Source organism: Corvus hawaiiensis, chromosome 13 (assembly GCF_020740725.1).
Source record: "Corvus hawaiiensis isolate bCorHaw1 chromosome 13, bCorHaw1.pri.cur, whole genome shotgun sequence".
Taxonomy (NCBI): Eukaryota; Metazoa; Chordata; class Aves; order Passeriformes; family Corvidae; genus Corvus; species Corvus hawaiiensis.
The window spans coordinates 17558231-17699384 of NC_063225.1; positions in this window are offsets into that span (position 1 = coordinate 17558231).

Below are 141154 nucleotides of genomic sequence, written 5' to 3' on the forward strand. Positions count from 1 at the left end.
GCCAGCGAAAGGCTAATCCATCCAGTGCTTCTCTTCTGATTCATTTCGCTGAGCGAGAGCAGAGGAAAATCCTTGCAGAGCACACTGTGGATGCGTGCAGTACACACGCTGAAGAGCTGCACGGTTAAAGTCATCGCTGGGCTTCAGTTCTGTCCCGACCGCAGAAGGCGAAGAACGAAGCAGCTGGGCACCGGGTTCATGTACTCAGTGCACCGAATTTCAAATGTCCAGCCAAGAGCTTCTTCACAAGCACATTCAGCTAAGAATGCTCTGACTGCTTCAGAAAGGAAGGAGCAGCCGTTGCACTCCTGGACACTACCTGGCCACAAGCAGTTTCTTACACCTTCAGTGCTGCAGAGTCCATGCAGCTCGAGCACACCCAGAAGGACACGTCCAGAAAGAAGGCGTTCTTCAAGTACCCCCCCTGCTCCAAGCAGCCTTGAAACTGAGCACAACACACTGCGGCTCGGCAGCTTCCTTCTCACATAGACATGCCGTCACATCATGCACTCTCGCAGCTCCGTTGCCCACTTGCAGCAGCTGCTCCCAAAGAAAAAGGCTCCAGAAGGAAAAGCCACTGCTGGACTGCACTTTCCCCGTTGCCTCACGTAAAGCCCCAGAAACTGTCCGCTGCACTCTCTATTTCCATTCTCCGCTGCCTCTACCACTGTCATCTCTGCATCTCCAAGCATAATGCTCAGCACAATTCTTTCCAGGGAAAGCTGGAAGAGAACTAGGTAGCAGCACAAGTAGCTGCAAGTGGAATTTTCTGTTTTCAACTGCTAATTTGAATCCGAAAACAAGCGAGTGGCAGCCACGCTTCCTCTTGCAGCCTGTGCGATGCACACACCAGCTCGGTGCTCTGCCTTCATTCTTATACTCTTCGTAGCAGGTGGCGCTTTCGTTTTGCTGGAGACGAAGCGTCGTCTACTTGTCGCCCAGAGAGCACGGTGCCGGCAGCGAAATGCTGCAGGCTGCTGCTTCTGCCGAAACACGCCTGGGCGATGCAATTTCTCTCTAGCGCTGAAGTAGCACCACATTCTGTTTGCTTTGTAGCCAGCATCTTTACGGAAAGATTCTCGGCTCCGTCTGGCACAGAGAACAGTTTTAGTTCAAGCGCCTTACCCAGAGCTTGTCCCCGACGCGTGGGAACCTGTATTTGCAGCACATTCCAGTGGCAGTCCTCTTTCCTTCGCAGCCTGCACAGCGCCGTCAGGTCGCGGTGCTCTCTGCACGTGCCTTCTCAGTTCCAAGTACCATCGCGCACATTCGAGCCTTGCAGGGAGAGAGACGCGGGAAGTCGTCTCGCAGAGAAGACCGTGGCAGGGCGAAAAGATGTTCTTCCTTTGTTCTCCTCGTCACCCAGAGTGTGGTGCTGTACTGTGAGCCTTGGCCAGCGAAAGGCTAATCCATCCAGTGTTTCTCTTCTGATTCATTTCGCTGAGCGAGAGCAGAGGAAAATCCTTGCAGAGCACACTGTGGATGCGTGCAGTACACACGCTGAAGAGCTGCACGGTTAAAGTCATCGCTGGGCTTCAGTTCTGTCCCGACCGCAGAAGGCGAAGAACGAAGCAGCTGGGCACCGGGTTCATGTACTCAGTGCACCGAATTTCAAATGTCCAGCCAAGAGCTTCTTCACAAGCACATTCAGCTAAGAATGCTCTGACTGCTTCAGAAAGGAAGGAGCAGCCGTTGCACTCCTGGACACTACCTGGCCACAAGCAGTTTCTTACACCTTCAGTGCTGCAGAGTCCATGCAGCTCGAGCACACCCAGAAGGACACGTCCAGAAAGAAGGCGTTCTTCAAGTACCCCCCCTGCTCCAAGCAGCCTTGAAACTGAGCACAACACACTGCGGCTCGGCAGCTTCCTTCTCACATAGACGTGCCGTCACATCATGCACTCTCGCAGCTCCGTTGCCCACTTGCAGCAGCTGCTCCCAAAGAAAAAGGCTCCAGAAGGAAAAGCCACTGCTGGACTGCACTTTCCCCGCTGCCTCACGTAAAGCCCCAGAAACTGTCCGCTGCACTCTCTATTTCCATTCTCCGCTGCATCTACCACTGTCATCTCTGCATCTCCAAGCATAAACCCTGGCACAATTCTTTCCAGGGAAAGCTGGAAGAGAACTAGGTAGCAGCACAAGTAGCTGCAAGTGGAATTTTCTGTTTTCAACTGCTAATTTGAATCCGAAAACAAGCGAGTGGCAGCCACGCTTCCTCTTGCAGCCTGTGCGATGCACACACCAGCTCGGTGCTCTGCCTTCATTCTTATACTCTTCGTAGCAGGTGGCGCTTTCGTTTTGCTGGAGACGAACCGTCGTCTACTTGTCACCCAGAGAGCACGGTGCCGGCAGCGAAATGCTGCAGGCTGCTGCTTCTGCCGAAACACGCCTGGGCGATGCAATTTCTCTCTAGCGCTGAAGTAGCACCACATTCTGTTTGCTTTGTAGCCAGCATCTTTACGGAAAGATTCTCGGCTCCGTCTGGCACAGAGAACAGTTTTAGTTCAAGCGCCTTACCCAGAGCTTGTCCCCGACGCGTGGGAACCTGTATTTGCAGCACATTCCCGTGGCAGTCCTCTTTCCTTCGCAGCCTGCACAGCGCCGTCAGGTCGCGGTGCTCTCTGCACGTGCCTTCTCAGTTCCAAGTACCATCGCGCACATTCGAGCCTTGCAGGGAGAGAGACGCGGGAAGTCGTCTCGCAGAGAAGACCGTGGCAGGGCGAAAAGATGTTCTTCCTTTGTTCTCCTCGTCACCCAGAGTGTGGTGCTGTACTGTGAGCCTTGGCCAGCGAAAGGCTAATCCATCCAGTGTTTCTCTTCTGATTCATTTCGCTGAGCGAGAGCAGAGGAAAATCCTTGCAGAGCACACTGTGGATGCGTGCAGTACACACGCTGAAGAGCTGCACGGTTAAAGTCATCGCTGGGCTTCAGTTCTGTCCCGACCGCAGAAGGCGAAGAACGAAGCAGCTGGGCACCGGGTTCATGTACTCAGTGCACCGAATTTCAAATGTCCAGCCAAGAGCTTCTTCACAAGCACATTCAGCTAAGAATGCTCTGACTGCTTCAGAAAGGAAGGAGCAGCCGTTGCACTCCTGGACACTACCTGGCCAGAAGCAGTTTCTTACACCTTCAGTGCTGCAGAGTCCATGCAGCTCGAGCACACCCAGAAGGACACGTCCAGAAAGAAGGCGTTCTTCAAGTACCCCCCCTGCTCCAAGCAGCCTTGAAACTGAGCACAACACACTGCGGCTCGGCAGCTTCCTTCTCACATAGACATGCCGTCACATCATGCACTCTCGCAGCTCCGTTGCCCACTTGCAGCAGCTGCTCCCAAAGAAAAAGGCTCCAGAAGGAAAAGCCACTGCTGGACTGCACTTTCCCCGTTGCCTCACGTAAAGCCCCAGAAACTGTCCGCTGCACTCTCTATTTCCATTCTCCGCTGCCTCTACCACTGTCATCTCTGCATCTCCAAGCATAATGCTCAGCACAATTCTTTCCAGGGAAAGCTGGAAGAGAAGTAGGTAGCAGCACAAGTAGCTGCAAGTGGAATTTTCTGTTTTCAACTGCTAATTTGAATCCGAAAACAAGCGAGTGGCAGCCACGCTTCCTCTTGCAGCCTGTGCGATGCACACACCAGCTCGGTGCTCTGCCTTCATTCTTATACTCTTCGTAGCAGGTGGCGCTTTCGTTTTGCTGGAGACGAAGCGTCGTCTACTTGTCGCCCAGAGAGCACGGTGCCGGCAGCGAAATGCTGCAGGCTGCTGCTTCTGCCGAAACACGCCTGGGCGATGCAATTTCTCTCTAGCGCTGAAGTAGCACCACATTCTGTTTGCTTTGTAGCCAGCATCTTTACGGAAAGATTCTCGGCTCCGTCTGGCACAGAGAACAGTTTTAGTTCAAGCGCCTTACCCAGAGCTTGTCCCCGACGCGTGGGAACCTGTATTTGCAGCACATTCCAGTGGCAGTCCTCTTTCCTTCGCAGCCTGCACAGCGCCGTCAGGTCGCGGTGCTCTCTGCACGTGCCTTCTCAGTTCCAAGTACCATCGCGCACATTCGAGCCTTGCAGGGAGAGAGACGCGGGAAGTCGTCTCGCAGAGAAGACCGTGGCAGGGCGAAAAGATGTTCTTCCTTTGTTCTCCTCGTCACCCAGAGTGTGGTGCTGTACTGTGAGCCTTGGCCAGCGAAAGGCTAATCCATCCAGTGTTTCTCTTCTGATTCATTTCGCTGAGCGAGAGCAGAGGAAAATCCTTGCAGAGCACACTGTGGATGCGTGCAGTACACACGCTGAAGAGCTGCACGGTTAAAGTCATCGCTGGGCTTCAGTTCTGTCCCGACCGCAGAAGGCGAAGAACGAAGCAGCTGGGCACCGGGTTCATGTACTCAGTGCACCGAATTTCAAATGTCCAGCCAAGAGCTTCTTCACAAGCACATTCAGCTAAGAATGCTCTGACTGCTTCAGAAAGGAAGGAGCAGCCGTTGCACTCCTGGACACTACCTGGCCAGAAGCAGTTTCTTACACCTTCAGTGCTGCAGAGTCCATGCAGCTCGAGCACACCCAGAAGGACACGTCCAGAAAGAAGGCGTTCTTCAAGTACCCCCCCTGCTCCAAGCAGCCTTGAAACTGAGCACAACACACTGCGGCTCGGCAGCTTCCTTCTCACATAGACGTGCCGTCACATCATGCACTCTCGCAGCTCCGTTGCCCACTTGCAGCAGCTGCTCCCAAAGAAAAAGGCTCCAGAAGGAAAAGCCACTGCTGGACTGCACTTTCCCCGTTGCCTCACGTAAAGCCCCAGAAACTGTCCGCTGCACTCTCTATTTCCATTCTCCGCTGCATCTACCACTGTCATCTCTGCATCTCCAAGCATAAACCCTGGCACAATTCTTTCCAGGGAAAGCTGGAAGAGAACTAGGTAGCAGCACAAGTAGCTGCAAGTGGAATTTTCTGTTTTCAACTGCTAATTTGAATCCGAAAACAAGCGAGTGGCAGCCACGCTTCCTCTTGCAACCTGTGCGATGCACACACCAGCTCGGTGCTCTGCCTTCATTCTTATACTCTTCGTAGCAGGTGGCGCTTTCGTTTTGCTGGAGACGAACCGTCGTCTACTTGTTGCCCAGAGAGCACGGTGCCGGCAGCGAAATGCTGCAGGCTGCTGCTTCTGTGCAAACACGCCTGGGCGATGCAATTTCTCTCTAGCGCTGAAGTAGCACCACATTCTGTTTGCTTTGTAGCCAGCATCTTTACGGAAAGATTCTCGGCTCCGTCTGGCACAGAGAACAGTTTTAGTTCAACCGCCTTACCCAGAGCTTGCCCCCGACGCGTGGGAACCTGTATTTGCACCACATTCCAGTGGCAGTGCTCTTTCCTTTACAGCCTGCACAGCGCCGTCAGATCGCGGTGCTCTCTGCACCTGCCTTCTCAGTTCCAAGTGCCACCGCACACATTAGAGCCTTGCAGGGAGAGAAGACGCGGATAGTCGTCTCACAGAGAAGAACGTGCCAGGACGAAAAGATGTTCTTCCTTTCTCCTGCTTCTTACCTGAATTGTGGTGCTGTGTTGAAAGTCCTGGCCAGCGAAAAGCTACTCCAGCAAGTGTTTCTCTCCTGACGCATTTCACTGAGCGAGAGCTACATGGACAGTTTGGACTCTGTGAAACAGCAAGCAAATGATTGTACGTTGAGCAGAGGAAAATCCTTGCAGAGCACACAGTGGATGCGTGCAGTGTACGCGCTGAAGAGCGGCAAAGCTCAAAGGCAACGCTGGGCTTCAGTTCTGCCCAGAGCGCAGAAGGCGAAGAACAAAGCAGCGGGGCACCGGGTTCATGTACCATGTGGACCGAATTTCAAATGTCCAGCCAAAAGCAGATTCAGCTGAGAATGCTCTGGCTGCTTCAGAAAGGAAGGCACTGTGTTGCACTCCATCACACAACCGGGCCAGAAGCAGTTTCTTACACCTTCAGTGCTGCAGAGTCCATGCAGCTCGAGCACACCCAGAAGGACGTGTCCAGAAAGAAGGCGTTCTTCAAGTACCCCCCCTGCTCCAAGCAGCCTTGAAACTGAGCACAACACACTGCGGCTCGGCAGCTTCCTTCTCACATAGACATGCCGTCACATCATGCACTCTCGCAGCTCCGTTGCCCACTTGCAGCAGCTGCTCCCAAAGAAAAAGGCTCCAGAAGGAAAAGCCACTGCTGGACTGCACTTTCCCCGTTGCCTCACGTAAAGCCCCAGAAACTGTCCGCTGCACTCTCTATTTCCATTCTCCGCTGCCTCTACCACTGTCATCTCTGCATCTCCAAGCATAATGCTCAGCACAATTCTTTCCAGGGAAAGCTGGAAGAGAACTAGGTAGCAGCACAAGTAGCTGCAAGTGGAATTTTCTGTTTTCAACTGCTAATTTGAATCCGAAAACAAGCGAGTGGCAGCCACGCTTCCTCTTGCAGCCTGTGCGATGCACACACCAGCTCGGTGCTCTGCCTTCATTCTTATACTCTTCGTAGCAGGTGGCGCTTTCGTTTTGCTGGAGACGAACCGTCGTCTACTTGTCGCCCAGAGAGCACGGTGCCGGCAGCGAAATGCTGCAGGCTGCTGCTTCTGTGCAAACACGCCTGGGCGATGCAATTTCTCTCTAGCGCTGAAGTAGCACCACATTCTGTTTGCTTTGTAGCCAGCATCTTTACGGAAAGATTCTCGGCTCCGTCTGGCACAGAGAACAGTTTTAGTTCAAGCGCCTTACCCAGAGCTTGTCCCCGACGCGTGGGAACCTGTATTTGCAGCACATTCCAGTGGCAGTCCTCTTTCCTTCGCAGCCTGCACAGCGCCGTCAGGTCGCGGTGCTCTCTGCACGTGCCTTCTCAGTTCCAAGTACCATCGCGCACATTCGAGCCTTGCAGGGAGAGAGACGCGGGAAGTCGTCTCGCAGAGAAGACCGTGGCAGGGCGAAAAGATGTTCTTCCTTTGTTCTCCTCGTCACCCAGAGTGTGGTGCTGTACTGTGAGCCTTGGCCAGCGAAAGGCTAATCCATCCAGTGTTTCTCTTCTGATTCATTTCGCTGAGCGAGAGCAGAGGAAAATCCTTGCAGAGCACACTGTGGATGCGTGCAGTACACACGCTGAAGAGCTGCACGGTTAAAGTCATCGCTGGGCTTCAGTTCTGTCCCGACCGCAGAAGGCGAAGAACGAAGCAGCTGGGCACCGGGTTCATGTACTCAGTGCACCGAATTTCAAATGTCCAGCCAAGAGCTTCTTCACAAGCACATTCAGCTAAGAATGCTCTGACTGCTTCAGAAAGGAAGGAGCAGCCGTTGCACTCCTGGACACTACCTGGCCAGAAGCAGTTTCTTACACCTTCAGTGCTGCAGAGTCCATGCAGCTCGAGCACACCCAGAAGGACACGTCCAGAAAGAAGGCGTTCTTCAAGTACCCCCCCTGCTCCAAGCAGCCTTGAAACTGAGCACAACACACTGCGGCTCGGCAGCTTCCTTCTCACATAGACATGCCGTCACATCATGCACTCTCGCAGCTCCGTTGCCCACTTGCAGCAGCTGCTCCCAAAGAAAAAGGCTCCAGAAGGAAAAGCCACTGCTGGACTGCACTTTCCCCGTTGCCTCACGTAAAGCCCCAGAAACTGTCCGCTGCACTCTCTATTTCCATTCTCCGCTGCCTCTACCACTGTCATCTCTGCATCTCCAAGCATAATGCTCAGCACAATTCTTTCCAGGGAAAGCTGGAAGAGAACTAGGTAGCAGCACAAGTAGCTGCAAGTGGAATTTTCTGTTTTCAACTGCTAATTTGAATCCGAAAACAAGCGAGTGGCAGCCACGCTTCCTCTTGCAGCCTGTGCGATGCACACACCAGCTCGGTGCTCTGCCTTCATTCTTATACTCTTCGTAGCAGGTGGCGCTTTCGTTTTGCTGGAGACGAAGCGTCGTCTACTTGTCGCCCAGAGAGCACGGTGCCGGCAGCGAAATGCTGCAGGCTGCTGCTTCTGCCGAAACACGCCTGGGCGATGCAATTTCTCTCTAGCGCTGAAGTAGCACCACATTCTGTTTGCTTTGTAGCCAGCATCTTTACGGAAAGATTCTCGGCTCCGTCTGGCACAGAGAACAGTTTTAGTTCAAGCGCCTTACCCAGAGCTTGTCCCCGACGCGTGGGAACCTGTATTTGCAGCACATTCCCGTGGCAGTCCTCTTTCCTTCGCAGCCTGCACAGCGCCGTCAGGTCGCGGTGCTCTCTGCTCCTGCCTTCTCAGTTCCAAGTACCATCGCGCACATTCGAGCCTTGCAGGGAGAGAGACGCGGGAAGTCGTCTCGCAGAGAAGACCGTGGCAGGGCGAAAAGATGTTCTTCCTTTGTTCTCCTCGTCACCCAGAGTGTGGTGCTGTACTGTGAGCCTTGGCCAGCGAAAGGCTAATCCATCCAGTGTTTCTCTTCTGATTCATTTCGCTGAGCGAGAGCAGAGGAAAATCCTTGCAGAGCACACTGTGGATGCGTGCAGTACACACGCTGAAGAGCTGCACGGTTAAAGTCATCGCTGGGCTTCAGTTCTGTCCCGACCGCAGAAGGCGAAGAACGAAGCAGCTGGGCACCGGGTTCATGTACTCAGTGCACCGAATTTCAAATGTCCAGCCAAGAGCTTCTTCACAAGCACATTCAGCTAAGAATGCTCTGACTGCTTCAGAAAGGAAGGAGCAGCCGTTGCACTCCTGGACACTACCTGGCCAGAAGCAGTTTCTTACACCTTCAGTGCTGCAGAGTCCATGCAGCTCGAGCACACCCAGAAGGACACGTCCAGAAAGAAGGCGTTCTTCAAGTACCCCCCCTGCTCCAAGCAGCCTTGAAACTGAGCACAACACACTGCGGCTCGGCAGCTTCCTTCTCACATAGACGTGCCGTCACATCATGCACTCTCGCAGCTCCGTTGCCCACTTGCAGCAGCTGCTCCCAAAGAAAAAGGCTCCAGAAGGAAAAGCCACTGCTGGACTGCACTTTCCCCGTTGCCTCACGTAAAGCCCCAGAAACTGTCCGCTGCACTCTCTATTTCCATTCTCCGCTGCATCTACCACTGTCATCTCTGCATCTCCAAGCATAATGCTCAGCACAATTCTTTCCAGGGAAAGCTGGAAGAGAACTAGGTAGCAGCACAAGTAGCTGCAAGTGGAATTTTCTGTTTTCAACTGCTAATTTGAATCCGAAAACAAGCGAGTGGCAGCCACGCTTCCTCTTGCAGCCTGTGCGATGCACACACCAGCTCGGTGCTCTGCCTTCATTCTTATACTCTTCGTAGCAGGTGGCGCTTTCGTTTTGCTGGAGACGAACCGTCGTCTACTTGTCGCCCAGAGAGCACGGTGCCGGCAGCGAAATGCTGCAGGCTGCTGCTTCTGCCGAAACACGCCTGGGCGATGCAATTTCTCTCTAGCGCTGAAGTAGCACCACATTCTGTTTGCTTTGTAGCCAGCATCTTTACGGAAAGATTCTCGGCTCCGTCTGGCACAGAGAACAGTTTTAGTTCAAGCGCCTTACCCAGAGCTTGTCCCCGACGCGTGGGAACCTGTATTTGCAGCACATTCCAGTGGCAGTCCTCTTTCCTTCGCAGCCTGCACAGCGCCGTCAGGTCGCGGTGCTCTCTGCACGTGCCTTCTCAGTTCCAAGTACCATCGCGCACATTCGAGCCTTGCAGGGAGAGAGACGCGGGAAGTCGTCTCGCAGAGAAGACCGTGGCAGGGCGAAAAGATGTTCTTCCTTTGTTCTCCTCGTCACCCAGAGTGTGGTGCTGTACTGTGAGCCTTGGCCAGCGAAAGGCTAATCCATCCAGTGTTTCTCTTCTGATTCATTTCGCTGAGCGAGAGCAGAGGAAAATCCTTGCAGAGCACACTGTGGATGCGTGCAGTACACACGCTGAAGAGCTGCACGGTTAAAGTCATCGCTGGGCTTCAGTTCTGTCCCGACCGCAGAAGGCGAAGAACGAAGCAGCTGGGCACCGGGTTCATGTACTCAGTGCACCGAATTTCAAATGTCCAGCCAAGAGCTTCTTCACAAGCACATTCAGCTAAGAATGCTCTGACTGCTTCAGAAAGGAAGGAGCAGCCGTTGCACTCCTGGACACTACCTGGCCACAAGCAGTTTCTTACACCTTCAGTGCTGCAGAGTCCATGCAGCTCGAGCACACCCAGAAGGACACGTCCAGAAAGAAGGCGTTCTTCAAGTACCCCCCCTGCTCCAAGCAGCCTTGAAACTGAGCACAACACACTGCGGCTCGGCAGCTTCCTTCTCACATAGACGTGCCGTCACATCATGCACTCTCGCAGCTCCGTTGCCCACTTGCAGCAGCTGCTCCCAAAGAAAAAGGCTCCAGAAGGAAAAGCCACTGCTGGACTGCACTTTCCCCGCTGCCTCACGTAAAGCCCCAGAAACTGTCCGCTGCACTCTCTATTTCCATTCTCCGCTGCATCTACCACTGTCATCTCTGCATCTCCAAGCATAAACCCTGGCACAATTCTTTCCAGGGAAAGCTGGAAGAGAACTAGGTAGCAGCACAAGTAGCTGCAAGTGGAATTTTCTGTTTTCAACTGCTAATTTGAATCCGAAAACAAGAGAGTGGCAGCCACGCTTCCTCTTGCAACCTGTGCGATGCACACACCAGCTCGGTGCTCTGCCTTCATTCTTATACTCTTCGTAGCAGGTGGCGCTTTCGTTTTGCTGGAGACGAACCGTCGTCTACTTGTTGCCCAGAGAGCACGGTGCCGGCAGCGAAATGCTGCAGGCTGCTGCTTCTGTGCAAACACGCCTGGGCGATGCAATTTCTCTCTAGCGCTGAAGTAGCACCACATTCTGTTTGCTTTGTAGCCAGCATCTTTACGGAAAGATTCTCGGCTCCGTCTGGCACAGAGAACAGTTTTAGTTCAACCGCCTTACCCAGAGCTTGCCCCCGACGCGTGGGAACCTGTATTTGCACCACATTCCAGTGGCAGTGCTCTTTCCTTTACAGCCTGCACAGCGCCGTCAGATCGCGGTGCTCTCTGCACCTGCCTTCTCAGTTCCAAGTGCCACCGCACACATTAGAGCCTTGCAGGGAGAGAAGACGCGGATAGTCGTCTCACAGAGAAGAACGTGCCAGGACGAAAAGATGTTCTTCCTTTCTCCTGCTTCTTACCTGAATTGTGGTGCTGTGTTGAAAGTCCTGGCCAGCGAAAAGCTACTCCAGCAAGTGTTTCTCTCCTGACGCATTTCACTGAGCGAGAGCTACATGGACAGTTTGGACTCTGTGAAACAGCAAGCAAATGATTGTACGTTGAGCAGAGGAAAATCCTTGCAGAGCACACTGTGGATGCGTGCAGTGTACGCGCTGAAGAGCGGCAAAGCTCAAAGGCAACGCTGGGCTTCAGTTCTGCCCAGAGCGCAGAAGGCGAAGAACAAAGCAGCGGGGCACCGGGTTCATGTACCATGTGGACCGAATTTCAAATGTCCAGCCAAAAGCAGATTCAGCTGAGAATGCTCTGACTGCTTCAGAAAGGAAGGCACTGTGTTGCACTCCATCACACAACCGGGCCAGAAGCAGTTTCTTACACCTTCAGTGCTGCAGAGTCCATGCAGCTCGAGCACACCCAGAAGGACACGTCCAGAAAGAAGGCGTTCTTCAAGTACCCCCCCTGCTCCAAGCAGCCTTGAAACTGAGCACAACACACTGCGGCTCGGCAGCTTCCTTCTCACATAGACGTGCCGTCACATCATGCACTCTCGCAGCTCCGTTGCCCACTTGCAGCAGCTGCTCCCAAAGAAAAAGGCTCCAGAAGGAAAAGCCACTGCTGGACTGCACTTTCCCCGTTGCCTCACGTAAAGCCCCAGAAACTGTCCGCTGCACTCTCTATTTCCATTCTCCGCTGCCTCTACCACTGTCATCTCTGCATCTCCAAGCATAATGCTCAGCACAATTCTTTCCAGGGAAAGCTGGAAGAGAACTAGGTAGCAGCACAAGTAGCTGCAAGTGGAATTTTCTGTTTTCAACTGCTAATTTGAATCCGAAAACAAGCGAGTGGCAGCCACGCTTCCTCTTGCAGCCTGTGCGATGCACACACCAGCTCGGTGCTCTGCCTTCATTCTTATACTCTTCGTAGCAGGTGGCGCTTTCGTTTTGCTGGAGACGAACCGTCGTCTACTTGTCGCCCAGAGAGCACGGTGCCGGCAGCGAAATGCTGCAGGCTGCTGCTTCTGCCGAAACACGCCTGGGCGATGCAATTTCTCTCTAGCGCTGAAGTAGCACCACATTCTGTTTGCTTTGTAGCCAGCATCTTTACGGAAAGATTCTCGGCTCCGTCTGGCACAGAGAACAGTTTTAGTTCAAGCGCCTTACCCAGAGCTTGTCCCCGAGGCGTGGGAACCTGTATTTGCAGCACATTCCAGTGGCAGTCCTCTTTCCTTCGCAGCCTGCACAGCGCCGTCAGGTCGCGGTGCTCTCTGCACGTGCCTTCTCAGTTCCAAGTACCATCGCGCACATTCGAGCCTTGCAGGGAGAGAGACGCGGGAAGTCGTCTCGCAGAGAAGACCGTGGCAGGGCGAAAAGATGTTCTTCCTTTGTTCTCCTCGTCACCCAGAGTGTGGTGCTGTACTGTGAGCCTTGGCCAGCGAAAGGCTAATCCATCCAGTGTTTCTCTTCTGATTCATTTCGCTGAGCGAGAGCAGAGGAAAATCCTTGCAGAGCACACTGTGGATGCGTGCAGTACACACGCTGAAGAGCTGCACGGTTAAAGTCATCGCTGGGCTTCAGTTCTGTCCCGACCGCAGAAGGCGAAGAACGAAGCAGCTGGGCACCGGGTTCATGTACTCAGTGCACCGAATTTCAAATGTCCAGCCAAGAGCTTCTTCACAAGCACATTCAGCTAAGAATGCTCTGACTGCTTCAGAAAGGAAGGAGCAGCCGTTGCACTCCTGGACACTACCTGGCCACAAGCAGTTTCTTACACCTTCAGTGCTGCAGAGTCCATGCAGCTCGAGCACACCCAGAAGGACACGTCCAGAAAGAAGGCGTTCTTCAAGTACCCCCCCTGCTCCAAGCAGCCTTGAAACTGAGCACAACACACTGCGGCTCGGCAGCTTCCTTCTCACATAGACATGCCGTCACATCATGCACTCTCGCAGCTCCGTTGCCCACTTGCAGCAGCTGCTCCCAAAGAAAAAGGCTCCAGAAGGAAAAGCCACTGCTGGACTGCACTTTCCCCGTTGCCTCACGTAAAGCCCCAGAAACTGTCCGCTGCACTCTCTATTTCCATTCTCCGCTGCCTCTACCACTGTCATCTCTGCATCTCCAAGCATAATGCTCAGCACAATTCTTTCCAGGGAAAGCTGGAAGAGAACTAGGTAGCAGCACAAGTAGCTGCAAGTGGAATTTTCTGTTTTCAACTGCTAATTTGAATCCGAAAACAAGCGAGTGGCAGCCACGCTTCCTCTTGCAGCCTGTGCGATGCACACACCAGCTCGGTGCTCTGCCTTCATTCTTATACTCTTCGTAGCAGGTGGCGCTTTCGTTTTGCTGGAGACGAAGCGTCGTCTACTTGTCGCCCAGAGAGCACGGTGCCGGCAGCGAAATGCTGCAGGCTGCTGCTTCTGCCGAAACACGCCTGGGCGATGCAATTTCTCTCTAGCGCTGAAGTAGCACCACATTCTGTTTGCTTTGTAGCCAGCATCTTTACGGAAAGATTCTCGGCTCCGTCTGGCACAGAGAACAGTTTTAGTTCAAGCGCCTTACCCAGAGCTTGTCCCCGACGCGTGGGAACCTGTATTTGCAGCACATTCCAGTGGCAGTCCTCTTTCCTTCGCAGCCTGCACAGCGCCGTCAGGTCGCGGTGCTCTCTGCACGTGCCTTCTCAGTTCCAAGTACCATCGCGCACATTCGAGCCTTGCAGGGAGAGAGACGCGGGAAGTCGTCTCGCAGAGAAGACCGTGGCAGGGCGAAAAGATGTTCTTCCTTTGTTCTCCTCGTCACCCAGAGTGTGGTGCTGTACTGTGAGCCTTGGCCAGCGAAAGGCTAATCCATCCAGTGTTTCTCTTCTGATTCATTTCGCTGAGCGAGAGCAGAGGAAAATCCTTGCAGAGCACACTGTGGATGCGTGCAGTACACACGCTGAAGAGCTGCACGGTTAAAGTCATCGCTGGGCTTCAGTTCTGTCCCGACCGCAGAAGGCGAAGAACGAAGCAGCTGGGCACCGGGTTCATGTACTCAGTGCACCGAATTTCAAATGTCCAGCCAAGAGCTTCTTCACAAGCACATTCAGCTAAGAATGCTCTGACTGCTTCAGAAAGGAAGGAGCAGCCGTTGCACTCCTGGACACTACCTGGCCACAAGCAGTTTCTTACACCTTCAGTGCTGCAGAGTCCATGCAGCTCGAGCACACCCAGAAGGACACGTCCAGAAAGAAGGCGTTCTTCAAGTACCCCCCCTGCTCCAAGCAGCCTTGAAACTGAGCACAACACACTGCGGCTCGGCAGCTTCCTTCTCACATAGACGTGCCGTCACATCATGCACTCTCGCAGCTCCGTTGCCCACTTGCAGCAGCTGCTCCCAAAGAAAAAGGCTCCAGAAGGAAAAGCCACTGCTGGACTGCACTTTCCCCGCTGCCTCACGTAAAGCCCCAGAAACTGTCCGCTGCACTCTCTATTTCCATTCTCCGCTGCATCTACCACTGTCATCTCTGCATCTCGAAGCATAAACCCTGGCACAATTCTTTCCAGGGAAAGCTGGAAGAGAACTAGGTAGCAGCACAAGTAGCTGCAAGTGGAATTTTCTGTTTTCAACTGCTAATTTGAATCCGAAAACAAGAGAGTGGCAGCCACGCTTCCTCTTGCAGCCTGTGCGATGCACACACCAGCTCGGTGCTCTGCCTTCATTCTTATACTCTTCGTAGCAGGTGGCGCTTTCGTTTTGCTGGAGACGAACCGTCGTCTACTTGTTGCCCAGAGAGCACGGTGCCGGCAGCGAAATGCTGCAGGCTGCTGCTTCTGTGCAAACACGCCTGGCCTATGCAATTTCTCTCTAGCGCTGAAGTAGCACCACATTCTGTTTGCTTTGTAGCCAGCATCTTTACGGAAAGATTCTCGGCTCCGTCTGGCACAGAGAACAGTTTTAGTTCAACCGCCTTACCCAGAGCTTGCCCCCGACGCGTGGGAACCTGTATTTGCACCACATTCCAGTGGCAGTGCTCTTTCCTTTACAGCCTGCACAGCGCCGTCAGATCGCGGTGCTCTCTGCACCTGCCTTCTCAGTTCCAAGTGCCACCGCACACATTAGAGCCTTGCAGGGAGAGAAGACGCGGATAGTCGTCTCACAGAGAAGAACGTGCCAGGACGAAAAGATGTTCTTCCTTTCTCCTGCTTCTTACCTGAATTGTGGTGCTGTGTTGAAAGTCCTGGCCAGCGAAAAGCTACTCCAGCAAGTGTTTCTCTCCTGACGCATTTCACTGAGCGAGAGCTACATGGACAGTTTGGACTCTGTGAAACAGCAAGCAAATGATTGTACGTTGAGCAGAGGAAAATCCTTGCAGAGCACACAGTGGATGCGTGCAGTGTACGCGCTGAAGAGCGGCAAAGCTCAAAGGCAACGCTGGGCTTCAGTTCTGCCCAGAGCGCAGAAGGCGAAGAACAAAGCAGCGGGGCACCGGGTTCATGTACCATGTGGACCGAATTTCAAATGTCCAGCCAAAAGCAGATTCAGCTGAGAATGCTCTGACTGCTTCAGAAAGGAAGGCACTGTGTTGCACTCCATCACACAACCGGGCCAGAAGCAGTTTCTTACACCTTCAGTGCTGCAGAGTCCATGCAGCTCGAGCACACCCAGAAGGACGTGTCCAGAAAGAAGGCGTTCTTCAAGTACCCCCCCTGCTCCAAGCAGCCTTGAAACTGAGCACAACACACTGCGGCTCGGCAGCTTCCTTCTCACATAGACGTGCCGTCACATCATGCACTCTCGCAGCTCCGTTGCCCACTTGCAGCAGCTGCTCCCAAAGAAAAAGGCTCCAGAAGGAAAAGCCACTGCTGGACTGCACTTTCCCCGTTGCCTCACGTAAAGCCCCAGAAACTGTCCGCTGCACTCTCTATTTCCATTCTCCGCTGCATCTACCACTGTCATCTCTGCATCTCCAAGCATAAACCCTGGCACAATTCTTTCCAGGGAAAGCTGGAAGAGAACTAGGTAGCAGCACAAGTAGCTGCAAGTGGAATTTTCTGTTTTCAACTGCTAATTTGAATCCGAAAACAAGCGAGTGGCAGCCACGCTTCCTCTTGCAACCTGTGCGATGCACACACCAGCTCGGTGCTCTGCCTTCATTCTTATACTCTTCGTAGCAGGTGGCGCTTTCGTTTTGCTGGAGACGAACCGTCGTCTACTTGTTGCCCAGAGAGCACGGTGCCGGCAGCGAAATGCTGCAGGCTGCTGCTTCTGCCGAAACACGCCTGGGCGATGCAATTTCTCTCTAGCGCTGAAGTAGCACCACATTCTGTTTGCTTTGTAGCCAGCATCTTTACGGAAAGATTCTCGGCTCCGTCTGGCACAGAGAACAGTTTTAGTTCAACCGCCTTACCCAGAGCTTGCCCCCGAGGCGTGGGAACCTGTATTTGCACCACATTCCAGTGGCAGTGCTCTTTCCTTTACAGCCTGCACAGCGCCGTCAGATCGCGGTGCTCTCTGCACGTGCCTTCTCAGTTCCAAGTACCACCACGCACATTCGAGCCTTGCAGGGAGAGAGACGCGGGAAGTCGTCTCGCAGAGAAGACCGTGGCAGGGCGAAAAGATGTTCTTCCTTTCTCCTGCTTCTTACCTGAATTGTGGTGCTGTGTTGAAAGTCCTGGCCAGCGAAAAGCTACTCCAGCAAGTGTTTCTCTCCTGACGCATTTCACTGAGCGAGAGCTACATGGACAGTTTGGACTCTGTGAAACAGCAAGCAAATGATTGTACGTTGAGCAGAGGAAAATCCTTGCAGAGCACACTGTGGATGCGTGCAGTGTACGCGCTGAAGAGCGGCAAAGCTCAAAGGCAACGCTGGGCTTCAGTTCTGCCCAGAGCGCAGAAGGCGAAGAACAAAGCAGCGGGGCACCGGGTTCATGTACCATGTGGACCGAATTTCAAATGTCCAGCCAAAAGCAGATTCAGCTGAGAATGCTCTGACTGCTTCAGAAAGGAAGGCACTGTGTTGCACTCCATCACACAACCGGGCCAGAAGCAGTTTCTTACACCTTCAGTGCTGCAGAGTCCATGCAGCTCGAGCACACCCAGAAGGACACGTCCAGAAAGAAGGCGTTCTTCAAGTACCCCCCCTGCTCCAAGCAGCCTTGAAACTGAGCACAACACACTGCGGCTCGGCAGCTTCCTTCTCACATAGACGTGCCGTCACATCATGCACTCTCGCAGCTCCGTTGCCCACTTGCAGCAGCTGCTCCCAAAGAAAAAGGCTCCAGAAGGAAAAGCCACTGCTGGACTGCACTTTCCCCGTTGCCTCACGTAAAGCCCCAGAAACTGTCCGCTGCACTCTCTATTTCCATTCTCCGCTGCCTCTACCACTGTCATCTCTGCATCTCCAAGCATAATGCTCAGCACAATTCTTTCCAGGGAAAGCTGGAAGAGAACTAGGTAGCAGCACAAGTAGCTGCAAGTGGAATTTTCTGTTTTCAACTGCTAATTTGAATCCGAAAACAAGCGAGTGGCAGCCACGCTTCCTCTTGCAGCCTGTGCGATGCACACACCAGCTCGGTGCTCTGCCTTCATTCTTATACTCTTCGTAGCAGGTGGCGCTTTCGTTTTGCTGGAGACGAAGCGTCGTCTACTTGTCGCCCAGAGAGCACGGTGCCGGCAGCGAAATGCTGCAGGCTGCTGCTTCTGCCGAAACACGCCTGGGCGATGCAATTTCTCTCTAGCGCTGAAGTAGCACCACATTCTGTTTGCTTTGTAGCCAGCATCTTTACGGAAAGATTCTCGGCTCCGTCTGGCACAGAGAACAGTTTTAGTTCAAGCGCCTTACCCAGAGCTTGTCCCCGAGGCGTGGGAACCTGTATTTGCAGCACATTCCAGTGGCAGTCCTCTTTCCTTCGCAGCCTGCACAGCGCCGTCAGGTCGCGGTGCTCTCTGCACGTGCCTTCTCAGTTCCAAGTACCATCGCGCACATTCGAGCCTTGCAGGGAGAGAGACGCGGGAAGTCGTCTCGCAGAGAAGACCGTGGCAGGGCGAAAAGATGTTCTTCCTTTGTTCTCCTCGTCACCCAGAGTGTGGTGCTGTACTGTGAGCCTTGGCCAGCGAAAGGCTAATCCATCCAGTGTTTCTCTTCTGATTCATTTCGCTGAGCGAGAGCAGAGGAAAATCCTTGCAGAGCACACTGTGGATGCGTGCAGTACACACGCTGAAGAGCTGCACGGTTAAAGTCATCGCTGGGCTTCAGTTCTGTCCCGACCGCAGAAGGCGAAGAACGAAGCAGCTGGGCACCGGGTTCATGTACTCAGTGCACCGAATTTCAAATGTCCAGCCAAGAGCTTCTTCACAAGCACATTCAGCTAAGAATGCTCTGACTGCTTCAGAAAGGAAGGAGCAGCCGTTGCACTCCTGGACACTACCTGGCCACAAGCAGTTTCTTACACCTTCAGTGCTGCAGAGTCCATGCAGCTCGAGCACACCCAGAAGGACACGTCCAGAAAGAAGGCGTTCTTCAAGTACCCCCCCTGCTCCAAGCAGCCTTGAAACTGAGCACAACACACTGCGGCTCGGCAGCTTCCTTCTCACATAGACATGCCGTCACATCATGCACTCTCGCAGCTCCGTTGCCCACTTGCAGCAGCTGCTCCCAAAGAAAAAGGCTCCAGAAGGAAAAGCCACTGCTGGACTGCACTTTCCCCGTTGCCTCACGTAAAGCCCCAGAAACTGTCCGCTGCACTCTCTATTTCCATTCTCCGCTGCCTCTACCACTGTCATCTCTGCATCTCCAAGCATAATGCTCAGCACAATTCTTTCCAGGGAAAGCTGGAAGAGAACTAGGTAGCAGCACAAGTAGCTGCAAGTGGAATTTTCTGTTTTCAACTGCTAATTTGAATCCGAAAACAAGCGAGTGGCAGCCACGCTTCCTCTTGCAGCCTGTGCGATGCACACACCAGCTCGGTGCTCTGCCTTCATTCTTATACTCTTCGTAGCAGGTGGCGCTTTCGTTTTGCTGGAGACGAACCGTCGTCTACTTGTCGCCCAGAGAGCACGGTGCCGGCAGCGAAATGCTGCAGGCTGCTGCTTCTGCCGAAACACGCCTGGGCGATGCAATTTCTCTCTAGCGCTGAAGTAGCACCACATTCTGTTTGCTTTGTAGCCAGCATCTTTACGGAAAGATTCTCGGCTCCGTCTGGCACAGAGAACAGTTTTAGTTCAAGCGCCTTACCCAGAGCTTGTCCCCGAGGCGTGGGAACCTGTATTTGCAGCACATTCCAGTGGCAGTCCTCTTTCCTTCGCAGCCTGCACAGCGCCGTCAGGTCGCGGTGCTCTCTGCACGTGCCTTCTCAGTTCCAAGTACCATCGCGCACATTCGAGCCTTGCAGGGAGAGAGACGCGGGAAGTCGTCTCGCAGAGAAGACCGTGGCAGGGCGAAAAGATGTTCTTCCTTTGTTCTCCTCGTCACCCAGAGTGTGGTGCTGTACTGTGAGCCTTGGCCAGCGAAAGGCTAATCCATCCAGTGTTTCTCTTCTGATTCATTTCGCTGAGCGAGAGCAGAGGAAAATCCTTGCAGAGCACACTGTGGATGCGTGCAGTACACACGCTGAAGAGCTGCACGGTTAAAGTCATCGCTGGGCTTCAGTTCTGTCCCGACCGCAGAAGGCGAAGAACGAAGCAGCTGGGCACCGGGTTCATGTACTCAGTGCACCGAATTTCAAATGTCCAGCCAAGAGCTTCTTCACAAGCACATTCAGCTAAGAATGCTCTGACTGCTTCAGAAAGGAAGGAGCAGCCGTTGCACTCCTGGACACTACCTGGCCACAAGCAGTTTCTTACACCTTCAGTGCTGCAGAGTCCATGCAGCTCGAGCACACCCAGAAGGACACGTCCAGAAAGAAGGCGTTCTTCAAGTACCCCCCCTGCTCCAAGCAGCCTTGAAACTGAGCACAACACACTGCGGCTCGGCAGCTTCCTTCTCACATAGACGTGCCGTCACATCATGCACTCTCGCAGCTCCGTTGCCCACTTGCAGCAGCTGCTCCCAAAGAAAAAGGCTCCAGAAGGAAAAGCCACTGCTGGACTGCACTTTCCCCGCTGCCTCACGTAAAGCCCCAGAAACTGTCCGCTGCACTCTCTATTTCCATTCTCCGCTGCATCTACCACTGTCATCTCTGCATCTCCAAGCATAAACCCTGGCACAATTCTTTCCAGGGAAAGCTGGAAGAGAACTAGGTAGCAGCACAAGTAGCTGCAAGTGGAATTTTCTGTTTTCAACTGCTAATTTGAATCCGAAAACAAGAGAGTGGCAGCCACGCTTCCTCTTGCAGCCTGTGCGATGCACACACCAGCTCGGTGCTCTGCCTTCATTCTTATACTCTTCGTAGCAGGTGGCGCTTTCGTTTTGCTGGAGACGAACCGTCGTCTACTTGTTGCCCAGAGAGCACGGTGCCGGCAGCGAAATGCTGCAGGCTGCTGCTTCTGTGCAAACACGCCTGGGCGATGCAATTTCTCTCTAGCGCTGAAGTAGCACCACATTCTGTTTGCTTTGTAGCCAGCATCTTTACGGAAAGATTCTCGGCTCCGTCTGGCACAGAGAACAGTTTTAGTTCAACCGCCTTACCCAGAGCTTGCCCCCGAGGCGTGGGAACCTGTATTTGCACCACATTCCAGTGGCAGTGCTCTTTCCTTTACAGCCTGCACAGCGCCGTCAGATCGCGGTGCTCTCTGCACCTGCCTTCTCAGTTCCAAGTGCCACCGCACACATTAGAGCCTTGCAGGGAGAGAAGACGCGGATAGTCGTCTCACAGAGAAGAACGTGCCAGGACGAAAAGATGTTCTTCCTTTCTCCTGCTTCTTACCTGAATTGTGGTGCTGTGTTGAAAGTCCTGGCCAGCGAAAAGCTACTCCAGCAAGTGTTTCTCTCCTGACGCATTTCACTGAGCGAGAGCTACATGGACAGTTTGGACTCTGTGAAACAGCAAGCAAATGATTGTACGTTGAGCAGAGGAAAATCCTTGCAGAGCACACAGTGGATGCGTGCAGTGTACGCGCTGAAGAGCGGCAAAGCTCAAAGGCAACGCTGGGCTTCAGTTCTGCCCAGAGCGCAGAAGGCGAAGAACAAAGCAGCGGGGCACCGGGTTCATGTACCATGTGGACCGAATTTCAAATGTCCAGCCAAAAGCAGATTCAGCTGAGAATGCTCTGACTGCTTCAGAAAGGAAGGCACTGTGTTGCACTCCATCACACAACCGGGCCAGAAGCAGTTTCTTACACCTTCAGTGCTGCAGAGTCCATGCAGCTCGAGCACACCCAGAAGGACGTGTCCAGAAAGAAGGCGTTCTTCAAGTACCCCCCCTGCTCCAAGCAGCCTTGAAACTGAGCACAACACACTGCGGCTCGGCAGCTTCCTTCTCACATAGACGTGCCGTCACATCATGCACTCTCGCAGCTCCGTTGCCCACTTGCAGCAGCTGCTCCCAAAGAAAAAGGCTCCAGAAGGAAAAGCCACTGCTGGACTGCACTTTCCCCGTTGCCTCACGTAAAGCCCCAGAAACTGTCCGCTGCACTCTCTATTTCCCTTCTCCACCACATGGCGAAGCATAAACGTAATCGCAGTTCTTTCCAGGGAAAGCTGGAAGAGAACTAGGTAGCAGCACAAGTAGCTGCAAGTGGAATTTTCTGTTTTCAACTGCTAATTTGAATCCGAAAACAAGCGAGTGGCAGCCACGCTTCCTCTTGCAACCTGTGCGATGCACACACCAGCTCGGTGCTCTGCCTTCATTCTTATACTCTTCGTAGCAGGTGGCGCTTTCGTTTTGCTGGAGACGAACCATCGTCTACTTGTCGCCCAGAGAGCACGGTGCCGGCAGCGAAATGCTGCAGGCTGCTGCTTCTGCCGAAACACGCCTGGGCGATGCAATTTCTCTCTAGCGCTGAAGTAGCACCACATTCTGTTTGCTTTGTAGCCAGCATCTTTACGGAAAGATTCTCGGCTCCGTCTGGCACAGAGAACAGTTTTAGTTCAACCGCCTTACCCAGAGCTTGCCCCCGAGGCGTGGGAACCTGTATTTGCACCACATTCCAGTGGCAGTCCTCTTTCCTTTACAGCCTGCACAGCGCCGTCAGGTCGCGGCGCTCTCTGCACGTGCCTTCTCAGTTCCAAGTACCACCACGCACATTCGAGCCTTGCAGGGAGAGAGACGCGGGAAGTCGTCTCGCAGAGAAGACCGTGGCAGGGCGAAAAGATGTTCTTCCTTTGTTCTCCTCGTCACCCAGAGTGTGGTGCTGTACTGTGAGCCTTGGCCAGCGAAAGGCTAATCCATCCAGTGTTTCTCTTCTGATTCATTTCGCTGAGCGAGAGCAGAGGAAAATCCTTGCAGAGCACACTGTGGATGCGTGCAGTACACACGCTGAAGAGCTGCACGGTTAAAGTCATCGCTGGGCTTCAGTTCTGTCTCGACCGCAGAAGGCGAAGAACGAAGCAGCTGGGCACCGGGTTCATGTACTCAGTGCACCGAATATCAAATGTCCAGCCAAGAGCCTCTTCACAAGCACATTCAGCTAAGAATGCTCTGACTGCTTCAGAAAGGAAGGAGCTGTGTTGCACTCCATCACACAGCCGGGCCAGAAGCAGTTTCTTACACCTTCAGTGCTGCAGAGTCCATGCAGCTCGAGCGCACCCAGAAGGACACGTCCAGAAAGAAGGCGTTCTTCAAGTACCCCCCCTGCTCCAAGTAGACTTGAAACTGAGCACAACACACTGCGGCTCGGCAGCTTCTTTCTCAGATAGACGTGCCGTCACATCATGCACTCTCGCAGCTCCGTTGCCCACTTGCAGCAGCTGCTCCCAAAGAAAAAGGCTCCAGAAGGAAAAGCCACTGCTGGACTGCACTTTCCCCGTTGCCTCACGTAAAGCCCCAGAAACTGTCCGCTGCACTCTCTATTTCCATTCTCTGCTGCCTCTACCACTGTCATCTCTGCATCTCCAAGCATAAACCCTGGCACATTTCTTTCCAGGGAAAGGTGGAAGAGAACTAGGTAGCAGCACAAGTAGCTGCAAGTGGAATTTTCTGTTTTCAACTGCTAATTTGAATCCGAAAACAAGCGAGTGGCAGCCACGCTTCCTCTTGCAGCCTGTGCGATGCACACACCAGCTCGGTGCTCTGCCTTCATTCTTATACTCTTCGTAGCAGGTGGCGCTTTCGTTTTGCTGGAGACGAACCGTCGTCTACTTGTCGCCCAGAGAGCACGGTGCCGGCAGCGAAATGCTGCAGGCTGCTGCTTCTGCCGAAACACGCCTGGGCGATGCAATTTCTCTCTAGCGCTGAAGTAGCACCACATTCTGTTTGCTTTGTAGCCAGCATCTTTACGGAAAGATTCTCGGCTCCGTCTGGCACAGAGAACAGTTTTAGTTCAAGCGCCTTACCCAGAGCTTGTCCCCGAGGCGTGGGAATCTGTATTTGCAGCACATTCCAGTGGCAGTCCTCTTTCCTTCGCAGCCTGCACAGCGCCGTCAGGTCGCGGTGCTCTCTGCACGTGCCTTCTCAGTTCCAAGTACCATCGCGCACATTCGAGCCTTGCAGGGAGAGAGACGCGGGAAGTCGTCTCGCAGAGAAGACCGTGGCAGGGCGAAAAGATGTTCTTCCTTTGTTCTCCTCGTCACCCAGAGTGTGGTGCTGTACTGTGAGCCTTGGCCAGCGAAAGGCTAATCCATCCAGTGTTTCTCTTCTGATTCATTTCGCTGAGCGAGAGCAGAGGAAAATCCTTGCAGAGCACACTGTGGATGCGTGCAGTACACACGCTGAAGAGCTGCACGGTTAAAGTCATCGCTGGGCTTCAGTTCTGTCCCGACCGCAGAAGGCGAAGAACGAAGCAGCTGGGCACCGGGTTCATGTACTCAGTGCACCGAATTTCAAATGTCCAGCCAAGAGCTTCTTCACAAGCACATTCAGCTAAGAATGCTCTGACTGCTTCAGAAAGGAAGGAGCAGCCGTTGCACTCCTGGACACTACCTGGCCAGAAGCAGTTTCTTACACCTTCAGTGCTGCAGAGTCCATGCAGCTCGAGCACACCCAGAAGGACACGTCCAGAAAGAAGGCGTTCTTCAAGTACCCCCCCTGCTCCAAGCAGCCTTGAAACTGAGCACAACACACTGCGGCTCGGCAGCTTCCTTCTCACATAGACGTGCCGTCACATCATGCACTCTCGCAGCTCCGTTGCCCACTTGCAGCAGCTGCTCCCAAAGAAAAAGGCTCCAGAAGGAAAAGCCACTGCTGGACTGCACTTTCCCCGCTGCCTCACGTAAAGCCCCAGAAACTGTCCGCTGCACTCTCTATTTCCATTCTCCGCTGCATCTACCACTGTCATCTCTGCATCTCGAAGCATAAACCCTGGCACAATTCTTTCCAGGGAAAGCTGGAAGAGAACTAGGTAGCAGCACAAGTAGCTGCAAGTGGAATTTTCTGTTTTCAACTGCTAATTTGAATCCGAAAACAAGAGAGTGGCAGCCACGCTTCCTCTTGCAGCCTGTGCGATGCACACACCAGCTCGGTGCTCTGCCTTCATTCTTATACTCTTCGTAGCAGGTGGCGCTTTCGTTTTGCTGGAGACGAACCGTCGTCTACTTGTTGCCCAGAGAGCACGGTGCCGGCAGCGAAATGCTGCAGGCTGCTGCTTCTGTGCAAACACGCCTGGCCTATGCAATTTCTCTCTAGCGCTGAAGTAGCATCACATTCTGTTTGCTTTGTAGCCAGCATCTTTACGGAAAGATTCTCGGCTCCGTCTGGCACAGAGAACAGTTTTAGTTCAACCGCCTTACCCAGAGCTTGCCCCCGACGCGTGGGAACCTGTATTTGCACCACATTCCAGTGGCAGTGCTCTTTCCTTTACAGCCTGCACAGCGCCGTCAGATCGCGGTGCTCTCTGCACCTGCCTTCTCAGTTCCAAGTGCCACCGCACACATTAGAGCCTTGCAGGGAGAGAAGACGCGGATAGTCGTCTCACAGAGAAGAACGTGCCAGGACGAAAAGATGTTCTTCCTTTCTCCTGCTTCTTACCTGAATTGTGGTGCTGTGTTGAAAGTCCTGGCCAGCGAAAAGCTACTCCAGCAAGTGTTTCTCTCCTGACGCATTTCACTGAGCGAGAGCTACATGGACAGTTTGGACTCTGTGAAACAGCAAGCAAATGATTGTACGTTGAGCAGAGGAAAATCCTTGCAGAGCACACAGTGGATGCGTGCAGTGTACGCGCTGAAGAGCGGCAAAGCTCAAAGGCAACGCTGGGCTTCAGTTCTGCCCAGAGCGCAGAAGGCGAAGAACAAAGCAGCGGGGCACCGGGTTCATGTACCATGTGGACCGAATTTCAAATGTCCAGCCAAAAGCAGATTCAGCTGAGAATGCTCTGGCTGCTTCAGAAAGGAAGGCACTGTGTTGCACTCCATCACACAACCGGGCCAGAAGCAGTTTCTTACACCTTCAGTGCTGCAGAGTCCATGCAGCTCGAGCACACCCAGAAGGACACGTCCAGAAAGAAGGCGTTCTTCAAGTACCCCCCCTGCTCCAAGCAGCCTTGAAACTGAGCACAACACACTGCGGCTCGGCAGCTTCCTTCTCACATAGACGTGCCGTCACATCATGCACTCTCGCAGCTCCGTTGCCCACTTGCAGCAGCTGCTCCCAAAGAAAAAGGCTCCAGAAGGAAAAGCCACTGCTGGACTGCACTTTCCCCGTTGCCTCACGTAAAGCCCCAGAAACTGTCCGCTGCACTCTCTATTTCCCTTCTCCACCACATGGCGAAGCATAAACGTAATCGCAGTTCTTTCCAGGGAAAGCTGGAAGAGAACTAGGTAGCAGCACAAGTAGCTGCAAGTGGAATTTTCTGTTTTCAACTGCTAATTTGAATCCGAAAACAAGCGAGTGGCAGCCACGCTTCCTCTTGCAACCTGTGCGATGCACACACCAGCTCGGTGCTCTGCCTTCATTCTTATGCTGTTCGTAGCAGGTGGCGCTTTCGTTTTGCTGGAGACGAACCATCGTCTACTTGTCGCCCAGAGAGCACGGTGCCGGCAGCGAAATGCTGCAGGCTGCTGCTTCTGCCGAAACACGCCTGGGCGATGCAATTTCTCTCTAGCGCTGAAGTAGCACCACATTCTGTTTGCTTTGTAGCCAGCATCTTTACGGAAAGATTCTCGGCTCCGTCTGGCACAGAGAACAGTTTTAGTTCAAGCGCCTTACCCAGAGCTTGCCCCCGAGGCGTGGGAACCTGTATTTGCACCACATTCCAGTGGCAGTCCTCTTTCCTTTACAGCCTGCACAGCGCCGTCAGGTCGCGGCGCTCTCTGCACGTGCCTTCTCAGTTCCAAGTACCACCACGCACATTCGAGCCTTGCAGGGAGAGAGACGCGGGAAGTCGTCTCGCAGAGAAGACCGTGGCAGGGCGAAAAGATGTTCTTCCTTTGTTCTCCTCGTCACCCAGAGTGTGGTGCTGTACTGTGAGCCTTGGCCAGCGAAAGGCTAATCCATCCAGTGTTTCTCTTCTGATTCATTTCGCTGAGCGAGAGCAGAGGAAAATCCTTGCAGAGCACACTGTGGATGCGTGCAGTACACACGCTGAAGAGCTGCACGGTTAAAGTCATCGCTGGGCTTCAGTTCTGTCCCGACCGCAGAAGGCGAAGAACGAAGCAGCTGGGCACCGGGTTCATGTACTCAGTGCACCGAATATCAAATGTCCAGCCAAGAGCCTCTTCACAAGCACATTCAGCTAAGAATGCTCTGACTGCTTCAGAAAGGAAGGAGCTGTGTTGCACTCCATCACACAGCCGGGCCAGAAGCAGTTTCTTACACCTTCAGTGCTGCAGAGTCCATGCAGCTCGAGCGCACCCAGAAGGACACGTCCAGAAAGAAGGCGTTCTTCAAGTACCCCCCCTGCTCCAAGTAGACTTGAAACTGAGCACAACACACTGCGGCTCGGCAGCTTCTTTCTCAGATAGACGTGCCGTCACATCATGCACTCTCGCAGCTCCGTTGCCCACTTGCAGCAGCTGCTCCCAAAGAAAAAGGCTCCAGAAGGAAAAGCCACTGCTGGACTGCACTTTCCCCGTTGCCTCACGTAAAGCCCCAGAAACTGTCCGCTGCACTCTCTATTTCCATTCTCTGCTGCCTCTACCACTGTCATCTCTGCATCTCCAAGCATAAACCCTGGCACATTTCTTTCCAGGGAAAGGTGGAAGAGAACTAGGTAGCAGCACAAGTAGCTGCAAGTGGAATTTTCTGTTTTCAACTGCTAATTTGAATCCAAAAACAAGCGAGTGGCAGCCACGCTTCCTCTTGCAGCCTGTGCGATGCACACACCAGCTCGGTGCTCTGCCTTCATTCTTATGCTGTTCGTAGCAGGTGGCGCTTTCGTTTTGCTGGAGACGAACCGTCATCTACTTGTCGCCCAGAGAGCACGGTGCCGGCAGCAAAATGCTGCAGGCTGCTGCTTCTGCGCAAACACGCCTGGGCGATGCAATTTCTCTCTAGTGCTGAAGTAGCACCACATTCTGTTTGCTTTGTAGCCAGCATCTTTACGGAAAGATTCTCGGCTCCGTCTGGCACAGAGAACAGTTTTAGTTCAAGCGCCTTACCCAGAGCTTGCCCCCGAGGCGTGGGAACCTGTATTTGCACCACATTCCAGTGGCAGTGCTCTTTCCTTTACAGCCTGCACAGCGCCGTCAGATCGCGGTGCTCTCTGCACCTGCCTTCTCAGTTCCAAGTGCCACCGCACACATTAGAGCCTTGCAGGGAGAGAAGACGCAGATAGTCATCTCACAGAGAAGAACGTGCCAGGACGAAAAGATATTCTTCCTTTCTCCTGCTTCTTGCCTGAATTGTGGTGCTGTGTTGAAAGTCCTGGCCAGCGTAAAGCTACTCCAGCAAGTGTTTCTCTCCTGATGCATTTCGCTGAGCGAGAGCTACACGGACAGTTTGGACTCTGTGAAACAGCAAGCAAATGATTGTACGTTGAGCTGAGGAAAATCCTTGCAGAGCACACTGTGGATGCGTGCAGTGTACGCGCTGAAGAGCGGCAAAGCTCAAAGGCAATGCTGGTCTTCAGTTCTGCCCAGAGCGCAGAAGGCGAAGAACAAAGCAGCGGGGCACCGGGTTCATGTACCATGTGGACCGAATTTCAAATGTCCAGCCAAGAGCCTCTTCACAAGCAGATTCAGCTAAGAATGCTCTGACTGCTTCAGAAAGGAAGGAGCAGCCGTTGCACTCCTGGACACTACCTGGCCAGAAGCAGTTTCTTACACCTTCAGTGCTGCAGAGTCCATGCAGCTCGAGCACACCCAGAAGGACACGTCCAGAAAGAAGGCGTTCTTCAAGTACCCCCCCTGCTCCAAGCAGCCTTGAAACTGAGCACAACACACTGCGGCTCGGCAGCTTCCTTCTCACATAGACGTGCCGTCACATCATGCACTCTCGCAGCTCCGTTGCCCACTTGCAGCAGCTGCTCCCAAAGAAAAAGGCTCCAGAAGGAAAAGCCACTGCTGGACTGCACTTTCCCCGTTGCCTCACGTAAAGCCCCAGAAACTGTCCGCTGCACTCTCTATTTCCATTCTCTGCTGCCTCTACCACTGTCATCTCTGCATCTCCAAGCATAATGCTCAGCACAATTCTTTCCAGGGAAAGCTGGAAGAGAACTAGGTAGCAGCACAAGTAGCTGCAAGTGGAATTTTCTGTTTTCAACTGCTAATTTGAATCCGAAAACAAGCGAGTGGCAGCCACGCTTCCTCTTGCAGCCTGTGCGATGCACACACCAGCTCGGTGCTCTGCCTTCATTCTTATGCTGTTCGTAGCAGGTGGCGCTTTCGTTTTGCTGGAGACGAACCGTCGTCTACTTGTCGCCCAGAGAGCACGGTGCCGGCAGCGAAATGCTGCAGGCTGCTGCTTCTGCCGAAACACGCCTGGGCGATGCAATTTCTCTCTAGCGCTGAAGTAGCACCACATTCTGTTTGCTTTGTAGCCAGCATCTTTACGGAAAGATTCTCGGCTCCGTCTGGCACAGAGAACAGTTTTAGTTCAACCGCCTTACCCAGAGCTTGCCCCCGACGCGTGGGAACCTGTATTTGCACCACATTCCAGTGGCAGTGCTCTTTCCTTTACAGCCTGCACAGCGCCGTCAGATCGCGGTGCTCTCTGCACCTGCCTTCTCAGTTCCAAGTGCCACCGCACACATTAGAGCCTTGCAGGGAGAGAAGACGCGGATAGTCGTCTCACAGAGAAGAACGTGCCAGGACGAAAAGATGTTCTTCCTTTCTCCTGCTTCTTACCTGAATTGTGGTGCTGTGTTGAAAGTCCTGGCCAGCGAAAAGCTACTCCAGCAAGTGTTTCTCTCCTGACGCATTTCACTGAGCGAGAGCTACATGGACAGTTTGGACTCTGTGAAACAGCAAGCAAATGATTGTACGTTGAGCAGAGGAAAATCCTTGCAGAGCACACAGTGGATGCGTGCAGTGTACGCGCTGAAGAGCGGCAAAGCTCAAAGGCAACGCTGGGCTTCAGTTCTGTCCCGACCGCAGAAGGCGAAGAACGAAGCAGCTGGGCACCGGGTTCATGTACTCAGTGCACCGAATTTCAAATGTCCAGCCAAGAGCTTCTTCACAAGCACATTCAGCTAAGAATGCTCTGACTGCTTCAGAAAGGAAGGAGCAGCCGTTGCACTCCTGGACACTACCTGGCCAGAAGCAGTTTCTTACACCTTCAGTGCTGCAGAGTCCATGCAGCTCGAGCACACCCAGAAGGACACGTCCAGAAAGAAGGCGTTCTTCAAGTACCCCCCCTGCTCCAAGCAGCCTTGAAACTGAGCACAACACACTGCGGCTCGGCAGCTTCCTTCTCACATAGACGTGCCGTCACATCATGCACTCTCGCAGCTCCGTTGCCCACTTGCAGCAGCTGCTCCCAAAGAAAAAGGCTCCAGAAGGAAAAGCCACTGCTGGACTGCACTTTCCCCGTTGCCTCACGTAAAGCCCCAGAAACTGTCCGCTGCACTCTCTATTTCCATTCTCCGCTGCCTCTACCACTGTCATCTCTGCATCTCCAAGCATAATGCTCAGCACAATTCTTTCCAGAGAAAGCTGGAAGAGAACTAGGTAGCAGCACAAGTAGCTGCAAGTGGAATTTTCTGTTTTCAACTGCTAATTTGAATCCGAAAACAAGCGAGTGGCAGCCACGCTTCCTCTTGCAGCCTGTGCGATGCACACACCAGCTCGGTGCTCTGCCTTCATTCTTATACTCTTCGTAGCAGGTGGCGCTTTCGTTTTGCTGGAGACGAACCGTCGTCTACTTGTCGCCCAGAGAGCACGGTGCCGGCAGCGAAATGCTGCAGGCTGCTGCTTCTGCCGAAACACGCCTGGGCGATGCAATTTCTCTCTAGCGCTGAAGTAGCACCACATTCTGTTTGCTTTGTAGCCAGCATCTTTACGGAAAGATTCTCGGCTCCGTCTGGCACAGAGAACAGTTTTAGTTCAAGCGCCTTACCCAGAGCTTGTCCCCGAGGCGTGGGAACCTGTATTTGCAGCACATTCCAGTGGCAGTCCTCTTTCCTTCGCAGCCTGCACAGCGCCGTCAGGTCGCGGTGCTCTCTGCACGTGCCTTCTCAGTTCCAAGTACCATCGCGCACATTCGAGCCTTGCAGGGAGAGAGACGCGGGAAGTCGTCTCGCAGAGAAGACCGTGGCAGGGCGAAAAGATGTTCTTCCTTTGTTCTCCTCGTCACCCAGAGTGTGGTGCTGTACTGTGAGCCTTGGCCAGCGAAAGGCTAATCCATCCAGTGTTTCTCTTCTGATTCATTTCGCTGAGCGAGAGCAGAGGAAAATCCTTGCAGAGCACACTGTGGATGCGTGCAGTACACACGCTGAAGAGCTGCACGGTTAAAGTCATCGCTGGGCTTCAGTTCTGTCCCGACCGCAGAAGGCGAAGAACGAAGCAGCTGGGCACCGGGTTCATGTACTCAGTGCACCGAATTTCAAATGTCCAGCCAAGAGCTCCTTCACAAGCACATTCAGCTAAGAATGCTCTGACTGCTTCAGAAAGGAAGGAGCAGCCGTTGCACTCCTGGACACTACCTGGCCAGAAGCAGTTTCTTACACCTTCAGTGCTGCAGAGTCCATGCAGCTCGAGCACACCCAGAAGGACACGTCCAGAAAGAAGGCGTTCTTCAAGTACCCCCCCTGCTCCAAGCAGCCTTGAAACTGAGCACAACACACTGCGGCTCGGCAGCTTCCTTCTCGCATAGACGTGCCGTCACATCATGCACTCTCGCAGCTCCGTTGCCCACTTGCAGCAGCTGCTCCCAAAGAAAAAGGCTCCAGAAGGAAAAGCCACTGCTGGACTGCACTTTCCCCGTTGCCTCACGTAAAGCCCCAGAAACTGTCCGCTGCACTCTCTATTTCCATTCTCCGCTGCCTCTACCACTGTCATCTCTGCATCTCCAAGCATAATGCTCAGCACAATTCTTTCCAGGGAAAGCTGGAAGAGAACTAGGTAGCAGCACAAGTAGCTGCAAGTGGAATTTTTTGTTTTCAACTGCTAATTTGAATCCGAAAACAAGCGAGTGGCAGCCACGCTTCCTCTTGCAGCCTGTGCGATGCACACACCAGCTCGGTGCTCTGCCTTCATTCTTATGCTGTTCGTAGCAGGTGGCGCTTTCGTTTTGCTGGAGACGAACCGTCGTCTACTTGTCGCCCAGAGAGCACGGTGCCGGCAGCGAAATGCTGCAGGCTGCTGCTTCTGCCGAAACACGCCTGGGCGATGCAATTTCTCTCTAGCGCTGAAGTAGCACCACATTCTGTTTGCTTTGTAGCCAGCATCTTTACGGAAAGATTCTCGGCTCCGTCTGGCACAGAGAACAGTTTTAGTTCAAGCGCCTTACCCAGAGCTTGTCCCCGACGCGTGGGAACCTGTATTTGCAGCACATTCCCGTGGCAGTCCTCTTTCCTTCGCAGCCTGCACAGCGCCGTCAGGTCGCGGTGCTCTCTGCTCCTGCCTTCTCAGTTCCAAGTACCATCGCGCACATTCGAGCCTTGCAGGGAGAGAGACGCGGGAAGTCGTCTCGCAGAGAAGACCGTGGCAGGGCGAAAAGATGTTCTTCCTTTGTTCTCCTCGTCACCCAGAGTGTGGTGCTGTACTGTGAGCCTTGGCCAGCGAAAGGCTAATCCATCCAGTGTTTCTCTTCTGATTCATTTCGCTGAGCGAGAGCAGAGGAAAATCCTTGCAGAGCACACTGTGGATGCGTGCAGTACACACGCTGAAGAGCTGCACGGTTAAAGTCATCGCTGGGCTTCAGTTCTGTCCCGACCGCAGAAGGCGAAGAACGAAGCAGCTGGGCACCGGGTTCATGTACTCAGTGCACCGAATTTCAAATGTCCAGCCAAGAGCTTCTTCACAAGCACATTCAGCTAAGAATGCTCTGACTGCTTCAGAAAGGAAGGAGCAGCCGTTGCACTCCTGGACACTACCTGGCCAGAAGCAGTTTCTTACACCTTCAGTGCTGCAGAGTCCATGCAGCTCGAGCACACCCAGAAGGACACGTCCAGAAAGAAGGCGTTCTTCAAGTACCCCCCCTGCTCCAAGCAGCCTTGAAACTGAGCACAACACACTGCGGCTCGGCAGCTTCCTTCTCACATAGACGTGCCGTCACATCATGCACTCTCGCAGCTCCGTTGCCCACTTGCAGCAGCTGCTCCCAAAGAAAAAGGCTCCAGAAGGAAAAGCCACTGCTGGACTGCACTTTCCCCGTTGCCTCACGTAAAGCCCCAGAAACTGTCCGCTGCACTCTCTATTTCCATTCTCCGCTGCCTCTACCACTGTCATCTCTGCATCTCCAAGCATAATGCTCAGCACAATTCTTTCCAGGGAAAGGTGGAAGAGAACTAGGTAGCAGCACAAGTAGCTGCAAGTGGAATTTTCTGTTTTCAACTGCTAATTTGAATCCGAAAACAAGCGAGTGGCAGCCACGCTTCCTCTTGCAGCCTGTGCGATGCACACACCAGCTCGGTGCTCTGCCTTCATTCTTATACTCTTCGTAGCAGGTGGCGCTTTCGTTTTGCTGGAGACGAAGCGTCGTCTACTTGTCGCCCAGAGAGCACGGTGCCGGCAGCGAAATGCTGCAGGCTGCTGCTTCTGCCGAAACACGCCTGGGCGATGCAATTTCTCTCTAGCGCTGAAGTAGCACCACATTCTGTTTGCTTTGTAGCCAGCATCTTTACGGAAAGATTCTCGGCTCCGTCTGGCACAGAGAACAGTTTTAGTTCAAGCGCCTTACCCAGAGCTTGTCCCCGACGCGTGGGAACCTGTATTTGCAGCACATTCCCGTGGCAGTCCTCTTTCCTTCGCAGCCTGCACAGCGCCGTCAGGTCGCGGTGCTCTCTGCACGTGCCTTCTCAGTTCCAAGTACCATCGCGCACATTCGAGCCTTGCAGGGAGAGAGACGCGGATAGTCGTCTCACAGAGAAGACCGTGGCAGGGCGAAAAGATGTTCTTCCTTTGTTCTCCTCGTCACCCAGAGTGTGGTGCTGTACTGTGAGCCTTGGCCAGCGAAAGGCTAATCCATCCAGTGTTTCTCTTCTGATTCATTTCGCTGAGCGAGAGCAGAGGAAAATCCTTGCAGAGCACACTGTGGATGCGTGCAGTACACACGCTGAAGAGCTGCACGGTTAAAGTCATCGCTGGGCTTCAGTTCTGTCCCGACCGCAGAAGGCGAAGAACGAAGCAGCTGGGCACCGGGTTCATGTACTCAGTGCACCGAATTTCAAATGTCCAGCCAAGAGCTTCTTCACAAGCACATTCAGCTAAGAATGCTCTGACTGCTTCAGAAAGGAAGGAGCAGCCGTTGCACTCCTGGACACTACCTGGCCAGAAGCAGTTTCTTACACCTTCAGTGCTGCAGAGTCCATGCAGCTCGAGCACACCCAGAAGGACACGTCCAGAAAGAAGGCGTTCTTCAAGTACCCCCCCTGCTCCAAGCAGCCTTGAAACTGAGCACAACACACTGCGGCTCGGCAGCTTCCTTCTCACATAGACGTGCCGTCACATCATGCACTCTCGCAGCTCCGTTGCCCACTTGCAGCAGCTGCTCCCAAAGAAAAAGGCTCCAGAAGGAAAAGCCACTGCTGGACTGCACTTTCCCCGTTGCCTCACGTAAAGCCCCAGAAACTGTCCGCTGCACTCTCTATTTCCATTCTCCGCTGCCTCTACCACTGTCATCTCTGCATCTCCAAGCATAATGCTCAGCACAATTCTTTCCAGGGAAAGCTGGAAGAGAACTAGGTAGCAGCACAAGTAGCTGCAAGTGGAATTTTCTGTTTTCAACTGCTAATTTGAATCCGAAAACAAGCGAGTGGCAGCCACGCTTCCTCTTGCAGCCTGTGCGATGCACACACCAGCTCGGTGCTCTGCCTTCATTCTTATACTCTTCGTAGCAGGTGGCGCTTTCGTTTTGCTGGAGACGAACCGTCGTCTACTTGTCGCCCAGAGAGCACGGTGCCGGCAGCGAAATGCTGCAGGCTGCTGCTTCTGCCGAAACACGCCTGGGCGATGCAATTTCTCTCTAGCGCTGAAGTAGCACCACATTCTGTTTGCTTTGTAGCCAGCATCTTTACGGAAAGATTCTCGGCTCCGTCTGGCACAGAGAACAGTTTTAGTTCAAGCGCCTTACCCAGAGCTTGTCCCCGACGCGTGGGAACCTGTATTTGCAGCACATTCCCGTGGCAGTCCTCTTTCCTTCGCAGCCTGCACAGCGCCGTCAGGTCGCGGTGCTCTCTGCACGTGCCTTCTCAGTTCCAAGTACCATCGCGCACATTCGAGCCTTGCAGGGAGAGAGACGCGGATAGTCGTCTCACAGAGAAGACCGTGGCAGGGCGAAAAGATGTTCTTCCTTTGTTCTCCTCGTCACCCAGAGTGTGGTGCTGTACTGTGAGCCTTGGCCAGCGAAAGGCTAATCCATCCAGTGTTTCTCTTCTGATTCATTTCGCTGAGCGAGAGCAGAGGAAAATCCTTGCAGAGCACACTGTGGATGCGTGCAGTACACACGCTGAAGAGCTGCACGGTTAAAGTCATCGCTGGGCTTCAGTTCTGTCCCGACCGCAGAAGGCGAAGAACGAAGCAGCTGGGCACCGGGTTCATGTACTCAGTGCACCGAATTTCAAATGTCCAGCCAAGAGCTTCTTCACAAGCACATTCAGCTAAGAATGCTCTGACTGCTTCAGAAAGGAAGGAGCAGCCGTTGCACTCCTGGACACTACCTGGCCAGAAGCAGTTTCTTACACCTTCAGTGCTGCAGAGTCCATGCAGCTCGAGCACACCCAGAAGGACACGTCCAGAAAGAAGGCGTTCTTCAAGTACCCCCCCTGCTCCAAGCAGCCTTGAAACTGAGCACAACACACTGCGGCTCGGCAGCTTCCTTCTCACATAGACGTGCCGTCACATCATGCACTCTCGCAGCTCCGTTGCCCACTTGCAGCAGCTGCTCCCAAAGAAAAAGGCTCCAGAAGGAAAAGCCACTGCTGGACTGCACTTTCCCCGTTGCCTCACGTAAAGCCCCAGAAACTGTCCGCTGCACTCTCTATTTCCATTCTCCGCTGCCTCTACCACTGTCATCTCTGCATCTCGAAGCATAAACCCTGGCACAATTCTTTCCAGGGAAAGCTGGAAGAGAACTAGGTAGCAGCACAAGTAGCTGCAAGTGGAATTTTCTGTTTTCAACTGCTAATTTGAATCCGAAAACAAGAGAGTGGCAGCCACGCTTCCTCTTGCAACCTGTGCGATGCACACACCAGCTCGGTGCTCTGCCTTCATTCTTATACTCTTCGTAGCAGGTGGCGCTTTCGTTTTGCTGGAGACGAACCGTCGTCTACTTGTTGCCCAGAGAGCACGGTGCCGGCAGCGAAATGCTGCAGGCTGCTGCTTCTGTGCAAACACGCCTGGCCTATGCAATTTCTCTCTAGCGCTGAAGTAGCACCACATTCTGTTTGCTTTGTAGCCAGCATCTTTACGGAAAGATTCTCGGCTCCGTCTGGCACAGAGAACAGTTTTAGTTCAACCGCCTTACCCAGAGCTTGCCCCCGACGCGTGGGAACCTGTATTTGCACCACATTCCAGTGGCAGTGCTCTTTCCTTTACAGCCTGCACAGCGCCGTCAGATCGCGGTGCTCTCTGCACCTGCCTTCTCAGTTCCAAGTGCCACCGCACACATTAGAGCCTTGCAGGGAGAGAAGACGCGGATAGTCATCTCACAGAGAAGAACGTGCCAGGACGAAAAGATGTTCTTCCTTTCTCCTGCTTCTTGCCTGAATTGTGGTGCTGTGTTGAAAGTCCTGGCCAGCGTAAAGCTACTCCAGCAAGTGTTTCTCTCCTGATGCATTTCGCTGAGCGAGAGCTACACGGACAGTTTGGACTCTGTGAAACAGCAAGCAAATGATTGTACGTTGAGCTGAGGAAAATCCTTGCAGAGCACACTGTGGATGCGTGCAGTGTACGCGCTGAAGAGCGGCAAAGCTCAAAGGCAATGCTGGTCTTCAGTTCTGCCCAGAGCGCAGAAGGCGAAGAACAAAGCAGCGGGGCACCGGGTTCATGTACCATGTGGACCGAATTTCAAATGTCCAGCCAAGAGCCTCTTCACAAGCAGATTCAGCTAAGAATGCTCTGACTGCTTCAGAAAGGAAGGAGCAGCCGTTGCACTCCTGGACACTACCTGGCCAGAAGCAGTTTCTTACACCTTCAGTGCTGCAGAGTCCATGCAGCTCGAGCACACCCAGAAGGACACGTCCAGAAAGAAGGCGTTCTTCAAGTACCCCCCCTGCTCCAAGCAGCCTTGAAACTGAGCACAACACACTGCGGCTCGGCAGCTTCCTTCTCACATAGACGTGCCGTCACATCATGCACTCTCGCAGCTCCGTTGCCCACTTGCAGCAGCTGCTCCCAAAGAAAAAGGCTCCAGAAGGAAAAGCCACTGCTGGACTGCACTTTCCCCGTTGCCTCACGTAAAGCCCCAGAAACTGTCCGCTGCACTCTCTATTTCCATTCTCTGCTGCCTCTACCACTGTCATCTCTGCATCTCCAAGCATAAACCCTGGCACAATTCTTTCCAGGGAAAGCTGGAAGAGAACTAGGTAGCAGCACAAGTAGCTGCAAGTGGAATTTTCTGTTTTCAACTGCTAATTTGAATCCGAAAACAAGCGAGTGGCAGCCACGCTTCCTCTTGCAGCCTGTGCGATGCACACACCAGCTCGGTGCTCTGCCTTCATTCTTATGCTGTTCGTAGCAGGTGGCGCTTTCGTTTTGCTGGAGACGAACCGTCGTCTACTTGTCGCCCAGAGAGCACGGTGCCGGCAGCGAAATGCTGCAGGCTGCTGCTTCTGCCGAAACACGCCTGGGCGATGCAATTTCTCTCTAGCGCTGAAGTAGCACCACATTCTGTTTGCTTTGTAGCCAGCATCTTTACGGAAAGATTCTCGGCTCCGTCTGGCACAGAGAACAGTTTTAGTTCAACCGCCTTACCCAGAGCTTGCCCCCGACGCGTGGGAACCTGTATTTGCACCACATTCCAGTGGCAGTGCTCTTTCCTTTACAGCCTGCACAGCGCCGTCAGATCGCGGTGCTCTCTGCACCTGCCTTCTCAGTTCCAAGTGCCACCGCACACATTAGAGCCTTGCAGGGAGAGAAGACGCGGATAGTCGTCTCACAGAGAAGAACGTGCCAGGACGAAAAGATGTTCTTCCTTTCTCCTGCTTCTTACCTGAATTGTGGTGCTGTGTTGAAAGTCCTGGCCAGCGAAAAGCTACTCCAGCAAGTGTTTCTCTCCTGACGCATTTCACTGAGCGAGAGCTACATGGACAGTTTGGACTCTGTGAAACAGCAAGCAAATGATTGTACGTTGAGCAGAGGAAAATCCTTGCAGAGCACACTGTGGATGCGTGCAGTGTACGCGCTGAAGAGCGGCAAAGCTCAAAGGCAACGCTGGGCTTCAGTTCTGTCCCGACCGCAGAAGGCGAAGAACGAAGCAGCTGGGCACCGGGTTCATGTACTCAGTGCACCGAATTTCAAATGTCCAGCCAAGAGCTTCTTCACAAGCACATTCAGCTAAGAATGCTCTGACTGCTTCAGAAAGGAAGGAGCAGCCGTTGCACTCCTGGACACTACCTGGCCAGAAGCAGTTTCTTACACCTTCAGTGCGGCAGAGTCCATGCAGCTCGAGCACACCCAGAAGGACACGTCCAGAAAGAAGGCGTTCTTCAAGTACCCCCCCTGCTCCAAGCAGCCTTGAAACTGAGCACAACACACTGCGGCTCGGCAGCTTCCTTCTCACATAGACGTGCCGTCACATCATGCACTCTCGCAGCTCCGTTGCCCACTTGCAGCAGCTGCTCCCAAAGAAAAAGGCTCCAGAAGGAAAAGCCACTGCTGGACTGCACTTTCCCCGTTGCCTCACGTAAAGCCCCAGAAACTGTCCGCTGCACTCTCTATTTCCATTCTCCGCTGCCTCTACCACTGTCATCTCTGCATCTCCAAGCATAATGCTCAGCACAATTCTTTCCAGGGAAAGCTGGAAGAGAACTAGGTAGCAGCACAAGTAGCTGCAAGTGGAATTTTCTGTTTTCAACTGCTAATTTGAATCCGAAAACAAGCGAGTGGCAGCCACGCTTCCTCTTGCAGCCTGTGCGATGCACACACCAGCTCGGTGCTCTGCCTTCATTCTTATACTCTTCGTAGCAGGTGGCGCTTTCGTTTTGCTGGAGACGAACCGTCGTCTACTTGTCGCCCAGAGAGCACGGTGCCGGCAGCGAAATGCTGCAGGCTGCTGCTTCTGTGCAAACACGCCTGGGCGATGCAATTTCTCTCTAGCGCTGAAGTAGCACCACATTCTGTTTGCTTTGTAGCCAGCATCTTTACGGAAAGATTCTCGGCTCCGTCTGGCACAGAGAACAGTTTTAGTTCAAGCGCCTTACCCAGAGCTTGTCCCCGACGCGTGGGAACCTGTATTTGCAGCACATTCCAGTGGCAGTCCTCTTTCCTTCGCAGCCTGCACAGCGCCGTCAGGTCGCGGTGCTCTCTGCACGTGCCTTCTCAGTTCCAAGTACCATCGCGCACATTCGAGCCTTGCAGGGAGAGAGACGCGGGAAGTCGTCTCGCAGAGAAGACCGTGGCAGGGCGAAAAGATGTTCTTCCTTTGTTCTCCTCGTCACCCAGAGTGTGGTGCTGTACTGTGAGCCTTGGCCAGCGAAAGGCTAATCCATCCAGTGTTTCTCTTCTGATTCATTTCGCTGAGCGAGAGCAGAGGAAAATCCTTGCAGAGCACACTGTGGATGCGTGCAGTACACACGCTGAAGAGCTGCACGGTTAAAGTCATCGCTGGGCTTCAGTTCTGTCCCGACCGCAGAAGGCGAAGAACGAAGCAGCTGGGCACCGGGTTCATGTACTCAGTGCACCGAATTTCAAATGTCCAGCCAAGAGCTTCTTCACAAGCACATTCAGCTAAGAATGCTCTGACTGCTTCAGAAAGGAAGGAGCAGCCGTTGCACTCCTGGACACTACCTGGCCAGAAGCAGTTTCTTACACCTTCAGTGCTGCAGAGTCCATGCAGCTCGAGCACACCCAGAAGGACACGTCCAGAAAGAAGGCGTTCTTCAAGTACCCCCCCTGCTCCAAGCAGCCTTGAAACTGAGCACAACACACTGCGGCTCGGCAGCTTCCTTCTCACATAGACATGCCGTCACATCATGCACTCTCGCAGCTCCGTTGCCCACTTGCAGCAGCTGCTCCCAAAGAAAAAGGCTCCAGAAGGAAAAGCCACTGCTGGACTGCACTTTCCCCGTTGCCTCACGTAAAGCCCCAGAAACTGTCCGCTGCACTCTCTATTTCCATTCTCCGCTGCCTCTACCACTGTCATCTCTGCATCTCCAAGCATAATGCTCAGCACAATTCTTTCCAGGGAAAGCTGGAAGAGAACTAGGTAGCAGCACAAGTAGCTGCAAGTGGAATTTTCTGTTTTCAACTGCTAATTTGAATCCGAAAACAAGCGAGTGGCAGCCACGCTTCCTCTTGCAGCCTGTGCGATGCACACACCAGCTCGGTGCTCTGCCTTCATTCTTATACTCTTCGTAGCAGGTGGCGCTTTCGTTTTGCTGGAGACGAAGCGTCGTCTACTTGTCGCCCAGAGAGCACGGTGCCGGCAGCGAAATGCTGCAGGCTGCTGCTTCTGCCGAAACACGCCTGGGCGATGCAATTTCTCTCTAGCGCTGAAGTAGCACCACATTCTGTTTGCTTTGTAGCCAGCATCTTTACGGAAAGATTCTCGGCTCCGTCTGGCACAGAGAACAGTTTTAGTTCAAGCGCCTTACCCAGAGCTTGTCCCCGACGCGTGGGAACCTGTATTTGCAGCACATTCCAGTGGCAGTCCTCTTTCCTTCGCAGCCTGCACAGCGCCGTCAGGTCGCGGTGCTCTCTGCACGTGCCTTCTCAGTTCCAAGTACCATCGCGCACATTCGAGCCTTGCAGGGAGAGAGACGCGGGAAGTCGTCTCGCAGAGAAGACCGTGGCAGGGCGAAAAGATGTTCTTCCTTTGTTCTCCTCGTCACCCAGAGTGTGGTGCTGTACTGTGAGCCTTGGCCAGCGAAAGGCTAATCCATCCAGTGTTTCTCTTCTGATTCATTTCGCTGAGCGAGAGCAGAGGAAAATCCTTGCAGAGCACACTGTGGATGCGTGCAGTACACACGCTGAAGAGCTGCACGGTTAAAGTCATCGCTGGGCTTCAGTTCTGTCCCGACCGCAGAAGGCGAAGAACGAAGCAGCTGGGCACCGGGTTCATGTACTCAGTGCACCGAATTTCAAATGTCCAGCCAAGAGCTTCTTCACAAGCACATTCAGCTAAGAATGCTCTGACTGCTTCAGAAAGGAAGGAGCAGCCGTTGCACTCCTGGACACTACCTGGCCAGAAGCAGTTTCTTACACCTTCAGTGCTGCAGAGTCCATGCAGCTCGAGCACACCCAGAAGGACACGTCCAGAAAGAAGGCGTTCTTCAAGTACCCCCCCTGCTCCAAGCAGCCTTGAAACTGAGCACAACACACTGCGGCTCGGCAGCTTCCTTCTCACATAGACGTGCCGTCACATCATGCACTCTCGCAGCTCCGTTGCCCACTTGCAGCAGCTGCTCCCAAAGAAAAAGGCTCCAGAAGGAAAAGCCACTGCTGGACTGCACTTTCCCCGTTGCCTCACGTAAAGCCCCAGAAACTGTCCGCTGCACTCTCTATTTCCATTCTCCGCTGCCTCTACCACTGTCATCTCTGCATCTCCAAGCATAATGCTCAGCACAATTCTTTCCAGGGAAAGCTGGAAGAGAACTAGGTAGCAGCACAAGTAGCTGCAAGTGGAATTTTCTGTTTTCAACTGCTAATTTGAATCCGAAAACAAGCGAGTGGCAGCCACGCTTCCTCTTGCAGCCTGTGCGATGCACACACCAGCTCGGTGCTCTGCCTTCATTCTTATACTCTTCGTAGCAGGTGGCGCTTTCGTTTTGCTGGAGACGAAGCGTCGTCTACTTGTCGCCCAGAGAGCACGGTGCCGGCAGCGAAATGCTGCAGGCTGCTGCTTCTGCCGAAACACGCCTGGGCGATGCAATTTCTCTCTAGCGCTGAAGTAGCACCACATTCTGTTTGCTTTGTAGCCAGCATCTTTACGGAAAGATTCTCGGCTCCGTCTGGCACAGAGAACAGTTTTAGTTCAAGCGCCTTACCCAGAGCTTGTCCCCGAGGCGTGGGAACCTGTATTTGCAGCACATTCCCGTGGCAGTCCTCTTTCCTTCGCAGCCTGCACAGCGCCGTCAGGTCGCGGTGCTCTCTGCACGTGCCTTCTCAGTTCCAAGTACCATCGCGCACATTCGAGCCTTGCAGGGAGAGAGACGCGGATAGTCGTCTCACAGAGAAGACCGTGGCAGGGCGAAAAGATGTTCTTCCTTTGTTCTCCTCGTCACCCAGAGTGTGGTGCTGTACTGTGAGCCTTGGCCAGCGAAAGGCTAATCCATCCAGTGTTTCTCTTCTGATTCATTTCGCTGAGCGAGAGCAGAGGAAAATCCTTGCAGAGCACACTGTGGATGCGTGCAGTACACACGCTGAAGAGCTGCACGGTTAAAGTCATCGCTGGGCTTCAGTTCTGTCCCGACCGCAGAAGGCGAAGAACGAAGCAGCTGGGCACCGGGTTCATGTACTCAGTGCACCGAATTTCAAATGTCCAGCCAAGAGCTTCTTCACAAGCACATTCAGCTAAGAATGCTCTGACTGCTTCAGAAAGGAAGGAGCAGCCGTTGCACTCCTGGACACTACCTGGCCAGAAGCAGTTTCTTACACCTTCAGTGCTGCAGAGTCCATGCAGCTCGAGCACACCCAGAAGGACACGTCCAGAAAGAAGGCGTTCTTCAAGTACCCCCCCTGCTCCAAGCAGCCTTGAAACTGAGCACAACACACTGCGGCTCGGCAGCTTCCTTCTCACATAGACGTGCCATCACATCATGCACTCTCGCAGCTCCGTTGCCCACTTGCAGCAGCTGCTCCCAAAGAAAAAGGCTCCAGAAGGAAAAGCCACTGCTGGACTGCACTTTCCCCGTTGCCTCACGTAAAGCCCCAGAAACTGTCCGCTGCACTCTCTATTTCCATTCTCCGCTGCCTCTACCACTGTCATCTCTGCATCTCCAAGCATAATGCTCAGCACAATTCTTTCCAGGGAAAGCTGGAAGAGAACTAGGTAGCAGCACAAGTAGCTGCAAGTGGAATTTTCTGTTTTCAACTGCTAATTTGAATCCGAAAACAAGCGAGTGGCAGCCACGCTTCCTCTTGCAGCCTGTGCGATGCACACACCAGCTCGGTGCTCTGCCTTCATTCTTATACTCTTCGTAGCAGGTGGCGCTTTCGTTTTGCTGGAGACGAACCGTCGTCTACTTGTCGCCCAGAGAGCACGGTGCCGGCAGCGAAATGCTGCAGGCTGCTGCTTCTGCCGAAACACGCCTGGGCGATGCAATTTCTCTCTAGCGCTGAAGTAGCACCACATTCTGTTTGCTTTGTAGCCAGCATCTTTACGGAAAGATTCTCGGCTCCGTCTGGCACAGAGAACAGTTTTAGTTCAACCGCCTTACCCAGAGCTTGTCCCCGACGCGTGGGAACCTGTATTTGCAGCACATTCCCGTGGCAGTCCTCTTTCCTTTGCAGCCTGCACAGCGCCGTCAGGTCGCGGTGCTCTCTGCTCCTGCCTTCTCAGTTCCAAGTACCATCGCGCACATTCGAGCCTTGCAGGGAGAGAGACGCGGGAAGTCGTCTCGCAGAGAAGACCGTGGCAGGGCGAAAAGATGTTCTTCCTTTGTTCTCCTCGTCACCCAGAGTGTGGTGCTGTACTGTGAGCCTTGGCCAGCGAAAGGCTAATCCATCCAGTGTTTCTCTTCTGATTCATTTCGCTGAGCGAGAGCAGAGGAAAATCCTTGCAGAGCACACTGTGGATGCGTGCAGTACACACGCTGAAGAGCTGCACGGTTAAAGTCATCGCTGGGCTTCAGTTCTGTCCCGACCGCAGAAGGCGAAGAACGAAGCAGCTGGGCACCGGGTTCATGTACTCAGTGCACCGAATTTCAAATGTCCAGCCAAGAGCTTCTTCACAAGCACATTCAGCTAAGAATGCTCTGACTGCTTCAGAAAGGAAGGAGCAGCCGTTGCACTCCTGGACACTACCTGGCCAGAAGCAGTTTCTTACACCTTCAGTGCTGCAGAGTCCATGCAGCTCGAGCACACCCAGAAGGACACGTCCAGAAAGAAGGCGTTCTTCAAGTACCCCCCCTGCTCCAAGCAGCCTTGAAACTGAGCACAACACACTGCGGCTCGGCAGCTTCCTTCTCACATAGACGTGCCGTCACATCATGCACTCTCGCAGCTCCGTTGCCCACTTGCAGCAGCTGCTCCCAAAGAAAAAGGCTCCAGAAGGAAAAGCCACTGCTGGACTGCACTTTCCCCGTTGCCTCACGTAAAGCCCCAGAAACTGTCCGCTGCACTCTCTATTTCCATTCTCCGCTGCCTCTACCACTGTCATCTCTGCATCTCCAAGCATAATGCTCAGCACAATTCTTTCCAGGGAAAGCTGGAAGAGAACTAGGTAGCAGCACAAGTAGCTGCAAGTGGAATTTTCTGTTTTCAACTGCTAATTTGAATCCGAAAACAAGCGAGTGGCAGCCACGCTTCCTCTTGCAGCCTGTGCGATGCACACACCAGCTCGGTGCTCTGCCTTCATTCTTATACTCTTCGTAGCAGGTGGCGCTTTCGTTTTGCTGGAGACGAAGCGTCGTCTACTTGTCGCCCAGAGAGCACGGTGCCGGCAGCGAAATGCTGCAGGCTGCTGCTTCTGCCGAAACACGCCTGGGCGATGCAATTTCTCTCTAGCGCTGAAGTAGCACCACATTCTGTTTGCTTTGTAGCCAGCATCTTTACGGAAAGATTCTCGGCTCCGTCTGGCACAGAGAACAGTTTTAGTTCAAGCGCCTTACCCAGAGCTTGTCCCCGACGCGTGGGAACCTGTATTTGCAGCACATTCCCGTGGCAGTCCTCTTTCCTTCGCAGCCTGCACAGCGCCGTCAGGTCGCGGTGCTCTCTGCACGTGCCTTCTCAGTTCCAAGTACCATCGCGCACATTCGAGCCTTGCAGGGAGAGAGACGCGGATAGTCGTCTCACAGAGAAGACCGTGGCAGGGCGAAAAGATGTTCTTCCTTTGTTCTCCTCGTCACCCAGAGTGTGGTGCTGTACTGTGAGCCTTGGCCAGCGAAAGGCTAATCCATCCAGTGTTTCTCTTCTGATTCATTTCGCTGAGCGAGAGCAGAGGAAAATCCTTGCAGAGCACACTGTGGATGCGTGCAGTACACACGCTGAAGAGCTGCACGGTTAAAGTCATCGCTGGGCTTCAGTTCTGTCCCGACCGCAGAAGGCGAAGAACGAAGCAGCTGGGCACCGGGTTCATGTACTCAGTGCACCGAATTTCAAATGTCCAGCCAAGAGCTTCTTCACAAGCACATTCAGCTAAGAATGCTCTGACTGCTTCAGAAAGGAAGGAGCAGCCGTTGCACTCCTGGACACTACCTGGCCAGAAGCAGTTTCTTACACCTTCAGTGCTGCAGAGTCCATGCAGCTCGAGCACATCCAGAAGGACACGTCCAGAAAGAAGGCGTTCTTCAAGTACCCCCCCTGCTCCAAGCAGCCTTGAAACTGAGCACAACACACTGCGGCTCGGCAGCTTCCTTCTCACATAGACGTGCCATCACATCATGCACTCTCGCAGCTCCGTTGCCCACTTGCAGCAGCTGCTCCCAAAGAAAAAGGCTCCAGAAGGAAAAGCCACTGCTGGACTGCACTTTCCCCGTTGCCTCACGTAAAGCCCCAGAAACTGTCCGCTGCACTCTCTATTTCCATTCTCCGCTGCCTCTACCACTGTCATCTCTGCATCTCCAAGCATAATGCTCAGCACAATTCTTTCCAGGGAAAGCTGGAAGAGAACTAGGTAGCAGCACAAGTAGCTGCAAGTGGAATTTTCTGTTTTCAACTGCTAATTTGAATCCGAAAACAAGCGAGTGGCAGCCACGCTTCCTCTTGCAGCCTGTGCGATGCACACACCAGCTCGGTGCTCTGCCTTCATTCTTATACTCTTCGTAGCAGGTGGCGCTTTCGTTTTGCTGGAGACGAAGCGTCGTCTACTTGTCGCCCAGAGAGCACGGTGCCGGCAGCGAAATGCTGCAGGCTGCTGCTTCTGCCGAAACACGCCTGGGCGATGCAATTTCTCTCTAGCGCTGAAGTAGCACCACATTCTGTTTGCTTTGTAGCCAGCATCTTTACGGAAAGATTCTCGGCTCCGTCTGGCACAGAGAACAGTTTTAGTTCAACCGCCTTACCCAGAGCTTGTCCCCGACGCGTGGGAACCTGTATTTGCAGCACATTCCCGTGGCAGTCCTCTTTCCTTTGCAGCCTGCACAGCGCCGTCAGGTCGCGGTGCTCTCTGCTCCTGCCTTCTCAGTTCCAAGTACCATCGCGCACATTCGAGCCTTGCAGGGAGAGAGACGCGGGAAGTCGTCTCGCAGAGAAGACCGTGGCAGGGCGAAAAGATGTTCTTCCTTTGTTCTCCTCGTCACCCAGAGTGTGGTGCTGTACTGTGAGCCTTGGCCAGCGAAAGGCTAATCCATCCAGTGTTTCTCTTCTGATTCATTTCGCTGAGCGAGAGCAGAGGAAAATCCTTGCAGAGCACACTGTGGATGCGTGCAGTACACACGCTGAAGAGCTGCACGGTTAAAGTCATCGCTGGGCTTCAGTTCTGTCCCGACCGCAGAAGGCGAAGAACGAAGCAGCTGGGCACCGGGTTCATGTACTCAGTGCACCGAATTTCAAATGTCCAGCCAAGAGCTTCTTCACAAGCACATTCAGCTAAGAATGCTCTGACTGCTTCAGAAAGGAAGGAGCAGCCGTTGCACTCCTGGACACTACCTGGCCAGAAGCAGTTTCTTACACCTTCAGTGCTGCAGAGTCCATGCAGCTCGAGCACACCCAGAAGGACACGTCCAGAAAGAAGGCGTTCTTCAAGTACCCCCCCTGCTCCAAGCAGCCTTGAAACTGAGCACAACACACTGCGGCTCGGCAGCTTCCTTCTCACATAGACGTGCCGTCACATCATGCACTCTCGCAGCTCCGTTGCCCACTTGCAGCAGCTGCTCCCAAAGAAAAAGGCTCCAGAAGGAAAAGCCACTGCTGGACTGCACTTTCCCCGTTGCCTCACGTAAAGCCCCAGAAACTGTCCGCTGCACTCTCTATTTCCATTCTCCGCTGCCTCTACCACTGTCATCTCTGCATCTCCAAGCATAATGCTCAGCACAATTCTTTCCAGGGAAAGCTGGAAGAGAACTAGGTAGCAGCACAAGTAGCTGCAAGTGGAATTTTCTGTTTTCAACTGCTAATTTGAATCCGAAAACAAGCGAGTGGCAGCCACGCTTCCTCTTGCAGCCTGTGCGATGCACACACCAGCTCGGTGCTCTGCCTTCATTCTTATACTCTTCGTAGCAGGTGGCGCTTTCGTTTTGCTGGAGACGAAGCGTCGTCTACTTGTCGCCCAGAGAGCACGGTGCCGGCAGCGAAATGCTGCAGGCTGCTGCTTCTGCCGAAACACGCCTGGGCGATGCAATTTCTCTCTAGCGCTGAAGTAGCACCACATTCTGTTTGCTTTGTAGCCAGCATCTTTACGGAAAGATTCTCGGCTCCGTCTGGCACAGAGAACAGTTTTAGTTCAAGCGCCTTACCCAGAGCTTGTCCCCGACGCGTGGGAACCTGTATTTGCAGCACATTCCCGTGGCAGTCCTCTTTCCTTCGCAGCCTGCACAGCGCCGTCAGGTCGCGGTGCTCTCTGCACGTGCCTTCTCAGTTCCAAGTACCATCGCGCACATTCGAGCCTTGCAGGGAGAGAGACGCGGATAGTCGTCTCACAGAGAAGACCGTGGCAGGGCGAAAAGATGTTCTTCCTTTGTTCTCCTCGTCACCCAGAGTGTGGTGCTGTACTGTGAGCCTTGGCCAGCGAAAGGCTAATCCATCCAGTGTTTCTCTTCTGATTCATTTCGCTGAGCGAGAGCAGAGGAAAATCCTTGCAGAGCACACTGTGGATGCGTGCAGTACACACGCTGAAGAGCTGCACGGTTAAAGTCATCGCTGGGCTTCAGTTCTGTCCCGACCGCAGAAGGCGAAGAACGAAGCAGCTGGGCACCGGGTTCATGTACTCAGTGCACCGAATTTCAAATGTCCAGCCAAGAGCTTCTTCACAAGCACATTCAGCTAAGAATGCTCTGACTGCTTCAGAAAGGAAGGAGCAGCCGTTGCACTCCTGGACACTACCTGGCCAGAAGCAGTTTCTTACACCTTCAGTGCGGCAGAGTCCATGCAGCTCGAGCACACCCAGAAGGACACGTCCAGAAAGAAGGCGTTCTTCAAGTACCCCCCCTGCTCCAAGCAGCCTTGAAACTGAGCACAACACACTGCGGCTCGGCAGCTTCCTTCTCACATAGACGTGCCGTCACATCATGCACTCTCGCAGCTCCGTTGCCCACTTGCAGCAGCTGCTCCCAAAGAAAAAGGCTCCAGAAGGAAAAGCCACTGCTGGACTGCACTTTCCCCGTTGCCTCACGTAAAGCCCCAGAAACTGTCCGCTGCACTCTCTATTTCCATTCTCCGCTGCCTCTACCACTGTCATCTCTGCATCTCCAAGCATAATGCTCAGCACAATTCTTTCCAGGGAAAGCTGGAAGAGAACTAGGTAGCAGCACAAGTAGCTGCAAGTGGAATTTTCTGTTTTCAACTGCTAATTTGAATCCGAAAACAAGCGAGTGGCAGCCACGCTTCCTCTTGCAGCCTGTGCGATGCACACACCAGCTCGGTGCTCTGCCTTCATTCTTATACTCTTCGTAGCAGGTGGCGCTTTCGTTTTGCTGGAGACGAACCGTCGTCTACTTGTCGCCCAGAGAGCACGGTGCCGGCAGCGAAATGCTGCAGGCTGCTGCTTCTGTGCAAACACGCCTGGGCGATGCAATTTCTCTCTAGCGCTGAAGTAGCACCACATTCTGTTTGCTTTGTAGCCAGCATCTTTACGGAAAGATTCTCGGCTCCGTCTGGCACAGAGAACAGTTTTAGTTCAAGCGCCTTACCCAGAGCTTGTCCCCGACGCGTGGGAACCTGTATTTGCAGCACATTCCAGTGGCAGTCCTCTTTCCTTCGCAGCCTGCACAGCGCCGTCAGGTCGCGGTGCTCTCTGCACGTGCCTTCTCAGTTCCAAGTACCATCGCGCACATTCGAGCCTTGCAGGGAGAGAGACGCGGGAAGTCGTCTCGCAGAGAAGACCGTGGCAGGGCGAAAAGATGTTCTTCCTTTGTTCTCCTCGTCACCCAGAGTGTGGTGCTGTACTGTGAGCCTTGGCCAGCGAAAGGCTAATCCATCCAGTGTTTCTCTTCTGATTCATTTCGCTGAGCGAGAGCAGAGGAAAATCCTTGCAGAGCACACTGTGGATGCGTGCAGTACACACGCTGAAGAGCTGCACGGTTAAAGTCATCGCTGGGCTTCAGTTCTGTCCCGACCGCAGAAGGCGAAGAACGAAGCAGCTGGGCACCGGGTTCATGTACTCAGTGCACCGAATTTCAAATGTCCAGCCAAGAGCTTCTTCACAAGCACATTCAGCTAAGAATGCTCTGACTGCTTCAGAAAGGAAGGAGCAGCCGTTGCACTCCTGGACACTACCTGGCCAGAAGCAGTTTCTTACACCTTCAGTGCTGCAGAGTCCATGCAGCTCGAGCACACCCAGAAGGACACGTCCAGAAAGAAGGCGTTCTTCAAGTACCCCCCCTGCTCCAAGCAGCCTTGAAACTGAGCACAACACACTGCGGCTCGGCAGCTTCCTTCTCACATAGACATGCCGTCACATCATGCACTCTCGCAGCTCCGTTGCCCACTTGCAGCAGCTGCTCCCAAAGAAAAAGGCTCCAGAAGGAAAAGCCACTGCTGGACTGCACTTTCCCCGTTGCCTCACGTAAAGCCCCAGAAACTGTCCGCTGCACTCTCTATTTCCATTCTCCGCTGCCTCTACCACTGTCATCTCTGCATCTCCAAGCATAATGCTCAGCACAATTCTTTCCAGGGAAAGCTGGAAGAGAACTAGGTAGCAGCACAAGTAGCTGCAAGTGGAATTTTCTGTTTTCAACTGCTAATTTGAATCCGAAAACAAGCGAGTGGCAGCCACGCTTCCTCTTGCAGCCTGTGCGATGCACACACCAGCTCGGTGCTCTGCCTTCATTCTTATACTCTTCGTAGCAGGTGGCGCTTTCGTTTTGCTGGAGACGAAGCGTCGTCTACTTGTCGCCCAGAGAGCACGGTGCCGGCAGCGAAATGCTGCAGGCTGCTGCTTCTGCCGAAACACGCCTGGGCGATGCAATTTCTCTCTAGCGCTGAAGTAGCACCACATTCTGTTTGCTTTGTAGCCAGCATCTTTACGGAAAGATTCTCGGCTCCGTCTGGCACAGAGAACAGTTTTAGTTCAAGCGCCTTACCCAGAGCTTGTCCCCGACGCGTGGGAACCTGTATTTGCAGCACATTCCAGTGGCAGTCCTCTTTCCTTCGCAGCCTGCACAGCGCCGTCAGGTCGCGGTGCTCTCTGCACGTGCCTTCTCAGTTCCAAGTACCATCGCGCACATTCGAGCCTTGCAGGGAGAGAGACGCGGGAAGTCGTCTCGCAGAGAAGACCGTGGCAGGGCGAAAAGATGTTCTTCCTTTGTTCTCCTCGTCACCCAGAGTGTGGTGCTGTACTGTGAGCCTTGGCCAGCGAAAGGCTAATCCATCCAGTGTTTCTCTTCTGATTCATTTCGCTGAGCGAGAGCAGAGGAAAATCCTTGCAGAGCACACTGTGGATGCGTGCAGTACACACGCTGAAGAGCTGCACGGTTAAAGTCATCGCTGGGCTTCAGTTCTGTCCCGACCGCAGAAGGCGAAGAACGAAGCAGCTGGGCACCGGGTTCATGTACTCAGTGCACCGAATTTCAAATGTCCAGCCAAGAGCTTCTTCACAAGCACATTCAGCTAAGAATGCTCTGACTGCTTCAGAAAGGAAGGAGCAGCCGTTGCACTCCTGGACACTACCTGGCCAGAAGCAGTTTCTTACACCTTCAGTGCTGCAGAGTCCATGCAGCTCGAGCACACCCAGAAGGACACGTCCAGAAAGAAGGCGTTCTTCAAGTACCCCCCCTGCTCCAAGCAGCCTTGAAACTGAGCACAACACACTGCGGCTCGGCAGCTTCCTTCTCACATAGACGTGCCGTCACATCATGCACTCTCGCAGCTCCGTTGCCCACTTGCAGCAGCTGCTCCCAAAGAAAAAGGCTCCAGAAGGAAAAGCCACTGCTGGACTGCACTTTCCCCGTTGCCTCACGTAAAGCCCCAGAAACTGTCCGCTGCACTCTCTATTTCCATTCTCCGCTGCCTCTACCACTGTCATCTCTGCATCTCCAAGCATAATGCTCAGCACAATTCTTTCCAGGGAAAGCTGGAAGAGAACTAGGTAGCAGCACAAGTAGCTGCAAGTGGAATTTTCTGTTTTCAACTGCTAATTTGAATCCGAAAACAAGCGAGTGGCAGCCACGCTTCCTCTTGCAGCCTGTGCGATGCACACACCAGCTCGGTGCTCTGCCTTCATTCTTATACTCTTCGTAGCAGGTGGCGCTTTCGTTTTGCTGGAGACGAAGCGTCGTCTACTTGTCGCCCAGAGAGCACGGTGCCGGCAGCGAAATGCTGCAGGCTGCTGCTTCTGCCGAAACACGCCTGGGCGATGCAATTTCTCTCTAGCGCTGAAGTAGCACCACATTCTGTTTGCTTTGTAGCCAGCATCTTTACGGAAAGATTCTCGGCTCCGTCTGGCACAGAGAACAGTTTTAGTTCAAGCGCCTTACCCAGAGCTTGTCCCCGACGCGTGGGAACCTGTATTTGCAGCACATTCCCGTGGCAGTCCTCTTTCCTTCGCAGCCTGCACAGCGCCGTCAGGTCGCGGTGCTCTCTGCACGTGCCTTCTCAGTTCCAAGTACCATCGCGCACATTCGAGCCTTGCAGGGAGAGAGACGCGGATAGTCGTCTCACAGAGAAGACCGTGGCAGGGCGAAAAGATGTTCTTCCTTTGTTCTCCTCGTCACCCAGAGTGTGGTGCTGTACTGTGAGCCTTGGCCAGCGAAAGGCTAATCCATCCAGTGTTTCTCTTCTGATTCATTTCGCTGAGCGAGAGCAGAGGAAAATCCTTGCAGAGCACACTGTGGATGCGTGCAGTACACACGCTGAAGAGCTGCACGGTTAAAGTCATCGCTGGGCTTCAGTTCTGTCCCGACCGCAGAAGGCGAAGAACGAAGCAGCTGGGCACCGGGTTCATGTACTCAGTGCACCGAATTTCAAATGTCCAGCCAAGAGCTTCTTCACAAGCACATTCAGCTAAGAATGCTCTGACTGCTTCAGAAAGGAAGGAGCAGCCGTTGCACTCCTGGACACTACCTGGCCAGAAGCAGTTTCTTACACCTTCAGTGCTGCAGAGTCCATGCAGCTCGAGCACACCCAGAAGGACACGTCCAGAAAGAAGGCGTTCTTCAAGTACCCCCCCTGCTCCAAGCAGCCTTGAAACTGAGCACAACACACTGCGGCTCGGCAGCTTCCTTCTCACATAGACGTGCCATCACATCATGCACTCTCGCAGCTCCGTTGCCCACTTGCAGCAGCTGCTCCCAAAGAAAAAGGCTCCAGAAGGAAAAGCCACTGCTGGACTGCACTTTCCCCGTTGCCTCACGTAAAGCCCCAGAAACTGTCCGCTGCACTCTCTATTTCCATTCTCCGCTGCCTCTACCACTGTCATCTCTGCATCTCCAAGCATAATGCTCAGCACAATTCTTTCCAGGGAAAGCTGGAAGAGAACTAGGTAGCAGCACAAGTAGCTGCAAGTGGAATTTTCTGTTTTCAACTGCTAATTTGAATCCGAAAACAAGCGAGTGGCAGCCACGCTTCCTCTTGCAGCCTGTGCGATGCACACACCAGCTCGGTGCTCTGCCTTCATTCTTATACTCTTCGTAGCAGGTGGCGCTTTCGTTTTGCTGGAGACGAACCGTCGTCTACTTGTCGCCCAGAGAGCACGGTGCCGGCAGCGAAATGCTGCAGGCTGCTGCTTCTGCCGAAACACGCCTGGGCGATGCAATTTCTCTCTAGCGCTGAAGTAGCACCACATTCTGTTTGCTTTGTAGCCAGCATCTTTACGGAAAGATTCTCGGCTCCGTCTGGCACAGAGAACAGTTTTAGTTCAACCGCCTTACCCAGAGCTTGTCCCCGACGCGTGGGAACCTGTATTTGCAGCACATTCCCGTGGCAGTCCTCTTTCCTTTGCAGCCTGCACAGCGCCGTCAGGTCGCGGTGCTCTCTGCTCCTGCCTTCTCAGTTCCAAGTACCATCGCGCACATTCGAGCCTTGCAGGGAGAGAGACGCGGGAAGTCGTCTCGCAGAGAAGACCGTGGCAGGGCGAAAAGATGTTCTTCCTTTGTTCTCCTCGTCACCCAGAGTGTGGTGCTGTACTGTGAGCCTTGGCCAGCGAAAGGCTAATCCATCCAGTGTTTCTCTTCTGATTCATTTCGCTGAGCGAGAGCAGAGGAAAATCCTTGCAGAGCACACTGTGGATGCGTGCAGTACACACGCTGAAGAGCTGCACGGTTAAAGTCATCGCTGGGCTTCAGTTCTGTCCCGACCGCAGAAGGCGAAGAACGAAGCAGCTGGGCACCGGGTTCATGTACTCAGTGCACCGAATTTCAAATGTCCAGCCAAGAGCTTCTTCACAAGCACATTCAGCTAAGAATGCTCTGACTGCTTCAGAAAGGAAGGAGCAGCCGTTGCACTCCTGGACACTACCTGGCCAGAAGCAGTTTCTTACACCTTCAGTGCTGCAGAGTCCATGCAGCTCGAGCACACCCAGAAGGACACGTCCAGAAAGAAGGCGTTCTTCAAGTACCCCCCCTGCTCCAAGCAGCCTTGAAACTGAGCACAACACACTGCGGCTCGGCAGCTTCCTTCTCACATAGACGTGCCGTCACATCATGCACTCTCGCAGCTCCGTTGCCCACTTGCAGCAGCTGCTCCCAAAGAAAAAGGCTCCAGAAGGAAAAGCCACTGCTGGACTGCACTTTCCCCGTTGCCTCACGTAAAGCCCCAGAAACTGTCCGCTGCACTCTCTATTTCCATTCTCCGCTGCCTCTACCACTGTCATCTCTGCATCTCCAAGCATAATGCTCAGCACAATTCTTTCCAGGGAAAGCTGGAAGAGAACTAGGTAGCAGCACAAGTAGCTGCAAGTGGAATTTTCTGTTTTCAACTGCTAATTTGAATCCGAAAACAAGCGAGTGGCAGCCACGCTTCCTCTTGCAGCCTGTGCGATGCACACACCAGCTCGGTGCTCTGCCTTCATTCTTATACTCTTCGTAGCAGGTGGCGCTTTCGTTTTGCTGGAGACGAAGCGTCGTCTACTTGTCGCCCAGAGAGCACGGTGCCGGCAGCGAAATGCTGCAGGCTGCTGCTTCTGCCGAAACACGCCTGGGCGATGCAATTTCTCTCTAGCGCTGAAGTAGCACCACATTCTGTTTGCTTTGTAGCCAGCATCTTTACGGAAAGATTCTCGGCTCCGTCTGGCACAGAGAACAGTTTTAGTTCAAGCGCCTTACCCAGAGCTTGTCCCCGACGCGTGGGAACCTGTATTTGCAGCACATTCCCGTGGCAGTCCTCTTTCCTTCGCAGCCTGCACAGCGCCGTCAGGTCGCGGTGCTCTCTGCACGTGCCTTCTCAGTTCCAAGTACCATCGCGCACATTCGAGCCTTGCAGGGAGAGAGACGCGGATAGTCGTCTCACAGAGAAGACCGTGGCAGGGCGAAAAGATGTTCTTCCTTTGTTCTCCTCGTCACCCAGAGTGTGGTGCTGTACTGTGAGCCTTGGCCAGCGAAAGGCTAATCCATCCAGTGTTTCTCTTCTGATTCATTTCGCTGAGCGAGAGCAGAGGAAAATCCTTGCAGAGCACACTGTGGATGCGTGCAGTACACACGCTGAAGAGCTGCACGGTTAAAGTCATCGCTGGGCTTCAGTTCTGTCCCGACCGCAGAAGGCGAAGAACGAAGCAGCTGGGCACCGGGTTCATGTACTCAGTGCACCGAATTTCAAATGTCCAGCCAAGAGCTTCTTCACAAGCACATTCAGCTAAGAATGCTCTGACTGCTTCAGAAAGGAAGGAGCAGCCGTTGCACTCCTGGACACTACCTGGCCAGAAGCAGTTTCTTACACCTTCAGTGCTGCAGAGTCCATGCAGCTCGAGCACACCCAGAAGGACACGTCCAGAAAGAAGGCGTTCTTCAAGTACCCCCCCTGCTCCAAGCAGCCTTGAAACTGAGCACAACACACTGCGGCTCGGCAGCTTCCTTCTCACATAGACGTGCCATCACATCATGCACTCTCGCAGCTCCGTTGCCCACTTGCAGCAGCTGCTCCCAAAGAAAAAGGCTCCAGAAGGAAAAGCCACTGCTGGACTGCACTTTCCCCGTTGCCTCACGTAAAGCCCCAGAAACTGTCCGCTGCACTCTCTATTTCCATTCTCCGCTGCCTCTACCACTGTCATCTCTGCATCTCCAAGCATAATGCTCAGCACAATTCTTTCCAGGGAAAGCTGGAAGAGAACTAGGTAGCAGCACAAGTAGCTGCAAGTGGAATTTTCTGTTTTCAACTGCTAATTTGAATCCGAAAACAAGCGAGTGGCAGCCACGCTTCCTCTTGCAGCCTGTGCGATGCACACACCAGCTCGGTGCTCTGCCTTCATTCTTATACTCTTCGTAGCAGGTGGCGCTTTCGTTTTGCTGGAGACGAACCGTCGTCTACTTGTCGCCCAGAGAGCACGGTGCCGGCAGCGAAATGCTGCAGGCTGCTGCTTCTGCCGAAACACGCCTGGGCGATGCAATTTCTCTCTAGCGCTGAAGTAGCACCACATTCTGTTTGCTTTGTAGCCAGCATCTTTACGGAAAGATTCTCGGCTCCGTCTGGCACAGAGAACAGTTTTAGTTCAACCGCCTTACCCAGAGCTTGTCCCCGACGCGTGGGAACCTGTATTTGCAGCACATTCCCGTGGCAGTCCTCTTTCCTTTGCAGCCTGCACAGCGCCGTCAGGTCGCGGTGCTCTCTGCTCCTGCCTTCTCAGTTCCAAGTACCATCGCGCACATTCGAGCCTTGCAGGGAGAGAGACGCGGGAAGTCGTCTCGCAGAGAAGACCGTGGCAGGGCGAAAAGATGTTCTTCCTTTGTTCTCCTCGTCACCCAGAGTGTGGTGCTGTACTGTGAGCCTTGGCCAGCGAAAGGCTAATCCATCCAGTGTTTCTCTTCTGATTCATTTCGCTGAGCGAGAGCAGAGGAAAATCCTTGCAGAGCACACTGTGGATGCGTGCAGTACACACGCTGAAGAGCTGCACGGTTAAAGTCATCGCTGGGCTTCAGTTCTGTCCCGACCGCAGAAGGCGAAGAACGAAGCAGCTGGGCACCGGGTTCATGTACTCAGTGCACCGAATTTCAAATGTCCAGCCAAGAGCTTCTTCACAAGCACATTCAGCTAAGAATGCTCTGACTGCTTCAGAAAGGAAGGAGCAGCCGTTGCACTCCTGGACACTACCTGGCCAGAAGCAGTTTCTTACACCTTCAGTGCTGCAGAGTCCATGCAGCTCGAGCACACCCAGAAGGACACGTCCAGAAAGAAGGCGTTCTTCAAGTACCCCCCCTGCTCCAAGCAGCCTTGAAACTGAGCACAACACACTGCGGCTCGGCAGCTTCCTTCTCACATAGACGTGCCGTCACATCATGCACTCTCGCAGCTCCGTTGCCCACTTGCAGCAGCTGCTCCCAAAGAAAAAGGCTCCAGAAGGAAAAGCCACTGCTGGACTGCACTTTCCCCGTTGCCTCACGTAAAGCCCCAGAAACTGTCCGCTGCACTCTCTATTTCCATTCTCCGCTGCATCTACCACTGTCATCTCTGCATCTCGAAGCATAAACCCTGGCACAATTCTTTCCAGGGAAAGCTGGAAGAGAACTAGGTAGCAGCACAAGTAGCTGCAAGTGGAATTTTCTGTTTTCAACTGCTAATTTGAATCCGAAAACAAGAGAGTGGCAGCCACGCTTCCTCTTGCAACCTGTGCGATGCACACACCAGCTCGGTGCTCTGCCTTCATTCTTATACTCTTCGTAGCAGGTGGCGCTTTCGTTTTGCTGGAGACGAACCGTCGTCTACTTGTTGCCCAGAGAGCACGGTGCCGGCAGCGAAATGCTGCAGGCTGCTGCTTCTGTGCAAACACGCCTGGCCTATGCAATTTCTCTCTAGCGCTGAAGTAGCACCACATTCTGTTTGCTTTGTAGCCAGCATCTTTACGGAAAGATTCTCGGCTCCGTCTGGCACAGAGAACAGTTTTAGTTCAACCGCCTTACCCAGAGCTTGCCCCCGACGCGTGGGAACCTGTATTTGCACCACATTCCAGTGGCAGTGCTCTTTCCTTTACAGCCTGCACAGCGCCGTCAGATCGCGGTGCTCTCTGCACCTGCCTTCTCAGTTCCAAGTGCCACCGCACACATTAGAGCCTTGCAGGGAGAGAAGACGCGGATAGTCATCTCACAGAGAAGAACGTGCCAGGACGAAAAGATGTTCTTCCTTTCTCCTGCTTCTTGCCTGAATTGTGGTGCTGTGTTGAAAGTCCTGGCCAGCGTAAAGCTACTCCAGCAAGTGTTTCTCTCCTGATGCATTTCGCTGAGCGAGAGCTACACGGACAGTTTGGACTCTGTGAAACAGCAAGCAAATGATTGTACGTTGAGCTGAGGAAAATCCTTGCAGAGCACACTGTGGATGCGTGCAGTGTACGCGCTGAAGAGCGGCAAAGCTCAAAGGCAATGCTGGGCTTCAGTTCTGCCCAGAGCGCAGAAGGCGAAGAACAAAGCAGCGGGGCACCGGGTTCATGTACCATGTGGACCGAATTTCAAATGTCCAGCCAAGAGCCTCTTCACAAGCAGATTCAGCTAAGAATGCTCTGACTGCTTCAGAAAGGAAGGAGCAGCCGTTGCACTCCTGGACACTACCTGGCCAGAAGCAGTTTCTTACACCTTCAGTGCTGCAGAGTCCATGCAGCTCGAGCACACCCAGAAGGACACGTCCAGAAAGAAGGCGTTCTTCAAGTACCCCCCCTGCTCCAAGCAGCCTTGAAACTGAGCACAACACACTGCGGCTCGGCAGCTTCCTTCTCACATAGACGTGCCGTCACATCATGCACTCTCGCAGCTCCGTTGCCCACTTGCAGCAGCTGCTCCCAAAGAAAAAGGCTCCAGAAGGAAAAGCCACTGCTGGACTGCACTTTCCCCGTTGCCTCACGTAAAGCCCCAGAAACTGTCCGCTGCACTCTCTATTTCCATTCTCCGCTGCCTCTACCACTGTCATCTCTGCATCTCCAAGCATAATGCTCAGCACAATTCTTTCCAGAGAAAGCTGGAAGAGAACTAGGTAGCAGCACAAGTAGCTGCAAGTGGAATTTTCTGTTTTCAACTGCTAATTTGAATCCGAAAACAAGCGAGTGGCAGCCACGCTTCCTCTTGCAGCCTGTGCGATGCACACACCAGCTCGGTGCTCTGCCTTCATTCTTATACTCTTCGTAGCAGGTGGCGCTTTCGTTTTGCTGGAGACGAAGCGTCGTCTACTTGTCGCCCAGAGAGCACGGTGCCGGCAGCGAAATGCTGCAGGCTGCTGCTTCTGCCGAAACACGCCTGGGCGATGCAATTTCTCTCTAGCGCTGAAGTAGCACCACATTCTGTTTGCTTTGTAGCCAGCATCTTTACGGAAAGATTCTCGGCTCCGTCTGGCACAGAGAACAGTTTTAGTTCAAGCGCCTTACCCAGAGCTTGTCCCCGAGGCGTGGGAACCTGTATTTGCAGCACATTCCAGTGGCAGTCCTCTTTCCTTCGCAGCCTGCACAGCGCCGTCAGGTCGCGGTGCTCTCTGCACGTGCCTTCTCAGTTCCAAGTACCATCGCGCACATTCGAGCCTTGCAGGGAGAGAGACGCGGGAAGTCGTCTCGCAGAGAAGACCGTGGCAGGGCGAAAAGATGTTCTTCCTTTGTTCTCCTCGTCACCCAGAGTGTGGTGCTGTACTGTGAGCCTTGGCCAGCGAAAGGCTAATCCATCCAGTGTTTCTCTTCTGATTCATTTCGCTGAGCGAGAGCAGAGGAAAATCCTTGCAGAGCACACTGTGGATGCGTGCAGTACACACGCTGAAGAGCTGCACGGTTAAAGTCATCGCTGGGCTTCAGTTCTGTCCCGACCGCAGAAGGCGAAGAACGAAGCAGCTGGGCACCGGGTTCATGTACTCAGTGCACCGAATTTCAAATGTCCAGCCAAGAGCTTCTTCACAAGCACATTCAGCTAAGAATGCTCTGACTGCTTCAGAAAGGAAGGAGCAGCCGTTGCACTCCTGGACACTACCTGGCCAGAAGCAGTTTCTTACACCTTCAGTGCTGCAGAGTCCATGCAGCTCGAGCACACCCAGAAGGACACGTCCAGAAAGAAGGCGTTCTTCAAGTACCCCCCCTGCTCCAAGCAGCCTTGAAACTGAGCACAACACACTGCGGCTCGGCAGCTTCCTTCTCGCATAGACGTGCCGTCACATCATGCACTCTCGCAGCTCCGTTGCCCACTTGCAGCAGCTGCTCCCAAAGAAAAAGGCTCCAGAAGGAAAAGCCACTGCTGGACTGCACTTTCCCCGTTGCCTCACGTAAAGCCCCAGAAACTGTCCGCTGCACTCTCTATTTCCATTCTCCGCTGCCTCTACCACTGTCATCTCTGCATCTCCAAGCATAATGCTCAGCACAATTCTTTCCAGGGAAAGCTGGAAGAGAACTAGGTAGCAGCACAAGTAGCTGCAAGTGGAATTTTTTGTTTTCAACTGCTAATTTGAATCCGAAAACAAGCGAGTGGCAGCCACGCTTCCTCTTGCAGCCTGTGCGATGCACACACCAGCTCGGTGCTCTGCCTTCATTCTTATGCTGTTCGTAGCAGGTGGCGCTTTCGTTTTGCTGGAGACGAACCGTCGTCTACTTGTCGCCCAGAGAGCACGGTGCCGGCAGCGAAATGCTGCAGGCTGCTGCTTCTGTGCAAACACGCCTGGGCGATGCAATTTCTCTCTAGCGCTGAAGTAGCACCACATTCTGTTTGCTTTGTAGCCAGCATCTTTACGGAAAGATTCTCGGCTCCGTCTGGCACAGAGAACAGTTTTAGTTCAAGCGCCTTACCCAGAGCTTGTCCCCGACGCGTGGGAACCTGTATTTGCAGCACATTCCCGTGGCAGTCCTCTTTCCTTCGCAGCCTGCACAGCGCCGTCAGGTCGCGGTGCTCTCTGCTCCTGCCTTCTCAGTTCCAAGTACCATCGCGCACATTCGAGCCTTGCAGGGAGAGAGACGCGGGAAGTCGTCTCGCAGAGAAGACCGTGGCAGGGCGAAAAGATGTTCTTCCTTTGTTCTCCTCGTCACCCAGAGTGTGGTGCTGTACTGTGAGCCTTGGCCAGCGAAAGGCTAATCCATCCAGTGTTTCTCTTCTGATTCATTTCGCTGAGCGAGAGCAGAGGAAAATCCTTGCAGAGCACACTGTGGATGCGTGCAGTACACACGCTGAAGAGCTGCACGGTTAAAGTCATCGCTGGGCTTCAGTTCTGTCCCGACCGCAGAAGGCGAAGAACGAAGCAGCTGGGCACCGGGTTCATGTACTCAGTGCACCGAATTTCAAATGTCCAGCCAAGAGCTTCTTCACAAGCACATTCAGCTAAGAATGCTCTGACTGCTTCAGAAAGGAAGGAGCAGCCGTTGCACTCCTGGACACTACCTGGCCAGAAGCAGTTTCTTACACCTTCAGTGCTGCAGAGTCCATGCAGCTCGAGCACACCCAGAAGGACACGTCCAGAAAGAAGGCGTTCTTCAAGTACCCCCCCTGCTCCAAGCAGCCTTGAAACTGAGCACAACACACTGCGGCTCGGCAGCTTCCTTCTCACATAGACGTGCCGTCACATCATGCACTCTCGCAGCTCCGTTGCCCACTTGCAGCAGCTGCTCCCAAAGAAAAAGGCTCCAGAAGGAAAAGCCACTGCTGGACTGCACTTTCCCCGTTGCCTCACGTAAAGCCCCAGAAACTGTCCGCTGCACTCTCTATTTCCATTCTCCGCTGCCTCTACCACTGTCATCTCTGCATCTCCAAGCATAATGCTCAGCACAATTCTTTCCAGGGAAAGCTGGAAGAGAACTAGGTAGCAGCACAAGTAGCTGCAAGTGGAATTTTCTGTTTTCAACTGCTAATTTGAATCCGAAAACAAGCGAGTGGCAGCCACGCTTCCTCTTGCAGCCTGTGCGATGCACACACCAGCTCGGTGCTCTGCCTTCATTCTTATACTCTTCGTAGCAGGTGGCGCTTTCGTTTTGCTGGAGACGAAGCGTCGTCTACTTGTCGCCCAGAGAGCACGGTGCCGGCAGCGAAATGCTGCAGGCTGCTGCTTCTGCCGAAACACGCCTGGGCGATGCAATTTCTCTCTAGCGCTGAAGTAGCACCACATTCTGTTTGCTTTGTAGCCAGCATCTTTACGGAAAGATTCTCGGCTCCGTCTGGCACAGAGAACAGTTTTAGTTCAAGCGCCTTACCCAGAGCTTGTCCCCGACGCGTGGGAACCTGTATTTGCAGCACATTCCCGTGGCAGTCCTCTTTCCTTCGCAGCCTGCACAGCGCCGTCAGGTCGCGGTGCTCTCTGCACGTGCCTTCTCAGTTCCAAGTACCATCGCGCACATTCGAGCCTTGCAGGGAGAGAGACGCGGATAGTCGTCTCACAGAGAAGACCGTGGCAGGGCGAAAAGATGTTCTTCCTTTGTTCTCCTCGTCACCCAGAGTGTGGTGCTGTACTGTGAGCCTTGGCCAGCGAAAGGCTAATCCATCCAGTGTTTCTCTTCTGATTCATTTCGCTGAGCGAGAGCAGAGGAAAATCCTTGCAGAGCACACTGTGGATGCGTGCAGTACACACGCTGAAGAGCTGCACGGTTAAAGTCATCGCTGGGCTTCAGTTCTGTCCCGACCGCAGAAGGCGAAGAACGAAGCAGCTGGGCACCGGGTTCATGTACTCAGTGCACCGAATTTCAAATGTCCAGCCAAGAGCTTCTTCACAAGCACATTCAGCTAAGAATGCTCTGACTGCTTCAGAAAGGAAGGAGCAGCCGTTGCACTCCTGGACACTACCTGGCCAGAAGCAGTTTCTTACACCTTCAGTGCTGCAGAGTCCATGCAGCTCGAGCACACCCAGAAGGACACGTCCAGAAAGAAGGCGTTCTTCAAGTACCCCCCCTGCTCCAAGCAGCCTTGAAACTGAGCACAACACACTGCGGCTCGGCAGCTTCCTTCTCACATAGACGTGCCATCACATCATGCACTCTCGCAGCTCCGTTGCCCACTTGCAGCAGCTGCTCCCAAAGAAAAAGGCTCCAGAAGGAAAAGCCACTGCTGGACTGCACTTTCCCCGTTGCCTCACGTAAAGCCCCAGAAACTGTCCGCTGCACTCTCTATTTCCATTCTCCGCTGCCTCTACCACTGTCATCTCTGCATCTCCAAGCATAATGCTCAGCACAATTCTTTCCAGGGAAAGCTGGAAGAGAACTAGGTAGCAGCACAAGTAGCTGCAAGTGGAATTTTTTGTTTTCAACTGCTAATTTGAATCCGAAAACAAGCGAGTGGCAGCCACGCTTCCTCTTGCAGCCTGTGCGATGCACACACCAGCTCGGTGCTCTGCCTTCATTCTTATGCTGTTCGTAGCAGGTGGCGCTTTCGTTTTGCTGGAGACGAACCGTCGTCTACTTGTCGCCCAGAGAGCACGGTGCCGGCAGCGAAATGCTGCAGGCTGCTGCTTCTGTGCAAACACGCCTGGGCGATGCAATTTCTCTCTAGCGCTGAAGTAGCACCACATTCTGTTTGCTTTGTAGCCAGCATCTTTACGGAAAGATTCTCGGCTCCGTCTGGCACAGAGAACAGTTTTAGTTCAAGCGCCTTACCCAGAGCTTGTCCCCGACGCGTGGGAACCTGTATTTGCAGCACATTCCCGTGGCAGTCCTCTTTCCTTCGCAGCCTGCACAGCGCCGTCAGGTCGCGGTGCTCTCTGCTCCTGCCTTCTCAGTTCCAAGTACCATCGCGCACATTCGAGCCTTGCAGGGAGAGAGACGCGGGAAGTCGTCTCGCAGAGAAGACCGTGGCAGGGCGAAAAGATGTTCTTCCTTTGTTCTCCTCGTCACCCAGAGTGTGGTGCTGTACTGTGAGCCTTGGCCAGCGAAAGGCTAATCCATCCAGTGTTTCTCTTCTGATTCATTTCGCTGAGCGAGAGCAGAGGAAAATCCTTGCAGAGCACACTGTGGATGCGTGCAGTACACACGCTGAAGAGCTGCACGGTTAAAGTCATCGCTGGGCTTCAGTTCTGTCCCGACCGCAGAAGGCGAAGAACGAAGCAGCTGGGCACCGGGTTCATGTACTCAGTGCACCGAATTTCAAATGTCCAGCCAAGAGCTTCTTCACAAGCACATTCAGCTAAGAATGCTCTGACTGCTTCAGAAAGGAAGGAGCAGCCGTTGCACTCCTGGACACTACCTGGCCAGAAGCAGTTTCTTACACCTTCAGTGCTGCAGAGTCCATGCAGCTCGAGCACACCCAGAAGGACACGTCCAGAAAGAAGGCGTTCTTCAAGTACCCCCCCTGCTCCAAGCAGCCTTGAAACTGAGCACAACACACTGCGGCTCGGCAGCTTCCTTCTCACATAGACGTGCCGTCACATCATGCACTCTCGCAGCTCCGTTGCCCACTTGCAGCAGCTGCTCCCAAAGAAAAAGGCTCCAGAAGGAAAAGCCACTGCTGGACTGCACTTTCCCCGTTGCCTCACGTAAAGCCCCAGAAACTGTCCGCTGCACTCTCTATTTCCATTCTCCGCTGCCTCTACCACTGTCATCTCTGCATCTCCAAGCATAATGCTCAGCACAATTCTTTCCAGGGAAAGCTGGAAGAGAACTAGGTAGCAGCACAAGTAGCTGCAAGTGGAATTTTCTGTTTTCAACTGCTAATTTGAATCCGAAAACAAGCGAGTGGCAGCCACGCTTCCTCTTGCAGCCTGTGCGATGCACACACCAGCTCGGTGCTCTGCCTTCATTCTTATACTCTTCGTAGCAGGTGGCGCTTTCGTTTTGCTGGAGACGAAGCGTCGTCTACTTGTCGCCCAGAGAGCACGGTGCCGGCAGCGAAATGCTGCAGGCTGCTGCTTCTGCCGAAACACGCCTGGGCGATGCAATTTCTCTCTAGCGCTGAAGTAGCACCACATTCTGTTTGCTTTGTAGCCAGCATCTTTACGGAAAGATTCTCGGCTCCGTCTGGCACAGAGAACAGTTTTAGTTCAAGCGCCTTACCCAGAGCTTGTCCCCGACGCGTGGGAACCTGTATTTGCAGCACATTCCCGTGGCAGTCCTCTTTCCTTCGCAGCCTGCACAGCGCCGTCAGGTCGCGGTGCTCTCTGCACGTGCCTTCTCAGTTCCAAGTACCATCGCGCACATTCGAGCCTTGCAGGGAGAGAGACGCGGATAGTCGTCTCACAGAGAAGACCGTGGCAGGGCGAAAAGATGTTCTTCCTTTGTTCTCCTCGTCACCCAGAGTGTGGTGCTGTACTGTGAGCCTTGGCCAGCGAAAGGCTAATCCATCCAGTGTTTCTCTTCTGATTCATTTCGCTGAGCGAGAGCAGAGGAAAATCCTTGCAGAGCACACTGTGGATGCGTGCAGTACACACGCTGAAGAGCTGCACGGTTAAAGTCATCGCTGGGCTTCAGTTCTGTCCCGACCGCAGAAGGCGAAGAACGAAGCAGCTGGGCACCGGGTTCATGTACTCAGTGCACCGAATTTCAAATGTCCAGCCAAGAGCTTCTTCACAAGCACATTCAGCTAAGAATGCTCTGACTGCTTCAGAAAGGAAGGAGCAGCCGTTGCACTCCTGGACACTACCTGGCCAGAAGCAGTTTCTTACACCTTCAGTGCTGCAGAGTCCATGCAGCTCGAGCACACCCAGAAGGACACGTCCAGAAAGAAGGCGTTCTTCAAGTACCCCCCCTGCTCCAAGCAGCCTTGAAACTGAGCACAACACACTGCGGCTCGGCAGCTTCCTTCTCACATAGACGTGCCATCACATCATGCACTCTCGCAGCTCCGTTGCCCACTTGCAGCAGCTGCTCCCAAAGAAAAAGGCTCCAGAAGGAAAAGCCACTGCTGGACTGCACTTTCCCCGTTGCCTCACGTAAAGCCCCAGAAACTGTCCGCTGCACTCTCTATTTCCATTCTCCGCTGCCTCTACCACTGTCATCTCTGCATCTCCAAGCATAATGCTCAGCACAATTCTTTCCAGGGAAAGCTGGAAGAGAACTAGGTAGCAGCACAAGTAGCTGCAAGTGGAATTTTCTGTTTTCAACTGCTAATTTGAATCCGAAAACAAGCGAGTGGCAGCCACGCTTCCTCTTGCAGCCTGTGCGATGCACACACCAGCTCGGTGCTCTGCCTTCATTCTTATACTCTTCGTAGCAGGTGGCGCTTTCGTTTTGCTGGAGACGAACCGTCGTCTACTTGTCGCCCAGAGAGCACGGTGCCGGCAGCGAAATGCTGCAGGCTGCTGCTTCTGCCGAAACACGCCTGGGCGATGCAATTTCTCTCTAGCGCTGAAGTAGCACCACATTCTGTTTGCTTTGTAGCCAGCATCTTTACGGAAAGATTCTCGGCTCCGTCTGGCACAGAGAACAGTTTTAGTTCAACCGCCTTACCCAGAGCTTGTCCCCGACGCGTGGGAACCTGTATTTGCAGCACATTCCCGTGGCAGTCCTCTTTCCTTTGCAGCCTGCACAGCGCCGTCAGGTCGCGGTGCTCTCTGCTCCTGCCTTCTCAGTTCCAAGTACCATCGCGCACATTCGAGCCTTGCAGGGAGAGAGACGCGGGAAGTCGTCTCGCAGAGAAGACCGTGGCAGGGCGAAAAGATGTTCTTCCTTTGTTCTCCTCGTCACCCAGAGTGTGGTGCTGTACTGTGAGCCTTGGCCAGCGAAAGGCTAATCCATCCAGTGTTTCTCTTCTGATTCATTTCGCTGAGCGAGAGCAGAGGAAAATCCTTGCAGAGCACACTGTGGATGCGTGCAGTACACACGCTGAAGAGCTGCACGGTTAAAGTCATCGCTGGGCTTCAGTTCTGTCCCGACCGCAGAAGGCGAAGAACGAAGCAGCTGGGCACCGGGTTCATGTACTCAGTGCACCGAATTTCAAATGTCCAGCCAAGAGCTTCTTCACAAGCACATTCAGCTAAGAATGCTCTGACTGCTTCAGAAAGGAAGGAGCAGCCGTTGCACTCCTGGACACTACCTGGCCAGAAGCAGTTTCTTACACCTTCAGTGCTGCAGAGTCCATGCAGCTCGAGCACACCCAGAAGGACACGTCCAGAAAGAAGGCGTTCTTCAAGTACCCCCCCTGCTCCAAGCAGCCTTGAAACTGAGCACAACACACTGCGGCTCGGCAGCTTCCTTCTCACATAGACGTGCCGTCACATCATGCACTCTCGCAGCTCCGTTGCCCACTTGCAGCAGCTGCTCCCAAAGAAAAAGGCTCCAGAAGGAAAAGCCACTGCTGGACTGCACTTTCCCCGCTGCCTCACGTAAAGCCCCAGAAACTGTCCGCTGCACTCTCTATTTCCATTCTCCGCTGCATCTACCACTGTCATCTCTGCATCTCCAAGCATAAACCCTGGCACAATTCTTTCCAGGGAAAGCTGGAAGAGAACTAGGTAGCAGCACAAGTAGCTGCAAGTGGAATTTTCTGTTTTCAACTGCTAATTTGAATCCGAAAACAAGAGAGTGGCAGCCACGCTTCCTCTTGCAACCTGTGCGATGCACACACCAGCTCGGTGCTCTGCCTTCATTCTTATACTCTTCGTAGCAGGTGGCGCTTTCGTTTTGCTGGAGACGAACCGTCGTCTACTTGTTGCCCAGAGAGCACGGTGCCGGCAGCGAAATGCTGCAGGCTGCTGCTTCTGTGCAAACACGCCTGGCCTATGCAATTTCTCTCTAGCGCTGAAGTAGCACCACATTCTGTTTGCTTTGTAGCCAGCATCTTTACGGAAAGATTCTCGGCTCCGTCTGGCACAGAGAACAGTTTTAGTTCAACCGCCTTACCCAGAGCTTGCCCCCGACGCGTGGGAACCTGTATTTGCACCACATTCCAGTGGCAGTGCTCTTTCCTTTACAGCCTGCACAGCGCCGTCAGATCGCGGTGCTCTCTGCACCTGCCTTCTCAGTTCCAAGTGCCACCGCACACATTAGAGCCTTGCAGGGAGAGAAGACGCGGATAGTCATCTCACAGAGAAGAACGTGCCAGGACGAAAAGATGTTCTTCCTTTCTCCTGCTTCTTGCCTGAATTGTGGTGCTGTGTTGAAAGTCCTGGCCAGCGTAAAGCTACTCCAGCAAGTGTTTCTCTCCTGATGCATTTCGCTGAGCGAGAGCTACACGGACAGTTTGGACTCTGTGAAACAGCAAGCAAATGATTGTACGTTGAGCTGAGGAAAATCCTTGCAGAGCACACTGTGGATGCGTGCAGTGTACGCGCTGAAGAGCGGCAAAGCTCAAAGGCAATGCTGGTCTTCAGTTCTGCCCAGAGCGCAGAAGGCGAAGAACAAAGCAGCGGGGCACCGGGTTCATGTACCATGTGGACCGAATTTCAAATGTCCAGCCAAGAGCCTCTTCACAAGCAGATTCAGCTAAGAATGCTCTGACTGCTTCAGAAAGGAAGGAGCAGCCGTTGCACTCCTGGACACTACCTGGCCAGAAGCAGTTTCTTACACCTTCAGTGCTGCAGAGTCCATGCAGCTCGAGCACACCCAGAAGGACACGTCCAGAAAGAAGGCGTTCTTCAAGTACCCCCCCTGCTCCAAGCAGCCTTGAAACTGAGCACAACACACTGCGGCTCGGCAGCTTCCTTCTCACATAGACGTGCCGTCACATCATGCACTCTCGCAGCTCCGTTGCCCACTTGCAGCAGCTGCTCCCAAAGAAAAAGGCTCCAGAAGGAAAAGCCACTGCTGGACTGCACTTTCCCCGTTGCCTCACGTAAAGCCCCAGAAACTGTCCGCTGCACTCTCTATTTCCATTCTCTGCTGCCTCTACCACTGTCATCTCTGCATCTCCAAGCATAAACCCTGGCACAATTCTTTCCAGGGAAAGCTGGAAGAGAACTAGGTAGCAGCACAAGTAGCTGCAAGTGGAATTTTCTGTTTTCAACTGCTAATTTGAATCCGAAAACAAGCGAGTGGCAGCCACGCTTCCTCTTGCAGCCTGTGCGATGCACACACCAGCTCGGTGCTCTGCCTTCATTCTTATGCTGTTCGTAGCAGGTGGCGCTTTCGTTTTGCTGGAGACGAACCGTCGTCTACTTGTCGCCCAGAGAGCACGGTGCCGGCAGCGAAATGCTGCAGGCTGCTGCTTCTGCCGAAACACGCCTGGGCGATGCAATTTCTCTCTAGCGCTGAAGTAGCACCACATTCTGTTTGCTTTGTAGCCAGCATCTTTACGGAAAGATTCTCGGCTCCGTCTGGCACAGAGAACAGTTTTAGTTCAACCGCCTTACCCAGAGCTTGCCCCCGACGCGTGGGAACCTGTATTTGCACCACATTCCAGTGGCAGTGCTCTTTCCTTTACAGCCTGCACAGCGCCGTCAGATCGCGGTGCTCTCTGCACCTGCCTTCTCAGTTCCAAGTGCCACCGCACACATTAGAGCCTTGCAGGGAGAGAAGACGCGGATAGTCGTCTCACAGAGAAGAACGTGCCAGGACGAAAAGATGTTCTTCCTTTCTCCTGCTTCTTACCTGAATTGTGGTGCTGTGTTGAAAGTCCTGGCCAGCGAAAAGCTACTCCAGCAAGTGTTTCTCTCCTGACGCATTTCACTGAGCGAGAGCTACATGGACAGTTTGGACTCTGTGAAACAGCAAGCAAATGATTGTACGTTGAGCAGAGGAAAATCCTTGCAGAGCACACTGTGGATGCGTGCAGTGTACGCGCTGAAGAGCGGCAAAGCTCAAAGGCAACGCTGGGCTTCAGTTCTGTCCCGACCGCAGAAGGCGAAGAACGAAGCAGCTGGGCACCGGGTTCATGTACTCAGTGCACCGAATTTCAAATGTCCAGCCAAGAGCTTCTTCACAAGCACATTCAGCTAAGAATGCTCTGACTGCTTCAGAAAGGAAGGAGCAGCCGTTGCACTCCTGGACACTACCTGGCCAGAAGCAGTTTCTTACACCTTCAGTGCGGCAGAGTCCATGCAGCTCGAGCACACCCAGAAGGACACGTCCAGAAAGAAGGCGTTCTTCAAGTACCCCCCCTGCTCCAAGCAGCCTTGAAACTGAGCACAACACACTGCGGCTCGGCAGCTTCCTTCTCACATAGACGTGCCGTCACATCATGCACTCTCGCAGCTCCGTTGCCCACTTGCAGCAGCTGCTCCCAAAGAAAAAGGCTCCAGAAGGAAAAGCCACTGCTGGACTGCACTTTCCCCGTTGCCTCACGTAAAGCCCCAGAAACTGTCCGCTGCACTCTCTATTTCCATTCTCCGCTGCCTCTACCACTGTCATCTCTGCATCTCCAAGCATAATGCTCAGCACAATTCTTTCCAGGGAAAGCTGGAAGAGAACTAGGTAGCAGCACAAGTAGCTGCAAGTGGAATTTTCTGTTTTCAACTGCTAATTTGAATCCGAAAACAAGCGAGTGGCAGCCACGCTTCCTCTTGCAGCCTGTGCGATGCACACACCAGCTCGGTGCTCTGCCTTCATTCTTATACTCTTCGTAGCAGGTGGCGCTTTCGTTTTGCTGGAGACGAACCGTCGTCTACTTGTCGCCCAGAGAGCACGGTGCCGGCAGCGAAATGCTGCAGGCTGCTGCTTCTGTGCAAACACGCCTGGGCGATGCAATTTCTCTCTAGCGCTGAAGTAGCACCACATTCTGTTTGCTTTGTAGCCAGCATCTTTACGGAAAGATTCTCGGCTCCGTCTGGCACAGAGAACAGTTTTAGTTCAAGCGCCTTACCCAGAGCTTGTCCCCGACGCGTGGGAACCTGTATTTGCAGCACATTCCAGTGGCAGTCCTCTTTCCTTCGCAGCCTGCACAGCGCCGTCAGGTCGCGGTGCTCTCTGCACGTGCCTTCTCAGTTCCAAGTACCATCGCGCACATTCGAGCCTTGCAGGGAGAGAGACGCGGGAAGTCGTCTCGCAGAGAAGACCGTGGCAGGGCGAAAAGATGTTCTTCCTTTGTTCTCCTCGTCACCCAGAGTGTGGTGCTGTACTGTGAGCCTTGGCCAGCGAAAGGCTAATCCATCCAGTGTTTCTCTTCTGATTCATTTCGCTGAGCGAGAGCAGAGGAAAATCCTTGCAGAGCACACTGTGGATGCGTGCAGTACACACGCTGAAGAGCTGCACGGTTAAAGTCATCGCTGGGCTTCAGTTCTGTCCCGACCGCAGAAGGCGAAGAACGAAGCAGCTGGGCACCGGGTTCATGTACTCAGTGCACCGAATTTCAAATGTCCAGCCAAGAGCTTCTTCACAAGCACATTCAGCTAAGAATGCTCTGACTGCTTCAGAAAGGAAGGAGCAGCCGTTGCACTCCTGGACACTACCTGGCCAGAAGCAGTTTCTTACACCTTCAGTGCTGCAGAGTCCATGCAGCTCGAGCACACCCAGAAGGACACGTCCAGAAAGAAGGCGTTCTTCAAGTACCCCCCCTGCTCCAAGCAGCCTTGAAACTGAGCACAACACACTGCGGCTCGGCAGCTTCCTTCTCACATAGACATGCCGTCACATCATGCACTCTCGCAGCTCCGTTGCCCACTTGCAGCAGCTGCTCCCAAAGAAAAAGGCTCCAGAAGGAAAAGCCACTGCTGGACTGCACTTTCCCCGTTGCCTCACGTAAAGCCCCAGAAACTGTCCGCTGCACTCTCTATTTCCATTCTCCGCTGCCTCTACCACTGTCATCTCTGCATCTCCAAGCATAATGCTCAGCACAATTCTTTCCAGGGAAAGCTGGAAGAGAACTAGGTAGCAGCACAAGTAGCTGCAAGTGGAATTTTCTGTTTTCAACTGCTAATTTGAATCCGAAAACAAGCGAGTGGCAGCCACGCTTCCTCTTGCAGCCTGTGCGATGCACACACCAGCTCGGTGCTCTGCCTTCATTCTTATACTCTTCGTAGCAGGTGGCGCTTTCGTTTTGCTGGAGACGAAGCGTCGTCTACTTGTCGCCCAGAGAGCACGGTGCCGGCAGCGAAATGCTGCAGGCTGCTGCTTCTGCCGAAACACGCCTGGGCGATGCAATTTCTCTCTAGCGCTGAAGTAGCACCACATTCTGTTTGCTTTGTAGCCAGCATCTTTACGGAAAGATTCTCGGCTCCGTCTGGCACAGAGAACAGTTTTAGTTCAAGCGCCTTACCCAGAGCTTGTCCCCGACGCGTGGGAACCTGTATTTGCAGCACATTCCAGTGGCAGTCCTCTTTCCTTCGCAGCCTGCACAGCGCCGTCAGGTCGCGGTGCTCTCTGCACGTGCCTTCTCAGTTCCAAGTACCATCGCGCACATTCGAGCCTTGCAGGGAGAGAGACGCGGGAAGTCGTCTCGCAGAGAAGACCGTGGCAGGGCGAAAAGATGTTCTTCCTTTGTTCTCCTCGTCACCCAGAGTGTGGTGCTGTACTGTGAGCCTTGGCCAGCGAAAGGCTAATCCATCCAGTGTTTCTCTTCTGATTCATTTCGCTGAGCGAGAGCAGAGGAAAATCCTTGCAGAGCACACTGTGGATGCGTGCAGTACACACGCTGAAGAGCTGCACGGTTAAAGTCATCGCTGGGCTTCAGTTCTGTCCCGACCGCAGAAGGCGAAGAACGAAGCAGCTGGGCACCGGGTTCATGTACTCAGTGCACCGAATTTCAAATGTCCAGCCAAGAGCTTCTTCACAAGCACATTCAGCTAAGAATGCTCTGACTGCTTCAGAAAGGAAGGAGCAGCCGTTGCACTCCTGGACACTACCTGGCCAGAAGCAGTTTCTTACACCTTCAGTGCTGCAGAGTCCATGCAGCTCGAGCACACCCAGAAGGACACGTCCAGAAAGAAGGCGTTCTTCAAGTACCCCCCCTGCTCCAAGCAGCCTTGAAACTGAGCACAACACACTGCGGCTCGGCAGCTTCCTTCTCACATAGACGTGCCGTCACATCATGCACTCTCGCAGCTCCGTTGCCCACTTGCAGCAGCTGCTCCCAAAGAAAAAGGCTCCAGAAGGAAAAGCCACTGCTGGACTGCACTTTCCCCGCTGCCTCACGTAAAGCCCCAGAAACTGTCCGCTGCACTCTCTATTTCCATTCTCCGCTGCATCTACCACTGTCATCTCTGCATCTCGAAGCATAAACCCTGGCACAATTCTTTCCAGGGAAAGCTGGAAGAGAACTAGGTAGCAGCACAAGTAGCTGCAAGTGGAATTTTCTGTTTTCAACTGCTAATTTGAATCCGAAAACAAGAGAGTGGCAGCCACGCTTCCTCTTGCAGCCTGTGCGATGCACACACCAGCTCGGTGCTCTGCCTTCATTCTTATACTCTTCGTAGCAGGTGGCGCTTTCGTTTTGCTGGAGACGAACCGTCGTCTACTTGTTGCCCAGAGAGCACGGTGCCGGCAGCGAAATGCTGCAGGCTGCTGCTTCTGTGCAAACACGCCTGGCCTATGCAATTTCTCTCTAGCGCTGAAGTAGCATCACATTCTGTTTGCTTTGTAGCCAGCATCTTTACGGAAAGATTCTCGGCTCCGTCTGGCACAGAGAACAGTTTTAGTTCAACCGCCTTACCCAGAGCTTGTCCCCGACGCGTGGGAACCTGTATTTGCACCACATTCCAGTGGCAGTGCTCTTTCCTTTACAGCCTGCACAGCGCCGTCAGATCGCGGTGCTCTCTGCACCTGCCTTCTCAGTTCCAAGTGCCACCGCACACATTAGAGCCTTGCAGGGAGAGAAGACGCGGATAGTCGTCTCACAGAGAAGAACGTGCCAGGACGAAAAGATGTTCTTCCTTTCTCCTGCTTCTTACCTGAATTGTGGTGCTGTGTTGAAAGTCCTGGCCAGCGAAAAGCTACTCCAGCAAGTGTTTCTCTCCTGACGCATTTCACTGAGCGAGAGCTACATGGACAGTTTGGACTCTGTGAAACAGCAAGCAAATGATTGTACGTTGAGCAGAGGAAAATCCTTGCAGAGCACACAGTGGATGCGTGCAGTGTACGCGCTGAAGAGCGGCAAAGCTCAAAGGCAACGCTGGGCTTCAGTTCTGCCCAGAGCGCAGAAGGCGAAGAACAAAGCAGCGGGGCACCGGGTTCATGTACCATGTGGACCGAATTTCAAATGTCCAGCCAAAAGCAGATTCAGCTGAGAATGCTCTGGCTGCTTCAGAAAGGAAGGCACTGTGTTGCACTCCATCACACAACCGGGCCAGAAGCAGTTTCTTACACCTTCAGTGCTGCAGAGTCCATGCAGCTCGAGCACACCCAGAAGGACGTGTCCAGAAAGAAGGCGTTCTTCAAGTACCCCCCCTGCTCCAAGCAGCCTTGAAACTGAGCACAACACACTGCGGCTCGGCAGCTTCCTTCTCACATAGACGTGCCGTCACATCATGCACTCTCGCAGCTCCGTTGCCCACTTGCAGCAGCTGCTCCCAAAGAAAAAGGCTCCAGAAGGAAAAGCCACTGCTGGACTGCACTTTCCCCGTTGCCTCACGTAAAGCCCCAGAAACTGTCCGCTGCACTCTCTATTTCCCTTCTCCACCACATGGCGAAGCATAAACGTAATCGCAGTTCTTTCCAGGGAAAGCTGGAAGAGAACTAGGTAGCAGCACAAGTAGCTGCAAGTGGAATTTTCTGTTTTCAACTGCTAATTTGAATCCGAAAACAAGCGAGTGGCAGCCACGCTTCCTCTTGCAACCTGTGCGATGCACACACCAGCTCGGTGCTCTGCCTTCATTCTTATGCTGTTCGTAGCAGGTGGCGCTTTCGTTTTGCTGGAGACGAACCATCGTCTACTTGTCGCCCAGAGAGCACGGTGCCGGCAGCGAAATGCTGCAGGCTGCTGCTTCTGCCGAAACACGCCTGGGCGATGCAATTTCTCTCTAGCGCTGAAGTAGCACCACATTCTGTTTGCTTTGTAGCCAGCATCTTTACGGAAAGATTCTCGGCTCCGTCTGGCACAGAGAACAGTTTTAGTTCAACCGCCTTACCCAGAGCTTGCCCCCGAGGCGTGGGAACCTGTATTTGCACCACATTCCAGTGGCAGTCCTCTTTCCTTTACAGCCTGCACAGCGCCGTCAGGTCGCGGCGCTCTCTGCACGTGCCTTCTCAGTTCCAAGTACCACCACGCACATTCGAGCCTTGCAGGGAGAGAGACGCGGGAAGTCGTCTCGCAGAGAAGACCGTGGCAGGGCGAAAAGATGTTCTTCCTTTGTTCTCCTCGTCACCCAGAGTGTGGTGCTGTACTGTGAGCCTTGGCCAGCGAAAGGCTAATCCATCCAGTGTTTCTCTTCTGATTCATTTCGCTGAGCGAGAGCAGAGGAAAATCCTTGCAGAGCACACTGTGGATGCGTGCAGTACACACGCTGAAGAGCTGCACGGTTAAAGTCATCGCTGGGCTTCAGTTCTGTCCCGACCGCAGAAGGCGAAGAACGAAGCAGCTGGGCACCGGGTTCATGTACTCAGTGCACCGAATTTCAAATGTCCAGCCAAGAGCCTCTTCACAAGCACATTCAGCTAAGAATGCTCTGACTGCTTCAGAAAGGAAGGAGCTGTGTTGCACTCCATCACACAGCCGGGCCAGAAGCAGTTTCTTACACCTTCAGTGCTGCAGAGTCCATGCAGCTCGAGCGCACCCAGAAGGACACGTCCAGAAAGAAGGCGTTCTTCAAGTACCCCCCCTGCTCCAAGTAGACTTGAAACTGAGCACAACACACTGCGGCTCGGCAGCTTCTTTCTCAGATAGACGTGCCGTCACATCATGCACTCTCGCAGCTCCGTTGCCCACTTGCAGCAGCTGCTCCCAAAGAAAAAGGCTCCAGAAGGAAAAGCCACTGCTGGACTGCACTTTCCCCGTTGCCTCACGTAAAGCCCCAGAAACTGTCCGCTGCACTCTCTATTTCCATTCTCTGCTGCCTCTACCACTGTCATCTCTGCATCTCCAAGCATAAACCCTGGCACATTTCTTTCCAGGGAAAGGTGGAAGAGAACTAGGTAGCAGCACAAGTAGCTGCAAGTGGAATTTTCTGTTTTCAACTGCTAATTTGAATCCAAAAACAAGCGAGTGGCAGCCACGCTTCCTCTTGCAGCCTGTGCGATGCACACACCAGCTCGGTGCTCTGCCTTCATTCTTATGCTGTTCGTAGCAGGTGGCGCTTTCGTTTTGCTGGAGACGAACCGTCATCTACTTGTCGCCCAGAGAGCACGGTGCCGGCAGCAAAATGCTGCAGGCTGCTGCTTCTGCGCAAACACGCCTGGGCGATGCAATTTCTCTCTAGTGCTGAAGTAGCACCACATTCTGTTTGCTTTGTAGCCAGCATCTTTACGGAAAGATTCTCGGCTCCGTCTGGCACAGAGAACAGTTTTAGTTCAAGCGCCTTACCCAGAGCTTGCCCCCGAGGCGTGGGAACCTGTATTTGCACCACATTCCAGTGGCAGTGCTCTTTCCTTTACAGCCTGCACAGCGCCGTCAGATCGCGGTGCTCTCTGCACCTGCCTTCTCAGTTCCAAGTGCCACCGCACACATTAGAGCCTTGCAGGGAGAGAAGACGCAGATAGTCATCTCACAGAGAAGAACGTGCCAGGACGAAAAGATATTCTTCCTTTCTCCTGCTTCTTGCCTGAATTGTGGTGCTGTGTTGAAAGTCCTGGCCAGCGTAAAGCTACTCCAGCAAGTGTTTCTCTCCTGATGCATTTCGCTGAGCGAGAGCTACACGGACAGTTTGGACTCTGTGAAACAGCAAGCAAATGATTGTACGTTGAGCTGAGGAAAATCCTTGCAGAGCACACTGTGGATGCGTGCAGTGTACGCGCTGAAGAGCGGCAAAGCTCAAAGGCAATGCTGGTCTTCAGTTCTGCCCAGAGCGCAGAAGGCGAAGAACAAAGCAGCGGGGCACCGGGTTCATGTACCATGTGGACCGAATTTCAAATGTCCAGCCAAGAGCCTCTTCACAAGCAGATTCAGCTAAGAATGCTCTGACTGCTTCAGAAAGGAAGGAGCAGCCGTTGCACTCCTGGACACTACCTGGCCAGAAGCAGTTTCTTACACCTTCAGTGCTGCAGAGTCCATGCAGCTCGAGCACACCCAGAAGGACACGTCCAGAAAGAAGGCGTTCTTCAAGTACCCCCCCTGCTCCAAGCAGCCTTGAAACTGAGCACAACACACTGCGGCTCGGCAGCTTCCTTCTCACATAGACGTGCCGTCACATCATGCACTCTCGCAGCTCCGTTGCCCACTTGCAGCAGCTGCTCCCAAAGAAAAAGGCTCCAGAAGGAAAAGCCACTGCTGGACTGCACTTTCCCCGTTGCCTCACGTAAAGCCCCAGAAACTGTCCGCTGCACTCTCTATTTCCATTCTCTGCTGCCTCTACCACTGTCATCTCTGCATCTCCAAGCATAATGCTCAGCACAATTCTTTCCAGGGAAAGCTGGAAGAGAACTAGGTAGCAGCACAAGTAGCTGCAAGTGGAATTTTCTGTTTTCAACTGCTAATTTGAATCCGAAAACAAGCGAGTGGCAGCCACGCTTCCTCTTGCAGCCTGTGCGATGCACACACCAGCTCGGTGCTCTGCCTTCATTCTTATGCTGTTCGTAGCAGGTGGCGCTTTCGTTTTGCTGGAGACGAACCGTCGTCTACTTGTCGCCCAGAGAGCACGGTGCCGGCAGCGAAATGCTGCAGGCTGCTGCTTCTGCCGAAACACGCCTGGGCGATGCAATTTCTCTCTAGCGCTGAAGTAGCACCACATTCTGTTTGCTTTGTAGCCAGCATCTTTACGGAAAGATTCTCGGCTCCGTCTGGCACAGAGAACAGTTTTAGTTCAACCGCCTTACCCAGAGCTTGCCCCCGACGCGTGGGAACCTGTATTTGCACCACATTCCAGTGGCAGTGCTCTTTCCTTTACAGCCTGCACAGCGCCGTCAGATCGCGGTGCTCTCTGCACCTGCCTTCTCAGTTCCAAGTGCCACCGCACACATTAGAGCCTTGCAGGGAGAGAAGACGCGGATAGTCGTCTCACAGAGAAGAACGTGCCAGGACGAAAAGATGTTCTTCCTTTCTCCTGCTTCTTACCTGAATTGTGGTGCTGTGTTGAAAGTCCTGGCCAGCGAAAAGCTACTCCAGCAAGTGTTTCTCTCCTGACGCATTTCACTGAGCGAGAGCTACATGGACAGTTTGGACTCTGTGAAACAGCAAGCAAATGATTGTACGTTGAGCAGAGGAAAATCCTTGCAGAGCACACAGTGGATGCGTGCAGTGTACGCGCTGAAGAGCGGCAAAGCTCAAAGGCAACGCTGGGCTTCAGTTCTGTCCCGACCGCAGAAGGCGAAGAACGAAGCAGCTGGGCACCGGGTTCATGTACTCAGTGCACCGAATTTCAAATGTCCAGCCAAGAGCTTCTTCACAAGCACATTCAGCTAAGAATGCTCTGACTGCTTCAGAAAGGAAGGAGCAGCCGTTGCACTCCTGGACACTACCTGGCCAGAAGCAGTTTCTTACACCTTCAGTGCTGCAGAGTCCATGCAGCTCGAGCACACCCAGAAGGACACGTCCAGAAAGAAGGCGTTCTTCAAGTACCCCCCCTGCTCCAAGCAGCCTTGAAACTGAGCACAACACACTGCGGCTCGGCAGCTTCCTTCTCACATAGACGTGCCGTCACATCATGCACTCTCGCAGCTCCGTTGCCCACTTGCAGCAGCTGCTCCCAAAGAAAAAGGCTCCAGAAGGAAAAGCCACTGCTGGACTGCACTTTCCCCGTTGCCTCACGTAAAGCCCCAGAAACTGTCCGCTGCACTCTCTATTTCCATTCTCCGCTGCATCTACCACTGTCATCTCTGCATCTCGAAGCATAAACCCTGGCACAATTCTTTCCAGGGAAAGCTGGAAGAGAACTAGGTAGCAGCACAAGTAGCTGCAAGTGGAATTTTCTGTTTTCAACTGCTAATTTGAATCCGAAAACAAGCGAGTGGCAGCCACGCTTCCTCTTGCAGCCTGTGCGATGCACACACCAGCTCGGTGCTCTGCCTTCATTCTTATACTCTTCGTAGCAGGTGGCGCTTTCGTTTTGCTGGAGACGAACCGTCGTCTACTTGTCGCCCAGAGAGCACGGTGCCGGCAGCGAAATGCTGCAGGCTGCTGCTTCTGCCGAAACACGCCTGGGCGATGCAATTTCTCTCTAGCGCTGAAGTAGCACCACATTCTGTTTGCTTTGTAGCCAGCATCTTTACGGAAAGATTCTCGGCTCCGTCTGGCACAGAGAACAGTTTTAGTTCAAGCGCCTTACCCAGAGCTTGTCCCCGACGCGTGGGAACCTGTATTTGCAGCACATTCCAGTGGCAGTCCTCTTTCCTTCGCAGCCTGCACAGCGCCGTCAGGTCGCGGTGCTCTCTGCACGTGCCTTCTCAGTTCCAAGTACCATCGCGCACATTCGAGCCTTGCAGGGAGAGAGACGCGGGAAGTCGTCTCGCAGAGAAGACCGTGGCAGGGCGAAAAGATGTTCTTCCTTTGTTCTCCTCGTCACCCAGAGTGTGGTGCTGTACTGTGAGCCTTGGCCAGCGAAAGGCTAATCCATCCAGTGTTTCTCTTCTGATTCATTTCGCTGAGCGAGAGCAGAGGAAAATCCTTGCAGAGCACACTGTGGATGCGTGCAGTACACACGCTGAAGAGCTGCACGGTTAAAGTCATCGCTGGGCTTCAGTTCTGTCCCGACCGCAGAAGGCGAAGAACGAAGCAGCTGGGCACCGGGTTCATGTACTCAGTGCACCGAATTTCAAATGTCCAGCCAAGAGCTTCTTCACAAGCACATTCAGCTAAGAATGCTCTGACTGCTTCAGAAAGGAAGGAGCAGCCGTTGCACTCCTGGACACTACCTGGCCAGAAGCAGTTTCTTACACCTTCAGTGCTGCAGAGTCCATGCAGCTCGAGCACACCCAGAAGGACACGTCCAGAAAGAAGGCGTTCTTCAAGTACCCCCCCTGCTCCAAGCAGCCTTGAAACTGAGCACAACACACTGCGGCTCGGCAGCTTCCTTCTCGCATAGACGTGCCGTCACATCATGCACTCTCGCAGCTCCGTTGCCCACTTGCAGCAGCTGCTCCCAAAGAAAAAGGCTCCAGAAGGAAAAGCCACTGCTGGACTGCACTTTCCCCGTTGCCTCACGTAAAGCCCCAGAAACTGTCCGCTGCACTCTCTATTTCCATTCTCCGCTGCCTCTACCACTGTCATCTCTGCATCTCCAAGCATAATGCTCAGCACAATTCTTTCCAGGGAAAGCTGGAAGAGAACTAGGTAGCAGCACAAGTAGCTGCAAGTGGAATTTTTTGTTTTCAACTGCTAATTTGAATCCGAAAACAAGCGAGTGGCAGCCACGCTTCCTCTTGCAGCCTGTGCGATGCACACACCAGCTCGGTGCTCTGCCTTCATTCTTATGCTGTTCGTAGCAGGTGGCGCTTTCGTTTTGCTGGAGACGAACCGTCGTCTACTTGTCGCCCAGAGAGCACGGTGCCGGCAGCGAAATGCTGCAGGCTGCTGCTTCTGTGCAAACACGCCTGGGCGATGCAATTTCTCTCTAGCGCTGAAGTAGCACCACATTCTGTTTGCTTTGTAGCCAGCATCTTTACGGAAAGATTCTCGGCTCCGTCTGGCACAGAGAACAGTTTTAGTTCAAGCGCCTTACCCAGAGCTTGTCCCCGACGCGTGGGAACCTGTATTTGCAGCACATTCCCGTGGCAGTCCTCTTTCCTTCGCAGCCTGCACAGCGCCGTCAGGTCGCGGTGCTCTCTGCTCCTGCCTTCTCAGTTCCAAGTACCATCGCGCACATTCGAGCCTTGCAGGGAGAGAGACGCGGGAAGTCGTCTCGCAGAGAAGACCGTGGCAGGGCGAAAAGATGTTCTTCCTTTGTTCTCCTCGTCACCCAGAGTGTGGTGCTGTACTGTGAGCCTTGGCCAGCGAAAGGCTAATCCATCCAGTGTTTCTCTTCTGATTCATTTCGCTGAGCGAGAGCAGAGGAAAATCCTTGCAGAGCACACTGTGGATGCGTGCAGTACACACGCTGAAGAGCTGCACGGTTAAAGTCATCGCTGGGCTTCAGTTCTGTCCCGACCGCAGAAGGCGAAGAACGAAGCAGCTGGGCACCGGGTTCATGTACTCAGTGCACCGAATTTCAAATGTCCAGCCAAGAGCTTCTTCACAAGCACATTCAGCTAAGAATGCTCTGACTGCTTCAGAAAGGAAGGAGCAGCCGTTGCACTCCTGGACACTACCTGGCCAGAAGCAGTTTCTTACACCTTCAGTGCTGCAGAGTCCATGCAGCTCGAGCACACCCAGAAGGACACGTCCAGAAAGAAGGCGTTCTTCAAGTACCCCCCCTGCTCCAAGCAGCCTTGAAACTGAGCACAACACACTGCGGCTCGGCAGCTTCCTTCTCACATAGACGTGCCGTCACATCATGCACTCTCGCAGCTCCGTTGCCCACTTGCAGCAGCTGCTCCCAAAGAAAAAGGCTCCAGAAGGAAAAGCCACTGCTGGACTGCACTTTCCCCGTTGCCTCACGTAAAGCCCCAGAAACTGTCCGCTGCACTCTCTATTTCCATTCTCCGCTGCCTCTACCACTGTCATCTCTGCATCTCCAAGCATAATGCTCAGCACAATTCTTTCCAGGGAAAGCTGGAAGAGAACTAGGTAGCAGCACAAGTAGCTGCAAGTGGAATTTTCTGTTTTCAACTGCTAATTTGAATCCGAAAACAAGCGAGTGGCAGCCACGCTTCCTCTTGCAGCCTGTGCGATGCACACACCAGCTCGGTGCTCTGCCTTCATTCTTATACTCTTCGTAGCAGGTGGCGCTTTCGTTTTGCTGGAGACGAAGCGTCGTCTACTTGTCGCCCAGAGAGCACGGTGCCGGCAGCGAAATGCTGCAGGCTGCTGCTTCTGCCGAAACACGCCTGGGCGATGCAATTTCTCTCTAGCGCTGAAGTAGCACCACATTCTGTTTGCTTTGTAGCCAGCATCTTTACGGAAAGATTCTCGGCTCCGTCTGGCACAGAGAACAGTTTTAGTTCAAGCGCCTTACCCAGAGCTTGTCCCCGACGCGTGGGAACCTGTATTTGCAGCACATTCCCGTGGCAGTCCTCTTTCCTTCGCAGCCTGCACAGCGCCGTCAGGTCGCGGTGCTCTCTGCACGTGCCTTCTCAGTTCCAAGTACCATCGCGCACATTCGAGCCTTGCAGGGAGAGAGACGCGGATAGTCGTCTCACAGAGAAGACCGTGGCAGGGCGAAAAGATGTTCTTCCTTTGTTCTCCTCGTCACCCAGAGTGTGGTGCTGTACTGTGAGCCTTGGCCAGCGAAAGGCTAATCCATCCAGTGTTTCTCTTCTGATTCATTTCGCTGAGCGAGAGCAGAGGAAAATCCTTGCAGAGCACACTGTGGATGCGTGCAGTACACACGCTGAAGAGCTGCACGGTTAAAGTCATCGCTGGGCTTCAGTTCTGTCCCGACCGCAGAAGGCGAAGAACGAAGCAGCTGGGCACCGGGTTCATGTACTCAGTGCACCGAATTTCAAATGTCCAGCCAAGAGCTTCTTCACAAGCACATTCAGCTAAGAATGCTCTGACTGCTTCAGAAAGGAAGGAGCAGCCGTTGCACTCCTGGACACTACCTGGCCAGAAGCAGTTTCTTACACCTTCAGTGCTGCAGAGTCCATGCAGCTCGAGCACACCCAGAAGGACACGTCCAGAAAGAAGGCGTTCTTCAAGTACCCCCCCTGCTCCAAGCAGCCTTGAAACTGAGCACAACACACTGCGGCTCGGCAGCTTCCTTCTCACATAGACGTGCCGTCACATCATGCACTCTCGCAGCTCCGTTGCCCACTTGCAGCAGCTGCTCCCAAAGAAAAAGGCTCCAGAAGGAAAAGCCACTGCTGGACTGCACTTTCCCCGTTGCCTCACGTAAAGCCCCAGAAACTGTCCGCTGCACTCTCTATTTCCATTCTCCGCTGCCTCTACCACTGTCATCTCTGCATCTCCAAGCATAATGCTCAGCACAATTCTTTCCAGGGAAAGCTGGAAGAGAACTAGGTAGCAGCACAAGTAGCTGCAAGTGGAATTTTCTGTTTTCAACTGCTAATTTGAATCCGAAAACAAGCGAGTGGCAGCCACGCTTCCTCTTGCAGCCTGTGCGATGCACACACCAGCTCGGTGCTCTGCCTTCATTCTTATACTCTTCGTAGCAGGTGGCGCTTTCGTTTTGCTGGAGACGAACCGTCGTCTACTTGTCGCCCAGAGAGCACGGTGCCGGCAGCGAAATGCTGCAGGCTGCTGCTTCTGCCGAAACACGCCTGGGCGATGCAATTTCTCTCTAGCGCTGAAGTAGCACCACATTCTGTTTGCTTTGTAGCCAGCATCTTTACGGAAAGATTCTCGGCTCCGTCTGGCACAGAGAACAGTTTTAGTTCAACCGCCTTACCCAGAGCTTGTCCCCGACGCGTGGGAACCTGTATTTGCAGCACATTCCCGTGGCAGTCCTCTTTCCTTTGCAGCCTGCACAGCGCCGTCAGGTCGCGGTGCTCTCTGCTCCTGCCTTCTCAGTTCCAAGTACCATCGCGCACATTCGAGCCTTGCAGGGAGAGAGACGCGGGAAGTCGTCTCGCAGAGAAGACCGTGGCAGGGCGAAAAGATGTTCTTCCTTTGTTCTCCTCGTCACCCAGAGTGTGGTGCTGTACTGTGAGCCTTGGCCAGCGAAAGGCTAATCCATCCAGTGTTTCTCTTCTGATTCATTTCGCTGAGCGAGAGCAGAGGAAAATCCTTGCAGAGCACACTGTGGATGCGTGCAGTACACACGCTGAAGAGCTGCACGGTTAAAGTCATCGCTGGGCTTCAGTTCTGTCCCGACCGCAGAAGGCGAAGAACGAAGCAGCTGGGCACCGGGTTCATGTACTCAGTGCACCGAATTTCAAATGTCCAGCCAAGAGCTTCTTCACAAGCACATTCAGCTAAGAATGCTCTGACTGCTTCAGAAAGGAAGGAGCAGCCGTTGCACTCCTGGACACTACCTGGCCACAAGCAGTTTCTTACACCTTCAGTGCTGCAGAGTCCATGCAGCTCGAGCACACCCAGAAGGACACGTCCAGAAAGAAGGCGTTCTTCAAGTACCCCCCCTGCTCCAAGCAGCCTTGAAACTGAGCACAACACACTGCGGCTCGGCAGCTTCCTTCTCACATAGACGTGCCGTCACATCATGCACTCTCGCAGCTCCGTTGCCCACTTGCAGCAGCTGCTCCCAAAGAAAAAGGCTCCAGAAGGAAAAGCCACTGCTGGACTGCACTTTCCCCGTTGCCTCACGTAAAGCCCCAGAAACTGTCCGCTGCACTCTCTATTTCCATTCTCCGCTGCATCTACCACTGTCATCTCTGCATCTCGAAGCATAAACCCTGGCACAATTCTTTCCAGGGAAAGCTGGAAGAGAACTAGGTAGCAGCACAAGTAGCTGCAAGTGGAATTTTCTGTTTTCAACTGCTAATTTGAATCCGAAAACAAGAGAGTGGCAGCCACGCTTCCTCTTGCAACCTGTGCGATGCACACACCAGCTCGGTGCTCTGCCTTCATTCTTATACTCTTCGTAGCAGGTGGCGCTTTCGTTTTGCTGGAGACGAACCGTCGTCTACTTGTTGCCCAGAGAGCACGGTGCCGGCAGCGAAATGCTGCAGGCTGCTGCTTCTGTGCAAACACGCCTGGGCGATGCAATTTCTCTCTAGCGCTGAAGTAGCACCACATTCTGTTTGCTTTGTAGCCAGCATCTTTACGGAAAGATTCTCGGCTCCGTCTGGCACAGAGAACAGTTTTAGTTCAAGCGCCTTACCCAGAGCTTGCCCCCGACGCGTGGGAACCTGTATTTGCACCACATTCCAGTGGCAGTGCTCTTTCCTTTACAGCCTGCACAGCGCCGTCAGATCGCGGTGCTCTCTGCACCTGCCTTCTCAGTTCCAAGTGCCACCGCACACATTAGAGCCTTGCAGGGAGAGAAGACGCGGATAGTCATCTCACAGAGAAGAACGTGCCAGGACGAAAAGATGTTCTTCCTTTCTCCTGCTTCTTGCCTGAATTGTGGTGCTGTGTTGAAAGTCCTGGCCAGCGTAAAGCTACTCCAGCAAGTGTTTCTCTCCTGATGCATTTCGCTGAGCGAGAGCTACACGGACAGTTTGGACTCTGTGAAACAGCAAGCAAATGATTGTACGTTGAGCTGAGGAAAATCCTTGCAGAGCACACTGTGGATGCGTGCAGTGTACGCGCTGAAGAGCGGCAAAGCTCAAAGGCAATGCTGGTCTTCAGTTCTGCCCAGAGCGCAGAAGGCGAAGAACAAAGCAGCGGGGCACCGGGTTCATGTACCATGTGGACCGAATTTCAAATGTCCAGCCAAGAGCCTCTTCACAAGCAGATTCAGCTAAGAATGCTCTGACTGCTTCAGAAAGGAAGGAGCAGCCGTTGCACTCCTGGACACTACCTGGCCAGAAGCAGTTTCTTACACCTTCAGTGCTGCAGAGTCCATGCAGCTCGAGCACACCCAGAAGGACACGTCCAGAAAGAAGGCGTTCTTCAAGTACCCCCCCTGCTCCAAGCAGCCTTGAAACTGAGCACAACACACTGCGGCTCGGCAGCTTCCTTCTCACATAGACGTGCCGTCACATCATGCACTCTCGCAGCTCCGTTGCCCACTTGCAGCAGCTGCTCCCAAAGAAAAAGGCTCCAGAAGGAAAAGCCACTGCTGGACTGCACTTTCCCCGTTGCCTCACGTAAAGCCCCAGAAACTGTCCGCTGCACTCTCTATTTCCATTCTCTGCTGCCTCTACCACTGTCATCTCTGCATCTCCAAGCATAAACCCTGGCACAATTCTTTCCAGGGAAAGCTGGAAGAGAACTAGGTAGCAGCACAAGTAGCTGCAAGTGGAATTTTCTGTTTTCAACTGCTAATTTGAATCCGAAAACAAGCGAGTGGCAGCCACGCTTCCTCTTGCAGCCTGTGCGATGCACACACCAGCTCGGTGCTCTGCCTTCATTCTTATGCTGTTCGTAGCAGGTGGCGCTTTCGTTTTGCTGGAGACGAACCGTCGTCTACTTGTCGCCCAGAGAGCACGGTGCCGGCAGCGAAATGCTGCAGGCTGCTGCTTCTGCCGAAACACGCCTGGGCGATGCAATTTCTCTCTAGCGCTGAAGTAGCACCACATTCTGTTTGCTTTGTAGCCAGCATCTTTACGGAAAGATTCTCGGCTCCGTCTGGCACAGAGAACAGTTTTAGTTCAACCGCCTTACCCAGAGCTTGCCCCCGACGCGTGGGAACCTGTATTTGCACCACATTCCAGTGGCAGTGCTCTTTCCTTTACAGCCTGCACAGCGCCGTCAGATCGCGGTGCTCTCTGCACCTGCCTTCTCAGTTCCAAGTGCCACCGCACACATTAGAGCCTTGCAGGGAGAGAAGACGCGGATAGTCGTCTCACAGAGAAGAACGTGCCAGGACGAAAAGATGTTCTTCCTTTCTCCTGCTTCTTACCTGAATTGTGGTGCTGTGTTGAAAGTCCTGGCCAGCGAAAAGCTACTCCAGCAAGTGTTTCTCTCCTGACGCATTTCACTGAGCGAGAGCTACATGGACAGTTTGGACTCTGTGAAACAGCAAGCAAATGATTGTACGTTGAGCAGAGGAAAATCCTTGCAGAGCACACTGTGGATGCGTGCAGTGTACGCGCTGAAGAGCGGCAAAGCTCAAAGGCAACGCTGGGCTTCAGTTCTGTCCCGACCGCAGAAGGCGAAGAACGAAGCAGCTGGGCACCGGGTTCATGTACTCAGTGCACCGAATTTCAAATGTCCAGCCAAGAGCTTCTTCACAAGCACATTCAGCTAAGAATGCTCTGACTGCTTCAGAAAGGAAGGAGCAGCCGTTGCACTCCTGGACACTACCTGGCCAGAAGCAGTTTCTTACACCTTCAGTGCGGCAGAGTCCATGCAGCTCGAGCACACCCAGAAGGACACGTCCAGAAAGAAGGCGTTCTTCAAGTACCCCCCCTGCTCCAAGCAGCCTTGAAACTGAGCACAACACACTGCGGCTCGGCAGCTTCCTTCTCACATAGACGTGCCGTCACATCATGCACTCTCGCAGCTCCGTTGCCCACTTGCAGCAGCTGCTCCCAAAGAAAAAGGCTCCAGAAGGAAAAGCCACTGCTGGACTGCACTTTCCCCGTTGCCTCACGTAAAGCCCCAGAAACTGTCCGCTGCACTCTCTATTTCCATTCTCCGCTGCCTCTACCACTGTCATCTCTGCATCTCCAAGCATAATGCTCAGCACAATTCTTTCCAGGGAAAGCTGGAAGAGAACTAGGTAGCAGCACAAGTAGCTGCAAGTGGAATTTTCTGTTTTCAACTGCTAATTTGAATCCGAAAACAAGCGAGTGGCAGCCACGCTTCCTCTTGCAGCCTGTGCGATGCACACACCAGCTCGGTGCTCTGCCTTCATTCTTATACTCTTCGTAGCAGGTGGCGCTTTCGTTTTGCTGGAGACGAACCGTCGTCTACTTGTCGCCCAGAGAGCACGGTGCCGGCAGCGAAATGCTGCAGGCTGCTGCTTCTGTGCAAACACGCCTGGGCGATGCAATTTCTCTCTAGCGCTGAAGTAGCACCACATTCTGTTTGCTTTGTAGCCAGCATCTTTACGGAAAGATTCTCGGCTCCGTCTGGCACAGAGAACAGTTTTAGTTCAAGCGCCTTACCCAGAGCTTGTCCCCGACGCGTGGGAACCTGTATTTGCAGCACATTCCAGTGGCAGTCCTCTTTCCTTCGCAGCCTGCACAGCGCCGTCAGGTCGCGGTGCTCTCTGCACGTGCCTTCTCAGTTCCAAGTACCATCGCGCACATTCGAGCCTTGCAGGGAGAGAGACGCGGGAAGTCGTCTCGCAGAGAAGACCGTGGCAGGGCGAAAAGATGTTCTTCCTTTGTTCTCCTCGTCACCCAGAGTGTGGTGCTGTACTGTGAGCCTTGGCCAGCGAAAGGCTAATCCATCCAGTGTTTCTCTTCTGATTCATTTCGCTGAGCGAGAGCAGAGGAAAATCCTTGCAGAGCACACTGTGGATGCGTGCAGTACACACGCTGAAGAGCTGCACGGTTAAAGTCATCGCTGGGCTTCAGTTCTGTCCCGACCGCAGAAGGCGAAGAACGAAGCAGCTGGGCACCGGGTTCATGTACTCAGTGCACCGAATTTCAAATGTCCAGCCAAGAGCTTCTTCACAAGCACATTCAGCTAAGAATGCTCTGACTGCTTCAGAAAGGAAGGAGCAGCCGTTGCACTCCTGGACACTACCTGGCCAGAAGCAGTTTCTTACACCTTCAGTGCTGCAGAGTCCATGCAGCTCGAGCACACCCAGAAGGACACGTCCAGAAAGAAGGCGTTCTTCAAGTACCCCCCCTGCTCCAAGCAGCCTTGAAACTGAGCACAACACACTGCGGCTCGGCAGCTTCCTTCTCACATAGACATGCCGTCACATCATGCACTCTCGCAGCTCCGTTGCCCACTTGCAGCAGCTGCTCCCAAAGAAAAAGGCTCCAGAAGGAAAAGCCACTGCTGGACTGCACTTTCCCCGTTGCCTCACGTAAAGCCCCAGAAACTGTCCGCTGCACTCTCTATTTCCATTCTCCGCTGCCTCTACCACTGTCATCTCTGCATCTCCAAGCATAATGCTCAGCACAATTCTTTCCAGGGAAAGCTGGAAGAGAACTAGGTAGCAGCACAAGTAGCTGCAAGTGGAATTTTCTGTTTTCAACTGCTAATTTGAATCCGAAAACAAGCGAGTGGCAGCCACGCTTCCTCTTGCAGCCTGTGCGATGCACACACCAGCTCGGTGCTCTGCCTTCATTCTTATACTCTTCGTAGCAGGTGGCGCTTTCGTTTTGCTGGAGACGAAGCGTCGTCTACTTGTCGCCCAGAGAGCACGGTGCCGGCAGCGAAATGCTGCAGGCTGCTGCTTCTGCCGAAACACGCCTGGGCGATGCAATTTCTCTCTAGCGCTGAAGTAGCACCACATTCTGTTTGCTTTGTAGCCAGCATCTTTACGGAAAGATTCTCGGCTCCGTCTGGCACAGAGAACAGTTTTAGTTCAAGCGCCTTACCCAGAGCTTGTCCCCGACGCGTGGGAACCTGTATTTGCAGCACATTCCAGTGGCAGTCCTCTTTCCTTCGCAGCCTGCACAGCGCCGTCAGGTCGCGGTGCTCTCTGCACGTGCCTTCTCAGTTCCAAGTACCATCGCGCACATTCGAGCCTTGCAGGGAGAGAGACGCGGGAAGTCGTCTCGCAGAGAAGACCGTGGCAGGGCGAAAAGATGTTCTTCCTTTGTTCTCCTCGTCACCCAGAGTGTGGTGCTGTACTGTGAGCCTTGGCCAGCGAAAGGCTAATCCATCCAGTGTTTCTCTTCTGATTCATTTCGCTGAGCGAGAGCAGAGGAAAATCCTTGCAGAGCACACTGTGGATGCGTGCAGTACACACGCTGAAGAGCTGCACGGTTAAAGTCATCGCTGGGCTTCAGTTCTGTCCCGACCGCAGAAGGCGAAGAACGAAGCAGCTGGGCACCGGGTTCATGTACTCAGTGCACCGAATTTCAAATGTCCAGCCAAGAGCTTCTTCACAAGCACATTCAGCTAAGAATGCTCTGACTGCTTCAGAAAGGAAGGAGCAGCCGTTGCACTCCTGGACACTACCTGGCCAGAAGCAGTTTCTTACACCTTCAGTGCTGCAGAGTCCATGCAGCTCGAGCACACCCAGAAGGACACGTCCAGAAAGAAGGCGTTCTTCAAGTACCCCCCCTGCTCCAAGCAGCCTTGAAACTGAGCACAACACACTGCGGCTCGGCAGCTTCCTTCTCACATAGACGTGCCGTCACATCATGCACTCTCGCAGCTCCGTTGCCCACTTGCAGCAGCTGCTCCCAAAGAAAAAGGCTCCAGAAGGAAAAGCCACTGCTGGACTGCACTTTCCCCGTTGCCTCACGTAAAGCCCCAGAAACTGTCCGCTGCACTCTCTATTTCCATTCTCCGCTGCCTCTACCACTGTCATCTCTGCATCTCCAAGCATAATGCTCAGCACAATTCTTTCCAGGGAAAGCTGGAAGAGAACTAGGTAGCAGCACAAGTAGCTGCAAGTGGAATTTTTTGTTTTCAACTGCTAATTTGAATCCGAAAACAAGCGAGTGGCAGCCACGCTTCCTCTTGCAGCCTGTGCGATGCACACACCAGCTCGGTGCTCTGCCTTCATTCTTATGCTGTTCGTAGCAGGTGGCGCTTTCGTTTTGCTGGAGACGAACCGTCGTCTACTTGTCGCCCAGAGAGCACGGTGCCGGCAGCGAAATGCTGCAGGCTGCTGCTTCTGCCGAAACACGCCTGGGCGATGCAATTTCTCTCTAGCGCTGAAGTAGCACCACATTCTGTTTGCTTTGTAGCCAGCATCTTTACGGAAAGATTCTCGGCTCCGTCTGGCACAGAGAACAGTTTTAGTTCAAGCGCCTTACCCAGAGCTTGTCCCCGACGCGTGGGAACCTGTATTTGCAGCACATTCCCGTGGCAGTCCTCTTTCCTTTGCAGCCTGCACAGCGCCGTCAGGTCGCGGTGCTCTCTGCTCCTGCCTTCTCAGTTCCAAGTACCATCGCGCACATTCGAGCCTTGCAGGGAGAGAGACGCGGGAAGTCGTCTCGCAGAGAAGACCGTGGCAGGGCGAAAAGATGTTCTTCCTTTGTTCTCCTCGTCACCCAGAGTGTGGTGCTGTACTGTGAGCCTTGGCCAGCGAAAGGCTAATCCATCCAGTGTTTCTCTTCTGATTCATTTCGCTGAGCGAGAGCAGAGGAAAATCCTTGCAGAGCACACTGTGGATGCGTGCAGTACACACGCTGAAGAGCTGCACGGTTAAAGTCATCGCTGGGCTTCAGTTCTGTCCCGACCGCAGAAGGCGAAGAACGAAGCAGCTGGGCACCGGGTTCATGGACTCAGTGCACCGAATTTCAAATGTCCAGCCAAGAGCTTCTTCACAAGCACATTCAGCTAAGAATGCTCTGACTGCTTCAGAAAGGAAGGAGCAGCCGTTGCACTCCTGGACACTACCTGGCCAGAAGCAGTTTCTTACACCTTCAGTGCTGCAGAGTCCATGCAGCTCGAGCACACCCAGAAGGACACGTCCAGAAAGAAGGCGTTCTTCAAGTACCCCCCCTGCTCCAAGCAGCCTTGAAACTGAGCACAACACACTGCGGCTCGGCAGCTTCCTTCTCACATAGACGTGCCGTCACATCATGCACTCTCGCAGCTCCGTTGCCCACTTGCAGCAGCTGCTCCCAAAGAAAAAGGCTCCAGAAGGAAAAGCCACTGCTGGACTGCACTTTCCCCGTTGCCTCACGTAAAGCCCCAGAAACTGTCCGCTGCACTCTCTATTTCCATTCTCCGCTGCCTCTACCACTGTCATCTCTGCATCTCCAAGCATAATGCTCAGCACAATTCTTTCCAGGGAAAGCTGGAAGAGAACTAGGTAGCAGCACAAGTAGCTGCAAGTGGAATTTTCTGTTTTCAACTGCTAATTTGAATCCGAAAACAAGCGAGTGGCAGCCACGCTTCCTCTTGCAGCCTGTGCGATGCACACACCAGCTCGGTGCTCTGCCTTCATTCTTATACTCTTCGTAGCAGGTGGCGCTTTCGTTTTGCTGGAGACGAACCGTCGTCTACTTGTCGCCCAGAGAGCACGGTGCCGGCAGCGAAATGCTGCAGGCTGCTGCTTCTGCCGAAACACGCCTGGGCGATGCAATTTCTCTCTAGCGCTGAAGTAGCACCACATTCTGTTTGCTTTGTAGCCAGCATCTTTACGGAAAGATTCTCGGCTCCGTCTGGCACAGAGAACAGTTTTAGTTCAAGCGCCTTACCCAGAGCTTGTCCCCGACGCGTGGGAACCTGTATTTGCAGCACATTCCCGTGGCAGTCCTCTTTCCTTCGCAGCCTGCACAGCGCCGTCAGGTCGCGGTGCTCTCTGCACGTGCCTTCTCAGTTCCAAGCACCATCGCGCACATTCGAGCCTTGCAGGGAGAGAGACGCGGATAGTCGTCTCACAGAGAAGACCGTGGCAGGGCGAAAAGATGTTCTTCCTTTGTTCTCCTCGTCACCCAGAGTGTGGTGCTGTACTGTGAGCCTTGGCCAGCGAAAGGCTAATCCATCCAGTGTTTCTCTTCTGATTCATTTCGCTGAGCGAGAGCAGAGGAAAATCCTTGCAGAGCACACTGTGGATGCGTGCAGTACACACGCTGAAGAGCTGCACGGTTAAAGTCATCGCTGGGCTTCAGTTCTGTCCCGACCGCAGAAGGCGAAGAACGAAGCAGCTGGGCACCGGGTTCATGTACTCAGTGCACCGAATTTCAAATGTCCAGCCAAGAGCTTCTTCACAAGCACATTCAGCTAAGAATGCTCTGACTGCTTCAGAAAGGAAGGAGCAGCCGTTGCACTCCTGGACACTACCTGGCCAGAAGCAGTTTCTTACACCTTCAGTGCTGCAGAGTCCATGCAGCTCGAGCACACCCAGAAGGACACGTCCAGAAAGAAGGCGTTCTTCAAGTACCCCCCCTGCTCCAAGCAGCCTTGAAACTGAGCACAACACACTGCGGCTCGGCAGCTTCCTTCTCACATAGACGTGCCGTCACATCATGCACTCTCGCAGCTCCGTTGCCCACTTGCAGCAGCTGCTCCCAAAGAAAAAGGCTCCAGAAGGAAAAGCCACTGCTGGACTGCACTTTCCCCGTTGCCTCACGTAAAGCCCCAGAAACTGTCCGCTGCACTCTCTATTTCCATTCTCCGCTGCCTCTACCACTGTCATCTCTGCATCTCCAAGCATAATGCTCAGCACAATTCTTTCCAGGGAAAGCTGGAAGAGAACTAGGTAGCAGCACAAGTAGCTGCAAGTGGAATTTTCTGTTTTCAACTGCTAATTTGAATCCGAAAACAAGCGAGTGGCAGCCACGCTTCCTCTTGCAGCCTGTGCGATGCACACACCAGCTCGGTGCTCTGCCTTCATTCTTATACTCTTCGTAGCAGGTGGCGCTTTCGTTTTGCTGGAGACGAACCGTCGTCTACTTGTCGCCCAGAGAGCACGGTGCCGGCAGCGAAATGCTGCAGGCTGCTGCTTCTGTGCAAACACGCCTGGGCGATGCAATTTCTCTCTAGCGCTGAAGTAGCACCACATTCTGTTTGCTTTGTAGCCAGCATCTTTACGGAAAGATTCTCGGCTCCGTCTGGCACAGAGAACAGTTTTAGTTCAAGCGCCTTACCCAGAGCTTGTCCCCGACGCGTGGGAACCTGTATTTGCAGCACATTCCCGTGGCAGTCCTCTTTCCTTTGCAGCCTGCACAGCGCCGTCAGGTCGCGGTGCTCTCTGCTCCTGCCTTCTCAGTTCCAAGTACCATCGCGCACATTCGAGCCTTGCAGGGAGAGAGACGCGGGAAGTCGTCTCGCAGAGAAGACCGTGGCAGGGCGAAAAGATGTTCTTCCTTTGTTCTCCTCGTCACCCAGAGTGTGGTGCTGTACTGTGAGCCTTGGCCAGCGAAAGGCTAATCCATCCAGTGTTTCTCTTCTGATTCATTTCGCTGAGCGAGAGCAGAGGAAAATCCTTGCAGAGCACACTGTGGATGCGTGCAGTACACACGCTGAAGAGCTGCACGGTTAAAGTCATCGCTGGGCTTCAGTTCTGTCCCGACCGCAGAAGGCGAAGAACGAAGCAGCTGGGCACCGGGTTCATGTACTCAGTGCACCGAATTTCAAATGTCCAGCCAAGAGCTTCTTCACAAGCACATTCAGCTAAGAATGCTCTGACTGCTTCAGAAAGGAAGGAGCAGCCGTTGCACTCCTGGACACTACCTGGCCAGAAGCAGTTTCTTACACCTTCAGTGCTGCAGAGTCCATGCAGCTCGAGCACACCCAGAAGGACACGTCCAGAAAGAAGGCGTTCTTCAAGTACCCCCCCTGCTCCAAGCAGCCTTGAAACTGAGCACAACACACTGCGGCTCGGCAGCTTCCTTCTCGCATAGACGTGCCGTCACATCATGCACTCTCGCAGCTCCGTTGCCCACTTGCAGCAGCTGCTCCCAAAGAAAAAGGCTCCAGAAGGAAAAGCCACTGCTGGACTGCACTTTCCCCGTTGCCTCACGTAAAGCCCCAGAAACTGTCCGCTGCACTCTCTATTTCCATTCTCCGCTGCCTCTACCACTGTCATCTCTGCATCTCCAAGCATAATGCTCAGCACAATTCTTTCCAGGGAAAGCTGGAAGAGAACTAGGTAGCAGCACAAGTAGCTGCAAGTGGAATTTTTTGTTTTCAACTGCTAATTTGAATCCGAAAACAAGCGAGTGGCAGCCACGCTTCCTCTTGCAGCCTGTGCGATGCACACACCAGCTCGGTGCTCTGCCTTCATTCTTATGCTGTTCGTAGCAGGTGGCGCTTTCGTTTTGCTGGAGACGAAGCGTCGTCTACTTGTCGCCCAGAGAGCACGGTGCCGGCAGCGAAATGCTGCAGGCTGCTGCTTCTGTGCAAACACGCCTGGGCGATGCAATTTCTCTCTAGCGCTGAAGTAGCACCACATTCTGTTTGCTTTGTAGCCAGCATCTTTACGGAAAGATTCTCGGCTCCGTCTGGCACAGAGAACAGTTTTAGTTCAAGCGCCTTACCCAGAGCTTGTCCCCGACGCGTGGGAACCTGTATTTGCAGCACATTCCCGTGGCAGTCCTCTTTCCTTTGCAGCCTGCACAGCGCCGTCAGGTCGCGGTGCTCTCTGCTCCTGCCTTCTCAGTTCCAAGTACCATCGCGCACATTCGAGCCTTGCAGGGAGAGAGACGCGGGAAGTCGTCTCGCAGAGAAGACCGTGGCAGGGCGAAAAGATGTTCTTCCTTTGTTCTCCTCGTCACCCAGAGTGTGGTGCTGTACTGTGAGCCTTGGCCAGCGAAAGGCTAATCCATCCAGTGTTTCTCTTCTGATTCATTTCGCTGAGCGAGAGCAGAGGAAAATCCTTGCAGAGCACACTGTGGATGCGTGCAGTACACACGCTGAAGAGCTGCACGGTTAAAGTCATCGCTGGGCTTCAGTTCTGTCCCGACCGCAGAAGGCGAAGAACGAAGCAGCTGGGCACCGGGTTCATGTACTCAGTGCACCGAATTTCAAATGTCCAGCCAAGAGCTTCTTCACAAGCACATTCAGCTAAGAATGCTCTGACTGCTTCAGAAAGGAAGGAGCAGCCGTTGCACTCCTGGACACTACCTGGCCAGAAGCAGTTTCTTACACCTTCAGTGCTGCAGAGTCCATGCAGCTCGAGCACACCCAGAAGGACACGTCCAGAAAGAAGGCGTTCTTCAAGTACCCCCCCTGCTCCAAGCAGCCTTGAAACTGAGCACAACACACTGCGGCTCGGCAGCTTCCTTCTCACATAGACGTGCCGTCACATCATGCACTCTCGCAGCTCCGTTGCCCACTTGCAGCAGCTGCTCCCAAAGAAAAAGGCTCCAGAAGGAAAAGCCACTGCTGGACTGCACTTTCCCCGTTGCCTCACGTAAAGCCCCAGAAACTGTCCGCTGCACTCTCTATTTCCATTCTCCGCTGCCTCTACCACTGTCATCTCTGCATCTCCAAGCATAATGCTCAGCACAATTCTTTCCAGGGAAAGCTGGAAGAGAACTAGGCAGCAGCACAAGTAGCTGCAAGTGGAATTTTCTGTTTTCAACTGCTAATTTGAATCCGAAAACAAGCGAGTGGCAGCCACGCTTCCTCTTGCAGCCTGTGCGATGCACACACCAGCTCGGTGCTCTGCCTTCATTCTTATACTCTTCGTAGCAGGTGGCGCTTTCGTTTTGCTGGAGACGAACCGTCGTCTACTTGTCGCCCAGAGAGCACGGTGCCGGCAGCGAAATGCTGCAGGCTGCTGCTTCTGCCGAAACACGCCTGGGCGATGCAATTTCTCTCTAGCGCTGAAGTAGCACCACATTCTGTTTGCTTTGTAGCCAGCATCTTTACGGAAAGATTCTCGGCTCCGTCTGGCACAGAGAACAGTTTTAGTTCAAGCGCCTTACCCAGAGCTTGTCCCCGACGCGTGGGAACCTGTATTTGCAGCACATTCCCGTGGCAGTCCTCTTTCCTTCGCAGCCTGCACAGCGCCGTCAGGTCGCGGTGCTCTCTGCACGTGCCTTCTCAGTTCCAAGTACCATCGCGCACATTCGAGCCTTGCAGGGAGAGAGACGCGGATAGTCGTCTCACAGAGAAGACCGTGGCAGGGCGAAAAGATGTTCTTCCTTTGTTCTCCTCGTCACCCAGAGTGTGGTGCTGTACTGTGAGCCTTGGCCAGCGAAAGGCTAATCCATCCAGTGTTTCTCTTCTGATTCATTTCGCTGAGCGAGAGCAGAGGAAAATCCTTGCAGAGCACACTGTGGATGCGTGCAGTACACACGCTGAAGAGCTGCACGGTTAAAGTCATCGCTGGGCTTCAGTTCTGTCCCGACCGCAGAAGGCGAAGAACGAAGCAGCTGGGCACCGGGTTCATGTACTCAGTGCACCGAATTTCAAATGTCCAGCCAAGAGCTTCTTCACAAGCACATTCAGCTAAGAATGCTCTGACTGCTTCAGAAAGGAAGGAGCAGCCGTTGCACTCCTGGACACTACCTGGCCAGAAGCAGTTTCTTACACCTTCAGTGCTGCAGAGTCCATGCAGCTCGAGCACACCCAGAAGGACACGTCCAGAAAGAAGGCGTTCTTCAAGTACCCCCCCTGCTCCAAGCAGCCTTGAAACTGAGCACAACACACTGCGGCTCGGCAGCTTCCTTCTCACATAGACGTGCCGTCACATCATGCACTCTCGCAGCTCCGTTGCCCACTTGCAGCAGCTGCTCCCAAAGAAAAAGGCTCCAGAAGGAAAAGCCACTGCTGGACTGCACTTTCCCCGTTGCCTCACGTAAAGCCCCAGAAACTGTCCGCTGCACTCTCTATTTCCATTCTCCGCTGCCTCTACCACTGTCATCTCTGCATCTCCAAGCATAATGCTCAGCACAATTCTTTCCAGGGAAAGCTGGAAGAGAACTAGGTAGCAGCACAAGTAGCTGCAAGTGGAATTTTCTGTTTTCAACTGCTAATTTGAATCCGAAAACAAGCGAGTGGCAGCCACGCTTCCTCTTGCAGCCTGTGCGATGCACACACCAGCTCGGTGCTCTGCCTTCATTCTTATACTCTTCGTAGCAGGTGGCGCTTTCGTTTTGCTGGAGACGAACCGTCGTCTACTTGTCGCCCAGAGAGCACGGTGCCGGCAGCGAAATGCTGCAGGCTGCTGCTTCTGCCGAAACACGCCTGGGCGATGCAATTTCTCTCTAGCGCTGAAGTAGCACCACATTCTGTTTGCTTTGTAGCCAGCATCTTTACGGAAAGATTCTCGGCTCCGTCTGGCACAGAGAACAGTTTTAGTTCAAGCGCCTTACCCAGAGCTTGTCCCCGACGCGTGGGAACCTGTATTTGCAGCACATTCCCGTGGCAGTCCTCTTTCCTTTGCAGCCTGCACAGCGCCGTCAGGTCGCGGTGCTCTCTGCTCCTGCCTTCTCAGTTCCAAGTACCATCGCGCACATTCGAGCCTTGCAGGGAGAGAGACGCGGGAAGTCGTCTCGCAGAGAAGACCGTGGCAGGGCGAAAAGATGTTCTTCCTTTGTTCTCCTCGTCACCCAGAGTGTGGTGCTGTACTGTGAGCCTTGGCCAGCGAAAGGCTAATCCATCCAGTGTTTCTCTTCTGATTCATTTCGCTGAGCGAGAGCAGAGGAAAATCCTTGCAGAGCACACTGTGGATGCGTGCAGTACACACGCTGAAGAGCTGCACGGTTAAAGTCATCGCTGGGCTTCAGTTCTGTCCCGACCGCAGAAGGCGAAGAACGAAGCAGCTGGGCACCGGGTTCATGTACTCAGTGCACCGAATTTCAAATGTCCAGCCAAGAGCTTCTTCACAAGCACATTCAGCTAAGAATGCTCTGACTGCTTCAGAAAGGAAGGAGCAGCCGTTGCACTCCTGGACACTACCTGGCCAGAAGCAGTTTCTTACACCTTCAGTGCTGCAGAGTCCATGCAGCTCGAGCACACCCAGAAGGACACGTCCAGAAAGAAGGCGTTCTTCAAGTACCCCCCCTGCTCCAAGCAGCCTTGAAACTGAGCACAACACACTGCGGCTCGGCAGCTTCCTTCTCACATAGACGTGCCGTCACATCATGCACTCTCGCAGCTCCGTTGCCCACTTGCAGCAGCTGCTCCCAAAGAAAAAGGCTCCAGAAGGAAAAGCCACTGCTGGACTGCACTTTCCCCGCTGCCTCACGTAAAGCCCCAGAAACTGTCCGCTGCACTCTCTATTTCCATTCTCCGCTGCATCTACCACTGTCATCTCTGCATCTCCAAGCATAAACCCTGGCACAATTCTTTCCAGGGAAAGCTGGAAGAGAACTAGGTAGCAGCACAAGTAGCTGCAAGTGGAATTTTCTGTTTTCAACTGCTAATTTGAATCCGAAAACAAGAGAGTGGCAGCCACGCTTCCTCTTGCAACCTGTGCGATGCACACACCAGCTCGGTGCTCTGCCTTCATTCTTATACTCTTCGTAGCAGGTGGCGCTTTCGTTTTGCTGGAGACGAAGCGTCGTCTACTTGTCGCCCAGAGAGCACGGTGCCGGCAGCGAAATGCTGCAGGCTGCTGCTTCTGTGCAAACACGCCTGGGCGATGCAATTTCTCTCTAGCGCTGAAGTAGCACCACATTCTGTTTGCTTTGTAGCCAGCATCTTTACGGAAAGATTCTCGGCTCCGTCTGGCACAGAGAACAGTTTTAGTTCAACCGCCTTACCCAGAGCTTGCCCCCGACGCGTGGGAACCTGTATTTGCACCACATTCCAGTGGCAGTGCTCTTTCCTTTACAGCCTGCACAGCGCCGTCAGATCGCGGTGCTCTCTGCACCTGCCTTCTCAGTTCCAAGTGCCACCGCACACATTCGAGCCTTGCAGGGAGAGAAGACGCGGATAGTCATCTCACAGAGAAGAACGTGCCAGGACGAAAAGATGTTCTTCCTTTCTCCTGCTTCTTGCCTGAATTGTGGTGCTGTGTTGAAAGTCCTGGCCAGCGTAAAGCTACTCCAGCAAGTGTTTCTCTCCTGATGCATTTCGCTGAGCGAGAGCTACACGGACAGTTTGGACTCTGTGAAACAGCAAGCAAATGATTGTACGTTGAGCTGAGGAAAATCCTTGCAGAGCACACTGTGGATGCGTGCAGTGTACGCGCTGAAGAGCGGCAAAGCTCAAAGGCAATGCTGGTCTTCAGTTCTGCCCAGAGCGCAGAAGGCGAAGAACAAAGCAGCTGGGCACCGGGTTCATGTACCATGTGGACCGAATTTCAAATGTCCAGCCAAGAGCCTCTTCACAAGCACATTCAGCTAAGAATGCTCTGACTGCTTCAGAAAGGAAGGAGCAGCCGTTGCACTCCTGGACACTACCTGGCCAGAAGCAGTTTCTTACACCTTCAGTGCTGCAGAGTCCATGCAGCTCGAGCACACCCAGAAGGACACGTCCAGAAAGAAGGCGTTCTTCAAGTACCCCCCCTGCTCCAAGCAGCCTTGAAACTGAGCACAACACACTGCGGCTCGGCAGCTTCCTTCTCACATAGACGTGCCGTCACATCATGCACTCTCGCAGCTCCGTTGCCCACTTGCAGCAGCTGCTCCCAAAGAAAAAGGCTCCAGAAGGAAAAGCCACTGCTGGACTGCACTTTCCCCGTTGCCTCACGTAAAGCCCCAGAAACTGTCCGCTGCACTCTCTATTTCCATTCTCTGCTGCCTCTACCACTGTCATCTCTGCATCTCCAAGCATAATGCTCAGCACAATTCTTTCCAGGGAAAGCTGGAAGAGAACTAGGTAGCAGCACAAGTAGCTGCAAGTGGAATTTTCTGTTTTCAACTGCTAATTTGAATCCGAAAACAAGCGAGTGGCAGCCACGCTTCCTCTTGCAGCCTGTGCGATGCACACACCAGCTCGGTGCTCTGCCTTCATTCTTATGCTGTTCGTAGCAGGTGGCGCTTTCGTTTTGCTGGAGACGAAGCGTCGTCTACTTGTCGCCCAGAGAGCACGGTGCCGGCAGCGAAATGCTGCAGGCTGCTGCTTCTGCCGAAACACGCCTGGGCGATGCAATTTCTCTCTAGCGCTGAAGTAGCACCACATTCTGTTTGCTTTGTAGCCAGCATCTTTACGGAAAGATTCTCGGCTCCGTCTGGCACAGAGAACAGTTTTAGTTCAACCGCCTTACCCAGAGCTTGCCCCCGACGCGTGGGAACCTGTATTTGCACCACATTCCAGTGGCAGTGCTCTTTCCTTTACAGCCTGCACAGCGCCGTCAGATCGCGGTGCTCTCTGCACCTGCCTTCTCAGTTCCAAGTGCCACCGCACACATTAGAGCCTTGCAGGGAGAGAAGACGCGGATAGTCGTCTCACAGAGAAGAACGTGCCAGGACGAAAAGATGTTCTTCCTTTCTCCTGCTTCTTACCTGAATTGTGGTGCTGTGTTGAAAGTCCTGGCCAGCGAAAAGCTACTCCAGCAAGTGTTTCTCTCCTGACGCATTTCACTGAGCGAGAGCTACATGGACAGTTTGGACTCTGTGAAACAGCAAGCAAATGATTGTACGTTGAGCAGAGGAAAATCCTTGCAGAGCACACTGTGGATGCGTGCAGTGTACGCGCTGAAGAGCGGCAAAGCTCAAAGGCAACGCTGGGCTTCAGTTCTGTCCCGACCGCAGAAGGCGAAGAACGAAGCAGCTGGGCACCGGGTTCATGTACTCAGTGCACCGAATTTCAAATGTCCAGCCAAGAGCTTCTTCACAAGCACATTCAGCTAAGAATGCTCTGACTGCTTCAGAAAGGAAGGAGCAGCCGTTGCACTCCTGGACACTACCTGGCCAGAAGCAGTTTCTTACACCTTCAGTGCTGCAGAGTCCATGCAGCTCGAGCACACCCAGAAGGACACGTCCAGAAAGAAGGCGTTCTTCAAGTACCCCCCCTGCTCCAAGCAGCCTTGAAACTGAGCACAACACACTGCGGCTCGGCAGCTTCCTTCTCACATAGACGTGCCGTCACATCATGCACTCTCGCAGCTCCGTTGCCCACTTGCAGCAGCTGCTCCCAAAGAAAAAGGCTCCAGAAGGAAAAGCCACTGCTGGACTGCACTTTCCCCGTTGCCTCACGTAAAGCCCCAGAAACTGTCCGCTGCACTCTCTATTTCCATTCTCCGCTGCCTCTACCACTGTCATCTCTGCATCTCCAAGCATAATGCTCAGCACAATTCTTTCCAGAGAAAGCTGGAAGAGAACTAGGTAGCAGCACAAGTAGCTGCAAGTGGAATTTTCTGTTTTCAACTGCTAATTTGAATCCGAAAACAAGCGAGTGGCAGCCACGCTTCCTCTTGCAGCCTGTGCGATGCACACACCAGCTCGGTGCTCTGCCTTCATTCTTATACTCTTCGTAGCAGGTGGCGCTTTCGTTTTGCTGGAGACGAACCGTCGTCTACTTGTCGCCCAGAGAGCACGGTGCCGGCAGCGAAATGCTGCAGGCTGCTGCTTCTGTGCAAACACGCCTGGGCGATGCAATTTCTCTCTAGCGCTGAAGTAGCACCACATTCTGTTTGCTTTGTAGCCAGCATCTTTACGGAAAGATTCTCGGCTCCGTCTGGCACAGAGAACAGTTTTAGTTCAAGCGCCTTACCCAGAGCTTGTCCCCGACGCGTGGGAACCTGTATTTGCAGCACATTCCAGTGGCAGTCCTCTTTCCTTCGCAGCCTGCACAGCGCCGTCAGGTCGCGGTGCTCTCTGCACGTGCCTTCTCAGTTCCAAGTACCATCGCGCACATTCGAGCCTTGCAGGGAGAGAGACGCGGGAAGTCGTCTCGCAGAGAAGACCGTGGCAGGGCGAAAAGATGTTCTTCCTTTGTTCTCCTCGTCACCCAGAGTGTGGTGCTGTACTGTGAGCCTTGGCCAGCGAAAGGCTAATCCATCCAGTGTTTCTCTTCTGATTCATTTCGCTGAGCGAGAGCAGAGGAAAATCCTTGCAGAGCACACTGTGGATGCGTGCAGTACACACGCTGAAGAGCTGCACGGTTAAAGTCATCGCTGGGCTTCAGTTCTGTCCCGACCGCAGAAGGCGAAGAACGAAGCAGCTGGGCACCGGGTTCATGTACTCAGTGCACCGAATTTCAAATGTCCAGCCAAGAGCTTCTTCACAAGCACATTCAGCTAAGAATGCTCTGACTGCTTCAGAAAGGAAGGAGCAGCCGTTGCACTCCTGGACACTACCTGGCCAGAAGCAGTTTCTTACACCTTCAGTGCTGCAGAGTCCATGCAGCTCGAGCACACCCAGAAGGACACGTCCAGAAAGAAGGCGTTCTTCAAGTACCCCCCCTGCTCCAAGCAGCCTTGAAACTGAGCACAACACACTGCGGCTCGGCAGCTTCCTTCTCACATAGACGTGCCATCACATCATGCACTCTCGCAGCTCCGTTGCCCACTTGCAGCAGCTGCTCCCAAAGAAAAAGGCTCCAGAAGGAAAAGCCACTGCTGGACTGCACTTTCCCCGTTGCCTCACGTAAAGCCCCAGAAACTGTCCGCTGCACTCTCTATTTCCATTCTCCGCTGCCTCTACCACTGTCATCTCTGCATCTCCAAGCATAATGCTCAGCACAATTCTTTCCAGGGAAAGCTGGAAGAGAACTAGGTAGCAGCACAAGTAGCTGCAAGTGGAATTTTCTGTTTTCAACTGCTAATTTGAATCCGAAAACAAGCGAGTGGCAGCCACGCTTCCTCTTGCAGCCTGTGCGATGCACACACCAGCTCGGTGCTCTGCCTTCATTCTTATGCTGTTCGTAGCAGGTGGCGCTTTCGTTTTGCTGGAGACGAACCGTCGTCTACTTGTCGCCCAGAGAGCACGGTGCCGGCAGCGAAATGCTGCAGGCTGCTGCTTCTGCCGAAACACGCCTGGGCGATGCAATTTCTCTCTAGCGCTGAAGTAGCACCACATTCTGTTTGCTTTGTAGCCAGCATCTTTACGGAAAGATTCTCGGCTCCGTCTGGCACAGAGAACAGTTTTAGTTCAAGCGCCTTACCCAGAGCTTGTCCCCGACGCGTGGGAACCTGTATTTGCAGCACATTCCCGTGGCAGTCCTCTTTCCTTTGCAGCCTGCACAGCGCCGTCAGGTCGCGGTGCTCTCTGCTCCTGCCTTCTCAGTTCCAAGTACCATCGCGCACATTCGAGCCTTGCAGGGAGAGAGACGCGGGAAGTCGTCTCGCAGAGAAGACCGTGGCAGGGCGAAAAGATGTTCTTCCTTTGTTCTCCTCGTCACCCAGAGTGTGGTGCTGTACTGTGAGCCTTGGCCAGCGAAAGGCTAATCCATCCAGTGTTTCTCTTCTGATTCATTTCGCTGAGCGAGAGCAGAGGAAAATCCTTGCAGAGCACACTGTGGATGCGTGCAGTACACACGCTGAAGAGCTGCACGGTTAAAGTCATCGCTGGGCTTCAGTTCTGTCCCGACCGCAGAAGGCGAAGAACGAAGCAGCTGGGCACCGGGTTCATGTACTCAGTGCACCGAATTTCAAATGTCCAGCCAAGAGCTTCTTCACAAGCACATTCAGCTAAGAATGCTCTGACTGCTTCAGAAAGGAAGGAGCAGCCGTTGCACTCCTGGACACTACCTGGCCAGAAGCAGTTTCTTACACCTTCAGTGCTGCAGAGTCCATGCAGCTCGAGCACACCCAGAAGGACACGTCCAGAAAGAAGGCGTTCTTCAAGTACCCCCCCTGCTCCAAGCAGCCTTGAAACTGAGCACAACACACTGCGGCTCGGCAGCTTCCTTCTCACATAGACGTGCCGTCACATCATGCACTCTCGCAGCTCCGTTGCCCACTTGCAGCAGCTGCTCCCAAAGAAAAAGGCTCCAGAAGGAAAAGCCACTGCTGGACTGCACTTTCCCCGCTGCCTCACGTAAAGCCCCAGAAACTGTCCGCTGCACTCTCTATTTCCATTCTCCGCTGCATCTACCACTGTCATCTCTGCATCTCGAAGCATAAACCCTGGCACAATTCTTTCCAGGGAAAGCTGGAAGAGAACTAGGTAGCAGCACAAGTAGCTGCAAGTGGAATTTTCTGTTTTCAACTGCTAATTTGAATCCGAAAACAAGAGAGTGGCAGCCACGCTTCCTCTTGCAACCTGTGCGATGCACACACCAGCTCGGTGCTCTGCCTTCATTCTTATACTCTTCGTAGCAGGTGGCGCTTTCGTTTTGCTGGAGACGAAGCGTCGTCTACTTGTCGCCCAGAGAGCACGGTGCCGGCAGCGAAATGCTGCAGGCTGCTGCTTCTGTGCAAACACGCCTGGGCGATGCAATTTCTCTCTAGCGCTGAAGTAGCACCACATTCTGTTTGCTTTGTAGCCAGCATCTTTACGGAAAGATTCTCGGCTCCGTCTGGCACAGAGAACAGTTTTAGTTCAACCGCCTTACCCAGAGCTTGCCCCCGACGCGTGGGAACCTGTATTTGCACCACATTCCAGTGGCAGTGCTCTTTCCTTTACAGCCTGCACAGCGCCGTCAGATCGCGGTGCTCTCTGCACCTGCCTTCTCAGTTCCAAGTGCCACCGCACACATTCGAGCCTTGCAGGGAGAGAAGACGCGGATAGTCATCTCACAGAGAAGAACGTGCCAGGACGAAAAGATGTTCTTCCTTTCTCCTGCTTCTTGCCTGAATTGTGGTGCTGTGTTGAAAGTCCTGGCCAGCGTAAAGCTACTCCAGCAAGTGTTTCTCTCCTGATGCATTTCGCTGAGCGAGAGCTACACGGACAGTTTGGACTCTGTGAAACAGCAAGCAAATGATTGTACGTTGAGCTGAGGAAAATCCTTGCAGAGCACACTGTGGATGCGTGCAGTGTACGCGCTGAAGAGCGGCAAAGCTCAAAGGCAATGCTGGTCTTCAGTTCTGCCCAGAGCGCAGAAGGCGAAGAACAAAGCAGCTGGGCACCGGGTTCATGTACCATGTGGACCGAATTTCAAATGTCCAGCCAAGAGCCTCTTCACAAGCAGATTCAGCTAAGAATGCTCTGACTGCTTCAGAAAGGAAGGAGCAGCCGTTGCACTCCTGGACACTACCTGGCCAGAAGCAGTTTCTTACACCTTCAGTGCTGCAGAGTCCATGCAGCTCGAGCACACCCAGAAGGACACGTCCAGAAAGAAGGCGTTCTTCAAGTACCCCCCCTGCTCCAAGCAGCCTTGAAACTGAGCACAACACACTGCGGCTCGGCAGCTTCCTTCTCACATAGACGTGCCGTCACATCATGCACTCTCGCAGCTCCGTTGCCCACTTGCAGCAGCTGCTCCCAAAGAAAAAGGCTCCAGAAGGAAAAGCCACTGCTGGACTGCACTTTCCCCGTTGCCTCACGTAAAGCCCCAGAAACTGTCCGCTGCACTCTCTATTTCCATTCTCTGCTGCCTCTACCACTGTCATCTCTGCATCTCCAAGCATAATGCTCAGCACAATTCTTTCCAGGGAAAGCTGGAAGAGAACTAGGTAGCAGCACAAGTAGCTGCAAGTGGAATTTTCTGTTTTCAACTGCTAATTTGAATCCGAAAACAAGCGAGTGGCAGCCACGCTTCCTCTTGCAGCCTGTGCGATGCACACACCAGCTCGGTGCTCTGCCTTCATTCTTATGCTGTTCGTAGCAGGTGGCGCTTTCGTTTTGCTGGAGACGAAGCGTCGTCTACTTGTCGCCCAGAGAGCACGGTGCCGGCAGCGAAATGCTGCAGGCTGCTGCTTCTGCCGAAACACGCCTGGGCGATGCAATTTCTCTCTAGCGCTGAAGTAGCACCACATTCTGTTTGCTTTGTAGCCAGCATCTTTACGGAAAGATTCTCGGCTCCGTCTGGCACAGAGAACAGTTTTAGTTCAACCGCCTTACCCAGAGCTTGCCCCCGACGCGTGGGAACCTGTATTTGCACCACATTCCAGTGGCAGTGCTCTTTCCTTTACAGCCTGCACAGCGCCGTCAGATCGCGGTGCTCTCTGCACCTGCCTTCTCAGTTCCAAGTGCCACCGCACACATTAGAGCCTTGCAGGGAGAGAAGACGCGGATAGTCGTCTCACAGAGAAGAACGTGCCAGGACGAAAAGATGTTCTTCCTTTCTCCTGCTTCTTACCTGAATTGTGGTGCTGTGTTGAAAGTCCTGGCCAGCGAAAAGCTACTCCAGCAAGTGTTTCTCTCCTGACGCATTTCACTGAGCGAGAGCTACATGGACAGTTTGGACTCTGTGAAACAGCAAGCAAATGATTGTACGTTGAGCAGAGGAAAATCCTTGCAGAGCACACTGTGGATGCGTGCAGTGTACGCGCTGAAGAGCGGCAAAGCTCAAAGGCAACGCTGGGCTTCAGTTCTGTCCCGACCGCAGAAGGCGAAGAACGAAGCAGCTGGGCACCGGGTTCATGTACTCAGTGCACCGAATTTCAAATGTCCAGCCAAGAGCTTCTTCACAAGCACATTCAGCTAAGAATGCTCTGACTGCTTCAGAAAGGAAGGAGCAGCCGTTGCACTCCTGGACACTACCTGGCCACAAGCAGTTTCTTACACCTTCAGTGCTGCAGAGTCCATGCAGCTCGAGCACACCCAGAAGGACACGTCCAGAAAGAAGGCGTTCTTCAAGTACCCCCCCTGCTCCAAGCAGCCTTGAAACTGAGCACAACACACTGCGGCTCGGCAGCTTCCTTCTCACATAGACGTGCCGTCACATCATGCACTCTCGCAGCTCCGTTGCCCACTTGCAGCAGCTGCTCCCAAAGAAAAAGGCTCCAGAAGGAAAAGCCACTGCTGGACTGCACTTTCCCCGTTGCCTCACGTAAAGCCCCAGAAACTGTCCGCTGCACTCTCTATTTCCATTCTCCGCTGCCTCTACCACTGTCATCTCTGCATCTCCAAGCATAATGCTCAGCACAATTCTTTCCAGGGAAAGCTGGAAGAGAACTAGGTAGCAGCACAAGTAGCTGCAAGTGGAATTTTCTGTTTTCAACTGCTAATTTGAATCCGAAAACAAGCGAGTGGCAGCCACGCTTCCTCTTGCAGCCTGTGCGATGCACACACCAGCTCGGTGCTCTGCCTTCATTCTTATACTCTTCGTAGCAGGTGGCGCTTTCGTTTTGCTGGAGACGAACCGTCGTCTACTTGTCGCCCAGAGAGCACGGTGCCGGCAGCGAAATGCTGCAGGCTGCTGCTTCTGTGCAAACACGCCTGGGCGATGCAATTTCTCTCTAGCGCTGAAGTAGCACCACATTCTGTTTGCTTTGTAGCCAGCATCTTTACGGAAAGATTCTCGGCTCCGTCTGGCACAGAGAACAGTTTTAGTTCAAGCGCCTTACCCAGAGCTTGTCCCCGACGCGTGGGAACCTGTATTTGCAGCACATTCCAGTGGCAGTCCTCTTTCCTTCGCAGCCTGCACAGCGCCGTCAGGTCGCGGTGCTCTCTGCACGTGCCTTCTCAGTTCCAAGTACCATCGCGCACATTCGAGCCTTGCAGGGAGAGAGACGCGGGAAGTCGTCTCGCAGAGAAGACCGTGGCAGGGCGAAAAGATGTTCTTCCTTTGTTCTCCTCGTCACCCAGAGTGTGGTGCTGTACTGTGAGCCTTGGCCAGCGAAAGGCTAATCCATCCAGTGTTTCTCTTCTGATTCATTTCGCTGAGCGAGAGCAGAGGAAAATCCTTGCAGAGCACACTGTGGATGCGTGCAGTACACACGCTGAAGAGCTGCACGGTTAAAGTCATCGCTGGGCTTCAGTTCTGTCCCGACCGCAGAAGGCGAAGAACGAAGCAGCTGGGCACCGGGTTCATGTACTCAGTGCACCGAATTTCAAATGTCCAGCCAAGAGCTTCTTCACAAGCACATTCAGCTAAGAATGCTCTGACTGCTTCAGAAAGGAAGGAGCAGCCGTTGCACTCCTGGACACTACCTGGCCAGAAGCAGTTTCTTACACCTTCAGTGCTGCAGAGTCCATGCAGCTCGAGCACACCCAGAAGGACACGTCCAGAAAGAAGGCGTTCTTCAAGTACCCCCCCTGCTCCAAGCAGCCTTGAAACTGAGCACAACACACTGCGGCTCGGCAGCTTCCTTCTCGCATAGACGTGCCGTCACATCATGCACTCTCGCAGCTCCGTTGCCCACTTGCAGCAGCTGCTCCCAAAGAAAAAGGCTCCAGAAGGAAAAGCCACTGCTGGACTGCACTTTCCCCGTTGCCTCACGTAAAGCCCCAGAAACTGTCCGCTGCACTCTCTATTTCCATTCTCCGCTGCCTCTACCACTGTCATCTCTGCATCTCCAAGCATAATGCTCAGCACAATTCTTTCCAGGGAAAGCTGGAAGAGAACTAGGTAGCAGCACAAGTAGCTGCAAGTGGAATTTTTTGTTTTCAACTGCTAATTTGAATCCGAAAACAAGCGAGTGGCAGCCACGCTTCCTCTTGCAGCCTGTGCGATGCACACACCAGCTCGGTGCTCTGCCTTCATTCTTATGCTGTTCGTAGCAGGTGGCGCTTTCGTTTTGCTGGAGACGAACCGTCGTCTACTTGTCGCCCAGAGAGCACGGTGCCGGCAGCGAAATGCTGCAGGCTGCTGCTTCTGTGCAAACACGCCTGGGCGATGCAATTTCTCTCTAGCGCTGAAGTAGCACCACATTCTGTTTGCTTTGTAGCCAGCATCTTTACGGAAAGATTCTCGGCTCCGTCTGGCACAGAGAACAGTTTTAGTTCAAGCGCCTTACCCAGAGCTTGTCCCCGACGCGTGGGAACCTGTATTTGCAGCACATTCCCGTGGCAGTCCTCTTTCCTTTGCAGCCTGCACAGCGCCGTCAGGTCGCGGTGCTCTCTGCTCCTGCCTTCTCAGTTCCAAGTACCATCGCGCACATTCGAGCCTTGCAGGGAGAGAGACGCGGGAAGTCGTCTCGCAGAGAAGACCGTGGCAGGGCGAAAAGATGTTCTTCCTTTGTTCTCCTCGTCACCCAGAGTGTGGTGCTGTACTGTGAGCCTTGGCCAGCGAAAGGCTAATCCATCCAGTGTTTCTCTTCTGATTCATTTCGCTGAGCGAGAGCAGAGGAAAATCCTTGCAGAGCACACTGTGGATGCGTGCAGTACACACGCTGAAGAGCTGCACGGTTAAAGTCATCGCTGGGCTTCAGTTCTGTCCCGACCGCAGAAGGCGAAGAACGAAGCAGCTGGGCACCGGGTTCATGTACTCAGTGCACCGAATTTCAAATGTCCAGCCAAGAGCTTCTTCACAAGCACATTCAGCTAAGAATGCTCTGACTGCTTCAGAAAGGAAGGAGCAGCCGTTGCACTCCTGGACACTACCTGGCCACAAGCAGTTTCTTACACCTTCAGTGCTGCAGAGTCCATGCAGCTCGAGCACACCCAGAAGGACACGTCCAGAAAGAAGGCGTTCTTCAAGTACCCCCCCTGCTCCAAGCAGCCTTGAAACTGAGCACAACACACTGCGGCTCGGCAGCTTCCTTCTCACATAGACGTGCCGTCACATCATGCACTCTCGCAGCTCCGTTGCCCACTTGCAGCAGCTGCTCCCAAAGAAAAAGGCTCCAGAAGGAAAAGCCACTGCTGGACTGCACTTTCCCCGTTGCCTCACGTAAAGCCCCAGAAACTGTCCGCTGCACTCTCTATTTCCATTCTCCGCTGCCTCTACCACTGTCATCTCTGCATCTCCAAGCATAATGCTCAGCACAATTCTTTCCAGGGAAAGCTGGAAGAGAACTAGGTAGCAGCACAAGTAGCTGCAAGTGGAATTTTCTGTTTTCAACTGCTAATTTGAATCCGAAAACAAGCGAGTGGCAGCCACGCTTCCTCTTGCAGCCTGTGCGATGCACACACCAGCTCGGTGCTCTGCCTTCATTCTTATACTCTTCGTAGCAGGTGGCGCTTTCGTTTTGCTGGAGACGAAGCGTCGTCTACTTGTCGCCCAGAGAGCACGGTGCCGGCAGCGAAATGCTGCAGGCTGCTGCTTCTGCCGAAACACGCCTGGGCGATGCAATTTCTCTCTAGCGCTGAAGTAGCACCACATTCTGTTTGCTTTGTAGCCAGCATCTTTACGGAAAGATTCTCGGCTCCGTCTGGCACAGAGAACAGTTTTAGTTCAAGCGCCTTACCCAGAGCTTGTCCCCGACGCGTGGGAACCTGTATTTGCAGCACATTCCCGTGGCAGTCCTCTTTCCTTCGCAGCCTGCACAGCGCCGTCAGGTCGCGGTGCTCTCTGCACGTGCCTTCTCAGTTCCAAGTACCATCGCGCACATTCGAGCCTTGCAGGGAGAGAGACGCGGATAGTCGTCTCGCAGAGAAGACCGTGGCAGGGCGAAAAGATGTTCTTCCTTTGTTCTCCTCGTCACCCAGAGTGTGGTGCTGTACTGTGAGCCTTGGCCAGCGAAAGGCTAATCCATCCAGTGTTTCTCTTCTGATTCATTTCGCTGAGCGAGAGCAGAGGAAAATCCTTGCAGAGCACACTGTGGATGCGTGCAGTACACACGCTGAAGAGCTGCACGGTTAAAGTCATCGCTGGGCTTCAGTTCTGTCCCGACCGCAGAAGGCGAAGAACGAAGCAGCTGGGCACCGGGTTCATGGACTCAGTGCACCGAATTTCAAATGTCCAGCCAAGAGCTTCTTCACAAGCACATTCAGCTAAGAATGCTCTGACTGCTTCAGAAAGGAAGGAGCAGCCGTTGCACTCCTGGACACTACCTGGCCAGAAGCAGTTTCTTACACCTTCAGTGCTGCAGAGTCCATGCAGCTCGAGCACACCCAGAAGGACACGTCCAGAAAGAAGGCGTTCTTCAAGTACCCCCCCTGCTCCAAGCAGCCTTGAAACTGAGCACAACACACTGCGGCTCGGCAGCTTCCTTCTCACATAGACGTGCCGTCACATCATGCACTCTCGCAGCTCCGTTGCCCACTTGCAGCAGCTGCTCCCAAAGAAAAAGGCTCCAGAAGGAAAAGCCACTGCTGGACTGCACTTTCCCCGTTGCCTCACGTAAAGCCCCAGAAACTGTCCGCTGCACTCTCTATTTCCATTCTCCGCTGCCTCTACCACTGTCATCTCTGCATCTCGAAGCATAATGCTCAGCACAATTCTTTCCAGGGAAAGCTGGAAGAGAACTAGGTAGCAGCACAAGTAGCTGCAAGTGGAATTTTCTGTTTTCAACTGCTAATTTGAATCCGAAAACAAGCGAGTGGCAGCCACGCTTCCTCTTGCAGCCTGTGCGATGCACACACCAGCTCGGTGCTCTGCCTTCATTCTTATACTCTTCGTAGCAGGTGGCGCTTTCGTTTTGCTGGAGACGAAGCGTCGTCTACTTGTCGCCCAGAGAGCACGGTGCCGGCAGCGAAATGCTGCAGGCTGCTGCTTCTGCCGAAACACGCCTGGGCGATGCAATTTCTCTCTAGCGCTGAAGTAGCACCACATTCTGTTTGCTTTGTAGCCAGCATCTTTACGGAAAGATTCTCGGCTCCGTCTGGCACAGAGAACAGTTTTAGTTCAAGCGCCTTACCCAGAGCTTGTCCCCGACGCGTGGGAACCTGTATTTGCAGCACATTCCCGTGGCAGTCCTCTTTCCTTCGCAGCCTGCACAGCGCCGTCAGGTCGCGGTGCTCTCTGCACGTGCCTTCTCAGTTCCAAGCACCATCGCGCACATTCGAGCCTTGCAGGGAGAGAGACGCGGATAGTCGTCTCACAGAGAAGACCGTGGCAGGGCGAAAAGATGTTCTTCCTTTGTTCTCCTCGTCACCCAGAGTGTGGTGCTGTACTGTGAGCCTTGGCCAGCGAAAGGCTAATCCATCCAGTGTTTCTCTTCTGATTCATTTCGCTGAGCGAGAGCAGAGGAAAATCATTGCAGAGCACACTGTGGATGCGTGCAGTACACACGCTGAAGAGCTGCACGGTTAAAGTCATCGCTGGGCTTCAGTTCTGTCCCGACCGCAGAAGGCGAAGAACGAAGCAGCTGGGCACCGGGTTCATGTACTCAGTGCACCGAATTTCAAATGTCCAGCCAAGAGCTTCTTCACAAGCACATTCAGCTAAGAATGCTCTGACTGCTTCAGAAAGGAAGGAGCAGCCGTTGCACTCCTGGACACTACCTGGCCAGAAGCAGTTTCTTACACCTTCAGTGCTGCAGAGTCCATGCAGCTCGAGCACACCCAGAAGGACACGTCCAGAAAGAAGGCGTTCTTCAAGTACCCCCCCTGCTCCAAGCAGCCTTGAAACTGAGCACAACACACTGCGGCTCGGCAGCTTCCTTCTCGCATAGACGTGCCGTCACATCATGCACTCTCGCAGCTCCGTTGCCCACTTGCAGCAGCTGCTCCCAAAGAAAAAGGCTCCAGAAGGAAAAGCCACTGCTGGACTGCACTTTCCCCGTTGCCTCACGTAAAGCCCCAGAAACTGTCCGCTGCACTCTCTATTTCCATTCTCCGCTGCCTCTACCACTGTCATCTCTGCATCTCCAAGCATAATGCTCAGCACAATTCTTTCCAGGGAAAGCTGGAAGAGAACTAGGTAGCAGCACAAGTAGCTGCAAGTGGAATTTTCTGTTTTCAACTGCTAATTTGAATCCGAAAACAAGCGAGTGGCAGCCACGCTTCCTCTTGCAGCCTGTGCGATGCACACACCAGCTCGGTGCTCTGCCTTCATTCTTATACTCTTCGTAGCAGGTGGCGCTTTCGTTTTGCTGGAGACGAACCGTCGTCTACTTGTCGCCCAGAGAGCACGGTGCCGGCAGCGAAATGCTGCAGGCTGCTGCTTCTGTGCAAACACGCCTGGGCGATGCAATTTCTCTCTAGCGCTGAAGTAGCACCACATTCTGTTTGCTTTGTAGCCAGCATCTTTACGGAAAGATTCTCGGCTCCGTCTGGCACAGAGAACAGTTTTAGTTCAAGCGCCTTACCCAGAGCTTGTCCCCGACGCGTGGGAACCTGTATTTGCAGCACATTCCCGTGGCAGTCCTCTTTCCTTTGCAGCCTGCACAGCGCCGTCAGGTCGCGGTGCTCTCTGCACGTGCCTTCTCAGTTCCAAGTACCATCGCGCACATTCGAGCCTTGCAGGGAGAGAGACGCGGGAAGTCGTCTCGCAGAGAAGACCGTGGCAGGGCGAAAAGATGTTCTTCCTTTGTTCTCCTCGTCACCCAGAGTGTGGTGCTGTACTGTGAGCCTTGGCCAGCGAAAGGCTAATCCATCCAGTGTTTCTCTTCTGATTCATTTCGCTGAGCGAGAGCAGAGGAAAATCCTTGCAGAGCACACTGTGGATGCGTGCAGTACACACGCTGAAGAGCTGCACGGTTAAAGTCATCGCTGGGCTTCAGTTCTGTCCCGACCGCAGAAGGCGAAGAACGAAGCAGCTGGGCACCGGGTTCATGTACTCAGTGCACCGAATTTCAAATGTCCAGCCAAGAGCTTCTTCACAAGCACATTCAGCTAAGAATGCTCTGACTGCTTCAGAAAGGAAGGAGCAGCCGTTGCACTCCTGGACACTACCTGGCCAGAAGCAGTTTCTTACACCTTCAGTGCTGCAGAGTCCATGCAGCTCGAGCACACCCAGAAGGACACGTCCAGAAAGAAGGCGTTCTTCAAGTACCCCCCCTGCTCCAAGCAGCCTTGAAACTGAGCACAACACACTGCGGCTCGGCAGCTTCCTTCTCGCATAGACGTGCCGTCACATCATGCACTCTCGCAGCTCCGTTGCCCACTTGCAGCAGCTGCTCCCAAAGAAAAAGGCTCCAGAAGGAAAAGCCACTGCTGGACTGCACTTTCCCCGTTGCCTCACGTAAAGCCCCAGAAACTGTCCGCTGCACTCTCTATTTCCATTCTCCGCTGCCTCTACCACTGTCATCTCTGCATCTCCAAGCATAATGCTCAGCACAATTCTTTCCAGGGAAAGCTGGAAGAGAACTAGGTAGCAGCACAAGTAGCTGCAAGTGGAATTTTTTGTTTTCAACTGCTAATTTGAATCCGAAAACAAGCGAGTGGCAGCCACGCTTCCTCTTGCAGCCTGTGCGATGCACACACCAGCTCGGTGCTCTGCCTTCATTCTTATGCTGTTCGTAGCAGGTGGCGCTTTCGTTTTGCTGGAGACGAACCGTCGTCTACTTGTCGCCCAGAGAGCACGGTGCCGGCAGCGAAATGCTGCAGGCTGCTGCTTCTGTGCAAACACGCCTGGGCGATGCAATTTCTCTCTAGCGCTGAAGTAGCACCACATTCTGTTTGCTTTGTAGCCAGCATCTTTACGGAAAGATTCTCGGCTCCGTCTGGCACAGAGAACAGTTTTAGTTCAAGCGCCTTACCCAGAGCTTGTCCCCGACGCGTGGGAACCTGTATTTGCAGCACATTCCCGTGGCAGTCCTCTTTCCTTTGCAGCCTGCACAGCGCCGTCAGGTCGCGGTGCTCTCTGCTCCTGCCTTCTCAGTTCCAAGTACCATCGCGCACATTCGAGCCTTGCAGGGAGAGAGACGCGGGAAGTCGTCTCGCAGAGAAGACCGTGGCAGGGCGAAAAGATGTTCTTCCTTTGTTCTCCTCGTCACCCAGAGTGTGGTGCTGTACTGTGAGCCTTGGCCAGCGAAAGGCTAATCCATCCAGTGTTTCTCTTCTGATTCATTTCGCTGAGCGAGAGCAGAGGAAAATCCTTGCAGAGCACACTGTGGATGCGTGCAGTACACACGCTGAAGAGCTGCACGGTTAAAGTCATCGCTGGGCTTCAGTTCTGTCCCGACCGCAGAAGGCGAAGAACGAAGCAGCTGGGCACCGGGTTCATGTACTCAGTGCACCGAATTTCAAATGTCCAGCCAAGAGCTTCTTCACAAGCACATTCAGCTAAGAATGCTCTGACTGCTTCAGAAAGGAAGGAGCAGCCGTTGCACTCCTGGACACTACCTGGCCAGAAGCAGTTTCTTACACCTTCAGTGCTGCAGAGTCCATGCAGCTCGAGCACACCCAGAAGGACACGTCCAGAAAGAAGGCGTTCTTCAAGTACCCCCCCTGCTCCAAGCAGCCTTGAAACTGAGCACAACACACTGCGGCTCGGCAGCTTCCTTCTCACATAGACGTGCCGTCACATCATGCACTCTCGCAGCTCCGTTGCCCACTTGCAGCAGCTGCTCCCAAAGAAAAAGGCTCCAGAAGGAAAAGCCACTGCTGGACTGCACTTTCCCCGTTGCCTCACGTAAAGCCCCAGAAACTGTCCGCTGCACTCTCTATTTCCATTCTCCGCTGCCTCTACCACTGTCATCTCTGCATCTCCAAGCATAATGCTCAGCACAATTCTTTCCAGGGAAAGCTGGAAGAGAACTAGGTAGCAGCACAAGTAGCTGCAAGTGGAATTTTCTGTTTTCAACTGCTAATTTGAATCCGAAAACAAGCGAGTGGCAGCCACGCTTCCTCTTGCAGCCTGTGCGATGCACACACCAGCTCGGTGCTCTGCCTTCATTCTTATACTCTTCGTAGCAGGTGGCGCTTTCGTTTTGCTGGAGACGAAGCGTCGTCTACTTGTCGCCCAGAGAGCACGGTGCCGGCAGCGAAATGCTGCAGGCTGCTGCTTCTGCCGAAACACGCCTGGGCGATGCAATTTCTCTCTAGCGCTGAAGTAGCACCACATTCTGTTTGCTTTGTAGCCAGCATCTTTACGGAAAGATTCTCGGCTCCGTCTGGCACAGAGAACAGTTTTAGTTCAAGCGCCTTACCCAGAGCTTGTCCCCGACGCGTGGGAACCTGTATTTGCAGCACATTCCCGTGGCAGTCCTCTTTCCTTCGCAGCCTGCACAGCGCCGTCAGGTCGCGGTGCTCTCTGCACGTGCCTTCTCAGTTCCAAGTACCATCGCGCACATTCGAGCCTTGCAGGGAGAGAGACGCGGATAGTCGTCTCACAGAGAAGACCGTGGCAGGGCGAAAAGATGTTCTTCCTTTGTTCTCCTCGTCACCCAGAGTGTGGTGCTGTACTGTGAGCCTTGGCCAGCGAAAGGCTAATCCATCCAGTGTTTCTCTTCTGATTCATTTCGCTGAGCGAGAGCAGAGGAAAATCCTTGCAGAGCACACTGTGGATGCGTGCAGTACACACGCTGAAGAGCTGCACGGTTAAAGTCATCGCTGGGCTTCAGTTCTGTCCCGACCGCAGAAGGCGAAGAACGAAGCAGCTGGGCACCGGGTTCATGTACTCAGTGCACCGAATTTCAAATGTCCAGCCAAGAGCTTCTTCACAAGCACATTCAGCTAAGAATGCTCTGACTGCTTCAGAAAGGAAGGAGCAGCCGTTGCACTCCTGGACACTACCTGGCCAGAAGCAGTTTCTTACACCTTCAGTGCTGCAGAGTCCATGCAGCTCGAGCACACCCAGAAGGACACGTCCAGAAAGAAGGCGTTCTTCAAGTACCCCCCCTGCTCCAAGCAGCCTTGAAACTGAGCACAACACACTGCGGCTCGGCAGCTTCCTTCTCACATAGACGTGCCGTCACATCATGCACTCTCGCAGCTCCGTTGCCCACTTGCAGCAGCTGCTCCCAAAGAAAAAGGCTCCAGAAGGAAAAGCCACTGCTGGACTGCACTTTCCCCGTTGCCTCACGTAAAGCCCCAGAAACTGTCCGCTGCACTCTCTATTTCCATTCTCCGCTGCCTCTACCACTGTCATCTCTGCATCTCCAAGCATAATGCTCAGCACAATTCTTTCCAGGGAAAGCTGGAAGAGAACTAGGTAGCAGCACAAGTAGCTGCAAGTGGAATTTTCTGTTTTCAACTGCTAATTTGAATCCGAAAACAAGCGAGTGGCAGCCACGCTTCCTCTTGCAGCCTGTGCGATGCACACACCAGCTCGGTGCTCTGCCTTCATTCTTATACTCTTCGTAGCAGGTGGCGCTTTCGTTTTGCTGGAGACGAACCGTCGTCTACTTGTCGCCCAGAGAGCACGGTGCCGGCAGCGAAATGCTGCAGGCTGCTGCTTCTGCCGAAACACGCCTGGGCGATGCAATTTCTCTCTAGCGCTGAAGTAGCACCACATTCTGTTTGCTTTGTAGCCAGCATCTTTACGGAAAGATTCTCGGCTCCGTCTGGCACAGAGAACAGTTTTAGTTCAAGCGCCTTACCCAGAGCTTGTCCCCGACGCGTGGGAACCTGTATTTGCAGCACATTCCCGTGGCAGTCCTCTTTCCTTTGCAGCCTGCACAGCGCCGTCAGGTCGCGGTGCTCTCTGCTCCTGCCTTCTCAGTTCCAAGTACCATCGCGCACATTCGAGCCTTGCAGGGAGAGAGACGCGGGAAGTCGTCTCGCAGAGAAGACCGTGGCAGGGCGAAAAGATGTTCTTCCTTTGTTCTCCTCGTCACCCAGAGTGTGGTGCTGTACTGTGAGCCTTGGCCAGCGAAAGGCTAATCCATCCAGTGTTTCTCTTCTGATTCATTTCGCTGAGCGAGAGCAGAGGAAAATCCTTGCAGAGCACACTGTGGATGCGTGCAGTACACACGCTGAAGAGCTGCACGGTTAAAGTCATCGCTGGGCTTCAGTTCTGTCCCGACCGCAGAAGGCGAAGAACGAAGCAGCTGGGCACCGGGTTCATGTACTCAGTGCACCGAATTTCAAATGTCCAGCCAAGAGCTTCTTCACAAGCACATTCAGCTAAGAATGCTCTGACTGCTTCAGAAAGGAAGGAGCAGCCGTTGCACTCCTGGACACTACCTGGCCAGAAGCAGTTTCTTACACCTTCCGTGCTGCAGAGTCCATGCAGCTCGAGCACACCCAGAAGGACACGTCCAGAAAGAAGGCGTTCTTCAAGTACCCCCCCTGCTCCAAGCAGCCTTGAAACTGAGCACAACACACTGCGGCTCGGCAGCTTCCTTCTCACATAGACGTGCCGTCACATCATGCACTCTCGCAGCTCCGTTGCCCACTTGCAGCAGCTGCTCCCAAAGAAAAAGGCTCCAGAAGGAAAAGCCACTGCTGGACTGCACTTTCCCCGCTGCCTCACGTAAAGCCCCAGAAACTGTCCGCTGCACTCTCTATTTCCATTCTCCGCTGCATCTACCACTGTCATCTCTGCATCTCGAAGCATAAACCCTGGCACAATTCTTTCCAGGGAAAGCTGGAAGAGAACTAGGTAGCAGCACAAGTAGCTGCAAGTGGAATTTTCTGTTTTCAACTGCTAATTTGAATCCGAAAACAAGAGAGTGGCAGCCACGCTTCCTCTTGCAACCTGTGCGATGCACACACCAGCTCGGTGCTCTGCCTTCATTCTTATACTCTTCGTAGCAGGTGGCGCTTTCGTTTTGCTGGAGACGAAGCGTCGTCTACTTGTCGCCCAGAGAGCACGGTGCCGGCAGCGAAATGCTGCAGGCTGCTGCTTCTGTGCAAACACGCCTGGGCGATGCAATTTCTCTCTAGCGCTGAAGTAGCACCACATTCTGTTTGCTTTGTAGCCAGCATCTTTACGGAAAGATTCTCGGCTCCGTCTGGCACAGAGAACAGTTTTAGTTCAACCGCCTTACCCAGAGCTTGCCCCCGACGCGTGGGAACCTGTATTTGCACCACATTCCAGTGGCAGTGCTCTTTCCTTTACAGCCTGCACAGCGCCGTCAGATCGCGGTGCTCTCTGCACCTGCCTTCTCAGTTCCAAGTGCCACCGCACACATTCGAGCCTTGCAGGGAGAGAAGACGCGGATAGTCATCTCACAGAGAAGAACGTGCCAGGACGAAAAGATGTTCTTCCTTTCTCCTGCTTCTTGCCTGAATTGTGGTGCTGTGTTGAAAGTCCTGGCCAGCGTAAAGCTACTCCAGCAAGTGTTTCTCTCCTGATGCATTTCGCTGAGCGAGAGCTACACGGACAGTTTGGACTCTGTGAAACAGCAAGCAAATGATTGTACGTTGAGCTGAGGAAAATCCTTGCAGAGCACACTGTGGATGCGTGCAGTGTACGCGCTGAAGAGCGGCAAAGCTCAAAGGCAATGCTGGTCTTCAGTTCTGCCCAGAGCGCAGAAGGCGAAGAACAAAGCAGCTGGGCACCGGGTTCATGTACCATGTGGACCGAATTTCAAATGTCCAGCCAAGAGCCTCTTCACAAGCAGATTCAGCTAAGAATGCTCTGACTGCTTCAGAAAGGAAGGAGCAGCCGTTGCACTCCTGGACACTACCTGGCCAGAAGCAGTTTCTTACACCTTCAGTGCTGCAGAGTCCATGCAGCTCGAGCACACCCAGAAGGACACGTCCAGAAAGAAGGCGTTCTTCAAGTACCCCCCCTGCTCCAAGCAGCCTTGAAACTGAGCACAACACACTGCGGCTCGGCAGCTTCCTTCTCACATAGACGTGCCGTCACATCATGCACTCTCGCAGCTCCGTTGCCCACTTGCAGCAGCTGCTCCCAAAGAAAAAGGCTCCAGAAGGAAAAGCCACTGCTGGACTGCACTTTCCCCGTTGCCTCACGTAAAGCCCCAGAAACTGTCCGCTGCACTCTCTATTTCCATTCTCCGCTGCCTCTACCACTGTCATCTCTGCATCTCCAAGCATAATGCTCAGCACAATTCTTTCCAGGGAAAGCTGGAAGAGAACTAGGTAGCAGCACAAGTAGCTGCAAGTGGAATTTTCTGTTTTCAACTGCTAATTTGAATCCGAAAACAAGCGAGTGGCAGCCACGCTTCCTCTTGCAGCCTGTGCGATGCACACACCAGCTCGGTGCTCTGCCTTCATTCTTATGCTGTTCGTAGCAGGTGGCGCTTTCGTTTTGCTGGAGACGAAGCGTCGTCTACTTGTCGCCCAGAGAGCACGGTGCCGGCAGCGAAATGCTGCAGGCTGCTGCTTCTGCCGAAACACGCCTGGGCGATGCAATTTCTCTCTAGCGCTGAAGTAGCACCACATTCTGTTTGCTTTGTAGCCAGCATCTTTACGGAAAGATTCTCGGCTCCGTCTGGCACAGAGAACAGTTTTAGTTCAACCGCCTTACCCAGAGCTTGCCCCCGACGCGTGGGAACCTGTATTTGCACCACATTCCAGTGGCAGTGCTCTTTCCTTTACAGCCTGCACAGCGCCGTCAGATCGCGGTGCTCTCTGCACCTGCCTTCTCAGTTCCAAGTGCCACCGCACACATTAGAGCCTTGCAGGGAGAGAAGACGCGGATAGTCGTCTCACAGAGAAGAACGTGCCAGGACGAAAAGATGTTCTTCCTTTCTCCTGCTTCTTACCTGAATTGTGGTGCTGTGTTGAAAGTCCTGGCCAGCGAAAAGCTACTCCAGCAAGTGTTTCTCTCCTGACGCATTTCACTGAGCGAGAGCTACATGGACAGTTTGGACTCTGTGAAACAGCAAGCAAATGATTGTACGTTGAGCAGAGGAAAATCCTTGCAGAGCACACTGTGGATGCGTGCAGTGTACGCGCTGAAGAGCGGCAAAGCTCAAAGGCAACGCTGGGCTTCAGTTCTGTCCCGACCGCAGAAGGCGAAGAACGAAGCAGCTGGGCACCGGGTTCATGTACTCAGTGCACCGAATTTCAAATGTCCAGCCAAGAGCTTCTTCACAAGCACATTCAGCTAAGAATGCTCTGACTGCTTCAGAAAGGAAGGAGCAGCCGTTGCACTCCTGGACACTACCTGGCCAGAAGCAGTTTCTTACACCTTCAGTGCTGCAGAGTCCATGCAGCTCGAGCACACCCAGAAGGACACGTCCAGAAAGAAGGCGTTCTTCAAGTACCCCCCCTGCTCCAAGCAGCCTTGAAACTGAGCACAACACACTGCGGCTCGGCAGCTTCCTTCTCACATAGACGTGCCGTCACATCATGCACTCTCGCAGCTCCGTTGCCCACTTGCAGCAGCTGCTCCCAAAGAAAAAGGCTCCAGAAGGAAAAGCCACTGCTGGACTGCACTTTCCCCGTTGCCTCACGTAAAGCCCCAGAAACTGTCCGCTGCACTCTCTATTTCCATTCTCCGCTGCCTCTACCACTGTCATCTCTGCATCTCCAAGCATAATGCTCAGCACAATTCTTTCCAGGGAAAGCTGGAAGAGAACTAGGTAGCAGCACAAGTAGCTGCAAGTGGAATTTTCTGTTTTCAACTGCTAATTTGAATCCGAAAACAAGCGAGTGGCAGCCACGCTTCCTCTTGCAGCCTGTGCGATGCACACACCAGCTCGGTGCTCTGCCTTCATTCTTATACTCTTCGTAGCAGGTGGCGCTTTCGTTTTGCTGGAGACGAACCGTCGTCTACTTGTCGCCCAGAGAGCACGGTGCCGGCAGCGAAATGCTGCAGGCTGCTGCTTCTGTGCAAACACGCCTGGGCGATGCAATTTCTCTCTAGCGCTGAAGTAGCACCACATTCTGTTTGCTTTGTAGCCAGCATCTTTACGGAAAGATTCTCGGCTCCGTCTGGCACAGAGAACAGTTTTAGTTCAAGCGCCTTACCCAGAGCTTGTCCCCGACGCGTGGGAACCTGTATTTGCAGCACATTCCAGTGGCAGTCCTCTTTCCTTCGCAGCCTGCACAGCGCCGTCAGGTCGCGGTGCTCTCTGCACGTGCCTTCTCAGTTCCAAGTACCATCGCGCACATTCGAGCCTTGCAGGGAGAGAGACGCGGGAAGTCGTCTCGCAGAGAAGACCGTGGCAGGGCGAAAAGATGTTCTTCCTTTGTTCTCCTCGTCACCCAGAGTGTGGTGCTGTACTGTGAGCCTTGGCCAGCGAAAGGCTAATCCATCCAGTGTTTCTCTTCTGATTCATTTCGCTGAGCGAGAGCAGAGGAAAATCCTTGCAGAGCACACTGTGGATGCGTGCAGTACACACGCTGAAGAGCTGCACGGTTAAAGTCATCGCTGGGCTTCAGTTCTGTCCCGACCGCAGAAGGCGAAGAACGAAGCAGCTGGGCACCGGGTTCATGTACTCAGTGCACCGAATTTCAAATGTCCAGCCAAGAGCTTCTTCACAAGCACATTCAGCTAAGAATGCTCTGACTGCTTCAGAAAGGAAGGAGCAGCCGTTGCACTCCTGGACACTACCTGGCCAGAAGCAGTTTCTTACACCTTCAGTGCTGCAGAGTCCATGCAGCTCGAGCACACCCAGAAGGACACGTCCAGAAAGAAGGCGTTCTTCAAGTACCCCCCCTGCTCCAAGCAGCCTTGAAACTGAGCACAACACACTGCGGCTCGGCAGCTTCCTTCTCACATAGACGTGCCGTCACATCATGCACTCTCGCAGCTCCGTTGCCCACTTGCAGCAGCTGCTCCCAAAGAAAAAGGCTCCAGAAGGAAAAGCCACTGCTGGACTGCACTTTCCCCGTTGCCTCACGTAAAGCCCCAGAAACTGTCCGCTGCACTCTCTATTTCCATTCTCCGCTGCCTCTACCACTGTCATCTCTGCATCTCCAAGCATAATGCTCAGCACAATTCTTTCCAGGGAAAGCTGGAAGAGAACTAGGTAGCAGCACAAGTAGCTGCAAGTGGAATTTTTTGTTTTCAACTGCTAATTTGAATCCGAAAACAAGCGAGTGGCAGCCACGCTTCCTCTTGCAGCCTGTGCGATGCACACACCAGCTCGGTGCTCTGCCTTCATTCTTATGCTGTTCGTAGCAGGTGGCGCTTTCGTTTTGCTGGAGACGAACCGTCGTCTACTTGTCGCCCAGAGAGCACGGTGCCGGCAGCGAAATGCTGCAGGCTGCTGCTTCTGTGCAAACACGCCTGGGCGATGCAATTTCTCTCTAGCGCTGAAGTAGCACCACATTCTGTTTGCTTTGTAGCCAGCATCTTTACGGAAAGATTCTCGGCTCCGTCTGGCACAGAGAACAGTTTTAGTTCAAGCGCCTTACCCAGAGCTTGTCCCCGACGCGTGGGAACCTGTATTTGCAGCACATTCCCGTGGCAGTCCTCTTTCCTTTGCAGCCTGCACAGCGCCGTCAGGTCGCGGTGCTCTCTGCTCCTGCCTTCTCAGTTCCAAGTACCATCGCGCACATTCGAGCCTTGCAGGGAGAGAGACGCGGGAAGTCGTCTCGCAGAGAAGACCGTGGCAGGGCGAAAAGATGTTCTTCCTTTGTTCTCCTCGTCACCCAGAGTGTGGTGCTGTACTGTGAGCCTTGGCCAGCGAAAGGCTAATCCATCCAGTGTTTCTCTTCTGATTCATTTCGCTGAGCGAGAGCAGAGGAAAATCCTTGCAGAGCACACTGTGGATGCGTGCAGTACACACGCTGAAGAGCTGCACGGTTAAAGTCATCGCTGGGCTTCAGTTCTGTCCCGACCGCAGAAGGCGAAGAACGAAGCAGCTGGGCACCGGGTTCATGTACTCAGTGCACCGAATTTCAAATGTCCAGCCAAGAGCTTCTTCACAAGCAGATTCAGCTAAGAATGCTCTGACTGCTTCAGAAAGGAAGGAGCAGCCGTTGCACTCCTGGACACTACCTGGCCAGAAGCAGTTTCTTACACCTTCAGTGCTGCAGAGTCCATGCAGCTCGAGCACACCCAGAAGGACACGTCCAGAAAGAAGGCGTTCTTCAAGTACCCCCCCTGCTCCAAGCAGCCTTGAAACTGAGCACAACACACTGCGGCTCGGCAGCTTCCTTCTCACATAGACGTGCCGTCACATCATGCACTCTCGCAGCTCCGTTGCCCACTTGCAGCAGCTGCTCCCAAAGAAAAAGGCTCCAGAAGGAAAAGCCACTGCTGGACTGCACTTTCCCCGTTGCCTCACGTAAAGCCCCAGAAACTGTCCGCTGCACTCTCTATTTCCATTCTCCGCTGCCTCTACCACTGTCATCTCTGCATCTCCAAGCATAATGCTCAGCACAATTCTTTCCAGGGAAAGCTGGAAGAGAACTAGGTAGCAGCACAAGTAGCTGCAAGTGGAATTTTTTGTTTTCAACTGCTAATTTGAATCCGAAAACAAGCGAGTGGCAGCCACGCTTCCTCTTGCAGCCTGTGCGATGCACACACCAGCTCGGTGCTCTGCCTTCATTCTTATGCTGTTCGTAGCAGGTGGCGCTTTCGTTTTGCTGGAGACGAACCGTCGTCTACTTGTCGCCCAGAGAGCACGGTGCCGGCAGCGAAATGCTGCAGGCTGCTGCTTCTGTGCAAACACGCCTGGGCGATGCAATTTCTCTCTAGCGCTGAAGTAGCACCACATTCTGTTTGCTTTGTAGCCAGCATCTTTACGGAAAGATTCTCGGCTCCGTCTGGCACAGAGAACAGTTTTAGTTCAAGCGCCTTACCCAGAGCTTGTCCCCGACGCGTGGGAACCTGTATTTGCAGCACATTCCCGTGGCAGTCCTCTTTCCTTTGCAGCCTGCACAGCGCCGTCAGGTCGCGGTGCTCTCTGCACGTGCCTTCTCAGTTCCAAGTACCATCGCGCACATTCGAGCCTTGCAGGGAGAGAGACGCGGGAAGTCGTCTCGCAGAGAAGACCGTGGCAGGGCGAAAAGATGTTCTTCCTTTGTTCTCCTCGTCACCCAGAGTGTGGTGCTGTACTGTGAGCCTTGGCCAGCGAAAGGCTAATCCATCCAGTGTTTCTCTTCTGATTCATTTCGCTGAGCGAGAGCAGAGGAAAATCCTTGCAGAGCACACTGTGGATGCGTGCAGTACACACGCTGAAGAGCTGCACGGTTAAAGTCATCGCTGGGCTTCAGTTCTGTCCCGACCGCAGAAGGCGAAGAACGAAGCAGCTGGGCACCGGGTTCATGTACTCAGTGCACCGAATTTCAAATGTCCAGCCAAGAGCTTCTTCACAAGCAGATTCAGCTAAGAATGCTCTGACTGCTTCAGAAAGGAAGGAGCAGCCGTTGCACTCCTGGACACTACCTGGCCAGAAGCAGTTTCTTACACCTTCAGTGCTGCAGAGTCCATGCAGCTCGAGCACACCCAGAAGGACACGTCCAGAAAGAAGGCGTTCTTCAAGTACCCCCCTGCTCCAAGCAGCCTTGAAACTGAGCACAACACACTGCGGCTCGGCAGCTTCCTTCTCGCATAGACGTGCCGTCACATCATGCACTCTCGCAGCTCCGTTGCCCACTTGCAGCAGCTGCTCCCAAAGAAAAAGGCTCCAGAAGGAAAAGCCACTGCTGGACTGCACTTTCCCCGTTGCCTCACGTAAAGCCCCAGAAACTGTCCGCTGCACTCTCTATTTCCATTCTCCGCTGCCTCTACCACTGTCATCTCTGCATCTCGAAGCATAATGCTCAGCACAATTCTTTCCAGGGAAAGCTGGAAGAGAACTAGGTAGCAGCACAAGTAGCTGCAAGTGGAATTTTCTGTTTTCAACTGCTAATTTGAATCCGAAAACAAGCGAGTGGCAGCCACGCTTCCTCTTGCAGCCTGTGCGATGCACACACCAGCTCGGTGCTCTGCCTTCATTCTTATGCTGTTCGTAGCAGGTGGCGCTTTCGTTTTGCTGGAGACGAACCGTCGTCTACTTGTCGCCCAGAGAGCACGGTGCCGGCAGCGAAATGCTGCAGGCTGCTGCTTCTGTGCAAACACGCCTGGGCGATGCAATTTCTCTCTAGCGCTGAAGTAGCACCACATTCTGTTTGCTTTGTAGCCAGCATCTTTACGGAAAGATTCTCGGCTCCGTCTGGCACAGAGAACAGTTTTAGTTCAAGCGCCTTACCCAGAGCTTGTCCCCGACGCGTGGGAACCTGTATTTGCAGCACATTCCCGTGGCAGTCCTCTTTCCTTTGCAGCCTGCACAGCGCCGTCAGGTCGCGGTGCTCTCTGCTCCTGCCTTCTCAGTTCCAAGTACCATCGCGCACATTCGAGCCTTGCAGGGAGAGAGACGCGGGAAGTCGTCTCGCAGAGAAGACCGTGGCAGGGCGAAAAGATGTTCTTCCTTTGTTCTCCTCGTCACCCAGAGTGTGGTGCTGTACTGTGAGCCTTGGCCAGCGAAAGGCTAATCCATCCAGTGTTTCTCTTCTGATTCATTTCGCTGAGCGAGAGCAGAGGAAAATCCTTGCAGAGCACACTGTGGATGCGTGCAGTACACACGCTGAAGAGCTGCACGGTTAAAGTCATCGCTGGGCTTCAGTTCTGTCCCGACCGCAGAAGGCGAAGAACGAAGCAGCTGGGCACCGGGTTCATGTACTCAGTGCACCGAATTTCAAATGTCCAGCCAAGAGCTTCTTCACAAGCACATTCAGCTAAGAATGCTCTGACTGCTTCAGAAAGGAAGGAGCAGCCGTTGCACTCCTGGACACTACCTGGCCAGAAGCAGTTTCTTACACCTTCAGTGCTGCAGAGTCCATGCAGCTCGAGCACACCTAGAAGGACACGTCCAGAAAGAAGGCGTTCTTCAAGTACCCCCCCTGCTCCAAGCAGCCTTGAAACTGAGCACAACACACTGCGGCTCGGCAGCTTCCTTCTCACATAGACGTGCCGTCACATCATGCACTCTCGCAGCTCCGTTGCCCACTTGCAGCAGCTGCTCCCAAAGAAAAAGGCTCCAGAAGGAAAAGCCACTGCTGGACTGCACTTTCCCCGTTGCCTCACGTAAAGCCCCAGAAACTGTCCGCTGCACTCTCTATTTCCATTCTCCGCTGCCTCTACCACTGTCATCTCTGCATCTCCAAGCATAATGCTCAGCACAATTCTTTCCAGGGAAAGCTGGAAGAGAACTAGGTAGCAGCACAAGTAGCTGCAAGTGGAATTTTCTGTTTTCAACTGCTAATTTGAATCCGAAAACAAGCGAGTGGCAGCCACGCTTCCTCTTGCAGCCTGTGCGATGCACACACCAGCTCGGTGCTCTGCCTTCATTCTTATACTCTTCGTAGCAGGTGGCGCTTTCGTTTTGCTGGAGACGAACCGTCGTCTACTTGTCGCCCAGAGAGCACGGTGCCGGCAGCGAAATGCTGCAGGCTGCTGCTTCTGCCGAAACACGCCTGGGCGATGCAATTTCTCTCTAGCGCTGAAGTAGCACCACATTCTGTTTGCTTTGTAGCCAGCATCTTTACGGAAAGATTCTCGGCTCCGTCTGGCACAGAGAACAGTTTTAGTTCAAGCGCCTTACCCAGAGCTTGTCCCCGACGCGTGGGAACCTGTATTTGCAGCACATTCCCGTGGCAGTCCTCTTTCCTTCGCAGCCTGCACAGCGCCGTCAGGTCGCGGTGCTCTCTGCACGTGCCTTCTCAGTTCCAAGTACCATCGCGCACATTCGAGCCTTGCAGGGAGAGAGACGCGGATAGTCGTCTCACAGAGAAGACCGTGGCAGGGCGAAAAGATGTTCTTCCTTTGTTCTCCTCGTCACCCAGAGTGTGGTGCTGTACTGTGAGCCTTGGCCAGCGAAAGGCTAATCCATCCAGTGTTTCTCTTCTGATTCATTTCGCTGAGCGAGAGCAGAGGAAAATCCTTGCAGAGCACACTGTGGATGCGTGCAGTACACACGCTGAAGAGCTGCACGGTTAAAGTCATCGCTGGGCTTCAGTTCTGTCCCGACCGCAGAAGGCGAAGAACGAAGCAGCTGGGCACCGGGTTCATGTACTCAGTGCACCGAATTTCAAATGTCCAGCCAAGAGCTTCTTCACAAGCACATTCAGCTAAGAATGCTCTGACTGCTTCAGAAAGGAAGGAGCAGCCGTTGCACTCCTGGACACTACCTGGCCAGAAGCAGTTTCTTACACCTTCAGTGCTGCAGAGTCCATGCAGCTCGAGCACACCCAGAAGGACACGTCCAGAAAGAAGGCGTTCTTCAAGTACCCCCCCTGCTCCAAGCAGCCTTGAAACTGAGCACAACACACTGCGGCTCGGCAGCTTCCTTCTCACATAGACGTGCCGTCACATCATGCACTCTCGCAGCTCCGTTGCCCACTTGCAGCAGCTGCTCCCAAAGAAAAAGGCTCCAGAAGGAAAAGCCACTGCTGGACTGCACTTTCCCCGTTGCCTCACGTAAAGCCCCAGAAACTGTCCGCTGCACTCTCTATTTCCATTCTCCGCTGCCTCTACCACTGTCATCTCTGCATCTCCAAGCATAATGCTCAGCACAATTCTTTCCAGGGAAAGCTGGAAGAGAACTAGGTAGCAGCACAAGTAGCTGCAAGTGGAATTTTCTGTTTTCAACTGCTAATTTGAATCCGAAAACAAGCGAGTGGCAGCCACGCTTCCTCTTGCAGCCTGTGCGATGCACACACCAGCTCGGTGCTCTGCCTTCATTCTTATACTCTTCGTAGCAGGTGGCGCTTTCGTTTTGCTGGAGACGAACCGTCGTCTACTTGTCGCCCAGAGAGCACGGTGCCGGCAGCGAAATGCTGCAGGCTGCTGCTTCTGCCGAAACACGCCTGGGCGATGCAATTTCTCTCTAGCGCTGAAGTAGCACCACATTCTGTTTGCTTTGTAGCCAGCATCTTTACGGAAAGATTCTCGGCTCCGTCTGGCACAGAGAACAGTTTTAGTTCAAGCGCCTTACCCAGAGCTTGTCCCCGACGCGTGGGAACCTGTATTTGCAGCACATTCCCGTGGCAGTCCTCTTTCCTTTGCAGCCTGCACAGCGCCGTCAGGTCGCGGTGCTCTCTGCTCCTGCCTTCTCAGTTCCAAGTACCATCGCGCACATTCGAGCCTTGCAGGGAGAGAGACGCGGGAAGTCGTCTCGCAGAGAAGACCGTGGCAGGGCGAAAAGATGTTCTTCCTTTGTTCTCCTCGTCACCCAGAGTGTGGTGCTGTACTGTGAGCCTTGGCCAGCGAAAGGCTAATCCATCCAGTGTTTCTCTTCTGATTCATTTCGCTGAGCGAGAGCAGAGGAAAATCCTTGCAGAGCACACTGTGGATGCGTGCAGTACACACGCTGAAGAGCTGCACGGTTAAAGTCATCGCTGGGCTTCAGTTCTGTCCCGACCGCAGAAGGCGAAGAACGAAGCAGCTGGGCACCGGGTTCATGTACTCAGTGCACCGAATTTCAAATGTCCAGCCAAGAGCTTCTTCACAAGCACATTCAGCTAAGAATGCTCTGACTGCTTCAGAAAGGAAGGAGCAGCCGTTGCACTCCTGGACACTACCTGGCCAGAAGCAGTTTCTTACACCTTCAGTGCTGCAGAGTCCATGCAGCTCGAGCACACCCAGAAGGACACGTCCAGAAAGAAGGCGTTCTTCAAGTACCCCCCCTGCTCCAAGCAGCCTTGAAACTGAGCACAACACACTGCGGCTCGGCAGCTTCCTTCTCACATAGACGTGCCGTCACATCATGCACTCTCGCAGCTCCGTTGCCCACTTGCAGCAGCTGCTCCCAAAGAAAAAGGCTCCAGAAGGAAAAGCCACTGCTGGACTGCACTTTCCCCGCTGCCTCACGTAAAGCCCCAGAAACTGTCCGCTGCACTCTCTATTTCCATTCTCCGCTGCATCTACCACTGTCATCTCTGCATCTCGAAGCATAAACCCTGGCACAATTCTTTCCAGGGAAAGCTGGAAGAGAACTAGGTAGCAGCACAAGTAGCTGCAAGTGGAATTTTCTGTTTTCAACTGCTAATTTGAATCCGAAAACAAGAGAGTGGCAGCCACGCTTCCTCTTGCAACCTGTGCGATGCACACACCAGCTCGGTGCTCTGCCTTCATTCTTATACTCTTCGTAGCAGGTGGCGCTTTCGTTTTGCTGGAGACGAAGCGTCGTCTACTTGTCGCCCAGAGAGCACGGTGCCGGCAGCGAAATGCTGCAGGCTGCTGCTTCTGTGCAAACACGCCTGGGCGATGCAATTTCTCTCTAGCGCTGAAGTAGCACCACATTCTGTTTGCTTTGTAGCCAGCATCTTTACGGAAAGATTCTCGGCTCCGTCTGGCACAGAGAACAGTTTTAGTTCAACCGCCTTACCCAGAGCTTGCCCCCGACGCGTGGGAACCTGTATTTGCACCACATTCCAGTGGCAGTGCTCTTTCCTTTACAGCCTGCACAGCGCCGTCAGATCGCGGTGCTCTCTGCACCTGCCTTCTCAGTTCCAAGTGCCACCGCACACATTCGAGCCTTGCAGGGAGAGAAGACGCGGATAGTCATCTCACAGAGAAGAACGTGCCAGGACGAAAAGATGTTCTTCCTTTCTCCTGCTTCTTGCCTGAATTGTGGTGCTGTGTTGAAAGTCCTGGCCAGCGTAAAGCTACTCCAGCAAGTGTTTCTCTCCTGATGCATTTCGCTGAGCGAGAGCTACACGGACAGTTTGGACTCTGTGAAACAGCAAGCAAATGATTGTACGTTGAGCTGAGGAAAATCCTTGCAGAGCACACTGTGGATGCGTGCAGTGTACGCGCTGAAGAGCGGCAAAGCTCAAAGGCAATGCTGGTCTTCAGTTCTGCCCAGAGCGCAGAAGGCGAAGAACAAAGCAGCTGGGCACCGGGTTCATGTACCATGTGGACCGAATTTCAAATGTCCAGCCAAGAGCCTCTTCACAAGCAGATTCAGCTAAGAATGCTCTGACTGCTTCAGAAAGGAAGGAGCAGCCGTTGCACTCCTGGACACTACCTGGCCAGAAGCAGTTTCTTACACCTTCAGTGCTGCAGAGTCCATGCAGCTCGAGCACACCCAGAAGGACACGTCCAGAAAGAAGGCGTTCTTCAAGTACCCCCCCTGCTCCAAGCAGCCTTGAAACTGAGCACAACACACTGCGGCTCGGCAGCTTCCTTCTCACATAGACGTGCCGTCACATCATGCACTCTCGCAGCTCCGTTGCCCACTTGCAGCAGCTGCTCCCAAAGAAAAAGGCTCCAGAAGGAAAAGCCACTGCTGGACTGCACTTTCCCCGTTGCCTCACGTAAAGCCCCAGAAACTGTCCGCTGCACTCTCTATTTCCATTCTCTGCTGCCTCTACCACTGTCATCTCTGCATCTCCAAGCATAAACCCTGGCACAATTCTTTCCAGGGAAAGCTGGAAGAGAACTAGGTAGCAGCACAAGTAGCTGCAAGTGGAATTTTCTGTTTTCAACTGCTAATTTGAATCCGAAAACAAGCGAGTGGCAGCCACGCTTCCTCTTGCAGCCTGTGCGATGCACACACCAGCTCGGTGCTCTGCCTTCATTCTTATGCTGTTCGTAGCAGGTGGCGCTTTCGTTTTGCTGGAGACGAACCGTCGTCTACTTGTCGCCCAGAGAGCACGGTGCCGGCAGCGAAATGCTGCAGGCTGCTGCTTCTGCCGAAACACGCCTGGGCGATGCAATTTCTCTCTAGCGCTGAAGTAGCACCACATTCTGTTTGCTTTGTAGCCAGCATCTTTACGGAAAGATTCTCGGCTCCGTCTGGCACAGAGAACAGTTTTAGTTCAACCGCCTTACCCAGAGCTTGCCCCCGACGCGTGGGAACCTGTATTTGCACCACATTCCAGTGGCAGTGCTCTTTCCTTTACAGCCTGCACAGCGCCGTCAGATCGCGGTGCTCTCTGCACCTGCCTTCTCAGTTCCAAGTGCCACCGCACACATTAGAGCCTTGCAGGGAGAGAAGACGCGGATAGTCGTCTCACAGAGAAGAACGTGCCAGGACGAAAAGATGTTCTTCCTTTCTCCTGCTTCTTACCTGAATTGTGGTGCTGTGTTGAAAGTCCTGGCCAGCGAAAAGCTACTCCAGCAAGTGTTTCTCTCCTGACGCATTTCACTGAGCGAGAGCTACATGGACAGTTTGGACTCTGTGAAACAGCAAGCAAATGATTGTACGTTGAGCAGAGGAAAATCCTTGCAGAGCACACTGTGGATGCGTGCAGTGTACGCGCTGAAGAGCGGCAAAGCTCAAAGGCAACGCTGGGCTTCAGTTCTGTCCCGACCGCAGAAGGCGAAGAACGAAGCAGCTGGGCACCGGGTTCATGTACTCAGTGCACCGAATTTCAAATGTCCAGCCAAGAGCTTCTTCACAAGCACATTCAGCTAAGAATGCTCTGACTGCTTCAGAAAGGAAGGAGCAGCCGTTGCACTCCTGGACACTACCTGGCCAGAAGCAGTTTCTTACACCTTCAGTGCTGCAGAGTCCATGCAGCTCGAGCACACCCAGAAGGACACGTCCAGAAAGAAGGCGTTCTTCAAGTACCCCCCCTGCTCCAAGCAGCCTTGAAACTGAGCACAACACACTGCGGCTCGGCAGCTTCCTTCTCACATAGACGTGCCGTCACATCATGCACTCTCGCAGCTCCGTTGCCCACTTGCAGCAGCTGCTCCCAAAGAAAAAGGCTCCAGAAGGAAAAGCCACTGCTGGACTGCACTTTCCCCGTTGCCTCACGTAAAGCCCCAGAAACTGTCCGCTGCACTCTCTATTTCCATTCTCCGCTGCCTCTACCACTGTCATCTCTGCATCTCCAAGCATAATGCTCAGCACAATTCTTTCCAGGGAAAGCTGGAAGAGAACTAGGTAGCAGCACAAGTAGCTGCAAGTGGAATTTTCTGTTTTCAACTGCTAATTTGAATCCGAAAACAAGCGAGTGGCAGCCACGCTTCCTCTTGCAGCCTGTGCGATGCACACACCAGCTCGGTGCTCTGCCTTCATTCTTATACTCTTCGTAGCAGGTGGCGCTTTCGTTTTGCTGGAGACGAACCGTCGTCTACTTGTCGCCCAGAGAGCACGGTGCCGGCAGCGAAATGCTGCAGGCTGCTGCTTCTGTGCAAACACGCCTGGGCGATGCAATTTCTCTCTAGCGCTGAAGTAGCACCACATTCTGTTTGCTTTGTAGCCAGCATCTTTACGGAAAGATTCTCGGCTCCGTCTGGCACAGAGAACAGTTTTAGTTCAAGCGCCTTACCCAGAGCTTGTCCCCGACGCGTGGGAACCTGTATTTGCAGCACATTCCAGTGGCAGTCCTCTTTCCTTCGCAGCCTGCACAGCGCCGTCAGGTCGCGGTGCTCTCTGCACGTGCCTTCTCAGTTCCAAGTACCATCGCGCACATTCGAGCCTTGCAGGGAGAGAGACGCGGGAAGTCGTCTCGCAGAGAAGACCGTGGCAGGGCGAAAAGATGTTCTTCCTTTGTTCTCCTCGTCACCCAGAGTGTGGTGCTGTACTGTGAGCCTTGGCCAGCGAAAGGCTAATCCATCCAGTGTTTCTCTTCTGATTCATTTCGCTGAGCGAGAGCAGAGGAAAATCCTTGCAGAGCACACTGTGGATGCGTGCAGTACACACGCTGAAGAGCTGCACGGTTAAAGTCATCGCTGGGCTTCAGTTCTGTCCCGACCGCAGAAGGCGAAGAACGAAGCAGCTGGGCACCGGGTTCATGTACTCAGTGCACCGAATTTCAAATGTCCAGCCAAGAGCTTCTTCACAAGCACATTCAGCTAAGAATGCTCTGACTGCTTCAGAAAGGAAGGAGCAGCCGTTGCACTCCTGGACACTACCTGGCCAGAAGCAGTTTCTTACACCTTCAGTGCTGCAGAGTCCATGCAGCTCGAGCACACCCAGAAGGACACGTCCAGAAAGAAGGCGTTCTTCAAGTACCCCCCCTGCTCCAAGCAGCCTTGAAACTGAGCACAACACACTGCGGCTCGGCAGCTTCCTTCTCGCATAGACGTGCCGTCACATCATGCACTCTCGCAGCTCCGTTGCCCACTTGCAGCAGCTGCTCCCAAAGAAAAAGGCTCCAGAAGGAAAAGCCACTGCTGGACTGCACTTTCCCCGTTGCCTCACGTAAAGCCCCAGAAACTGTCCGCTGCACTCTCTATTTCCATTCTCCGCTGCCTCTACCACTGTCATCTCTGCATCTCCAAGCATAATGCTCAGCACAATTCTTTCCAGGGAAAGCTGGAAGAGAACTAGGTAGCAGCACAAGTAGCTGCAAGTGGAATTTTTTGTTTTCAACTGCTAATTTGAATCCGAAAACAAGCGAGTGGCAGCCACGCTTCCTCTTGCAGCCTGTGCGATGCACACACCAGCTCGGTGCTCTGCCTTCATTCTTATGCTGTTCGTAGCAGGTGGCGCTTTCGTTTTGCTGGAGACGAACCGTCGTCTACTTGTCGCCCAGAGAGCACGGTGCCGGCAGCGAAATGCTGCAGGCTGCTGCTTCTGTGCAAACACGCCTGGGCGATGCAATTTCTCTCTAGCGCTGAAGTAGCACCACATTCTGTTTGCTTTGTAGCCAGCATCTTTACGGAAAGATTCTCGGCTCCGTCTGGCACAGAGAACAGTTTTAGTTCAAGCGCCTTACCCAGAGCTTGTCCCCGACGCGTGGGAACCTGTATTTGCAGCACATTCCCGTGGCAGTCCTCTTTCCTTTGCAGCCTGCACAGCGCCGTCAGGTCGCGGTGCTCTCTGCTCCTGCCTTCTCAGTTCCAAGTACCATCGCGCACATTCGAGCCTTGCAGGGAGAGAGACGCGGGAAGTCGTCTCGCAGAGAAGACCGTGGCAGGGCGAAAAGATGTTCTTCCTTTGTTCTCCTCGTCACCCAGAGTGTGGTGCTGTACTGTGAGCCTTGGCCAGCGAAAGGCTAATCCATCCAGTGTTTCTCTTCTGATTCATTTCGCTGAGCGAGAGCAGAGGAAAATCCTTGCAGAGCACACTGTGGATGCGTGCAGTACACACGCTGAAGAGCTGCACGGTTAAAGTCATCGCTGGGCTTCAGTTCTGTCCCGACCGCAGAAGGCGAAGAACGAAGCAGCTGGGCACCGGGTTCATGGACTCAGTGCACCGAATTTCAAATGTCCAGCCAAGAGCTTCTTCACAAGCACATTCAGCTAAGAATGCTCTGACTGCTTCAGAAAGGAAGGAGCAGCCGTTGCACTCCTGGACACTACCTGGCCAGAAGCAGTTTCTTACACCTTCAGTGCTGCAGAGTCCATGCAGCTCGAGCACACCCAGAAGGACACGTCCAGAAAGAAGGCGTTCTTCAAGTACCCCCCCTGCTCCAAGCAGCCTTGAAACTGAGCACAACACACTGCGGCTCGGCAGCTTCCTTCTCGCATAGACGTGCCGTCACATCATGCACTCTCGCAGCTCCGTTGCCCACTTGCAGCAGCTGCTCCCAAAGAAAAAGGCTCCAGAAGGAAAAGCCACTGCTGGACTGCACTTTCCCCGTTGCCTCACGTAAAGCCCCAGAAACTGTCCGCTGCACTCTCTATTTCCATTCTCCGCTGCCTCTACCACTGTCATCTCTGCATCTCGAAGCATAATGCTCAGCACAATTCTTTCCAGGGAAAGCTGGAAGAGAACTAGGTAGCAGCACAAGTAGCTGCAAGTGGAATTTTCTGTTTTCAACTGCTAATTTGAATCCGAAAACAAGCGAGTGGCAGCCACGCTTCCTCTTGCAGCCTGTGCGATGCACACACCAGCTCGGTGCTCTGCCTTCATTCTTATGCTGTTCGTAGCAGGTGGCGCTTTCGTTTTGCTGGAGACGAAGCGTCGTCTACTTGTCGCCCAGAGAGCACGGTGCCGGCAGCGAAATGCTGCAGGCTGCTGCTTCTGCCGAAACACGCCTGGGCGATGCAATTTCTCTCTAGCGCTGAAGTAGCACCACATTCTGTTTGCTTTGTAGCCAGCATCTTTACGGAAAGATTCTCGGCTCCGTCTGGCACAGAGAACAGTTTTAGTTCAACCGCCTTACCCAGAGCTTGCCCCCGACGCGTGGGAACCTGTATTTGCACCACATTCCAGTGGCAGTGCTCTTTCCTTTACAGCCTGCACAGCGCCGTCAGATCGCGGTGCTCTCTGCACCTGCCTTCTCAGTTCCAAGTGCCACCGCACACATTAGAGCCTTGCAGGGAGAGAAGACGCGGATAGTCGTCTCACAGAGAAGAACGTGCCAGGACGAAAAGATGTTCTTCCTTTCTCCTGCTTCTTACCTGAATTGTGGTGCTGTGTTGAAAGTCCTGGCCAGCGAAAAGCTACTCCAGCAAGTGTTTCTCTCCTGACGCATTTCACTGAGCGAGAGCTACATGGACAGTTTGGACTCTGTGAAACAGCAAGCAAATGATTGTACGTTGAGCAGAGGAAAATCCTTGCAGAGCACACTGTGGATGCGTGCAGTGTACGCGCTGAAGAGCGGCAAAGCTCAAAGGCAACGCTGGGCTTCAGTTCTGTCCCGACCGCAGAAGGCGAAGAACGAAGCAGCTGGGCACCGGGTTCATGTACTCAGTGCACCGAATTTCAAATGTCCAGCCAAGAGCTTCTTCACAAGCACATTCAGCTAAGAATGCTCTGACTGCTTCAGAAAGGAAGGAGCAGCCGTTGCACTCCTGGACACTACCTGGCCAGAAGCAGTTTCTTACACCTTCAGTGCTGCAGAGTCCATGCAGCTCGAGCACACCCAGAAGGACACGTCCAGAAAGAAGGCGTTCTTCAAGTACCCCCCCTGCTCCAAGCAGCCTTGAAACTGAGCACAACACACTGCGGCTCGGCAGCTTCCTTCTCACATAGACGTGCCGTCACATCATGCACTCTCGCAGCTCCGTTGCCCACTTGCAGCAGCTGCTCCCAAAGAAAAAGGCTCCAGAAGGAAAAGCCACTGCTGGACTGCACTTTCCCCGTTGCCTCACGTAAAGCCCCAGAAACTGTCCGCTGCACTCTCTATTTCCATTCTCCGCTGCCTCTACCACTGTCATCTCTGCATCTCCAAGCATAATGCTCAGCACAATTCTTTCCAGGGAAAGCTGGAAGAGAACTAGGTAGCAGCACAAGTAGCTGCAAGTGGAATTTTCTGTTTTCAACTGCTAATTTGAATCCGAAAACAAGCGAGTGGCAGCCACGCTTCCTCTTGCAGCCTGTGCGATGCACACACCAGCTCGGTGCTCTGCCTTCATTCTTATACTCTTCGTAGCAGGTGGCGCTTTCGTTTTGCTGGAGACGAACCGTCGTCTACTTGTCGCCCAGAGAGCACGGTGCCGGCAGCGAAATGCTGCAGGCTGCTGCTTCTGTGCAAACACGCCTGGGCGATGCAATTTCTCTCTAGCGCTGAAGTAGCACCACATTCTGTTTGCTTTGTAGCCAGCATCTTTACGGAAAGATTCTCGGCTCCGTCTGGCACAGAGAACAGTTTTAGTTCAAGCGCCTTACCCAGAGCTTGTCCCCGACGCGTGGGAACCTGTATTTGCAGCACATTCCAGTGGCAGTCCTCTTTCCTTCGCAGCCTGCACAGCGCCGTCAGGTCGCGGTGCTCTCTGCACGTGCCTTCTCAGTTCCAAGTACCATCGCGCACATTCGAGCCTTGCAGGGAGAGAGACGCGGGAAGTCGTCTCGCAGAGAAGACCGTGGCAGGGCGAAAAGATGTTCTTCCTTTGTTCTCCTCGTCACCCAGAGTGTGGTGCTGTACTGTGAGCCTTGGCCAGCGAAAGGCTAATCCATCCAGTGTTTCTCTTCTGATTCATTTCGCTGAGCGAGAGCAGAGGAAAATCCTTGCAGAGCACACTGTGGATGCGTGCAGTACACACGCTGAAGAGCTGCACGGTTAAAGTCATCGCTGGGCTTCAGTTCTGTCCCGACCGCAGAAGGCGAAGAACGAAGCAGCTGGGCACCGGGTTCATGTACTCAGTGCACCGAATTTCAAATGTCCAGCCAAGAGCTTCTTCACAAGCACATTCAGCTAAGAATGCTCTGACTGCTTCAGAAAGGAAGGAGCAGCCGTTGCACTCCTGGACACTACCTGGCCAGAAGCAGTTTCTTACACCTTCAGTGCTGCAGAGTCCATGCAGCTCGAGCACACCCAGAAGGACACGTCCAGAAAGAAGGCGTTCTTCAAGTACCCCCCCTGCTCCAAGCAGCCTTGAAACTGAGCACAACACACTGCGGCTCGGCAGCTTCCTTCTCACATAGACGTGCCGTCACATCATGCACTCTCGCAGCTCCGTTGCCCACTTGCAGCAGCTGCTCCCAAAGAAAAAGGCTCCAGAAGGAAAAGCCACTGCTGGACTGCACTTTCCCCGTTGCCTCACGTAAAGCCCCAGAAACTGTCCGCTGCACTCTCTATTTCCATTCTCCGCTGCCTCTACCACTGTCATCTCTGCATCTCCAAGCATAATGCTCAGCACAATTCTTTCCAGGGAAAGCTGGAAGAGAACTAGGTAGCAGCACAAGTAGCTGCAAGTGGAATTTTTTGTTTTCAACTGCTAATTTGAATCCGAAAACAAGCGAGTGGCAGCCACGCTTCCTCTTGCAGCCTGTGCGATGCACACACCAGCTCGGTGCTCTGCCTTCATTCTTATGCTGTTCGTAGCAGGTGGCGCTTTCGTTTTGCTGGAGACGAACCGTCGTCTACTTGTCGCCCAGAGAGCACGGTGCCGGCAGCGAAATGCTGCAGGCTGCTGCTTCTGTGCAAACACGCCTGGGCGATGCAATTTCTCTCTAGCGCTGAAGTAGCACCACATTCTGTTTGCTTTGTAGCCAGCATCTTTACGGAAAGATTCTCGGCTCCGTCTGGCACAGAGAACAGTTTTAGTTCAAGCGCCTTACCCAGAGCTTGTCCCCGACGCGTGGGAACCTGTATTTGCAGCACATTCCCGTGGCAGTCCTCTTTCCTTTGCAGCCTGCACAGCGCCGTCAGGTCGCGGTGCTCTCTGCACGTGCCTTCTCAGTTCCAAGTACCATCGCGCACATTCGAGCCTTGCAGGGAGAGAGACGCGGGAAGTCGTCTCGCAGAGAAGACCGTGGCAGGGCGAAAAGATGTTCTTCCTTTGTTCTCCTCGTCACCCAGAGTGTGGTGCTGTACTGTGAGCCTTGGCCAGCGAAAGGCTAATCCATCCAGTGTTTCTCTTCTGATTCATTTCGCTGAGCGAGAGCAGAGGAAAATCCTTGCAGAGCACACTGTGGATGCGTGCAGTACACACGCTGAAGAGCTGCACGGTTAAAGTCATCGCTGGGCTTCAGTTCTGTCCCGACCGCAGAAGGCGAAGAACGAAGCAGCTGGGCACCGGGTTCATGTACTCAGTGCACCGAATTTCAAATGTCCAGCCAAGAGCTTCTTCACAAGCAGATTCAGCTAAGAATGCTCTGACTGCTTCAGAAAGGAAGGAGCAGCCGTTGCACTCCTGGACACTACCTGGCCAGAAGCAGTTTCTTACACCTTCAGTGCTGCAGAGTCCATGCAGCTCGAGCACACCCAGAAGGACACGTCCAGAAAGAAGGCGTTCTTCAAGTACCCCCCCTGCTCCAAGCAGCCTTGAAACTGAGCACAACACACTGCGGCTCGGCAGCTTCCTTCTCACATAGACGTGCCGTCACATCATGCACTCTCGCAGCTCCGTTGCCCACTTGCAGCAGCTGCTCCCAAAGAAAAAGGCTCCAGAAGGAAAAGCCACTGCTGGACTGCACTTTCCCCGTTGCCTCACGTAAAGCCCCAGAAACTGTCCGCTGCACTCTCTATTTCCATTCTCCGCTGCCTCTACCACTGTCATCTCTGCATCTCCAAGCATAATGCTCAGCACAATTCTTTCCAGGGAAAGCTGGAAGAGAACTAGGTAGCAGCACAAGTAGCTGCAAGTGGAATTTTTTGTTTTCAACTGCTAATTTGAATCCGAAAACAAGCGAGTGGCAGCCACGCTTCCTCTTGCAGCCTGTGCGATGCACACACCAGCTCGGTGCTCTGCCTTCATTCTTATGCTGTTCGTAGCAGGTGGCGCTTTCGTTTTGCTGGAGACGAACCGTCGTCTACTTGTCGCCCAGAGAGCACGGTGCCGGCAGCGAAATGCTGCAGGCTGCTGCTTCTGTGCAAACACGCCTGGGCGATGCAATTTCTCTCTAGCGCTGAAGTAGCACCACATTCTGTTTGCTTTGTAGCCAGCATCTTTACGGAAAGATTCTCGGCTCCGTCTGGCACAGAGAACAGTTTTAGTTCAAGCGCCTTACCCAGAGCTTGTCCCCGACGCGTGGGAACCTGTATTTGCAGCACATTCCCGTGGCAGTCCTCTTTCCTTTGCAGCCTGCACAGCGCCGTCAGGTCGCGGTGCTCTCTGCACGTGCCTTCTCAGTTCCAAGTACCATCGCGCACATTCGAGCCTTGCAGGGAGAGAGACGCGGGAAGTCGTCTCGCAGAGAAGACCGTGGCAGGGCGAAAAGATGTTCTTCCTTTGTTCTCCTCGTCACCCAGAGTGTGGTGCTGTACTGTGAGCCTTGGCCAGCGAAAGGCTAATCCATCCAGTGTTTCTCTTCTGATTCATTTCGCTGAGCGAGAGCAGAGGAAAATCCTTGCAGAGCACACTGTGGATGCGTGCAGTACACACGCTGAAGAGCTGCACGGTTAAAGTCATCGCTGGGCTTCAGTTCTGTCCCGACCGCAGAAGGCGAAGAACGAAGCAGCTGGGCACCGGGTTCATGTACTCAGTGCACCGAATTTCAAATGTCCAGCCAAGAGCTTCTTCACAAGCAGATTCAGCTAAGAATGCTCTGACTGCTTCAGAAAGGAAGGAGCAGCCGTTGCACTCCTGGACACTACCTGGCCAGAAGCAGTTTCTTACACCTTCAGTGCTGCAGAGTCCATGCAGCTCGAGCACACCCAGAAGGACACGTCCAGAAAGAAGGCGTTCTTCAAGTACCCCCCCTGCTCCAAGCAGCCTTGAAACTGAGCACAACACACTGCGGCTCGGCAGCTTCCTTCTCGCATAGACGTGCCGTCACATCATGCACTCTCGCAGCTCCGTTGCCCACTTGCAGCAGCTGCTCCCAAAGAAAAAGGCTCCAGAAGGAAAAGCCACTGCTGGACTGCACTTTCCCCGTTGCCTCACGTAAAGCCCCAGAAACTGTCCGCTGCACTCTCTATTTCCATTCTCCGCTGCCTCTACCACTGTCATCTCTGCATCTCCAAGCATAATGCTCAGCACAATTCTTTCCAGGGAAAGCTGGAAGAGAACTAGGTAGCAGCACAAGTAGCTGCAAGTGGAATTTTCTGTTTTCAACTGCTAATTTGAATCCGAAAACAAGCGAGTGGCAGCCACGCTTCCTCTTGCAGCCTGTGCGATGCACACACCAGCTCGGTGCTCTGCCTTCATTCTTATACTCTTCGTAGCAGGTGGCGCTTTCGTTTTGCTGGAGACGAACCGTCGTCTACTTGTCGCCCAGAGAGCACGGTGCCGGCAGCGAAATGCTGCAGGCTGCTGCTTCTGTGCAAACACGCCTGGGCGATGCAATTTCTCTCTAGCGCTGAAGTAGCACCACATTCTGTTTGCTTTGTAGCCAGCATCTTTACGGAAAGATTCTCGGCTCCGTCTGGCACAGAGAACAGTTTTAGTTCAAGCGCCTTACCCAGAGCTTGTCCCCGACGCGTGGGAACCTGTATTTGCAGCACATTCCCGTGGCAGTCCTCTTTCCTTTGCAGCCTGCACAGCGCCGTCAGGTCGCGGTGCTCTCTGCTCCTGCCTTCTCAGTTCCAAGTACCATCGCGCACATTCGAGCCTTGCAGGGAGAGAGACGCGGGAAGTCGTCTCGCAGAGAAGACCGTGGCAGGGCGAAAAGATGTTCTTCCTTTGTTCTCCTCGTCACCCAGAGTGTGGTGCTGTACTGTGAGCCTTGGCCAGCGAAAGGCTAATCCATCCAGTGTTTCTCTTCTGATTCATTTCGCTGAGCGAGAGCAGAGGAAAATCCTTGCAGAGCACACTGTGGATGCGTGCAGTACACACGCTGAAGAGCTGCACGGTTAAAGTCATCGCTGGGCTTCAGTTCTGTCCCGACCGCAGAAGGCGAAGAACGAAGCAGCTGGGCACCGGGTTCATGGACTCAGTGCACCGAATTTCAAATGTCCAGCCAAGAGCTTCTTCACAAGCACATTCAGCTAAGAATGCTCTGACTGCTTCAGAAAGGAAGGAGCAGCCGTTGCACTCCTGGACACTACCTGGCCAGAAGCAGTTTCTTACACCTTCAGTGCTGCAGAGTCCATGCAGCTCGAGCACACCCAGAAGGACACGTCCAGAAAGAAGGCGTTCTTCAAGTACCCCCCCTGCTCCAAGCAGCCTTGAAACTGAGCACAACACACTGCGGCTCGGCAGCTTCCTTCTCGCATAGACGTGCCGTCACATCATGCACTCTCGCAGCTCCGTTGCCCACTTGCAGCAGCTGCTCCCAAAGAAAAAGGCTCCAGAAGGAAAAGCCACTGCTGGACTGCACTTTCCCCGTT